This window comes from Dipodomys spectabilis, unplaced genomic scaffold, assembly GCF_019054845.1.
Source record: "Dipodomys spectabilis isolate Male_0828 unplaced genomic scaffold, ASM1905484v1 ptg000002l, whole genome shotgun sequence".
In the NCBI taxonomy this organism is placed as follows: domain Eukaryota; kingdom Metazoa; phylum Chordata; class Mammalia; order Rodentia; family Heteromyidae; genus Dipodomys; species Dipodomys spectabilis.
In genome coordinates, this window is record NW_024870679.1 from 53,729,815 (window position 1) to 53,873,993 (window position 144,179).

At 39.7% G+C, this 144,179-nt stretch overlaps 3 protein-coding genes and 1 pseudogene across 6 annotated transcripts in view; 2 read left to right on the plus strand and 2 right to left on the minus strand.

The window, feature by feature from the left end:
- The first annotated feature begins 641 nt into the window (after positions 1–641).
- On the plus strand, positions 642–19,789 carry Slc5a9 (solute carrier family 5 member 9). Of its 2 annotated transcripts, XM_042684838.1 has the most exons (14): positions 643–821; positions 2,464–2,535; positions 4,310–4,414; positions 4,719–4,883; positions 6,133–6,238; positions 7,040–7,120; positions 7,413–7,618; positions 7,750–7,885; positions 8,893–9,000; positions 9,986–10,136; positions 12,066–12,234; positions 13,675–13,890; positions 15,217–15,385; positions 19,249–19,789. In XM_042684838.1, exons 1-14 carry the CDS (start codon positions 660–662, stop codon positions 19,455–19,457), a joined length of 2,055 nt encoding a protein of 684 aa, XP_042540772.1. In that variant the 5' UTR covers positions 643–659; the 3' UTR covers positions 19,458–19,789. The 2 variants fall into 2 exon arrangements, with proteins under 2 accessions (XP_042540781.1, XP_042540772.1); XM_042684847.1 differs by lacking the exon at positions 13,675–13,890 and having other exon boundaries at positions 642–821.
- Positions 19,790–39,336: 19,547 nt separating this feature from the next.
- Spata6 (spermatogenesis associated 6) lies at positions 39,337–107,407 on the minus strand. Of its 3 annotated transcripts, XM_042682513.1 has the most exons (13): positions 107,179–107,407; positions 88,617–88,754; positions 86,887–86,935; positions 68,585–68,626; positions 67,407–67,531; positions 60,057–60,137; positions 54,727–55,020; positions 54,011–54,098; positions 52,769–52,809; positions 51,144–51,328; positions 48,417–48,513; positions 44,654–44,745; positions 39,337–42,699 (listed from the first exon to the last, which is right to left on the minus strand). In XM_042682513.1, exons 1-13 carry the CDS (start codon positions 107,227–107,229, stop codon positions 42,519–42,521), a joined length of 1,464 nt encoding a protein of 487 aa, XP_042538447.1. In that variant the 5' UTR covers positions 107,230–107,407; the 3' UTR covers positions 39,337–42,518. The 3 variants fall into 3 exon arrangements, with proteins under 3 accessions (XP_042538447.1, XP_042538455.1, XP_042538464.1); XM_042682521.1 differs by lacking the exon at positions 54,727–55,020; XM_042682530.1 differs by lacking the exons at positions 86,887–86,935; positions 107,179–107,407 and having other exon boundaries at positions 88,617–88,680.
- LOC122108312 lies at positions 95,108–96,105 on the plus strand (annotated as a pseudogene).
- Positions 107,408–142,445: 35,038 nt separating the features above from the next.
- The window catches only part of Agbl4 (AGBL carboxypeptidase 4), a 1,043,215-nt gene continuing 1,041,481 nt past the window's right edge, over positions 142,446–144,179 (minus strand). Inside the window, exon 13 of the mRNA XM_042679054.1 lies at positions 142,446–142,850. Coding sequence (XP_042534988.1) covers positions 142,730–142,850 — 121 coding nt within the window. The 3' untranslated portion in view covers positions 142,446–142,729. The remainder of the gene's footprint in view (positions 142,851–144,179) is intronic.

A 144,179-nucleotide genomic window follows, 5' to 3' on the forward strand; every position in this document is an offset into this window, starting at 1 on the left:
CTAGACTCTGCTAAACCCTGTCTCAGATGGCCCTGCTCTGTTCCTTGGAATCACCTTTGCTCTCTCCAAGGCCTCATTTTCTTCTACTGTATTCATGAAGAAGGAGCATGGGGGTGAGGGGTGGGGCACCCAGGGAGGAGAACCATGACATCTCACTGGGTTAGAAGTAGGACTGTGTGAAGCTGCAGCCACTTTGCAATGGTGTTGGCAAACTCTTTTTTTTTTTCTTCCCTTTGGCCAATCCACTGGGTGAAGGAAAATCATATTGACTAAGAAACTTGGTTTCCAGTCCCAGATCCACCTGTATTTTTCTGGGCCTCAGTTTCCCCTGCACATGGGAGGAAACTGAGCCCCTTAATTCCTAAAGTCCTCCCCACTCTGAGTTGCTAGAATTCTGCTCCTTTCCTCTTCCTGCTCTTCTGAAGATAGGGAAGGTGTGTCTTCATGCATGGAGATAGGTATTTACATGTGTGTGTGCATGCATGTGTATTGCCAGCAGGGAAAGAGAGGGAGTCTTGGGGGATAGGGTACTATTGTTATTTAAGGAAAAAATGGCAGAGATCTTACATGCCAGCTTTCTCAAAGGCTAATGGTGTGTAGGGCTGTTTAATCATTAAAGGAAACCACCTCAAAGTCCAGCCTGCCAAGAACTGACACAGATGAGAAAGGAGATGGCAGCCATGGATCCTGAAGCCCCAGGGAAAGGAGTCAGACCTGGGACAATGCTGCGCTCAGTATCGGGCTCTGATGCGAGTCTACATGCCTACGATATCGTGGTGGTGGTCATCTACTTTGTCTTCGTCATTGTTGTGGGGATTTGGGTAAGTGAGACCTGAGCCTGGGCCTTCTAGGGAGGCAGAAGCCAACTTTTACCTTGAAATAGGACATGGAAGAGGGCAGAAGGAAGCAAATTGCAGAAGCACAGGGAAGAAGGGCAGAATGAGGCCCAGAGATGTTTGCTGGAAACCACACAGTGAGCCTTGACTCCTCACCACCTGTATCTACACCTACCACTTGGGGCCTCGACCATTCCAAACCCCTGAGCCTCACTTTCAAGCCCATATCTCTATCTCAAGATCCTAACTGGGAGGATATCCCATAGTCCTTTTAGTGTCTTGGCCAAGTTGCTATGGCTCACGTGTTCTCGAGGAAGGCCATCAGGCAAGTCCCAGGGGCCCTCTGCTCCTTATTACTCCATGAGCTGTAGTGTTGTCGGCTGGTGACAGACTTTGAGGTCAGGAGCGCCTGAGCCCAGCTCTCCACCCCAGCAGTCAGAACCACATGGGCCTGAGGATGCTGAAGTCTCTTAGTTTTCTCCTGTGGGCAGAGAAAGTAAGGTTGACACTGCAGAAAGTTGTGATCACTCTGGACAGGACATATCAACACTTGGCACGGTGCCTGGCATGCAGGTGATGGGCAATAAACCGCTTCTGCCATCAGTAGACCATCAGCAGAGGCAAGCACTTTCAGGCTGCTGGGAGGCAGCCTGGAGCCCAGCCCTGGCTGATTTCTTCCCGAGTTGTGCCTAGGTCAGGAGCCTGTGGGCTCCCGTTCCCTTCTCTGCAAGGAGAGGTGACATCTCCTGAGCAGACTAGTACTCAGCAGCTTCTGGGAGGCAGCCAACGTGAGGAGCTCCGGGGCAAAAACTTTCTCATCCGTGAAATAATTTGTGCTGTTTGTATGTCCTCCAAGAGGATTGTAGGTGACACAGGGGAGTTCAAGCAAAAGCTCCACACATGCTAGTCACTCCCTAGTGACTAATGACTTTCCTTTCCTCCGCTTCTCCTTCTAGGATCTCTCCTATCCCAGACCTAATCGGAGACCTTTGCCTTCCAGTTATCAGAGTACTGTAACTGCTTCCAATTCATTCTCACTACTCAGCACCAGCCCTCACCCCATGCAGAGAAAGCTCTTGGGTTCCTCACTCTTCTTCATTCCTCTGGGTGGGGCTCAGTCCTGGGCTCTTACTCCCATCCAGCTAAAGGAAGCCTAGAGCTGTGCAGTCAGAACAACCAATGCTTCCATCACAGAAACCTGGCTAGGAGGAGGAGAGGGGCCAGCCCAGGGAGAGCCTGTCATTGTACCCTTAGATTGAGATTCCAAACCAGTTCCTAAGAGCAAACATATAGGGCAGGGGGTGAACTTAAAGGGGACAGTAATTACCATCAGAAACACTTAAATGGCACTTTGCCATTTGTGAAGACTTTTGACATGGTTTATCTCCTTTTATTTTTTTTCATCATCCTTGATCACACCAGCCCTGGGAGATGGGTATCAAGGCTCACAGAGACAAAGTGACTTTCCAAAAGCTCACAACTTAAAAAGGGTGAAGCTGCCAGCCCTGTTCCATGCCAGTCTCCGTCTTCTGAGTCCCCACAGTGTCTGTACCAATAGGCAAGGAATCTCTAGCAAAAGCTAGAGAGAACCACAAGAAGTCCTGACCTCTCACCATTTCCTTTCCAGTCGTCCATCCGTGCAAGCAGAGGGACTGTTGGTGGCTATTTCCTGGCAGGGAGGTCGATGAGCTGGTGGCCAGTGAGTTGACCTTCCTTTCCTCTTCTGGGGTGGGGACTCTCAGATCCCGCTCCCTAACCACCCCTCTTCTTATTCTCTCTTGCCTTGGCTAAGGACATCTCCCATTGGGGCTCCCAATGCTGGACTCCTCTCCAGCCGCAGTCACCCAGGAACCCCAGTGTCCTTGCTCACACTCAGGCCTCCCCTGGGCACCTCCAAGGTAGTGGTAGGGGGGTCCAATGCCAGGCACTGGACCTGCAGATATGGGTCTGGAATGTCCTTGTTCTAGAGAAGCTCAGAGTAAGCTGGGAGATAGAACAACATTGGCCCAAGTTGAGCTGGGGAACTTGGGAGAGCTTGGAAGAAGCCTCTGAGCTGGATATATACATGCCACACTCACACCCTCACATGCAACCACATTCACACGCAAGCACTCAGATTCTACAACCACACACTCATATGCTCACATGCAGCCCCTCACACTCACATGCTCATGCTCATACAACCACACACTCATACTTGCACAGTCTCACAATTACACACCCACACGGTCACACAGCACACACATTCTCACAAGTCTCTCAAACCTGTGCTCTCTCTCACACATCCATTCACATGTGCAAGTTCGCTCACAATCCAGTCCCACCCAGATCACATTCTCCCACACTCACATGCTCACGTACTCACACTGCAACTACACACTCCTGCTCACACATCATGGCTCTGCTCAGCCAGTGTATCACAATCATGGCTCTGGAAATAAGTCAAGATGAGTAGAGAAGCCCAAGAGGAAGCAGACTCCTCTGTCCAGTTCAAGAGAATGCCCACGAGTCAGGCTGACGGCCCATTCCACTCAGAGAGGACAGAACTCTGGGTCCCATGGAAGGTTTGAGGAAACTACAGGCTGGTAAGCAGGAAGAGGGTTCAGAAGAAAGGGGCCTAGGTAAACGCCCCCAAACCCAGTACAGACACCTGTGGAGAAGCATGGATGCATTGCCTACCTTTAGGTAGGCCAGGCTGTGAGCTGGGCCACATACATCAAAAACGTGGGCCAATCTAAGGCCACACTCAGAAGCAGCACTGGTGCAGGAAGCTCAGTGGAGCAGTGCTGGGGTTGTGTGTCTAGGTGTCATCCAGTCCCGGGACTGTGCCCTGAAGGGAGTATATGTTTGGGAAACAGGTCAGAGGAAGCCACTCCTGCTCAAGAGAGACCAGAGGGGTCCTTCTCCCAGGATTTTCCTCTGACTTTGTTCATGGTACCTAGCTGAGACCCAGAAGTCCTGGGAAGAGTTGGGAACAAGAAGCCATGGGCTGGTGGGTGGGGTGGGCATGTCTCACTGCCCCAAGGGGAAGCGAGCCTCAAGCTCTCAGCTTTGGTGAGTGCTTCTTCCAGCTCTGCCTGAGGGTGTGGGAGTGAAGGAGGGAGTGAGGGCATGTAGGTGCGTGTATATGTTCCAGGTGGTGTGCGTGCATGAGTGTGCGTGGGTGTGAGTGCATATATGAACAGGTGCATGTAAGTACTTGCATGCATGTGGCTATGAATGCATGTGTAATGGGGCCAGGGGTCCCTAAGGTTGCCATTAGGATCTGCACAAGGACTGGTGTAATTTGGGAAGATTACCACCCCTTCCTCAGATTCGGATGGATATTAAGTATATCTAGCATATGGAAAGTCTCATACAATGCCCAATAAATGTCAGTCCCCTGCTTCCTCCTCACTGCTTGTGGTCCTGATTTCCAGATTGATTCACATTAACTCTGGCCCCTGACCTATGACCCCCACTGTGCCTTGCAGATTGGAGCATCTCTGATGTCCAGTAATGTGGGCAGCGGCTTGTTCATCGGTCTGGCGGGGACAGGGGCTGCCGGAGGCCTGGCTGTAGGAGGCTTCGAGTGGAATGTAAGAAAACAGACCTAGCTGCCCCTGGATAAGAAGGACCTGAACCCAGCCCCTTCCCTGGCCTCAGTGTTGAGAGAAACTTTAGCAGTTCTTGGGAGGCTGGCTGCATGGTGAATAGAGAACCTATTTAAGAAATGAGGAAAACAAGGCCTAGAGGAGCCAGACTCACCTGAAGTCAGCGAGTAGGCCAGGGATCAGGTTCCAGGTTCTCTACCTCGCTGCTCAGGGCTATTCCACAGTAAGAGGTTACTCCTCCATTGCCATCTACAACAATCTGGATGCCTTCTTCTCCCTGCTCTTCCAGGCATCCTGTCTGCTCTTGGCCCTAGGCTGGATCTTTGTTCCAGTGTACATCGCAGCTGGCGTGGTCACAATGCCGCAGTACCTAAAGAAGCGATTTGGAGGCCAGAGGATACAGGTGTACATGTCTGTCCTGTCTCTCATCCTCTACATCTTCACCAAGATATCGGTAAGTACCACACTCCAAGGTGGCTAGCATATCAAAGGCTTAATACTGAGAGGAAGCTGACAATCACAGATTGGATAGAAGAAAGTGGGAAAGAAGCAAGGAAGGAAGGAAGGAAGGAAGGAAGGAAGGAGGGAGGGAGGGAAGGAGGGAGGGAAGGAAGAAGGAAGGAAGGAAGGAAGGAAGGAAGGAAGAGGAGAAGGAAGGAAGGAGAGAAGGAAGGAAGGCAGGGAAGGGAAGAAGAAAGGAAGGAAGGGAAGAAGGAAGGAAGGAAGAGAAGAAGGAAGGAAGGAAGGAGGGAGGGAGGGAGGGAGGGAGGGAGGGAAGGAAAGAAGAAAGGAAAGAAGGAAGGAAGGAAGGAAGAGGAGAAGGAAGGAAGGAGGGAGGGAAGGAAGGAAGGAAGGAAGGAAGGAAGGAAGGAAGGAAGGAAGGAAGGAAGGAAGGAAAGAAGGAAGGAAGAGGAGAAGGAAGGAAGGAGAGAAGGAAGGAAGGAAGGAAGGAAGGGAAGAAGGAAGGAAGGAAGGGAAGAAAGAAGGAAGGGAAGAAGGAAGGAAGGAAGGAAGGAAGGAAGGAAGAAGAAAGATGAATGGAGGGAGAGAAATAAAAGAAGGATAGAAGAAAGGAGGCCCAGATCTACCTGCTTTCAATGCATGCAATGGGGAAGTCAAAAATTAGTGCTAGGCATTTAAGTGAACAACGTCCCTCTGTTCTAAGTACTCTTGGTCCCGAGTTTCTTCATTCCCTTATATTTTTATTGATTCTTTTTCAGCAGCTGTTCCTTAATTGTTTAGAATGGTAGTGTTACTGCTAATGTGATTTCAGATTGGGGAAGGGCTTCACTCTGAAGCCCTCTAAGTCCTCTGCCATACTGGGTCAGCTGTGGGCTCAGGGAGTGGCTGGCTGAGCCTGTGTGTGACAGGAAACGACTTGCTGAGTTCCTACTCTGAACTCCCAACTTTCTGCTTCTCCACCCTAGCGTTACCTTCACCTCCTCAGTCTTCAACTTTATTTCTCATCATGCCTTCGTGGACAGCCTATGGGGACTGGTTTTCTTAGCTTCAGAATATTCTTTAAATATGCATTAAAGTATTAGTGGCCCTTTAGCACTCCTCAGTAGGGTACTTCAGGCTCCTAGTCTTTGTGTGATGAAGGCTGAGGGCACCTGGTTTGTCAAGCAGGTAAGTGAGGCACCTACAGCAGCCATGCTGAGGACCTGGGGTGGCCTGGATGTATGGGTCCTGGCTCTTTGCAGACTGACATCTTCTCTGGAGCCCTCTTCATCCAAATGGCCTTGGGATGGAACCTCTATCTCTCCACAGTCATCCTGCTGCTAGTGACAGCCGTCTATACCATCACAGGTAAGGCAGACAGAAGATTGCTTTGGGATGGAGAGTCAGAGAGAAACAGAAAGAGAACTACTGACTGGAATAGACATTGAGGGAAAGACTGAGGGACAGAAGCAGAAAAAGGGACATAGAGACACAGATCCTGAGAAAGAAGGAGGGACTGAAAGAGAGAGGTGCAAAAATAGAAAAACACAAAGGAGCAAATCAAAAGACACAGTGGGAGAGAAGAGGAGGTTGGAACGGAGAAATGGGGGAACAGAGGCAGGCATAGGCAAGGATAGAGAGATGCTAGGAGGTGTGACCAAAGACCAGCCACACCAGGGAGAATGGCAGGGGAGAGGTCAGGGAACTGTTCTTAGGATTAGAACGACCATGCACCACACTGGCCAATACTCAAAGGAGCTCACACAAAGCTGAGAACCTGGGAAAATAGCCCAGGACAGACTTGCTTACGGCTATGTTGGATTTGAAAGATGGGAGTGATTAGCTAGGTCTGGGAAGGGAACCGAAGAGAACATTCCTGGTGGAGCTCACAGCACAGAGTAGACTCGAGCTATCACTAGCAACAAGCTTTGACACCATGGCTCTGGGGCAGAAGCTCTAGGAACAGAACACTACATCTGAACAAACCAGATGGTGTCAGCATCTACTTGCCCAGAGTGAGCTAGAGTATGATAAGGCCAGTGACACAGACCACTACTAAGAGGGCTCGGTGTCTTCTCTGATCTCCCCAGAATGGCCAAATACAAGGCAGGCTGCTAGAAAGGACCCCTCATTGATGCTGACCGGTGTGTCTTCTCCTTGAGTCTTCAGGAGGCCTCACGGCAGTGATCTACACAGACACTCTGCAGACAGTGATCATGGTGGGTGGAGCCCTGGTCCTCATGTTTCTGGGTAAGAAAGAGATCTAAGTTTATCTCAGCCTCACCCCTAAATTACTCTCTGATCTGTCTTCACCACCTTCATGGCATGCCTGGAACTTTCTAGAGCACAGAGCCATGTCCCTTCTCTGGCCAGGATTCCAAGAAGTAGAGATTTCTCTACTCCTAACCCTGGGTCTTAAGCTTAAGCTCCCTCGCCCTTCCTCATACCTGGTCTTCACGTCAGTTCCCCACAGAGCCCTCATGGGACTTGGGGCAGGTAACACAAGCTCAGGGGGTTTTCTCTCACTGTGTCTTTCCCACAGGCTTTCAGGAAGTGGGCTGGTACCATGGCTTACAGCAGCAATACAACCAGGCCATCCCTAATGCCACAGTCCCCAACACCACGTGTCACCTCCCCAGGCCTGATGCCTTCCACATGCTCCGAGACCCTGTGAATGGGGATATTCCTTGGCCTGGTCTCATTTTTGGCTTGACAGTGCTGGCCACTTGGTGTTGGTGTACAGACCAGGTAATGCTCCTAGGTAGGCTTGTCCCGGCACACCAGAAAGTGGAGTGGTTGTCTGGATACGCCGAAATCTGGACTTAATTTATCGTGATCCTATCTCAACTGAGCAGCCACCTCCACCACTACCATTTCAGGTCATTGTGCAGAGGTCTCTCTCTGCCAAGAATCTGTCGCATGCAAAGGGAGGCTCAGTGCTGGGGGGCTACCTGAAGATCCTCCCCATGTTCTTCATAGTCATGCCTGGCATGATCAGCAGGGCCTTGTACCCAGGTAAAGTATGGTCTTACTCTTTGGGTACAGGGATGCAGGCCTTGTGAAGGGTTTCCAGAGAAGGTGTTTAGGAGGCAAGATGATCAGAACAGGGGCCAGCAAGCCTTTACCTTAAGATCACATAAGAACAGCTGGACATGTCTGTGGAGATGGAAGGATTGCAGTTCCAGGTCAGACCAGACAAAATGATGATGAAAGATCTCAAAATACTATCTGATCTGGTGTTGTTATCCAAGTTACTTGGTAGGTGAAAATAGGGAGGAGTGTAGTTTGAGGTCATCCCAGGCAAAAAGATATTAAGACCCTCTCCCAGAAAACAATCTAGATATGATGGGCCATGTCTATAATCCCAGCTACTCAGGAAGTCTAGATCAGCCCAGGAAAATAGTCCCAAGGCCTACCTGAAAAATTAAAGCATAAAGAAAAGCTCAAGGTATGGCTCAAGTGGTAGAGTGCTTGCCTGCCAACCATAAGGCCCTGAGTGCAAAACCCCAGTTCTATAGGAAGGAAGGAAGGAAGGAAGGAAGGAAGGAAGGAAGGAAGGAAGGAAGGAAGGAAGGAAGGAAGGAAGGAAGGAAGGAAGGAAAAAGAAGGGAGGGAGGGAGGGGAAGAAGGGAAGGGAGGGAGGGAGGAAGAAAGGAAGTTATATAAATAAGACATTGCTGGCCAAACATTTAAAAACTATTGAAGTAGAAAACAAGTTGTATTTGAATACCCTTTTGAAATTCCTTTATCACTTCTTTATATGGAAAAAAATTAAGACTTTTTTACCTTGTCTGAGGATATTTATCTTTACCAAGATCCAAGTCCTAAAACCCCAGAGAATCCATCAAGCTTTGCAGTGTGGTACATGAGCAAGAAATTTGCAAGAGCTCTCGCCCCTTGACCTTCTAAACTGTGTCAAGACTCTCCAGGGAACACTTTCCTAAGTGTCAGAAAGCAAATGTCAGCCTAGTCTTAGCAGGCACGGGATCATGCAGCTCCAACTGCCTTCCCTTTTCTTGTAGATGAAGTGGGCTGTGTGGACCCTGATGTCTGCCAAACAGTCTGTGGGACCCGAGTGGGATGTTCCAACATTGCTTACCCCAAGCTGGTCATGGCTCTCATGCCTGTGGGTGAGTTCCACCTTTCACTTCACCTGCCTGCCTCCTCTCATCCCTGACCCAAGAGGGACTGCAATACAAAGAGATGGGAAGGGGGAAGAGAAAGACAACTTCTGTATCCCCCCCCCACACAGAGTCACGCTCCCACAAGCATCTGTATGTCCTGTGTTGGTGATGCAGGGATAAGAGGCAGGTTCCTCATCCCAGGTTTATGCAGCCTTTTAGATTCACGTAGAGAACAGCAGAAAGTCACCCGTGTAGCAACCTGATGGGGACTAAGTGAGCTCCAAGTAGGCACAGTCTGAGGATTGTCAGGAAGAGAAGAAGTGGAGTTGAGTCCCAAGGAACATCTTGGGCAGAGCAAAGGGTCATGAAAAGCACTTTTGCAGAGAGATGTTGTGTGTGCAAATCCTCAGGGAAAGGATACCACACGGTGTGAGCTGAGAGAAGCCAAGGGCATGCTCAGCAGCAAAGTGGAACATCTCCATGCTGGAAAACAAGCAATGGAGAGCAGTGGGCATGTTCAAACCAGAGCATTGGTGATTGGCTTTGCACTTTGGAAGAACACGGAGGTTAGTGAGGGAAAGCCTTGGGGTGAGGGCAAGGAGATACAATGGTAAATGGCATTAGTGACGTGACCAAGCCTGTAGCTTTAGAATTGGAAAGAAGGCATTTAAAGCTATTTGTGAGATTGCACTGGAAGGAGCTGATGACTGAACGCATTTGAGGGATCAGAAAGATCACCTAGGTGCACACACTATGTGGAGTAGGTGAGGAAACTTGAGGCTCAGGGAGTATAGAGGAGTTACTTAAGTCCACAAGGTAAGGTAGCTTTCTGAGTTTTCAGCTTCCTCACCTGGACTGAACCTGGAATTTCCCCAATGCCTTCTTCATTCTATCCTCATCCCAAACTTCTGGCTCTGTATGCTGCTTCTGTGGTTTCTATGGTCCGAGAAGGACCCTAACTGCTGTTCACTCAGGCCTTGTGTCTCCCTAGGTCTACGGGGCCTGATGATCGCCGTGATCATGGCGGCTCTCATGAGCTCCCTCACCTCCATCTTCAACAGCAGCAGCACCCTGTTTGCCATCGACATTTGGCATCGCTTCCGCAAGACAGCGACAGAGCAGGAGCTGATGGTGGTGGGCAGGTGTGTTGGCCATCCTTCCATCCTCCAGAGTGAACCTTCCCTGTAGGGCCCTTACCTCTGTCTTGGGTTCCCACAAGGCAGCCAGGTGTGGGCTCCAGCTTGGCAGTCAGAGCATCAGGTCATGCTACAAGTGACTTTCTTTATGACCCACACCTCCAGACCACTTCCTCTCAGAATGGATGAATAGGGGAATGACACAGTATGAGGTAAAAATGTGTAGAAGAATGTCAGCTTATAGCTTATTACAATGGACTTTTGGATCAGCTGGGGAATTTTACTTATCTAGTCCACCCATGTGCCACACCCTTGTGGTGGGAACACAGGATGGGTCATGTGCCCTTTGCCCAGGATTTTGCCAGCACCTGAGAGAAAGGTGAAAACATGATGGTGATCTGTTGTTTTTTTTTTAAAATAAGTTTTTTTATTGTGAAAATACTATACAGAGGGGTTACAGTTACATGAGCAAGGTAATGAGTACATTTTTTTTATCCAGCATTGTTGCCTCCTCCTTTGTTTTTCCCCATATGATCCTGTCCCCCAACTCCTCAACTATACCCCCTAACCCCACCTAAATTGTAAAGTTTGTTTTTCACCATAGCATCTTGTACATCTCATTGTTGCAATGGGTCCACTTGTGTCCCTATTTAAACATTTTGTTTTTTCCCTTCCCCTCCCCAAATTATACCAATATCAAATACAGTGAAAACAGGGATTATACCATGGGGGAGGGACATACAAAGCAACAAAAAAAATCACATGGTGCCTTATAAATACATTAGAAACAATAGCAGGGGATCTGTTTTAAAGAAAGCCTTCTCCCAGTGATGCAGAGCCTTGAACACAAAGAAGTAGAATTTGAACGTTATCTTATGCTTTTAAAAGCACAATGTGATAGATACCTTTTCTTATTCTCCATAGGCCAGGGTTTTTAGATTATATAGGATTTAAGGGTTAAGGGGTCCTTTCTGAAATCTCTACTTCATAATTTAAGCCCACCCCTTACTTTAGTCTCTTGCCTGAAGGCCATATTCTCCCTCTTTGATGGAATGGTATCTCATTTATCGCCCTGATGTGTACTCAGTGTTCCTTCCACCTGAGTGCCTTCTGCATTCATGAAGTTCTGTAGCCTGTGCTCTGGCAGAGGAAGGGCTCATCACTGGATATGAGTAGAACAAGAAGGGGGAGATTAGGGAGATGACTGTCACTTAGGTAAGCCTGAGAGAAGGAAAATGGGAGGGGAAAAAATAGAGAGGAGAGGACAAGAACTTCCAAAAGAAGGACCCCTTATTTCTGCACACGGTCTGCTTGACGGTGATGCCAATTATTTAAATCAATTGGTGGGATTGTGGCGTCCTCTGCTGGATAGCTGTGTTATAGCACCCAGCACATCCAAGACAAGTTTTTCGTGAACTTGTTCATTCTGCACATTTATAAAATCATACGTCAAGAGTGTCTTGCAGACTTAGTTTTGAGTGAGGACTAGTTGAAGGGGACTCCGGAGAAGAGGTGGAGACACTGCTTAAACTCAGTGCCAATGTAAGGCTAGAACCATTCCCTAGAAAGGAGTTGTCTTGAGCAGGGCTGGGAGGCAGAAGTGGAAAGAGATCCTAGACAGTGTCCAGAGATCACTCAATGGCTGGCTGGTGAATGGATGGAAGGTACTGGTTATCCCTTGAAGAATAGTTAGGAAGCACAACCTTGCAGTCATCCATTACATAAACATAAGCATTTAAAAATTTTAATTCTGGAATTCTGATTTCTAGGGTCTTTTAGCAGCCTGAAATTTCTACCTCTTAGTGTCTGAGATTTCTAATCCAGTGGCTATGCAACCCTCTTTTCTTCCTTCCTGGTTTTTCTGCATGACCTTCATTCTACCCTGCACCAAACCTAGCACATTGAGCCTTACAGTGCTTCGCGCTGTCCCCATAGGGTGTTTATCGTGGTCCTGGTTGTCATCAGCATCCTCTGGATCCCCATCATCCAGAGCTCCAACAGTGGGCAGCTCTTCGACTACATCCAGGCTGTCACCAGCTACCTGGCCCCTCCCATCACCGCCCTCTTCCTGCTGGCCATCTTCTGCAAGAGGGTCACAGAGCCTGTGAGTGCCTGGTTCTCCTCCTCTCTCCCTGTACAGCAGGGGCACTGGAGTCGATGATCTTAGGTCATCTGGTTTGAGAGACCTTGGGCAAGCCTAGAGCTTCCCTAAGCTTCCAGTCTGTAACTACTGTCATCTGATCTAAATTCATCCTTTTCTTAACCAACGTTTATCAATCCCTTTATGGCAACTGTGGGGATATGGTGGCTAAGAAGGTTCATGCAGGTCATCATCAATGAGCAAGCAGAGAGGAGAGATGATTAAATAAGCCATCATCTGTTGGGAGAGTACAGAGCACATAGCTTTGGGAATCCAGGAAGGAGAGTAGGGAAGACTTCCTGGAGGAAATGACATCTGGTCTGAGATTTGAAGGATTAATGGGAAGGAGAAAGTGTGCTGGACAGAAGGAATGGTGTGTGGAAATTCTGGACACTTTGAGGATCTCTAGGCTCTGTCCCACCTCTAACATTATATTGTTCTGTATAAGCAAAGTCATACCATGGCAATGGGGGTGATGATGTGCAAACTTACAAGGTTTAATGTAACTGCATTAAAACCTAGCAGAAATCTTGGAGAGAGCCAGAGATATCAGAACTGGAACCAGGGTTACTTCCCAGAGTAGGAAGAAGAGCCAGGCCTAAATCAGCTGGATGAACTTTAAGGGGTATTGTAGACATGCTTTCACACACACAATGTGACAGCTCAAGGTCATCCCAAAGGACATCATGGTGGTGTGGTTCCTTTGAGGTACCACCCAAGAGAGGTGTCTACTGTTTGCAGAGGTCTGATCTTGCTGATAATTACGACACATGACAGGACCCAGATGAATTCTGAATGTTACTACTTATTTTAGAGTTTTGAAGCCAGGCTCAATATCTCACTTTTAAAATATAATTATATGATCCATTTATGCCAGGAATAGGTAAAGGTTAGGAATAAATGGAACTATAACAAATGGAAGATCTCATTTCTTCTTTTCTTTCTTTTCTTTTCTTTTTTAGAAGAGAAAGCCTATATTCTGATTTCTGACCTACTATAGAAAGCTGGAAAGAGGATCCTAGCATGTCTTGCTTATTTCAAAAGTGTATCTCTTTTATCTAGATGTTAAATACCTACTGCTTGTATTTATCCATTTCCCATTTCATTGCATGTAAAAAAAAAACCACTCCAACCTAGCCAGATTGAAGCATTGGGTAGTCACTCAATATAGAGCCAGAATTTCAATCCTAGTGAAGTTCTGAAACCCACACCCTTTCAGTGCACAACTCTATCTGTCTTTTAAGTCAGACACAGACTATATTAATGAGGAGCACCCAAAGAGAGACTTGCTGAACAGTGTCATAAGCCAGTGGGAGGGAAATTTAGGGACAGAGCGTCCTTTAGCTTCCTAGGATTTTCCCATCTTGAGTATCACTCCTGCTTCTGTCTACCCTCTCTCTATAGGGAGCTTTCTGGGGCCTCATGTTTGGTCTGGCAGCTGGAGTTCTGCGCATGATCCTGGAGTTCTCATACCCGGCGCCAGCCTGTGGGGAGGTAGACAAGAGGCCAGCCATTCTGAAGGACTTTCACTACCTGTACTTCGCCCTCTTCCTCTGTGGGCTCACTGCCATTGTCATTGTCACCATCAGCCTCTTTACAACACCCATCCCTGAAGAAAAGGCAAGTGGTGTGCTCATGCCTGGAATCCACCTCTGGGTCTTACCTTGCTGGGCTATCCTTTCTGCTGACTGGCCTTGGGAGGGGAAGCTAATTGGGCTTTCCCAGGTGAAAGGAACTCTTTCAAGGGTGAGGCAGTATAGTTCCTGTCTAGCATGTGTCAGATTCTGAGTTCAAACACCAATACCACTAAAAGAAAGAAAGAAAAAAGGAACTCACTCAAAAATTACTCAGCGAGTTCCTATTGCATGTCTGTGCTGGGGTTACAGAAGATGAATGGTTCATGCTAGTAACTGTCCACCACAAAGACATGTGTCGATACACACTTATTATACGAAGAGGAAATGCAGAGGACCAGGTCCAAGGGGGGAGGGACCAGGCACAGCAGGGTGGGCAGTTTCTATGTGGGACCCAAATGTAGATGCACCAAAAAGATCATTCTGAGTTGGACCTTGGAAGAGTAGGGACATTTTTAAAATGATAAATGAGAAAAGAAAGAGAGAATTTACTACATGAAGATCAAATACACCTCATGCTTATTGAATTCCAACTCCTTGAACACTGACTTACAGATGCATGTGCATTTTTCTCTTTTTCTGCCTCTCTCTCCCTACTCCACCCCACCCCTGTCCACTAACTCTCTCACCAGCAAGCACCTCCAGCCCTGGGAAGGCCACCACCACCACCAAGGGAGAAACCAGAGCCTTCTTCCTCTCCCACACCTGGCTCCTTCAGTCACTCATCAGCATCCATAAGGATTCTTTCCTGGACTGAGGATGTAGCTCAGTGGTTGAGCACTTGCCTAATATGCATGACACCTTGAATCTGTATCTATTCGCTAAGAAAAAGAAAAAAAAGACATCCTTTCTACCCATTAGCTCAAGCACTAAGTATTTCTTGCTTCACTTTTCCAACAGCCTCCAGACTAGACCTGTTTAATCTACCCTGAGAAGTCTGGAAAAATTCACTTCAGTCTGTAGTGATTCTCCATGGCCTATAAGAAGCTTTGTTTTTGTTGTTGTTTTCATATTAGTTCCCCTGCCTAAACTTCAAAGGCTTTCATGAGGAGGCAGCTATATCTCTATCCAACCTCATTCTGTGAATTCCTAAGTCTCTATTCCAGCATCCAGCACAGATCTGGTGGAGATAGGTGCTCAGGAAAAGTTCATATTAGAAGAAAATGGCAGACAGATAAGTACATGATCTGATGCCTGACTCCCAAGCCCCAGTTGCTGCAGCTCTGATGGCCTCCTGTAAATGAGCCTCTATTTCTATGTCCAAACATTCTCCAGAGACACTGACACCAGCCAGCATTTCTTCTCCCTCCAGCTTGCTCGCCTGACCTGGTGGACACGGAAATACCCCACATCTGAGCTGGAGAAAGAGGACTGTGTGAGCAAGGAGAACACCCCAGAGTTGGCAGAAAGACCATCTAGGGTGAGCTCTGAAGCAGGAGGAGAGGAAAAGAGCTCTAGTCAGGACCAAGAGCAGCATGGAGGTAAGCTGAGAACATGCCTGAGAGAAGGGTTCACAGAGGAGCAATGAGGACAGACCCAGTGTAGGCCTCCCAAGGTTTCATGTTGGGGTAATGTTGGATAGAGGTGTCTCCAGAAACCCAACGAAAGCCACCCTCCCTCCACTTCTACATGACCGTTGAGTTGTTTGATAAGACAGATGAGTAAAGCAGATGAGAACCAAAGTACTGCCTTCAGAAGTGGTAAAGTGTAAGCTGGGTACTGGCACTCATGCCCGTAATCCTAACTATACTGGGGGCTGAGATCCAAGGCTTGTAGTTCAAAGCTAGCCTGGATGGAAAAGTCTGTGAGACTCTTATCTCCAATTAGCCAGCCAAAACCCGGAAATGGAGGTATGGCTCAAATAGTAGAGTAACAGACTTAAGCCAATAAGAGTGCAAGACCCTGAGTTCAAGCCTTATTATATAGGTGCACATGTGGTGTGCTGCATGCACATGCATGCATGCACGCACACAAATACATGCACACATGTAACTAATAAAGCATAAGTAGGAAGTACACTTCCTCACACTGAGCCTAGCATTAGACAGAGTGCATTAGACAGAATTCTAATCAGACCATCAGACCCCACCAACAGCACCACCTCTAAACGACAATGGGGCTGAGCCCAACAAGAACTCTTTGCCTCTTCCCCTTCTCAAACCTATCCATGGGAAAAATTTCGTCACTTGGCTGGATTGAATGAACCTATCGCAGAAAAATCAAAGAGCATCACATTTACTGAGTTCCCACCACATGGAAACATCAGAAATAGCAAAGAAACATAGGCCCTGAGTCCCCACTGCCACTTCATTTATTCTAAGAGGCTTAACAAATCTAACTACAGTCACACAGAAGCATGATTGTCCCTCATGTTTCCACACACTGCTCTAAAGCAATGACAGTTCCTCTGCGGGTGTCCTTGAGCTGCTGATGGTCATGTTCAGTGTGCATCTTGGAGGCTCTTAAATGTGTTAGCATAGAACATAAACTAAACTTTAGGACCTAATGGGGCCCCTGTATACATAATGAAGCCATAATTTCCTGTCATGAGATTAAACACCAACATGCAGATATTCAAATGACAAAGTGACATTATGAGATTTCTCAATTGTTTCTTTCTCCAGGGGGGCAGGGAGAAATAAGTCTAAATGGTGGTATCCATTTGCAACTTGAAAACCCAAGTCAATTTCTCTTGTCCTTCTGAATTGGAAAAGTCAATGAAATTCAAGTCTTGAGTTTGTTTCCTGTCTCAGAGACGATTTGTGTACCTGGATAGTTGTACCCAGTGCTTGGCATCAAGGTTGGCAAAGCTCTATTAGGCCTCAAAAATAAAAGTTCTCTACCAGCCCTGGGATGACCAGCTTTCTATAACTTCACTGAATTAAGAACATAGACAAGGAAGTGGCAGTGGCTTGGTGGCTCAAGTGGTAGAGCACTCACCTTGAGCTGAAGAGCTGAGGGACAGTTCCCAGACCCAGAGTTCAAGCCCCATGACCAACACACAAAAAAGAACATAGACAAGAGAATCTTAGCATTGTTTGCAGGATTTTCTACCGCTCAGTTCAGCCTTGCTGGATCCTATGTTGTTCTTGAGGCCTGAGCAGGCTACCACACTTCTAGACAGCCACTAGCCTGTGAATGACATTATAACCTCCAGAATTTCATCAAGGTGTGAGGCTCAGAACTTCAGTAAGGCCTATGGATAAGAAGCTGTCTACACTTCCATGGTCTCACACATGTGGCCTCACTCCAGAAAGCACTGTACCAAAGACCAAAGTCCCCTCCCCGGCTCTTATCAGTTGTTCAAGCTTATTTGGCAACCTATTCAAGTTGTATGGCTCTTGCAGCAGATGCTGGCATCTCAAAATTACTTCTTCCGCTTAAAATGCAGCGATCGGGTCCAGGTCTCTAATGCTGATGGCCTGGAAAGACCAGCCTGGGATCATAAGCTCTGTGTAGGTGAGACAGTCAGCAAGGCAGGGAGGATAAAGGAAAGAAGGAAGCTGGAAAGTGTCTCCCAGAGAGAAACAGGAGGAAAGAGGGACTGCCATGGCTACACTCCAGAACTGGACAGACTTATGCAGTGACACAAACAAACCTACTTCCTGCTGGTCTTCATGCCCAGGGTAGAGCCGCCCTGGGAGCAGCAGAAAGGAAACTGCTGCTTATAGATGGCTGCTCACCAAAGAGGTAAAGAGGGCATCTGATTAAACAAGCTGTCAGATGACAGATATCCCCGCCCATCCCAATCACTTCCAAGAAGGATAGAGATGCCAGCTCTTCTGCAAAGGCTCCTTCCTGCTGAAAGAAACATCAGGAACAGGGAAGAAGTAGCCCCCTTAAAGGGGGGGCAGGCAGGTGTAGGTCACACAGTAGAAATTTGAATGTTTAAAGTTTTTTAAAGTTAAAATAGAGTAAACCTGAGAGAAGTACATACATTCCAGATCTAATGTTTAGACGATAATGAGTTACTGCATTCCACTTCATAACTACTTAGGCGATGTGGGCTCTGCAGGTATGTGACTTTAAGCAGGCCTCTCCCTTTTTTTCCTCCTTCCTTCCTTCCTTCCTTCCTATTCTTTTTGTGCCAGGTTTAGCACTTGAACTCAGGAGCTTCACCTTCACTTGGCTTTTTCCTTCAAGGCTAGAGTGCTACCACATGAGTCAAGCCTCTACTTCTGGCTTTTTGGTGGTCAATTGTACCTAAGAGTCTCATAGACATTTCTGCCAGGGCTAGCTTTGAATCATGATCCTCAAATCTTGGCCTACTCAGTAGCTAGGATTACAAGTATGAACCACCAGTGCCCAGCTGGTTCCTCCTTTTTCTGAGCCATTTTTTGTCCTCCAGAATGGGGGAGCCAAGTCACATGGGCACTAAAACTCTTGGACTCTCTGATGCTCTGGTACGCTAAACTCACCAGGTACCATGTCCCCAAGGCACCATGTTCCCAAGCCATTTGATAACAAAGCACTCTGTCCCAGGGATGTCCTTCCAGTCTCCAGGAATGGCTTTTTAAAAAATATTAATTTTGGGGGGTTGGGAAGGTGGCTCAGTGGTAGAGCGCTTGCCTTGCATGGCTGAGGCCCTGGGTTTGATTCCTCAGCACCACATAAGCAAAAAGGAAAAAGCCGGAAGTGGCGCTGTGGCTCAAGTGGTAGAGTGCTAGCCTTGAGCTGAAGAGCTGAGGGACAGTGCCCAGGCCCAGAGTTCAGACCCCACAACCGGACCCAAAAAAAAAAGGAATAAAAAAATATTAATTTTATACTTACTGTGCTATCTGCTAACTTTAAACACTGCAAACAGTTACTTCCTATATTACTACTTGAAACTTTGCTTTTGAGAATTGTGCTCCTTTCACCCTCAGATCAGACCCTCTGCCCACTCTGAGGAGCCTTGTTTGCATACGACCTCACACTCATCTGAAGCTCTAGCTGGCCCCAGGGCCCAGTTCCTGGCCTCCAGCACAGGACCCTGCCCCATAGCAGGGGCGATCATCTAGTCAAATGCTTCCCCCTTCCCAAGGGAGAGAAAGATCCCTCTGTGTGTCCTCATTCTTGACTTGTGCTCTGAATTGAGATAATGGTCATGTCTTCCACCTTCACACACCGTCTGCCTGAAGCAAGAAGCTTCTGCCATGTTGTTAGTTTGGATTCTATGGCCACCCTCAGAATGCAGCCTGAAGTCCTCTGCTGCGCACCTAGCCTGTGGTCCTGCACAAAGCGCCCCCCCTCCATCTTTATGTGTACTTCACCCCTTTCATCATCTTCCCCGTCTCACTCCTTTTCCATTCTTATCTTTCTCCCCAACTCACCCTCCCCTTCCCCTTCTGCCTTTGTCCCCCAGCCCCATGCAGGTCCTGGGGAAGGCATCTCTGGGGCTGGCTCTGTGGGCTCTCTGGAACCCCACCACAGACCCAGAGCTCAGCAGAAAAGGAGGAACTAGAGAAGAAGCTGACCAGCATTGAGGAGGAGCCGCTCTGGAGAAGTGTCTGCAACATCAATGCCATCCTCTTGCTGGCGGTCGACATCTTTCTTTGGGGTTATTTTGCTTAACTTCATAGACCTGGCCTCAGCTCAGGCTGATTACACAACCCAAACCCTACCAACTACCAAGACAGGCTCTCCTCCTTACCTTGCTATCTAACCTGGAAACTACCGAGGTCAAAAATGTCAGATCCCCTGAGGAGCATCTAACTCAGCATGCCTAACACGTGGAGAAATGGAGGTCCAGAGAGGGCACTAAGTTTGCCTCGCACCACACAACATCATTCACATTGGGTTTTTCAACATTCTTACCTCTGAAACATTATTTCCACAGTCTTGGTGAGTCTGCTCAAGAATCTACTCTGTATGTGTGTCTTCAGATTAAAATAAAAAACAAGTAATAAGATTTTGTGAAACTCCAAGTGTATCTTTGCTCTCCTATTTCCCTTGTCCTCTTTTCCCTTCTCATTCTCCTGTCTCTCTCTGTATGCATATCAACTCCAGAAATCTATTGTCAATGAGGGCCTATAAGTTTCATTGGCAACTCATTGTATCCAAGGTGTGAGTGATGGAATTTGTGATGGCAGGTAGTGTTTGGAGCAGGGAGCATTTGGACCAGGGATTCTCCTGGGCACTAATTAAATTCCACTTCTTCCTATTCTCCAACCCAACATGCACAACATTTGCATGGCCTCAACCTTAGATTCCAGTTGGAGAGAAAATACTTGTTGAAAGCAAGAGGAACCAAGATACTCTTCTATGCTTGTGGAAGGCCCTTCAAGGGAGGCACTGGTAGCCTAGGAGCCACTTCACGAAGGCTTTTGCCCCTGTCTTTGCTGCCACAAATCCATGTGCACCCAAATATACTTTAATGGCTTAAGTGGCTGACTCCATGAAGCAAAGATGCCCTAAACTGGGTCAAGGTCTCACACTATACTGTAATATCATCTCCCTCCTGCATGGTGTACTCCAAGGAGGCACAGCTACCAACAACCATGACCAAAGTGACTTCGTACCCAGTATGTACTGCTGAATTAATAAATTCTCCCAAGCCCTGTGGACTTCGCACGGACTCTTCCAAAGGGATTTGAATCAATAGAGAAATATCTGGAGTGAGCCCAATGATAAAGACCCAGGTAAGGATGGTTTTCCCCCTCTCCTTCCCAAATGCATGCATAGGCTTCTCCTGCTCTTCTCTGATCCTTGTTAATCCTAGCCTTTGATCATCTTTGCTAACTACTTGCTCATCGTGACGTCAGGCAGAATATATTCTATTCCTCTGAGGCACAGACACAGCTCTGTCTCTGAATACTGCCTGTTGTTGTTGCTACCTCCAAATTTTGGGTTCCATTGACCTTTAGGTCTCACCTCAGTTGTCTACTTGTCCAGATCTCAGCTTCTCTCCCCCCACCCCCCACCAGCCCGCCCACTTTCCCCCAACCAAACTATGTGTACAGCCATTTGTCGGCCACAGACTGTAATGAAGGGTTGAAAACACAGAAGCATGAGCTAAGACTGAATATAGTCATTCTACTTCTAAGTAGTCCTCAGTAGCCTGCTATAAGGATTCTTTACGGTTTTTCCTCTTTCTCCAGCTTGGTGGGTGCTTTCACCCTCCTGCAGCACTGTAGATTTTCTCTGCCTCCTTATTTCTCTACTTCTGGACCTTGTACTTAGGTGCCCTTCATTTCATGTGGCATCTCTGCTGGGTCTCCACACCTACCTCATCGGACCCAAAGCTTCATGAGCATGCTGCTGAATAGAGTAGGAGGGCAGGAAGGACAGCCATCTCCTTCTTTATTCTTTTTGCCTGGAGCATTCCTAGTAATCCTCACATTTCAGCTCTTTTGTCTCAAGAGAGACTGTAGTATCCCAGGCATGCAGCTCAGAGTAGATGAGTTTCCAACACCCAACATACCGTCTCATGTTCCCCTGACTACCTTCTAAGCTGCTGTCAGAGTAGGGTTTTGTATAATTATTTCATTGATATTAATCTCATCTCCTAAATTGTGAGCTCCCCACAGAAGTTACCTGATCCATGGTGGGTGCTAAAATAATATATGCTATATTATTAATAAGTAATGAGATGAGAGAATGGGAGGGAGGGGAGGAGGAATGGAGAGAAAAACAGCCAAAACACAAAGGTGGAAAATCCTGACATACTAGGAACAAAATGAGTTGGCTATGTCTGAAGAACGCACTTGGACAAAGCCATCACCAGTCTTTATGGTCTCTTTGTGCCAGTGAGCAAAGGTATCCTTCTTCATGGCAGATATACTTCTTTGCTACAGGGTTATAGGTGTCAGCTGGAGATCAGGCTCATTTCTCTCTCCTCTCCTCCCGCTCCTCCCCCTCTCTCTCTCACACACACACACACACACACCTCTCATGGGTCTCTAGTCAGGTATGTCAATGCTTAGTCCTACACACTGGTGGCCCAGTGATTAAGAAGTAAGCAGGCATTGGCTCAGGGACCAGGTTCTTAGCTGACTTTGGGTCTTTAACATCATTTACCAGATAATTTCATCAGCCCCTCAACTCATCCTTCTGCTTTCTGTCTCTCCTTTTCTAATTGCTTGCTATAGAAAAGTGATCTTCCTAAACATAATATAAATCTTATGTATTGTCCAATTAAGATTCTCTATAGATGAAGTTTTCTATCAGGGCATAAGGACTTCCAAGAACTGCTACAATAACTCCAAGGATTTGAGTCCTCTTGTTCACTCCAGACAGAGTGTCCATGCCACCCAGTGGTTAAGGAGGAGTCTGGAAGACTGGCCTTCTGGAACGAAGTCTCAGCTCTGCCGTTTGCTAACCTCATGAAATTGGGGGACGTTGCTCTGAGGCTCTGCCCTAGTTTTCTCATCTACAAAATGGAGATGATAATTATAGCTATTTCTTAGGGTTGTGGTAAAGATTAGATGAGTTAATGCAAATAAAGAGCATTTTAAAAGGTGCCTGGCATGAAACTGAAGCACTTACTTCACATTAGTGATTATTCCTGCCATTAGGAGCAGGTGAGAGAAGACACAGGGAGGCATGACACTACAGAGTAATTCCATTTTGGAGCTAATATAACTTGCTGTCAGAGCAGAGAGCGGTAGCAGTTAATGCTACTGGGGGGAATTAGGAAAGGGAATTTCTGGATCTGGACTTTGGAGGATGGGAGTTTTCTCAAAGAAGTCGAAGAAGGTTTTAGAACAGCATGTGATAAAATGTTAAGGAATAAAAGTCGGTAACAGTTTTCCCATAACATAGGAATGTTGCCTAATTTGTAAACATCAACCCTATGTCTTTAATTTCCCCTTATAAGTCCTGTTTTGTTTTAGTCTCTTCTCTCTGAAGACAGAGCTGTGAGATTGATGAGGGATGGGAAAGCATGAGCATTTGGCCACACCATCAGTGCCTTTTATTGTATCCACTAGGCACACATAGTCCTATTTGCCTTGATTTCCTCTTGAAATCCTTTGCAACACTATTGAAGGTTTTGCTGAGTGATGCTCAACTTCTAGAATAAAACAGGCTGTTAAGGGCTCACACAACCAGGCACAGTTCTGAACCAGTGGTGAATGAGGTTGGTAGAGAAGCCTGGCTGGTTCCTTGTCCTCAAATGGTATAACTCAGAGGCTTGTTTTCAACCATCTTGCAGAGTGTTTGCTCATAGCTTTGTTTTACAGTAGTGGACCATAAGAACAGGGTTTTGGATATCATTTGGAAGGAGATATAAGGACAGTGCTCAACTAATGTCTAAGGAAGGAGTAAAATTTAATTTTCCCTATATATTCACCTGTAGTTCTTGCCACCAAAGTAAATAATAATGGTCAGGATCAGCATTGATTTTGGAGTTATGAAGAACTGCTGCAGTCCTGAATTCTGCTGGCTAATGAGAGATGGGACTTTGAAGAGTTTTCTAACCAGGCTGGCTCCATCTTCCAGGTCTCAGCTTTTAGAGTCTCTACAATCACAGGCATGTGCAATTCTGCCCAGCTCTAAGCTTAATTTTGATGCTACTTGCATTGTGACGCTTCATTCTTTCATCTTCAGTGACAGGGTGGGTATAAAGTTTTGACCCTTCTCAGCATAGCATCATATGCTTCTGGTTGGATTCCTCAGTGATTTGAAGGTAGCAAGAGGGAAGGTGGGTTGGTGGCAGTTGACATGTAGCAGAAATGAGTCAGGTGTCAGCTGGAGTGGCAACAGCATCAACAGAAAAACATTGAAAAGTTGTTTTTCAGAGAATTGAAATGGATTTGCCATGAGCAATAAAAACATTAAACAGCAGCCTTGGCTTGTGAAAGGACGGTGTTTAAAAACAAATAGTGCTCTTAAAAATACCACAGAGGAATGTTTTTTAAAGTGATTTGCAATTGAGCTTGGGCCACAAAAGCACTCAGTTTAACACAAGAGACCTACAGCTATGTCCCTGGGTGTGAGAGTTCCATCAGTCAGGAGCAGGCAGAAAGTGCTGGAAGCCTAGTCAAAAGCAAGTGTCGGCTTTCCATTAACCTCAGAGGAGTGTCACTGTACATTTCTGGCTGTAAGATGACTGTAATTTCTTCCTTTCTTCAGGGTGAAAAGTTGAGAACTTTAAAGGTTATATATAAATATAAATCCTAGAGACTTAAATTGAGGTAGTTACAGTTGGCTTTCATATTTCAAAATCAAATCTCAGCTTTAGCCCAGATTCACAAAGTAGAAATGTCAGACTTTTATTGTGGTCTTATATTAAATCTGCAACTTTCACTTACAGAGAGAAAGAAAAAAAATTCCACTTTTATATCTCACCTCCTGAATAGAATATAAAATCTTTGGTCCATCTCTCAGTCTGGTTTGTATGTAAATTTTACAGTTACAGATGTTCAGAATGGGAGAAGCCCCAGAAGTGGTTAGTGTAGCCCTTGTTTTCTTCCAGCCCTGGTCAGAACTTGTCTGAATGGACGCTCCTAGAGGGCAGGTTCTAGCCCCACCTCTGCTACTTACCTCCTGGAATGGGGATCTGATGAGATAGAGCATCTATCACTGGTCCAATTAGAAAGTTCTTCCTTTTTTCAGCTAAACTAGACATCCTTGCAAATTCCAACCACATACAAACCGAACAATATGAAAAGACTACAAGTGAATTATTTGCTTCAAAATGACATCCTCAGTATTTATGACTTCTTCCTAAAGGAATATACTTCATGAAACTGGACACTTGTTCTAGACTAATAACATTTACAATTTTTAAAACTTACATTTTGGGCTGGGAAGGTGGCTCAGTGGTAGAGTGCTTGCCTTGCACGCATGAGGCCCTGGGTTTGATTCCTCAGCACCACATAAGCAGAAAAAGCCAGAAGTGGCACTGTGGCTCAAGTGGTAGAGCACTAGCCTTGAGCTGGAGAGCTGAGGGACAGCGCCCAGGCCCAGAGTTCAGGCCCACGGCTGACAAAAAACAAAACAAAACAAAACAAAAAAACACAACCAAAAAAACTTGCATTTTGCTTAAAAGAGTACATCAGCCATCTTGTTTAGTTATCATCTTTATTCAGGGATGTGGAGTCATTTACAAATGAAGAAACAAACTTAGAGTAGTAAAGGACTGTGTCCAATCCTGTCACTTAATGACCAGATGGATCCTTGAACTCAGACTTCTGATGTCACATTTGATACTGTCACCACTGACCTATTTGCTTACTCAGCATTCCCTGTGGATATTTTTTTCTAGGTTTATAGAATGAAGACCATCCCCACTTTCACCCCTCTCCCCCCAAAAAGAAACACTCCTAATGAAACAAAACCAAGCCAAAACATTTCAGCCAAATAAAAAACAGTTACTACAAAGCACTGCAATAAGGACTTGAAAGGAAAAAGAAAGAGCAAATACCTGGGAGAATTGGGGAAGGCTACATAGGAGAATTCTAAATTCTACTTTGCAAGTAGAGATGTTTGCAAAGATCATATTCTATACAAAAAAGAGTTATAAACTAAGACAAGTGCAGGAGACAATATCTCATGGGAGTCAGAACGAAGTGGCTGATGTAGTTGAAGCATAGCCAATTAGGTGTTTGAAAGAGGTGAGCCTCGAGAAGAGGAAGCAGCAGTACTAAGGACCCTGAAAGCCACAATAAACTGGGCAGCATCATGTAGTATGAAGAGTGTAGAAGGAAGATAAGGCAACATGTAAGTACCAACAGCATCTGATTTGTTTTATTAATGTCATTCTTTTTTTTTTGTTGTTGGTCATGGGGCTTGAACTCTGGGCCCGGGTGCTGTCCCTCAGCTCTTCAGTTCAAGGAAAGGTTTTAATGTCATTCTCAACATCATTTGTGTAGAATAAATGATAGAATTAGAGGTTGCAAAGGGATGTAAATATATGAGGGATGTTGCAAAGGTGAGAAAAATACACAGGAAAGTACTATTCAGCCACGGAAGGGAATGAAATAGTCAAATATAATTCATAAATTAGACACCAGAGGACAAATATCGAATGTATATACTGATAGGAGGTACCTAGAATTGATACATTCAGAAAGAAAGTGAATTCTGACAGGAAGTATAAGTTTCCAGGGAGTAAGGAGAGTGGAAAGAGGGAGATACTGAGTGGGTAGAACCTGTAGTAAGGATTATGAGTGGGTTTGGGTATAAAGCATAATTGTGGGTAGACCTGCAGCCAGGAGTAAAAATAGATGCAGTGATTTTTATCATAAGTTTTCCCACACCGTTAACAAAAGAATACATTAATTTGGTTTTTAAAAATTAGTGCAATTATTATGTGAGGACTCATTAATATATAACCTTCTGGTTTAAGGTCCCCATTAAAAATAAAATTAATAAAATGGGACATTAAAAGCATATCACAATTATAAAAGGATAACTTCCTTTGAACAAGAGCCTGAATTAGGACGTTAGGAAAGGAAGGGAGAGAACTAAATTTAAAAGGCCTGTATGAAATAACATCTGTAGATTAGTGAGTCCACTGAGGGATCAAGAACAGTCCCCAAGCTCCAGACCTTGGAGAGTAGACACTTTAATGCATTACAATGCAGAAAAAGAGGTAGTCTTAAGGAAAAAAAAGAAAATGCTGAGTTCTGATTTGAGAACATTGGTTTGGAGATACCTTTGGAATATCCTGGCTGTTGCTGCCACAGAGCTATTTGTGTCTGTGCATTTTTAGTATTAAACTATGGTGTTGTGTTGCAAGTGGTTGAGGTTGCATTGCTCAGTGCTGTGGGTAATTTGGGAAATAGATACATGAAGGTTTATTTTATGGGGGTGGGGGCAGGGAAGTGGGAGAGGAAGAGTATGAAATTTCTATCTAGTCATGTTTCTGAGAATGGGTTTGGATCACATTATTATAACCACATTTGGTGGTGTGACACAGAGGCGTTAAACAGAAAATGATGTGGCACCAGGTTTTTCTGGAAGTGATGTGGTACCTGTAGCTGCTGGCAGAATCCTGTGGGGAGGTGGCCTTTGCCTGTCAGTTTCAACAGGGATGGCCTTGGCTTCACAGCCATTGCACTAGAGAGACCACAGTTAGGAAGGTGTTCAAAAACCCAATGACTAGCCTGACACTGGTGGTTCATGCCTGTATCCTGCTACTCAGGAGGCTAAGCTCTGAAGATCGTAGTTCAAAGCCAGCCCAGGTAGGAAAGTCCATGAGACTTTCATATCTTATTAAGCGCGCGCACACACACACACACACACACACACACACACAGAGGAAGTGGAGCTCTGGCTCAAGTGGTAGAGCACTAGCCTTGAGCACAAAAGCCCTGAATTCAAGCCCCAGAACCAGCTTTAAAAAAATCTAATGTCTGAAAGCCACCGACCATTTCAATCTCTCATGAGACAACTAATGGGCGTATTTGTAATAGAGCTCCTGGAGATTCCCAAGTCACTATGAGGCCTGCATCGCAACTGCTTCCTCAGCTCTACCCTTCCTCCTTTACTCCCATCCCACTGGGTGGATCCAAAGTAGCCTCTGATCAGCACCCTGCACTCCAGACACCAGTCTTCATCTGTAATGGGATTGAAATAGTGAACCAAGCTTCTTCAAATTTGCCTGCTTGTAATACTTGCTATAATCCCAAACTATTCTGACTAGATCTTTAAAGACAGACTAAACCACAAACTTCTCCATTTTTTCCACATATACTGGGGAGTAGCTAATGGCTATTTTTGGTTTTACAAGATAGAGTGGAAACAGACTTCAATTAATCCAGTTGGACAAGTAACAAAAAGACATTCATGTGTTCAGCAAATAACTCCATCCAACCTGCCCCAAAGACTCCCATAGCAGAAGCCATTAAGCCTTATGTGTTTTATTTTCTCTTTCCTGCAACCCTGAAGTGTTTGCTGACATTTGAAGTCTGGTAATAATCATTGTCCCTTAGCCATGTTTCTGAATCTTCAGCCAAATTCATGGCTGTCCCATTTTCTGGGTCAGATGTTCTAATCAACTAACCCTTTCTAAATTGCCTTGCTCCTGGATATAAAAAGGGAAGAAAAAAACAAATCTCTTCAAGCTTCAGGGTCACAAAACTGTTGGAAAATATTCCTGGTGGAAGATCTGGATGGTTACAGAAGAGAGTATTTTAGAAAGAAAAAAATATGTATTTGTGGCTTTTATGCAATAGTCTGAATCAAACGGACCAAGATTTGGGAAAATTGTTCATTCCAAATGCACTGAGACTCATTCTTTTGTTTTTGTCTTTGTAGGCATCCTACACAAAATTTGGTGGTCAGTAATTAAGCAAAGGATAGCTTTCCTTCTACTTAATCTCAGAAACACACATTGCTTCACAAAGATAGAGATGCATTTTATAAGATGGAATTTCAAGTGAATAATTGTTTATAGTTATGTATGATTGACAGTGGCTAATGTTCATTGAGCACCTACTATATCCCAGCCACTGCTCAAAACATTTCTATGTGTAAATAGATTTTAATCTCCCTAGTTGGTCTGAGGCTCAGCCTGAGTCATTCTTACTATTGCAGTACAGCCTGACAGCCCTGCGGTCATGTGTTATTTTCCTTTTCAGGTAAGATAAAGGAGGCACGATTCACAGTTGTTGTATAATGCTGACAAGACTCAAATCAGACTGACTTGACAAAGTCCAGGGTTTTTCTTACATGACACTGTTCCTTCTAATCTGCCATCAGATATAAGAATTAATTGAAGCTGGTTAGTTAATATCAACTTGGTAACCTGGCCCAAAGATTGCATTACAATATTACAATAAGTGTGAAGAGGAATTGCCAACCAGAGGGGGAAAATGAAATTGCAAAGGAGAGTCACATGATGAAAGGCCCTGGGTTCAATTTCCTAGCTCTGTGAAATTAAAAAAAACTATAAAACAAAAAAAACTATAAATTAAAAAACCACAAAATAAAATAGGCATATTAGCATGCAGGAGTCATTCTTAAGAGATGAGGCCTTCATTTGTACTGACTGATACAGTAACTGTTTATAATGTCAAGCCAAAGCCACCAACATACACCTGTATCAAAACATCACATTATAGTCCCTATGTATATACAATTTTCATTTTTCAATTATATTTCAAAGCAGCTGAACAATAACATATATTCAGTATGTTTAGGAGAGTAGGAAATATGTGCTAAGCAGGAGATATTCCAGTTAAATACAGCAACAAATGAATTCAGATATTCAGAATTCATCCATTTAGTTCACCTAGAGTAGGTTTTACTGTTATAGGATTTTATAATGTAGAGAAAGCAGCCTATTTCTACCAACAATTTTCTTTCTACTCTATTACACATTATTGCTCAACACCATTACTTTATAAAGTAGCCTGTCTTTCTTGGAAAAAATTATATTAAGTGAAGTAAGCCAGGCCCAAAGAAACATAGGTCCCATGGTTTCCCTTATTTGCAATAATGAGTATATGTCTGGGAAAAGCAGAAAAGGTCAAAAGCTATGTACATATGACAAGATAAGATGATGTTAAGCAAAATGAACCCCAAGTGGTTTTTTCTTTCTTGCTATTGTTCCTAACGTATTTACAATGTACCATGTGATGTGTTCTGTTTCTTTGTATGTTCCTCCACCGTGATATAACCTCTATTTTCACTGTATTTGATGTCGGTGCCCTGCATCTTGTATATACACTTCTCTAGCTTGGGGAGGAGAAGGGAAAAAACAAAATGCTTAAATAAGGATACAGATTGACCCATTGTCACAATGAGATGTACAAGACACTATGTTGAAAAATGAACTTTACAATTTAGGCGGGGAGAGGGAGAGGGGAAAGGGAGGGAGAGTAGTTGTGGAGATGGGAGGGAAGGGAGGGTAGGGGAAAAACAAAGGAGGAGGTAACAATGCTTGATAGGAAATGTACTCATTATCTTAACTCATATAACTGTAACCCCTCTAACGTGAGAAATAATGCAACTTTTCTCAAAACCACTTTCATGGGGTAGACAGTCCTGTAAAAAGCTTTTCAGAAGACAATGGGTTGTTGAAAATTAAGAGATGACTTGATTTTTGTGTTTCTTTCTCCCACTCACAGTCTTTTCACTTGGCTTAATAGTAAAGAATTACAATTTCTATAATGTGTATTGTTGCCAAGTATCAACAATAACATCTCAATCATAATTACATCTAGCAAGTATCACTGGACACATTTTTCTTCATACTTTGCAAAGATTAAGAATTTAAGACATGGTGATGTCCTTTATAATCATGTATAACCTAGCCAGCCAGAGTGCTAGCTAATGTATCCAGTTTGCAATTCTACCTTCTGACAAGTTTTATGAAAGAGAAGGGAATAAAACAAACTTGCATTGCATATGAGATGCTACTCCCTAAATGCCAGAAAAGGAAGCAAAATGAACAGCAGGGACATATGGCAGGAAGCTGACAGCAGAAAGAAACTTACTCTGCACGAACAACAAGGAACATCTTGAAACGCTCAAGACATATGTGTTTGAGGAAAAAGACTGGAGTGTTTCATAATAAAATCAGGACAAAGTGAACTGTGAGTGCTGAATAAAGTTTTAATTAAAAATGGGTTTTTAGTGTTCAATGTGAATATACAATATGTTTCACAGATGGAATTTATATTTAAGCTTTATCCAAACCAAAAAAAGAAAGCGAGGCAAAAAAAAATAAAAAAACTTCTCAAAATGGCAATGAAGCTAAAAATGTATGGCAACAAATGTATGGTACAAACAAACAAGGAAGAATCATCCTTCCATCCACCATGTTCTTTGTGTCACTGTATGAGCAGATAGTGTGATCTACCTTTGGTGCAAACACACTACTCCCTCTTTAAACATGCACACATACCATGAGGAAGTAATCTGAATGGCTAATTATCTTATGGTATATTGATGAGAGATTAAATATTAGCTACTCAGTAAGAAACATCTGCATATATTATTTTAGCAAATGAAAATATGTAGAAATGAATATGGACATCAAACTAGGGAGGCAAAACATACTAAAAAACAAACTTTGCAAGAATGTCTAGTATACTGCAGTAAAATATACAAAATTATTATCCAGTAATATTTCAGCCTTTTTACTCTCACAGAACCCTTGTCTGAGTCTATCAATTTTTTAAATAAAATCATCAAATAATGTCCTTTGAAAGTTCAATTAAGGTTGAAATATGTACCTGGAAAAGCTGGTACAAAATAATGGTACTAAGTTTATAAAAAATACATATTGATTTTTGATGTCTAAGAGATGGTAGCCCTTGTCTGTGTAGTTCTTTCTTAGTTCAAGGCAAGATGAAATTGTCTCTAAAGTTACTTGCTATATGCAAGCAGTGAATAACTTTTCTTCAATAAAAATCACAGGCATCGAGCAGATGACGACGTGATAGTAATGCTTTTTGTGAACACAGGCCAGTGGCTATATTTTCCCATTTTTCTCCTTTAAAAAAAAACCCACACCATATAAACCAAACATAAAAAGCTATCTGAAGTCCTTTCCAATGCATTTAAACAGCATGGGTTTAAGCTAGAACAACTCTGGCAATGAGTTCAGTGTTTAAAAGTGTCTTGCTGCCAGAAAATAGTTTTATATTACCAAATATTTATGTTTTAGTGTTCAGCTGAGGTTTGAGTTTTCCTGTGAGTTCTCAAAGATGGATTAAAAGTCAATTCAGAAGCAGCATTTCTTGCAAGGTTTACTAAAGGTTCCATTTCATGTAGAAGTCATGTTTATTTGTTGTCAAAACCCTTTAATGTGTTCTCCTACATGAAAGTGAAGCCCCAGGCAAGAGATCAACTTGCTTTCCCAAGTGCATTTCATTGACCTTTGTTTGCATGCCATGCCACACTGTTCAATTATTCCATAAAAGTATTTTTCTCATTATCTACCTGTTCCAATCCACTCCATCCTTCAGGCTGTACATGGTCCCTATACTCTGTTCCTTTTCAGCTAAATGACTGTAGTTTTCCCACTCTTTGAGCTCACGCTACTCATTGAATCCTCAGCAAACTCCTTTGTGATCTCTTACTGTAGTTTGTGCAAGTGGTCATACCATCTGCTAAACTAGACATGAACAAATCCTATAAGAACATTTAAGAGGTTGATGTTTTGTATGAAGCTTACAGTATTCAATGCACAGATTCTCAGCAAATTCAGTGTGTTTTCAATAAACACACAAAGATGAAAAGTGGCTGGAAAAACAGACTACAGAATTCTTGCCATTACCCTTAATACAACCTTTGGCATATCAGGTACATCTGATTAATGACACTGAGAATGTGACATTAAAAAAAGGACCTTGATAGCATTTCACACACATTTCAACCTCATTTGGAATCCAGTTTCACCATATGCCTTTATAGTGCTGCTACATTTCTTTTGTTTCCCAGAATGTATTTGTACACATCTGATGCCTTACCTCTCCTCTTCTGATAAAACCATCCCTTAAGATGAAGGGCTGGTATTTTCTGGGATACATTTCTTCACTCATTAAAGAAGTTGTAGCTTTGGGCTGGGAAAGTGGCTCAGTGGTAGAGTGCTTGCCTTGCATACATGAGGCCCTGGGTTTGATTCCCCAGCACCACATAAGCAGAAAAAGCTGGAAGTGATGCTGTGGCTCAAGTGGTAGAGCTCTAGTCTTGTAGGAAACGTAAAATATTATATTTCCCCTACTTATTTCACAATGCAATGAAATATGTAAAACTGCCTGAAAACTGTTGACTATATAAACTCCATGCAATTATATAGAAGTTGAACACAAGTAGCCTCTCTAAGGCTTGAAATTCTTGTTAGATAAAAATTCACTGAAGTCAAATAAAATGTTCCATTTCTTCCATGCCCCCAACATCCACACTTGAAAATACTTCCAAACTCTCTTCTTTCCTTTGGCAAAAAAAAAAAAAATTCCCTGTGAGTTTCCAATGGAACTGAACTGATTTTGACTGCTTTTGTTAAAGATTATCAACAATAAAAAACCTCTCCAGAAAGACTTGGAAAAAAATTATATTAAGTGAAGTAAGCTAAGCCCAAAGAAACATAGGTCCCATGGTTTCCCTTATTTGCAATATCTAGTATATGTATGAGTCAAGCAGAAAAGGTCAGATAAGGTGATGTTAGGAAAATGAACCCTAAGATATGTATTCAAATGTTTTTTTTTCTTTCATGCATTTGTTTCTAACGCATTTATAAGATTATTTCTTTGTTGCTTTGTATGTCCCTGCCCCACAGTATAACCCCTGCTTTCACTGTATTTGATGTCGGTATAATTTGTGGATGGGAAGGGGAAAAACAAGTCGTTTAAATAAGGAAACAGGTGGACCCGTTGCAACAATGAGAAGTACAAGTTGTCATGTCGAAACAAACTTTACAACTTTGGTGGGGGGGAGGAGGATTGGGTGGGTGGGGGGTGGGAGGAGACTGGGAAGGGATGGGAAGGGGAAACAAAGGAGGAGGCTACAATGCTTGATAAGAAATGTACTCATTATCTTGCCCATGTAATTGTAACCCCTCTGTACAGTATTTTCACAATAAAAATAAATAAAAATTAAAAAAAACCTCTCCAGATTATTCCACATCTATGCCAAGTCACGTTCTCTATGTATCACAGTTTTAGGAATGTGCCTCATGTGATTCAATGCAGGCCATAAAGAAGAGCGCAAGAGCAAGATGAAGACTGTCCATTAGGGAAATGCTCATGTCGAGTAGAGTGGTAGGTTCCTCTTTAAGGTAACTTCCAATTTAACAGAAGAATGTATTAAAATAGAAAGAAGAAAGCTATAGTCAACCATTACTTCAAAACACTATTTTAGATGAGCTTAATAGCTATGTAAGAGCAACAAGGACCCCCCTTCTCAGAGCTCTTTCCATGTGCTTAGCATTAAAAAAGAACAATTAGCCATCACTCATGAATCTTCAGAATAACCTCATGGTATTGATAATATATTCATTTTACAGATAAGCAAATTGAGATTCAAAGAATTATCGAGTCTAAGGTCACATAACCAAGTGGTTCCATAAGGATTTGAATATAACAGTATGATTCCACAAGCTATGTGTATTACCAATAGGCTGCTTCTCTGGGCAGTGTATAGCTCAAATATAATGCTTATAGGTATGCAAACACACACTCAGACACACCACTTAACTAAAACTTCCTCTGAGTTGTGGAAACATTCATCTAGAGATGATCTTGGATCACTTCAGCTTAACCAGGGTAATTAAGTCTAACTTCTTTCTCCAACACTTTCCAAATGAGGGATATCATTAATTTTATAAAATGTAATTGTGCTAAACAAAAGACAAAATGAACTTCTTAGAGTTCAAACTGGTCTTAACAGAACATACCTTCAAATTTAGTTTAGCTTCAATTGTAAAAATCTACATAGAACCAATCTTTCTACTAAAATACAGTATATACAAGGTACACAAAATTAACAGAATGCTTATCAACAGAAATAATGGTGAGGCAGCTGTTAATGTCTGTGTAAATTTGGGCATACAACAGTGAAAATTATTAATGGGAAAATAAGAACTTAATTTTTTAATGCATCTACTTTTTCTCAGGTACAATACCAATCACTTTGCATCTTTTACCACAAATACTCTTTTTTTTTTTTGGTGGGACGTGGGGCCTGAACTCTGGGCCTGGGCGCTGTCCCTCAGCTCTTCAGCTCAAGGCTAGCACTCTACCACTTGAGAGTCAGCTCCAATTCTGGCTTTTCCTGCTTATGTGATGCTGAGGAACTGAACCTAGGGCCTCATGCATGCAAGGCAAGCACTCTACCACTGAGCCACCTTCCCAGCCCCACCACAAATACTCTTTACAGCAACCATCCTAGGCAGATATTATTCCATTTTATAGATAATGGAATGGAGTTTCAAGATCTCCAGGTATCATCATAGTACAGATTCAAGCCCCACTACATACTGCTCCTAACATTGTATTATACAATCTACATAAATTAACAAGTAAATTTAAATGATCATACCAAAAAACCTGAAAAATTTTGGCTCACCTCTTAAATATTTTTCTACATTTATTTACATAGCTCATCATATCCATCTTCTCAAACTAAGCTCTTTCAAAGTATTAGCTCTACTGAAGAAATCCTCAACCTCTCTAGCTATAAAATAAATGCAAATCAAAACAACATTGAGATTCCACCTTACCCAGAAGGGAACACTACTGCATTGTTGGTGGGAGTGTAAACTTGTTCAGCCACTTTGGAAAGCAGTATGGAAGTTCCTCAAAAGACTCCACATAGAGCTCCCTTATGACCCAGCAATCCCACTTTTGGGCATTCACCCAAATGATCACAAACAAGACCACGTTAAAGCTACCAGCACAATGATGTTTATTACAGCATTATTTACCATAGCTAAGATATGGAACCAACCCAGACAACTCTCAGTAATGAATGGGTCAAGAAAATGTGATATATTCTTTCTGCCTCTATCAGAAAGAATGACAGCCTCATTTGTTAGGAAATGAGAAGATTTGGAAAAAAATTGTATTAAGTGAAATAAGCCAGGCCCAAAGAAACATAGGTCCCATGGTTTCCCTTATTTGCAATAATGAGTTTATGTCTGGGACAAGCAGAAAAGGCCAAAAGCTATGTACATATGACCAGATAAGATGATGTTAAGTGAAATGAACCCCAAGATAGGGACACAAGTGGTTTTTTTCTTTCTTGTTATTGTTTCTAATGTATTTATAATGTACCATGTGATTTTTTTTTTGTTTCTTTGCTCCTCCCCCCACAATATAACCTGTTTTCACTGTATTTGATGTCGGTGCCCTGCATCTTGTATATACACTTCTCTAATTTGGGGAGGGGAAAGGAAAAAACAAATGCTTAAATAGGGACACAGGTTGACCCATTGTAACAGTGAGATGCACAATGCTGAAAAACAAACTTTACAATTGGGCGGAGGTGGGGGGATGTGGCTGTGGAGGTGGGAGGGAAGGGATGGAAGGGGAAAACCAAAGGAGAAGGTAACAGTGCTTGATAGGAAATATACTCATTACCTTGCTCATGTAACTGTAACCCCTCTGTACAGTATTTTTTACAATAAAAAAGTATAAAAATAACTTGGAATTTTAATCATAACTAACCTCTATTGAGAATCAAACCTTATACTAGGGGTTGCATGTATATTGACTCATTACTTACAACCCTGTGAAAATACCTTCTACTTTCCAGGTCAGAAGACATGTTCATGAAGGCTAACACACACAGAAGTGATGAATTTAGACCAGGAAATGCAGGATCTATTCAAAGCTAGAAGCAACAGTATCACTATAAGGCCAGATGGAACACTTTTTAGACTACAGTTTCCATATCCCAAATCATCTATGAAGGCAGGTTTTAAGTGTAATTGTGCCTAATATATGTTAGAGACCATCCACATATATTTTTCATTTTATCTTAAAACTTTTCTATGAGGGGAAATGATATATATGAAAGTTATCTACAAATACAGCAAAAGTCACTTGTTTTTTTGAAAACAACTTTACTGAGATATAATTGAAATATATAATTGCATATATTTGACTCACAATTTGATGTTCTTTTATATAGGCACACACTGTATAAAATGATCCTGTCAATCAAGCTAACAATTGTCAATTGGAGTTAACATTTGGGTGTGTTGAGAAGATTTAAGATTTACCGTCTCAGCAAATATAAAGTACAATATAGTTCATTAATGATCAATATTTGATTTCTAGGTATTTTTCATTACATAGGTAAAAGGGCACTATTTGACCTATCTGAGCTCATTTCCTTCTCCCTCTATTCCCTGGCAACCACCACCCTACTCTCTTCTGTGAATCTGACCACTATGGATTCTCATGTGAGATCATAAAGCATTTTTCTAAGTCTTGCTGTTTTTAACATAATGTCCTCCAGCTCCATCGATGTGATCACAAGTGTGATCACAAATACTGAGTAGTATTTTATTGTACAGATATACCACATTTCCCTTATCCCAGGAGTCAGTTTTATCTTTAGTACTGTGAATATTGCTACAATGAACCCAGGAGTGTAGGTATCTTTTTGTGATCCTGATTTCATCCCAAGGTAGGAGCATGAGAACAGATGGTAATCCTATTTTTTTTTTTAGAAATTTTCAAACTGATTTATTTCCCTTATCCTGGCAGTCAGTTTACCTTTAGTACTGTGAATTTTGCTACAATGAACCCAGGAGTGCAGGTATCTTTTTTTTTTTGGTAGTTCATGGGGCTTGAACTCTGGGCCTGGGCGCTTGTCCCTCAGCTCTTCAGCTCAAGGCTAGCACTCTACCACTTGAGCCACAGCGCCACTTCCAGCTTTTTCTGCTATATGTAGTGCTGAGGAATTGAACCCAGGGCCTCATGCATGCGAGGCACCACTGAGCCACCTTCCCAGCCCCTGCAGGTATCTTTTTGCAATCCTAATTTCAAATTCCTTGGATATATATCCCAAGGTAAGAGCACGAGAACACGTAATTCTATTTTTAATTTTTTTTTAGAAACTTTCAAACTGATTTCCCTAATGGCTATAGTATATAAAGGCTACTTTTTCTCATGCTGTTTCCTCAGGGGTTTTGGTGGTTGTTGTTATTCTAGTACTGGGCATTGTTCCTGAGTGTTCCAATTAGAAATAAGTGTCTCACAAACTCTCCTGCAATGGGCTGGCTTTGAACCCTGATCCTGAGATCTCAGGCTCCTGAATAACTAACTAGGATTGAGCCATCAGTGCCTGGTTCATTATTTTTGATAATAGCCATGCTAAAATGTGTGAAGTGATATTTTTAGTTTGCATTAAAAATGCAAAAGATGTTGAGCATCTTTTCATATCCTTATTGGCTACTTGATTTCTTTTGAGGAGTGTCTATTCCATGTTCTTTGCCAGAGTTCCTTTTATATTGAGGGTACTAACCATTATGGAAATACTTGGCAAATATTTTCTTCTCAATATAATTCCTAGTGGAGGAAGTGGGCCTCTTGCCTTGTTTTACATCTTAGAGGAAATGTTTTCCATATTTTCCCATTGATGATGCAATAGTTTGTGTCTTGTTTCCCCACAAAATCTGTATACATATAGTTCAAGGATTCTCAGATCTATTGAAAAGAGGTGGGCCTAACAGATTTGGTGTCCTTTTAGGGGTGTGCCTTTGAATTGCATTGTTTTTACTTACCATACTCATGAGCTAAACAGCTTTTTTCCACTGTGTTCTCCACCACAAAAATAAAAAATAAAAACGAGCCAATCAATCATGCTTGTAGTCTGAATATTTTGAGAGAGTAATGTAAGCAGTCAGCACAGATGTTAGCTGTGAGGCGTTCATGCTTGGCCTTCGCTGTGTTGAATAGATTCTGTATATACTTTATACTTTTTATCATGAAAGGTTAATATTGACAAATGAGTTTTTTACATCTATTGAGATCCTATGGTTTTGTATTTCGTTTTGTATTTCATCCTTTAACTATGGTATCACATTGATTTTTGTATATTAAACTATCACAGACTGAATCCCAGGGATAGATATTACTTGGCTATGGTGTATAATCCTTTAAAATGCTGTTGAAGTCACTCGATAACATATTGTCCCAAGAATTTCTGTATTTTTTCCTCATTACAAATTTGAATAAAATTTTCATGTACTCTTTGAATGTGGAACCAGGATGATGCTAGTTTTATAAAATGATTTTGAGAGTGTCTTCCTTTTCTAAGTTTGAGAAGAGTTGGTATTATTTATTCTTTGGCTATTTGGTATCATTTACCCATGAAGCCATCAGACCACAACTTTATTTCCTTGTGTACGGATCCAGTTCTGATTCAGTGACTATATATTTGTGCATGGTGTGCATAGCCATGAGAGTTGGTCACAGGCATCCATGTAGAGACTAAACTGAAAACCAGTATCAGGGTGTTCATAATGGAACTAGAAGGAAGCAGGAAACCTAGACGGGGGTCCATGAAGGTGTTAATACAGTTCCATGGGGAGTCATAACAGCCAGGGTGGTGACTTTGAGGGCTCTGTTCAACTAAATGGATAAACAGAAAGTGGTACGGTTGTACAACAGATTATTATTAAAAAGTAATAAAGTACTGAACCATAGAAGATGGAAAACATTATGCTAAATAAAATAGGTCACATAGTGAATAATTTCAATTATCTGGAATTCCAGAATAGGCAGAGACTAAGTTGATAAGTGCTTTCCAGAAACACTCATTTATTTGTGGGATCCATGATTTGTTTTGGTGTGATGGATATACTAAAAGAATTAACTCTATACTTTTAAGGGGTCTCAATAATGAGATATAATGAGAACTATTTGTTCCTGATTTTTTTCATCGAGTTTAATGTTTGAAGTCAGATTAAGGACTTCCTGATCATCTACTCTAATCAACTATTATAAAAATACTGGAATGTAAAAAAAAAGATCATTTATATGTGAGAAAACCAAGTTCCAAGAAAAATCAATGATAAGGTTATGTAAACAGACACAAATAAGACTTTCAGTATAACGGCATATATTTATTGCTTTGTTGAATTTAACAGTATTTTGCCTAAATTTTATGATTTTAGAAAAGAAAATACATGAAAAGCCTAACCAATTTTCATATTTAGTCCAATACTATTACCAGATTGATAGGGAATGCAGCATAAGGATAAGGAGATAAACATCTTTTCCCTTCTGTTTCCATCTTAAAATTTTTACTTTTTTCAAGACAATACAAGCATAACTACTCACAGCAATGGCAAAACCTGCCCTTCCCCTGTGGAATGAAAAATAATCAGACATTTATCCAAGATGCTACATATGTCTGTGAATTTTTGCCCTTCTGCACGGAGATGCTAACGGATCTTCAGGATATACGTTCCTCAAGTTTTGAGTGCTACCTTTTGCGCTCTTGCCATAACTCATGGAGACATAGGAGCAATGGAGAATTTCTGTGGTAGGACATATTATTTGTTCTTTGCACCTAACAGCAAATTCTAAATGCAAAAAACTTTTTAACCACAGCAAAACATACTGATGTCCCTTAATGTGTCTACTCAATGTTGACCTTCAGAAGCTTACGGTACAAAACATTATCACATACCTACACCAGAGGTTAACTCAGTACTCATGGGGTATTGCTTTTATCAGTCAGTGTTTTTGGGGGGAACTAGAGCACCAGGAGTGGAGGCTACAATTACAAATACTGTTACATGGTCAATGTAGGTTAGAAAATTCTGGGTTATTGCAATAAATATTTAAGATTAGTGCCAGACTACTAAATAGCAAATGTTTATACCATGATTTATGTTTCCCTTTTTCTTCATTGTTGTTTAGGTGGGGCTAGGGTCTACACCTTGGGGTCTTAATGCTTGCCAGGTAGATGCTCTTAATGCTGAGCCATACATGCAGCCCTGGTTTTTTTTTTTTTTTTGCCTATTTTTGGGATGACATTTTTGCTTCTTGCAAAGGTTTATGGTTAGGCTTCCTAGCTTTCTTTCAGAAGGGATGTTTCTTGACCTTTTGGCCTGGGCTGGCCTGGCAGAAATCTCAAGACTCCAAGTAGCTACTAAGTGAATCACCAGTCACTACAGTACTGTGATTTCCTACAGCTTCTTGCATAAGCTAGTCCGATGACTATGGGGACCCTATGTCCTAATTTGCTGGACAATGCTAGCTTATAAGCATTGCTCCAACATTAATAGTATCTCTCCTTTCCTGACTTATATGATCAATAAAAAATAATTACATCTAGTTGAGCACCAGTGGGCTCATGCTTATAATCCTAGCCACTAAAGGAGGCTGAGATCCAGAACTCAGTTTTAAGTCAGTCTGGTAGAAAAGTCCGAGACTCCATCTACAAAGTAACCAGTAAAAAATACGGCTGGAGGCATGGCTTAAGTGGTAGATCAACAGCTGAATGGCAAGCTAACTGAACATAAGGCCCTGAATTCAAACTCTGGTATCATCAAATAAAAGTGACATTTATATTCCTACAACAATCTTATATCACTGTGGTTCTGGTTCATAGAACTCAATTCGTTTTACTTCATTTTCTTCATTTGATATCTGGGAAAAGTAAAGACCATGAAGTTCAAGAGACTAACCATGAATTTCAAGAGACTAAATTAAAATAAAAGTAAAGCCTAGGACTCCTAGAGCTCCTATCTCTGATATCCTTTTTTGATCTAACAAATATATATGTATATATTTTCTTCTCAATTTTTTTCTCAACATAAAAGCCAACTAGTGCCACATTCCAATTTCATTGCAATAAAGTGTAAGTAATGCTCTTTTGTTTTTTGAAATCATAACTGTGGAATAATGGAGTCAATGAGAAAACATTTTAAAGTCAACTCTAAGCTTGAGATCCCCTTTTCATAAATTCATTAGAGTTTCTGATACTTTCCGTGTGTCTCTTGCTTAAAAGGTGTTTGTTGGGGTCAAGGATGAGTACCTAATTTTTTAACCAGCCAAAAGATTTTTGAGTGCCTCTTAAAAAGCACCTTGCTATGTTATTTTATTCTTAGTGGTTCCAAAGGTCCTCTTTAAAAAATGTTGTTTGGTTTTGATTATTATTCTTTAGGGGTTAGTATTGGTATTTGAACTTGGGTCAAGGTACTTTCAGGCTAGGTATAGTCCACTTGAGATAAATTTCCAGTAGTTTTTGCTTTTTGTGTGTGTGTGTGTGTGTGTGTGTGTGTGTGCGTGCGTGCGTGCGTGCGTGCGTGCGTGTGTGTGTGTGTGTGTGTGTGTGTTTGGTAGGTAAGTCTTGGACTACATTTTCCCTGGCTGGCCTCAAACTGTGCTTCTTCCACCTCTACCTCCTGAACAGGTAGAATTATCATGCTCTACTTTGTTTTGAGACTGTCTTTCATTAGCTTTACCTGGGTGACCTCAAACAATGATCCTACAGGTAAGCACCAGCAAATCCTTCCAAGTGTCCTTTAAAGTGAGAGTGCTATTGGCTTGGGGCATAACTATGAAAATGCCAATGAAGGAAAATTTCAATAAAATTCTTCATTCTTTTTGAGTTTCTGCTCACTTACTAGCAAGGATTAGTTTCCAATTTTGTTTGCATGAAAATCTATGAAGAAGAATTATTTATTCATATTTTGGATAATATATGGCTATTAGCAGTCCTTCCAGAGAAGGAGTGAGCGATTAGATGAACTTGAAAAAGAAAGCTATTTTTATGGGCTAACAATATAAAAATTGCTTTTCTGAGAAAGAAAAGTGAATAGTATTAAACAGGGTTTCAACTTGTGAGATTCATTTCTGTAGAGTGTGTCCTTTTGCATATTATCTAGAAGGTGAGTTCATATTAATTCTTTCCCATACAAGATAATCAGCCCAGCAGATGAAAGGAAAATTACAAGGTGATAAAGGTATAACATTTTTGGAGAGGATTTGTCTCTTATCAGTAGCTGGTGGTGTCAGATGCAGGCTGTGAAGAATCCTTGCCAAAGACTGCAAGCTGAGATGTGCTGCCGAGGTATGACATCTAGACACAGCACAATCTTCTGTCATAACAAGGCTTGCCTAAGCTAATTTACCACCGGAAGTATGTACTTGATTCAAGTCTAACTACTCAGTGAACCACCTGTTTTTAAAGAAAGGAGTACAGATTTTGATCACATGAAACTTTTCATTAAGAGGCTAACATGGACACTCATACAGTTTATGGTGGGCGGTCTCAGAAGCTTTCTTGTGTATGAGAAACGGAGCTACAGGCCTTTTTGTATAAGTTCCTGTACATCTTGTCCATGCTGTTCTCAAACATGGGTCGGTGGGATTTTCCCTTGTAAGAAGCTGCCCTGTTGGACCAGTACTCGCTGTCATCTAAATGGAGATTGCCACGTGGCCGCTGAAACGAGCTATGGAAAAGGGCAAGAAAGGATTAGAACACTTCTTTTACAAAGGAAGAGGGATTATTATTTAGCAGCATATGGTGGGATGGAAACTAAATGGTCTTTCAATATGACTGTCTACCAGTAAAATTTTTGTGCTATGGAGCTGTTAGACTAAGGGATGGAAGCAGCAGGTTGCCATAGACTCCCATTGTTCTAGCCCAATGCTTCTCAATTTGTTATAGGTCTTTTGTCAAAACCCACATTTCTAATGGGGCACTAATGGCTCACACCTGTAATCTTAGCTACTCAGGAGACTGAGATTTGAGGATCAAATTTCAAAGCCAGCCCAGGCAAGAAGTCCATGAGACTTTCCAATTAACCACCAAAATCTCCAATTAAGTACCCCCAAAAAGGCAGAAGTGGGGCTGTGGCTCAAGTGGTAGAATGCTAGCCTTGATCAAAATAGCTCAGGACAGACAAACCTACAATTCTGAAATTGATAATAATGTCCAGTTTTGCTATTTCTTTAGGGAGATGGGATTTTCTGGGCTCCCATGTCAGTGGGAGTCTGATTCCCGCTTGGACTTCCACTGATGGGAACCTCAAGGCTCTCAAAGGGGTAATTTCTTTGTGTTCTCTCAGCTTTGAAAAAACATGAAAGTGACATCTTTGCCTGTATATCATAGGAATCAAGGATAAAACTAAAATAATGTACTGATTTTAGCAGCTTTTGCAGCTAATGTATTAAAAAGAACTTTTAGAAAGAGGTTTTCTGAAGGACTGACAAACCATCCTATTCATCCAAGTATGCACACAAGAGAAATAGCAAGGGTTATAATTACTAAAAAGTGCAAACAGAACTTTTCTGGTACTCTGCTTTACTCTCTTATTACAGAGACCTAAGGGATCCAAAGGCTCAGTCATTAACATTGCTTGGTGAACTGGAAAAACAATGTTGTGGTTTATAGCAAACTTTAACTCAAGAGCAGTGCTTTTCAAAATGTGGTCCTCATACTACCTGTATTATAATCATCCATGGCATTTCTTCAATGAAGACTTTTAGCTCTCAGAATACATGGGGACAGGAGTAGAATGCAGAATGTAACCGAGGTAATGAGGTAGCCAAAAATTTGAAAATCAGAGCCTTTCCAGTATAAACCCTATTTCTACTCCTCCCTTCTCAGTCAGAATTAACTATATAGGTTAAATACTTAAAAGCAGGATGATGAATAGAGCTTTAAGAAAGAACAATAAAAATTAAAAACAATCTCCTGTAAGATGTGTGCTTTCTGAACTTTCCTCTTCCTCTTTGGATTTTCTCCTTCAAATACATCTGCAATGCATACAACTTTGGTTTTTGTTTGTTTATCTGTTGTTTGCAGTGATTGGAACCATCCCAGGGCTTCACACATGCTAAGCAAGTGCTCTACCAACTGAGCAGGTAGAACAACTTTTTGAAAAGGACATCACACTCACATTTATGCTCTTGGGCATGTAGTAAAGGAAGATGCCCCTACATAATCATAGATGAGACTCATTTCCAAGTACCCAGTAAGAAACTGGAACTGGAGGTGTGAGTCAAGAGGCAGAGTGCCAGTGCCCAGTGCTAGTGTTGAAATGTTGGGAGAATATAATCCATTCTTTGTTCCATTATTTGGAATTCTCGTATCTGTTCCTCAGGAATCTCAGGAAGGTAATAATAATCAGTGGTATAGCAGCAAGGATTCAGGGAAGCTTTGACTCATGATTTGCTGTTTTAAGTCTGAACTTTAGGGCTATTGACAGTTTTCAAAATGGAATTTACTAATATAATCATGCAAAAATATTACACTAACATTCCTGAATTACATATTGACAAGTAATACATATTGACAAACTTGTCAGTAAAAACGTCTCACAAATTCAGAAGAAAAAGCAGCTAGTGATTTTTGTGTCAGTGGTGGGGAAGGTCATTACACACAGTTACTCAAACACATACCTATACTCAGGGTCACTGTCGTAGGCAGAGTCTCTGTATAAAAGACCTCTTTTTAGCTCCAGTTCTTCATCTTTCTCTGGGTCTCGCTCATCCTGAAAAATTTAAAAGACATAGACCATTCATTTTCTCATTGCTTTTGACATGATGCTTCTGCTTCTTTGGGAAATATTCTTCATTTTAGGAAATTGTGTTAAATACTTAGGAAATTTCTTAGGAAGTAAAAAGATTGAGAATTATCCCTTTGAATAAAACTATAATTTCATTATATACACTTCTTCATCAACACATGAATAAAAATCATACCATGTCAAAATGTGTTAAATTATGTGGATTACAAAGGCAATAACTTAGGTTTGTTCATCACAAGGTAACATGTAATAATAAGGCAAGTCAGTTGACATGAAGACACACTGCATTCCTTCCTTGGTGGGCAACATGTTTTAACTTCTACTAGACGTATACAAGGTTGTAAGAAACAGGATTCCTGTTAGTAAAAGCATCAGAAGTCTGCTCAGACAATATTAGTGGTGTTGACATTCCTAAGAGGAGATAACCTCAAGAGGAGAGCTAATGGTCTACAGCTGGGTTTTTCCTTGTGGATGCTGAGAGCACAGAACAAATGTCAAGAATACCAGTGCTTTGTTCAACCACAGGTCCAAAGCAGCAAGGTTCTGGCAGTCTCATGATACTAGGCAGAAAAATTAAAGATCTAAGAGGTCAGACTCCAGTGGTACATGATGGGGGTGAGAGTGGGAGAGGCAAGGGAGGAGGTGTGGAGGTGGGGAGGAAAGCGATGGTAGGGGAAATATAAAGGAGGATGTAACAATGCTCGAGAGGAAATGGACTCATTATCTTCTCATGCAACTGTAACCCCTCTGTACAGTACAGTACAATATCTTTACAGTAGACTATATATATCTTAAAATTAAAAAACTAAGAGTCACATAGAATGTCTGCAACTGCAGAGAGGCAACAATGGCTAAGTTGAAAGCCTCTAAGACAGGAGAATGCTTTATGTATTCTTGCCTGAGATGGTAAGTAATGTATACCATGTCAGCAAGGACCTGGAATCACAGTAAAACTAGGTTAAACACATGATGAGCTAAAACGAAAACTCAATAGTGTTCTGAAGGTTTCACTTTGGAATACATATTTAAATATGGGATATGGAGAGCGCTCCTGTGCAGACAAACTTCTTTTTACCATCTTTTCTAGATGAGATACATTAACATGGGTAACTAACATTATGTTAGTTCACAATTTTATTTTCTACTCTTTCCAATAATTTACTTTTCAGAACATGTTGTATTAGTCTACATTTCTTCTAATCTCTTATCTGTGACAAATTCCTCAGTCCTCGTTACTTATAATCTTGAGAACTTTTTAATTTAATATTTTTTATTAATGTATCTTAATTGTATAAAGGGATTTCACTGCATATAATCTACTTTGATCAAATCCACTCTTTGATCAAATCCATTCCCTCTGCCCAGCATGTGGCCTTCCTTTTTAGTTGGTCTCACTCTATTTTCATACACACATACAAAGTACTTTGATTACAGCCACCCATCTCCTCTCCATTTTTAAATGGTTAAATTTTAGAGCTTCCTATACATTCTGGATATTAATCCTTTCCCTGCTGAATTTCTGGCAAATATTTTCAATCATTTTATAGATTACATTTTACTTTTTTTATTGTGAAAATACAGATGGGCTATAAGTATATGGGTACATTTCTTATCAAGCATTGTTGCCTCCTCCTTTGTTTCTCCTCCCTATCTTGATGAAATATCATTTGATGTGCAAATGTTTCTTTGGAGTACTTTGAGGTTACTTATGAATTTTGGGATTTTATTTATGTAAAGATGACAGATTTTATGGAGATTTCTTTGAATCTGTAGATTATTTTTAGGTATAAATAGTTTCAAAATATTAATTCTGTGACTTGACAAGACTTAACAGCTTTCAATACTCTTTCCTTTTCCTTTATACCTAATCTTTTAACATGCCTTTCAAGTTTAACATGCCTTTCAAGTTATTTTCTGGTCTTGCCTTTTTGGAATCCTAAATGACCTTCTATATCTAAATGACCATCTCTTTCCCAAGATTTAGGAAGTTTTCTGCTGTTACTTGAACATATTTTCTATGCTTTTGGTTTATAATCTCTCTCCATCTTCTACACCCATGATTTGTATGTTTTGTCTTTTAATAATGGCTCAGAGATTTTGCATGTTCAGATTATCTCTATTTTCATCTAAATGTCCTAATACATCCTGTCTTAAACTTAATAATCTGTTTTAAATTTGATACAATCCACTGGAGAGACTTTCAGCCATATAAATATAATATATATAATATATAATAATATTATAAACACACACAGGTGGTACTAAAGATTTGAAGTCAGGGCCTTGCACTTGCTATGTTAAGACTGAGCGTGTCACACCTCCAGCCTTGTTTTTCTCAGTTCAAGGAATGGCCTGTACAATGATCTGTCACTTTGGGGTGGGGGAGGGGACTAGGATCACAGGTTTATGCTACTTTGTGACCTTCTCATATAGTTTAAGATGTGACAGGTGTGTGCTTCTCTGCTCAGCTATGGATTGAGATCAATTTTTCTGTTCAGGCCAACTTTGAACCAAGTTTCTCTTTTTCTCAGCTCAGTTTTTTCATCTGTTTTTGAACTTTTCATTTCCAGAACTTCATTTGTTTACAGAATTTCTATATTTTCATTTTATACAGTATCTTAATTTCATTTAGCTCTTTCCATTCTTGTAGAGTTAATTCAGATACCTATTTTTATTAATCATCTTTATATAATTTTTTTACTTTAAGATTTCATCTATTTCACTATCATTAGTGTTTTGCATTTCTTGAGTTTGGGGAGAATAATGTTGCTTTGATTTTTCAGCTTTTTTGTGTTTCTGCATTGTACAACAGAGACCAAGTTCTTGGAAATTTTAATCGGTCTTTCAGTTAAAACATTCTCAGTGTTCTAGTAGTATAGTGTTATAGCAGGGGTTGGAGGTACTGGACTAAGGGGTCACTCATGTTTAGGACACTTTGGCTTGAATTCCAGCAGTAATGAGAATGAGGAAAATTACCTGGAGTTTCGTACAGCTGGAGGAGGCTACAGAGTGCTTAGACCCTGCCTAGCACTTCATGTCTCCATGGGGTTAGGAAGCTATGGAGATCATATAATTCAGGGTCTGAAGTCAGGTATTTCAGATTAACCTGAAGCCAACATGTGTAGCCAGAATGCAGGATCTAGAGGCTGAATTATGCCAGCCACCTGTTCAGCACTGTTTCTCCTGCAACCCTCAGACATTTAGCTTCACTATTCATCATGGAGGGCAGACCTCTGACCACTGCACTCATGCTCCTCAACACTTGAAGCTCTCTGCAGGTTTCTTGTCAGACTTTCTCCCTCTCCATAAACTCCAACTCAGAGACTATAACAGGATGATCCAAGACTTTCTGAGCCATAACTGACTATTCCTTGTTTTCAAGCCCCAAGAGTAAGGCCTTTATACAAGAAAAAGGAAAGAATCTTTCTTGACCAAAGACAGCCTTCCACACCAGCCCAATCACTAGCTCACTTTCACTAGGTATAAGGATTTTGAGAATTGTAGTCTTATCCTAAAATTAGAATTCTCAGTCTGTCACCAGGGATCTCTGGCTTATGATTTGATCTTTAGGTTTCTCAGGTAATTTTGTTATCCTAATTATAGAAAGCTTTCAAAAGAAAAGTTTAGAAACTAACATATAAATGCCTTTGATGAGCTTGATGTGATTTCAAGACATCTTTTACCCGGTCGTGGATCTCATCACAGTTTGGTGAACACCAATCAGAATGGAATCTGTAGGCATTAAAAACAAGAAATTTATATTAGAGGGAAACATATTATTCCCAAATTTCAGAGACAAGATGTGATTTTTTTTCTTACTCTTGTGTGATTTAATGATTAGTTCTTTATAATAAATTTAAAGATAGAAGCATTCATTTTAGAATAGTCTCCTGCACATGTGAAAGGAAGTTCAACTGCATCTATGCAAATACAATGGGAGACTGTTGTTTATAATCTATGTAAACAAATCTTGGAAATGTGTGGGGGGCAGCGGGAGATTGGGTGGGAGGGTGGGAGGAGGATGGGAAGGGATGGGAAGGGGAAACAAAGGAGGCTACAATGCTTGATGAGAAATGTACTCATTATCTTGCCCATGTAATTGTAACTCCTCTGTACAGTATTTTCACAATAAAAAAAATTAAAATTAAAAAAAAACAAAAAAAAACAAATCTTGGAAATAAGAGATCTACCTATGCAGCTCCAAGTGGAACTCTTCAATATTATTATAGAATCCACTAGTCTGTGCTGTGGTATAAGGAATGTTTATCACTCATTAAATTGATTTATAAAGGTAAAAACTAAGCATGATGCAAAAAGTATATGAGCTAATTAGGTGTGCCAATGTTTCTTAAGAGTTGTGAAGTCTAATATATTTCAATTCATAAAATATTAATATTTATTCTTCAAAGAAATAGAATTCTGAAACAAAACTAAATACAAAACTGTATTTTTAAAAGGCTCAAGAAAGCACCTTTACTACAATATTCAATTGCTTATGTCTATTGATAAATGTTTCTTAAAATTTTGTTTATTAATAGACATGATTAAGGAGTTATCATTTTAGACATGATTAAGGAGTTATCATTTTACTACAATATTAGTTTACTTAACTAAAAGAGTTTATCTGCATAAATATTCATTGAAATTAAGTAAATTACTTCTAATTTAGATAAACTCTTATGGTTATGTTGGCCATATTGCTTCTAGGCAAAACTACAATTTTGTCTGGTATATAAAATATATATTTGTGTCAGTTTAAATTGTTTATTGATTCCAGAGGTTATATATAAACACCCTGCAAATATACTACTAATTACCTTGGAAAAAAAATTAGAGAATGTCTTGTATTTAAAGATGAGGTACTAAGGATTGAAAAACAAAATGTTTGTTGTATTTAAGTAATGTATTAAAGATATATTTTATAATACACCAAATCTAGATCATTTTATGAAGATGCACAGATGTTTTACTGTAGTGAAAATAAAAAAATGTTTGTGTGTGCCTGAGAATATATCAATAGAATTTTAGATGATATATTTAAATGAGTTCCAAACTACATTGCCATTATATTTTTATTTTAGAAACAACTACGTTGTTTTTCTGTTTATCATTAAAAGCACCCATTTTATTCTAGTAAAAAAAAGTGTGCATAAAAATATGGTATAAATGTGAGTTATCCCCAGCATTGAAATATAAAGAGAATGACTGATTTTAGCTAGATCATAACTTCAACAAAGATTTCTCAAACTGAAAAAGGCAGGAGCCAAACATGGAATGAAATTGTGAACATGTAGCGAGACTAAAATTGAGGATAAAGAATAAAATTGAGGCTACCACTGTAGTATTGTGATGGTTTTATAATTGGAAAGGACCTGATCAACAAAACCATTCCCTGATTCAAAATCAGGGAATACCAGACTTCAGCAAGAAAGCTCTCATTTTTTTTTTTTTATGGCAGTGGGGAGAGGGGTGAGAAAACAGGGGAAAGGGGAGTTGTGGGAGGAAAGGGAAAAGGTACCAATCCTGGGACTCGAACACAGGGCCTAGGAACTGTCCCTCAAGACCAGCACTTACCACTTGAACCATAGCTCCACTTCCACAGTTTTTGGTAGTTTTAGTAGAGATAATAGTCTCACAAATTTTCCTATCTGGACTGGCTTCAAACTTGGATCCTCAGATCTCAGCCTTCTGAGTAATTAGGATTACGTGCATGAGCTACCAGCACTCAGTTTCTTTTGAACTTTGGATGGCTAATATGTCTCATATATGTTGAAGGTAAATAGATGAAATCATCTGTTTGTAAAAGGGTGCCTTCAATATAGCAGCCAAACATACTCTTGTTCAAGTTACCAGTTTTGAGCTGTACTTTTCATATATTCATTATTAATTATGTCCAATGACCCTAATATACTATAGGATTTAATGGCTAACTCTAGATTTTGTATACCATGCAAATATGCTAAATTTTCAGCTTGTAAAAAGTGGGGAAAAAATGAAAATGTCAGTTCTTCAATTCCTATGTACAATTTAAAATAACCTTTTCTATGTTACTGTGATGAGGCAAGGAATTTCCTATTTTGCTTTTGAAAAACTTGTATGAAGAGAGATTATTTCATTTATATCCAAATTTTCCAAGTGTCTGGCTTGGGTTGACAAAACACCAGAAAACTGGAAGTAGCTCAAGTGGCAGAGTGTTCACCTTGAGTTAAAGAGCTCAGGGACAGTGCCTATGCCCAGAGTTCAAGCCCCAGATCCACCAAAAAAAAAAAAAATAGAAAAAGAAATAACTGTTGAACAGGCAGATGTTTTCTGTTTCTATTAGACTATTCAAAGGATTAGTGTCAAAACAGACTACCCATTACCTGTCCCTGAGAGAAGCTCGATTTAACATGGGGCTTGGGCAATGCTTTGGCACTGATGAGGGCGCTGAGTGGACTAGTAAGGTCCTCGTTGAATGCTGGGGCTTCATACATGGCCTGGAGCCCAAATAGTCTTCACACCTTTCTAAAGAGTCATCGAAGTCTCTTCCATGGGGTGTCCTGATAACCTGTTTAAAAATATGTATATATGTTTCCATATCTAGATCTATTTACATAGATGTGTATCTACATATCTCTATGGACACACAGTATCTATGTATGCAAAAGGTTTTTGAATAAGAATTGGGTTGGCATAAAGGTGGGTATATATAAAAAAAGAACACATATTAATAAAGTAAATGATAGCCTACTTAAGCTTCATTTCATTTGTTCTGGGAATGGACAAATACAGAAAGATAGAAGAATTACTTTCTCCCCTTGTAGTCTTTATATTCTAGTAAAATGTATACTCAGGCAAGGAGAGACAGGCTTAAAGCATATACCTATCAAGATGGTCAAGCACAATGAAAGTACTGCTTTGCCAGCTATTCATTTGATGGTGGACTAATCAAGAATAAGTAAGGGTATCAAAGAAGTTATCGACAAACCAATAAGCACTCCAGTCAAAAAATTGACAAATGACCTGGAGATGCTTCTGAAAAGAAGTACAAATGGACAATAAATACATGGGAAAATGTTCATTATCTTTAGCTACTAAGGAAATGCAAAGTAAAATATATTGAGTTTTTTCCTCACCGTCAAGACTCTCAATAGAAGATGTGGAAGTAAAGGAATCCTTACACACTGTTGTTGGGACTGTAAAGCCACCGTGGAAAACAGTATGGGGTTCTTCTAAACACTAAAAATACAGCTACCCTACAATCCAGCTATATCCTTTCTGGAGATAAGTTTGAAGATACTGAGAGTTATAACATATATATTCTACATAACCTTTATTGCAGCACCTTCCACAAAACAGCAAGCTATGAAATCAGCTTTGGCATACATCAATATATGAATGCACACAGAAAATGTAGTGTATGTATAATACATGTATGGATGTATTAAAACATACACTATGTAACATTGAATCAGGAAAATTATCTGAGCTTTTCAAGTTTTTAATCAGAAATCCTCAGTTAGTGTGGTATTTCTATCATTGCTTATAAAGAAGAGAGCATACCTCAGACAAAGTCTGGGCAAATACCAATATCTAGGTAGGATTTAGTAGCATTGTTATATCTTTTTCAAAGCTAGCACCTATTGAAATATGACACTGCTCTTTAATTTATAATACTGAGATAAAAAGTAAATAAAAAACAAAACAATACTGTGCGTTAAAATTAACCTCTCTTCTTTCTCTTATACGAACACAAACACTGAATAATTAATCCAAATGAATAATCAAATCCACAAAAGACTTGTTCGAAGACATTTTGTTAAAGGATTGACTATTTTGATCCACTTGACATAACAGCCAAAATAATGACATTCCATGATGTGACAATTATTTTTGTATTTTTTACTAAATAAATATGATAATCCTCGTGTAGTTGTATATGAGAAATCTATTTATGCTATTGTCTAAAATCCAGGACAATTATGCTTCTGTCATTCATTTGACAAACCTTATAATCCTTGGCACGACAACAGCCAACATGGGAATGGTCTGAAAAAGAAATAAAATATAAATATAACATATTTGTTTTTACCTTTGATGTTAGTATCACTGGTGAAATTGTTATTCCTGGCTTATAGAGAGCTGCCTTCTAGCTAATTCCTCATGTATCATGGAGAGATAGCAACACACATACAAGAAAACATAGTGGGAAGGTGGGAGAAAGCGGCAGGAAGAGAGGGTGAAGGAAGGGAGAAAGGGAGTGTGGGGGAGGGAGGAATAGAGAATAGTTCTCTAGTCTTTTCTTACAAGGGCATTTAAGCCCACCACAGTGCATATAAATCTAATCACTAAAGGTTTCAACATATATTTATATGATACAATTCAGTCTATAGTAATGTAATGTCTTTCAAGTGTGAAAAGCATATAAGAATTATTTGTACTATTACTACTTATGTTAAAAGCTAAAGATAAAAATACATTCATAGAGGTTAAACCCTTGCAACATGTCTTTTTTTGAAATATAAGCATATTATAATTATATGGAAAGTTTATGTTTACTGATTATGTGCAAAGGTATTTTATATGGTAATATTTCCATTATTCATTAATTAATAAACTAATTATCACAGTAGTCAAAATGGCTTTTTCAAGGATGCCAAGTTTATAAATAAGTGGTAAAGACAGGATTCAAGTATATGTCTAAATATATGTCCCAAACCCTAACCCAAAGCTCTTCTCACTAGTGTTTCCCTAATGCGGTAAACTGAGAAAGATGTTCCTTAGGCAAGTTTAGAAGATGTCTAGAAACAAAATCAAGTTTTTTGAATAGAAGGTAATACAGTCTTCATTATGTTAAAATTTACTATGAGTATGGTTTGTAGCAGGAATCTTTTTTCTTAGCTGGTCCTGGGGCTTGAACTCAGGGCCTGGATTCTGCCCCCGAGATTCCTTTGCTGAAGCCTAACACCCTTATCACTTCAGCTGCAGTGCACTTCCAGCTTTTTCTTAGAAATAAGATTCTCACGGGCTGGCTTTGGACCACGATCCTCAGATGTTAGCCTCCTGAAAAGCTAGGGGGAATTAAGAAAGCAACTATGTGGATATCCTAAATAAGCTGTAAAAAGCTACACTTCACACCATGTTGTTAATAATGCAGCAAAGATTCTGTTTTCATTTGATCAGTGCCATGTTGAGGCCCTGGCTACAGTTGAGACAAATAAAATAATGAAGATAACTTCTACTAGTTTACCATTGTGCATTCTGGCCCATCCATCTCTTTCACAGTCTCTGCCAGAAGATCCAAACACAGCATCAGCCCTGGGACTTGGAGGATCAACCTAAGGGAAGCAGAATTTTGGAAGCAAAAAGAGTTTAACTGTTCGCAGTCTCAATATCATAGTTCCAGGAAAACTACTAAGGTATATATACTAGTTACTAAACAAAGTAAATCAAAACCACAATTAGATACCATTCTATATCCACTGAATGAAACAGGACTGGTTTAGAGCTCAGAATTAGAACACTTGCCCAGAATGAACGATACCTTGGGTTCAACTCTACTGCCACCAGGAAAAAAAAAAACATTCTTTTTAAATTTTAAATTTTAAAAACTCCCTAAAGAGTTGGAATGGTGTGGGACTCCCTTTTCATCAAGAAAACTTGGCTGTTTATAAAATCCTACTTTGACATTTTAATATTAATGTCCATTAAAACCTAGATCAACTTTTAGAATTTTGTTTTATGTCCATTGTATAAGAAAGGAAATGGGTTCTTAAGAGGATTCATAATGGAGCTTGATCTCTTCCATAGTTTTTAAACTTTCAAGTTAATTTTCTATTTTAGATTGCTGGTTAACAATTCAAGAAAGAAAACTATATAAACTAAAAGTTGAAAGTCACTTTGGAAAAAATTTAATGGCAGAAAAGACAATCCATTTGAAATGGAAATGTTTAAGTGAGCACCTACATGTCTAATCACAAATGGAGGCTTATCTGTTTCTTTTTTGAATTCATATGGTCCCAGATTTAAATGGGCCAGGCGCCGCCTGGTGTCTTCAGATAGCTCACACATGCGTCTTTTTGTGTAGGGAGATGGAGAGTGAGATTTTGAAGAAATTGTAGGCTGTTCGTAGCTTTTTGCATTTATGCAATACTTATTTCTATCAGGTGACTTGGATTTTTTCTTTTGTGATCTTGATGTTCTGCTTTGCAGTCTGCCATGTGATTTTTCAACTGGAGTTGAATGGTAAACAAATTTATCCTAAACATAAAAAATAAAAATTAACTTAGGTAGAAAGCATTTTCAAGGCATCCTACAGGTAGAGAAAAATACAAAGCTATCAAAAGCCAACTATGCCAGTCCCTCCTGTCTGCTGATTCTTGGGGGAGGTCAAATTTATGTGCTCCTAGACAACTCCTTGTATAGTAAGTGGTAGTGAATACAGTTTATAGTAGCAAACTTCCTTCTTAAGTATTAAAGGGCTTAATAAAAATAGAAGTCCAATAAACTTAATTATATGGAAAAATTAATGTAAACTTTGGTGATACACATTTTAATTAAATTAATTACATAGTAAGTTATATGAGTAGAATTATAAGGTTCTCTACATGCTATAAATTTTCAACTAAATGACAGACAACCATTTTATATCTGAACCCATGAACCCACAGGGTTTTTGGGTGTTTTTTTTTTTTTTTTTTTGCCAGTTCTGGGGCTTGAACTCAGGGACTGGGCGTGTCCCTGAGTCCCTTTGTGATGAAGGCGAGGGCTCCACCTCTTGAGCCACAGCATCACTTCCAGCTTTTGTTGAGTAGTTTATTGGAGATAAGAGACTCGGACTTTTCTGTCCCTGCTGGCTTTGAACCATGATCCTCAGATCTCAGCCTCCTGAGTTACTAGGATTACAGGTGTGAGCCATCAGTGCCTGGCTTGAACCAATGTTTTTATTTATTTTTTTTATTTAACTTTATTGTTAAGAGGGGTTACAGTTACATAATACATAAGGCAGTGAGTACATTTCTTGTCCAACATTGTTAGCCCCCTCCCTCATTTCTCTCCCACTTTTCCTCCCCCCCAAAACCCCCCACAAGTTGTACAGTTCATGAAGATGAATAAAAGTCATGTCTCTCAGGGCTGGGAAGTTGGCTTGGTGGTAGAGTGCTTGCCTTGCATGCATGAGGCCCTGGCTTCGATTCCTCAGCACCACATAAGCAGACAAAAAAATCAGGAAGTGGTGCTATGGCTCAAGTGGTATAGCGCTAGCCTCGAGCTGAAGAGCTGAGGGACAGCACCCAGGCCCAGAATCCAGGCCCCACAACCGACATGTCTCTCAAGGCTTTTCTGCCCCTGGCTGGCTTGGAACTGTGATCCTCAGATTTCAGCCTCCTGAGTAGCTAGGATTACAGGCATGAGCTACTGATACCCAGCTTGGACCCATATTTTTATAAAAAACAAAAATGGGTAAAAATCATGTTATAAACTTTAACAACTATCTGGTTACCAGTCTAAAGTTTTTAAGATGAAAAAACAAATTTGAGCTGAGTGTGATGGGGTACATGCCTGTAGTCCCACCCAGTTGGGAGCCTAAGGTTGAAGAGTAGCCTGAACAAGTTAGTATCTTATCTTAGGCAAAATGAGAAGGAAAATCAATTTAAGAGCTCTAATTTTTGTGTTAATAGTTCCCCCCTCCAAATATACTCTTTCCTATAAATGCCTTACGAGTTGGATTATATGTAAATAATTTAAGATTTCTTCATGTATTGGAATTATAAGAAGCTTTTCAATTAGGAATTGAGAATGTCGTTCAAAAACTTTAAATGTCTAACTTTTAATCCTTTTAAAAATTATCAATCCTACTTCCTTTGCTAGATTCACAATTCACCCCCCTCTTCTTAAAAAAAAAAAAAATCGAAACAAAAACCAAACATGAATTGAAGGGAGAAGATTCAACATACAGGAATGAAGGCAGGTCTAGTGGCTCCCTGCAGCCCCGGTGGGAACCAAACTGTTTCATCCATCTTTCTTTCTTTCTTCTGCCATCTTTGATGTGATCCTTCCTGGGCCTTGTCCGAATGTCCAATAGCCTCAGGACCTACGGACCTTCCTCTATAGCTTCACCCACCTCTGTGACATCACTTGGGGGTGTCACAGAAGGCAGTGACTCACAGAAGGAGGAAATTCTAGCACTAGGAAGGATTTTTGAGGCTGCCAAAATACTCAAGCAATGAATCTTTCCAAGACCCTTAGCTGGAATTCTTGATTTCTACTGTATTTTAGAATTCATCACTATCAGACCCATAGTCTCCTTCACTGGGAGGAAAATCTCTTCCTCATCAAAACTTTGAATCCTTTGCCTACTTTTATTTTCATGGAATTTATTACTTTTGCTACCACCTCAGTCCGTATGTTTCTTTCCCCTCGTTCTTCATAGGCTTTTAGTGTCCAGGCCGAAATAATCATTTCAACAATGTTTAAAGTTCCTTCTTACACACCTATCTCTGACTAAACCGTAAGCAACCAATTCTATCTTCTTTATTAAGGGTTTTTACTGTTCTATACTACTACAGGAAGTTATAAACCGTATTATCTGCTACAAATGGCAAGCTAATGAAACATAAAATAGCGGCCTTTACACTGGTCACAAAATGACTTCCTCTAGCCACATCTAGGACAATTTCTCTTAGGAAGCCCCAGATGAAATAAAGATCATCAGAAACCATAGGTCTTGTTCTAATGAAAATGTCTGCCAAATGCCAGGCATGAAGTCACCCTAAAGCACTCAGCTTTAACCCTCAATCCAGACCAAAAAACCATCCCCAGTAGATCCAGTGTTACTGTCTTAAGCCACTAAATTAGTGAGGATTATAACAAACTAAAGTCAAGAGTGAGCAGATTAATACACTTATTAAGATGGCATCAATCTTTTAATATTTAATAATTTCACTTTTCAGCAGGTAACTAAATAAGAAAAACTACTTTCCCCCCAAATTATGCTCGTCAGTCCATTAAATGGGTCATGAAACATTCTGAAACTAAAGTACAAGAGAATAAGGATTTTATAATTTTATGAAATATACTTTACTCCTCTAAATCAAAAGCTTCATTCTTTGAAAATGCTGCTTTATATCTATGAAATTTTAATTGTGACTAATATAAACTTGAAAAAATGGGTTTTCATATTCTTAATGAAATAAATGACTATTAACATTCAGAATTTTATTGTAAAAGTGAAATACTCTGTTGTTTCTACTAGGCAGTATTTTTTTAGCATATATTATATTTGTTTGTTTATATTTTTTGATGCTGGGCTTGGATTCAGGGACTGGGCACTGTCCCTGAACTTTTGTGCTTAAGTCTAGCACGCTACCAGTTGAGACAGATCCACTTCTGGCTTTTTTGGTAGTTAATTGGAGTTAAGAGTCTCATGGACTTTCTGCCTGGTCTGGCTGTGAACCATAATCCTCGCAGCTAGTATTACAGGCATATGTGACCAGCACCCACCTACTCTTACCTTTTATTTTAATTGTTATATTTTATATCTCCAAGTATTATGATTTTTTAAATAGCCTTAGTTTTAAAAATAGGCTCAAAATTTTAAGCTGTAAATCAATGAATTCTGTGTTATACATGGGTACATCACATATATTCTCTAATTTTCACAACTTATAAGTTTCAGGTCTCTCTGTTTTTAATACGTATTTTCTACATTTTTTTCTTTTGTTTTGTGGTGTGTTGGTTATTGAACCCCAAGCCTCATGCAGGCTAGACAAATGCTCTACCACTAAGCTGCATCTCCAGCTATAAAGCATATTTTCTTAAGTACTGTTTGATAGCAAAACTGTTCCCTCACATCCATATTCAGTAAGGATCAAATGACACATAGGGAAACTTCTAGTCAGAAAGAAAACAATAGTCTGGCTAAAAGTTTCATTGGAGGGCTGGGAAGGTAGCTCAGTGGTAAAACGCATGCCTTGCATGCATGAGGCCCTGGGCTCGATTCCTCAGCACCACATAAGCAGAAAAAGCTGGAAGTGGCGCTGTGGCTCAAGTGGTAGAGCGCTAGCCTTGAGCTCAAGAGCTGAGGGACGATGCGGAGGCCCAGAGTTCAGGTCCCGTGACTGACAAAAAAAATTTTTTTTTCAGTGGAAACTGTTTTATTAAATGACGATAGCTCTGTACAATAACTTACAAATAATGAAGAAAAGTCAGAATCTAAGCCCAAGTTGTGTTTTTAAAGAGGGAGAGGGTAACAAGTTCAACAAGAAATGTACTCACTACCTTACTGTAACCTCTCTGTACATCACTTTGACAACAAAATTAAAATTTTTTTAAAAAGCAAGTTGTAAATGGTTTCTGGATTTGGGAAGCATCTTGTCAGATTCTTACAGCTATTTTTAAAAGATAAATAATTAGACTCTGGATTTGAAACACTAGGTATCTTTCTAAACAAAATGAGAATGTTCCTTCAGTAATTCTATAATGACATTTTACCTTTCTTAAGTTTGTCTCAATAACATCCTCAGTAAAATTACTTGAAAAACTAATAACATAGTAAGTTAAGTTATTGCTTACAGGATGGGTATGGGCTGTATAGATCACTGGCTCTTCATCACAGACAGGTCATTGTTACCTGGTCTTGATGTACCTGCTTGTAAATGATGCCAGGCCATTATTAAATTACCTATAGATAAGGTAATGTGTCTATCACAAGACCACCTTGGAAATTAGCAAGAAATTAGAAAAGAACAGTAGATCCAGATAGCTTATTAAAGGTAATTTTCAGAAACACAGAAGGTATTTAGGCTGAATGTCCAAACTTCCTTTGATTGTATAGGACCAATATGGTGACCAAACTAAGCAACAGTCTCTTAAGAAATCATATATACACAAGAAAACATTTATAACTAGCCTCTCAGACTGGGAACTTGTGTCACAGCTGCTAAAAGGCATCCTTTGAAACTTTCTGTGGTAACCTGTAACTTCCATAAGATGTACAGAAGCCTTAAATCATTTTCAATGAAACTACTTGATCACATCTTTCTGGAAGCCTGGTTCCTTTGTATAAAAAAGTAAATTCATATAAACAAACATGACAAAAAAAAACATCATGGCATCCTCTATCATTTCATTCTCACATTTATTCAGTGTAACCAAACGTAAATATTTTGGTTAGTGGTTTTACCTGAAGACTGAACAAAAAAGTAAAAAGAACTGCAGCCAGCACAAAGGAATAAAGCCTGCCAAACAGCCACAGATATGAACAAGTAAAATTATTAAATATTTTAAATCATTTTAACCTGAGTGCGGCACTTCCTTGAACTTATCAGACATTCAGTGATAACTGAAGTTGTAGAAAATTCCAGCTTTGGAGCAATTCCCTGGAATTTAAAAAGAAGATAGGATTAGACATTTCAATTTTAAAAGAGACAATTACTGCCTAAAGTAATCATCTCTTAGCTTGAACTTTTTATTAGAGATAAAGTCAAAATAGTAAAGCTAAATCTTAGCAGGAAACAGTTTCATTGTTGATGATTACATTCAAACAAACTGAAGACTGTTAATCTACAGTACAATCCTCAATGAATTTCAACTTTTTTAACTGTTAGAACTATTTAACTATTTGACCAAAAAGTGTGTGTGTATGTATGTGTGTGTGTGTGTGTGTGTGTGTGAGAGAGAGAGAGAGAGAGAGAGAGAGAGAGAGAGAGGGTGGGTTGTGGCTCAAGTGGTAACTCCTGCCTATTAAGTACAATTTCCTGAGTTTAAAACTTATTTTTTTCAAAAGAAAGGAATATGTTAATTAGCTTCATAAAGTCATTTCACTAGATAGATGATAGATACATACATACATAGACACATTGACCATATTGCATTACTATAAACATGAAATATGTATAGTCTCACAAACATAACTCCTCATGCCTCCTGTGTATGCAGTTTTTTAAATAGTATACCCTGTAGTATAATTCACATTTTCACATTCAAATCTATTAATGCCAACCAATACTCCCTGCCCATAGCTTCTGTTCTACCACAGCAGAAGTCAGACATGTCCAACAACCCAATCCTACAAATCTAGCCTGTGAGTAAGTTTAATGTTTAAGATGTTTTATCCATTATAGGATTTGCATAAGGGCTGAAATATTGTTTTCTACAAACATATGTTTTAATATTTACTATGCCTGATTGTTAGACATCTATTACTACTCCATATCTAGCAGTTTAAAATATCAGTTAAAAGAATGGGCATGGTGGTTTATGCTTGTAATTCCAGCTTCTTGGAAGGTGGAGGCAGAAAGACTGTCTATCAAAGCTAACTCAGGTGAAAAAGAGAAAGATCATATATCAGAAAAGAAGCCAGGTCTAGTGGTTCATGTTTGTAATTTCAGCTACACGGGAGATACAGGGAGGAAGACTGCTGTCAGAGGCTGCCTGTGGACAAAAAGTACAATACCCTGTCTGAAAAATAACTGAAGTCTAAAGGCTAAGATGTGGCTCAAATGGGAAAGTGCTTGCTTACTAAGTGTAAAGCTCTGAGTTCAAAATCCCAGTACAAGGAAATAAAGAAAAAAAATAAAACACTAGCAAACATTTATTATCCCAGAGAGTTTCTATGGTCCAGCAATCTAGCAGAGGTTGAGCTATGGATTTCTAGCTTAGAATTTTTCACAAGATTTAGTCGAGGCATAATTTGGTCAACTGAAGGCGTGACTGGGGCTTGACATCCTCCTTCTCAAGAAGGTTCATCCCCACTGCAGCTGGCCGGAGACCTCAAGTCCCTTCTTACTTTTTCCAAAAAGACTTACCTACTCATCATAAATGCCTCTCCATAGGACTTTCGGGTGTCTTCATGACATGGTGACAAGTTCCCCAATGTGAGCCTCAAGGCAAAACATGAAAGAAGCTACAGCGATAAAGTCTCAGGAGTCCTGCACTGTTAAATCGGTGACATTCTGTCCTGTGGCAGGTAAGCACAGATCACACTCCAGGACACTGGAGCTGGGCTGCCTTTCTAAAGGAGCATTTCCAAAGTATTCGTGTATAAGGTTAAAGTTTAAAGTCTGCCCTCTGGCAACAAATTACTCAAATTCCTCTTCCATGCAAAACATACTTGCCCTCAACCATCAAATAAAAGGAATTGTGAAGAAAGAAAGAAAAAAAATATTGGCAGATTGAATTCCACAATGTCTACATGTAAACCAAATCGTAGCATAGATAGGCTTCCCTCACTCATCCAACAAAAGGAATTGTGAAGAAAGAAAGAAAGAAAACATTGGCAGATTGAATTCTACAATGTTTACATGTAAACCAAATCCTAACATAGATAGGCTTTTGGAGTATGTGGGCCAGTACAGCTTCTATTTATATCAAAAAAAAGTTACCTTTGCGGCAAGCAAAGAACAATCACAACAGGCATTCCTGTTTACCAGGGAGGAATGGAAATAATCAGGAATCACTTGGTCTATAAAAATTCTGAAATCCAGAGAAATGTTGGACATTCCTTAACTAGAGCTTGGTCTTATTATTCTCAGAACTATCCATGGTTTTTGGCTTGATGGTGTGGAGTCTTCTTCCATCCTCTAATCATAATTCTTTTGAATTGTGATTATAGATCAACAGGAGCTGTCCAGAGTTCTGAGCTTGGTTCCTGTCAATAGAATATCGGGATTCAAAGGTCTTTTTATTTTGTGATGCCTCTCTTCATTTCAGAAAAAACTATCTCTAAAAGATTTTTGGAGGCATGATGAGCTTTGTTGGGGTTCCCTCCATTAAAGCAAAGCCACAATCTAATCTATACTGGGGCCCACCTTTCTCGGTAGGATTCTTCTGAGAGTCCTGAGAGATAATGCCCAGTAGCAAACCCACATTTTCCAAGCAATATGAAGTTTTAATGAAGAATTTTACAGTTGCAGCTTCAGCTTCATCAGACCAAAGTTTTCTGCAAGTGGACTAGAATGTGATTTTCTCAGCAGTTATTTCTTAATTTCAGCAATGTCTGCCAGCAAGAAAAACTAGGAATCGTGTGAAATACTAAGATCCTTTACCTCTTTCTGTTCTATAAGCAGCCCAAGGTTACAGACAACTTCTTTAGCACTGTTTGAAAGCCTCTATTTACTGCTTCCACATTCTTGCAGGTGACTGTGATGTTATACCTGCTGCCATTACACAGCAAAGATTCCCTTTCTGGCTAGCTTCCAATAACCTCCACCTCACTTTTCCACAAATGGATATCTGACAGCTTCTTCAAGGATTTTCAAGGTTTAACAAACATCCTAACAAAGTCCTTCCAGCTTCTGCCCTCTCCAGAGAGTTCTTCAGTGTCCTCACACAGAAAGCTGGTTTCTGCTGAAAAAAGGGATGTAAGAGACACTAAGAAAGGGAGGTGCCAATATTTTCAACAACCTGGTTTCAAAAGTCCACTACTATTGATCTATTGTTACATTTATCTGCCATGACTAACAGGAATGAAACTAGTTTTGTTCTTGGAAGAGATAGATATCAAAGAATTTCTGGACATGTAGGCATATGTCTTTTAATGATGGAAACAAAGGATATGTCTCAAGAAATGAGCCATTATGTGATTCCATTATAGTGTAAATGTGTGTGTGTGTGTGTGTGTGTGTGTGTGTGTGTGTGTATTTACAAACCTGGACCGTATGGCCTATTTACACTTATATATGGCCTCGCCACCAGTGTGTATGCAGTCCATCACTGACCAAAATGCCATGATTAAGTACATAGCTGCATTGAATATGATTTCTATCAAACTATGGTATCATCTTAACCTTCCCCATACATTGCTGTCACATATAAGTACTCAATATGCTAGCATTATTTTTACTAACCTTTCAGAAACTAGTTACATCTCCAAAGAAATACAACTAATAGGACAATATGCATACACGTGTCAATTTTTGTTTTAATTAATTACTTCACACAGTTGTGGGAGATGGCAAATCTGAAATTCATAAGGGAAGGATAGAAAGGCAGAAACTGTGAAAAAGTTGATAGCAATATTGAGTGTGAAATGTGTAGGGCAGGTTGGCAAATCAGAAACAGGATTTCTGTTATCGTCCTGGATTATAATCCCTCCTTATTCACAGAAGCATTGTTTCTGCTCTTCAGGTCATCTGATAAGAAGTCCATTCACATTGTCACAAATAATGCTGTATTTAAAGCCAATTGATTATAAATCTTAATCAAATCTACCAAAGAGCTTTATAGTAACATTTAGATTAGTATTTAGTCAAACGATTGTGCCCATGTTCTAGCCAAATTGATACATAAATGAATTATCACCTTAAATGTCAGTTCCTCTATGAATTCTACAGTAAGATGCATATCATTCATTCAGTTTAACTAGGAGGTATTTATTAAATACTGCTCCTTGCTAAGTATTATGCTAAGGATTAAGATCTAAAAGTGAGAAGGCAACAAATTCTGCTTTTATGGACTTTTCAGTGTAGGGAGAGCTATCATTATTATTCCCACCATCCCATCACCACTACCACCATGACATCCACAGGTTTATGATCTTCTTTATGTGTCAGGTACTGCTATAACTACATACAAGGTAACATTAATTACCCAAGAATCCTGTGATAATCAACAGTTACCATGCCTTGCCCAACATTACTCAGTAAATTCATGATAGTGCCAGGAATTGATCCCTGATATACTCTGAACCCCTGACACAGAGGTGAGCTCAGTACAGCCTAGGACTCACAGCTGATAACTCAGAATCACAAAAATTCTGCATTTTTGTCTGCTGGACCACAGACTATTTACTAGAATATTTCTCACTTACATGTAAATGTAAGTATTGATATGGCTGAATTTAATCTGCCATTTTTCTATTCAGTTTACAAATGTTCCACATCTTTATTATTCTTTGATTCTTTCTAGGGGTACATGTGTATATGCATAGCTAAGAAGTGATCTAATGGACTGGTAAGAGTTGCACATATTCTGTGTGTGGGATAGGGATTACATTCAAAGCTACAGTCAGTTTCCCTGGGATTTCATTTATTTGCTGGGATCTGACTGTCTCCCCTGAGCATGGAGTTTCCTGAGCAGCCAGGAAGGGGTGGAGAGCTTATCTAAATCCTTACTGCATCCTGCCTCCAGGATCTCCCATCAACTTCCTGGCAGGTGTGCTGTTCACCCCAATTAGTACTGAAAGTGACCTAGCAAAGCTGTGGGGTTTCTTCATCTGCTTCCAGCTGAATATGCCAGGTTTACTTGCCATACAATATACCCCATTGCCTAAAATTGAGAGTCTAACCCCTCTGGAAGTAAAGCTGCTGGGTTTGTGCCCAGCCACAGGCAGATGAAGCTATACTCGTCATTGAGCAAATAGGGTACAGGTTGCTTGCCTGAGCAAGCACCTCAGGCAAGAAAGCCACAAATTCCTGCCAAGTTTACCTTGCACTTTAGCAATTTTTCAAGCATGAAAACTCCATTTGTCTTGTCCTACTTGATGGTCAATATTTAGTGCCCTTAAATTGTTTTTAACAATTTTATCCAGTTGTATACTTGTTGAATGTGCAGGAAATCTTCATAGTACCATTATTACAAGTCAAAATTTTTTTATATAAGTTTGGCCTTAATAATCCAATATCTTCCAAATATATACAAAAGTCCATGCTTGAGTTTACATTGCATCTCAGTATAATATAACATTTTAAGTGATCATACATTTAAAATTTGATTCATTTTTCATTCTGGGTTACCATATGGACCTCGAAATAATCTTTGAAGAAATTTATAGTACCAAAGCTGGCTAATGTATACCAAAAATATTCCAAAGGAGAAAACATTTCAGAGAATTACTAATTAGTCAACATTTTTATGCTTTTGATGAGGTGAAGTTGCTATTTCTTTGAGCAGAGACTATCATAAATCTAGACCTATAGGTGAAATTCTTTCATCTACTACATTGGTTCCTGCTCCTTATTCACATTATTCTAAGATTTATATAGTTAGTTTAAAAAACTGTTTGTCCAAATAAGTTCAAGCTAGTCAACATTTACTTTTCCTTCTCTGAAATAGCATGGGCTTCTCTCAGCTTTCCTCAGTGAAGATGAGTTTCAGGGATGATGAGTTTTGTTAAAAAAATGGGCACACAGAAGTTGAAAGAAGAGGTAGGAAAAGATAGGAGAATGAACTGTCCCTTAACACAGCTCTTAATTTAGGTATATGAAAGTGTGTGTGTGTGTGTGTGTGTGTGTGTGTGTGTGTGTGTGTGTGTGTGTGTGTGTGTGTGTGTGTGTGTGTGTGTGTGTGTTATATGTTGGGTTTGGGGTTTTTTTTGACAGTACAGGGTACTTACCTAAGAGCCTCTCACTTGCTAGTCAGGCACTCTATCACTTGAGCAACACTTCCAGTCTTGTGTGTAACTGGTTATATTTCAAGGTAGGTCTCACTTTATGCCCAACTTTATGCCCAAGCAGGCCTGGGCTAAGATTCTACTATATGTGCTTCCCAGTATGGCTGGGGATGACAGGTAAGGGTACCCAGCCATTGTGCTTCCCCTGTTCCTAGGATAACAAACCCATGCTGCTGTGCCCGGCCTTTGAGTAAGATGGAGTCTCATGTATTTTTATGACTAGGCTGGCCTTGAACCTCAGCTTTCCCAATCTCCACCTCCCAAGTGGCTTGAGCCACTGTACCTTGCTATATATGTCTGTTCTATAAATATTTTCCAATTTATATCCTATTTTGTATTAACTGGCACTCCAAACATTTTCATGTTTCATTATTATTAACAATACTATCAGACGTGCACCAATGACTCACTCCTGTAATCTTCAGGAGGCTTGGATTACAGTTTGAAGCCAATCTAGGCAGGAAAGTCCATGAGATTCTCACCTCCAATTAACTATCAAAAATCTAGAAGTAGAGCTGTGGTCCAAAGGGTAGACTGATAGCCTTGAGCAAAAAAAAAAAACCCTCAGAAATAGCACCCAGGTCCTAGGTTCAAGCCTAGCACAAAGCAAAAAGCAAAGCAACAACAAAAAGACAATACTATTTTTAAAAACAAAAACTTCTAGTATACCAAAGAGAATATCTAGACCATCTGCTATAAAACTGTTAACAAAAAATCTGAATTTTGATTGTTATAATTTACATAGCATACCAATATAACAAAATTTCCTTTATTTTATACTTCTAATATCAAGTTTATTTAATTTTGTTGATCAATCTTAGGGATATAAAATAAAATCTGATGATTGCAAATGTTTGGTGGTCAATTCTTATATACATAGAGAAAAGAAAGAGAAGTAGTTGGGATAGAGATGGAGAGGAGAAAAGAGACAACAAGTATGAGACAATGCAACTATGAAAATGGAATAAGTATTGGAGTGTAGTAGAGTGCAAACGTGTGTGATGTAAAAATGAAATCCCACCTCATTGTATAACTGATATTAACCAAGAGAAAAGACCAAAGTCAATGTAATACTTGTTAGTTTTGGACACAATCCATGAAAATTGTTAAGTATTTTTCATTACATTTCATTACATTTAAGTTTTAAACCAAGTTAAACTTGTACTGAGTTTGTCAAACTGATGATGTTGAAGGCTATATCTGGTTGGTATGACAGTGACTCTGTACCTAATGCTGAATGAAGACAGTTAATACTTACTCTTAGGCCAGAAATCCTCCTCATGGTCACCTGGCGATTTGAATCATGGTGTCCAGATATTTGGTTTGGACCCGGGAACATAAAATCTCGCGTATTTTCATCATAGGTAGACAGTGTTTCACCCACTATAAGAAAGATATCCTATGATTCAAATTATAACAAAATGTTCTATTTAGAAACAAAATCACCAAGTATAATGTATATATATTGCCTGATGCCTTATTTGAAAACCTGCTTCAGGAGCATGTTTATCTTCTATGAAAGGAAAATTAAAATATGTATATATTTAATATGATAACACATTTTCATTTTCACATGTATGCTACATATTAGTCACTCTACCGGTCCCCTACATTTAGAGAATGAGGCTACTCATGGAAACTTAGTAAATACTATGAGTTCCAAGGGAAAAAGTAACTTTTTAAAAAATAAAGACATTTTTGTAAAGATATAAATATTTGCATATTTAAATTCCCATCTAATTCCCATCATTATGCTTTTTCTATCTCTCATTTTTCCTCTGTCACTATAAAATAAATGTAAAATCATGTGTTAAAAATAGAGATATTTTCAAATAAAAAAGAGATATTTTCTAATATATGTGGCTAACTGAATTATAAAGACATATAATATTCACATGGTCCAGTTGTTAGCATTTAGTAAATTATAAGTTTCCAACTGTCACATAAAATAAGGATTTGATTAGGGCAAATTTTTTTCTATAATCACAAAAATGAGTGGAAATAAAACCACCCACTATATTTTAATGACCTAACTCCCTCCTACTGAAATCTGAGGTGTTTACCACATAAGTAAGAAGTTCTGTTGTCCTCCACTCCCACTCCACTCAAAAATAGTCATTACCTGCTTTATCAATAAAAATATATCGTTTAAGAAAAATTTCAAAAACTGAAAACCATTTTATGGCTGTCACAAATATCTGAAAATGGTAACAGGTTATTTTCCACTTTCAACTACTACTATTAGTTCAATGTGTTCAAGAAAGATATGTTCAAATGTCATTTATGTCAATCATTTAGTATATATTATTTTGGTCTACTGCCATTTGATTGATGATGAAGAACATTTTTCTAATTCATGCTTAAAAATGGTCTAAACTTGCTCCCTCTTAAAGTGATATCCCAGGTCTGTTACTTTATCAATATGTAATACAGTACCTGGTGGAACTAGCTGTATCAACTCAAATACTGCTGTGTCATCTGAAAAGTAAAAGAAAAATTAATGACAAATAACAATGTTACTTTAAAAGTCCAATCACTGTGTATTATCTATGTGCATGGCTGTACCTTAGTAATTACATATTTCTATAAATATATATTATGCCTATTTCCTAATCAAAGTGGTAAGTACTGCTGGGTATAATACAAATGTTTTATAAAACATAATATATCATACATTACTAACACATATATTATGTATAATATATTAATATATCATGTCATCATATATTATGTTATTAATATGTCACATTATTAGTAATACATTTTAATTTATATTTTATAATATATAAATATTTTAAAATAACAATTTGAAATATTTTGTAATAAAGGTATAAAAATAAAAATAAATTATGCCCTCTCTATTTTCTAAAACCCATGTAAAAACTGAGGTTTTCTGGCCTTGGGAAGATAAGGAAGGGGAATCTGGATATAAATGTCAATAGACTGATGAACTGGCTAGGTTATAGTTTTGGTTCACTGATAATAAATCCTAAGAATAAAGGGTAAAATAAAACAATAGATAACCATTTGTAAATTAAGCCCCAAATTTAGATATCTCAAATTCTGTTTGAATTTAGGTAATTCAAAATTCCCAATGTCCCCTAGCAACCTGCTAAAACAATGACAAACCCATCTGAAGGAAAACATGACTTCACACATACGACTTCGATCTACTCTGAATTTGTCTTTCAATCAAAACCAACTGAGTATACAGGGAAATTGATAATTAGGAATAAAAAGGCCTGAAAAATAACAAGAAATAGAAGCAGCAACAGAAGAAAATTTTAATATTAAAATCTGATTAAGGACCTTACAGGAAAGGAAAATGACCATCTATTTAGTAAACATAAATTCCTAAACTAAATACTTTCTTTTTTTTTAGTCCGGTCGTGAGGCCTGAACTCTGGGTCTGGGCACTGTCCCTCAGCTCTTCAGCTCAAGGCTAGTGCTCTACCACTTGAGCCACAGCGCCACTTCCGGCTTTTTTCTTTTTGCTTATGTGGTGCTGAGGAGTCGAACTCAGGGCCTCATGCATGCAAGGCAAGCACTCTACCACTGAGCCACCTTCCCAGCCCATAAACTAAATATTTTCAAATCACATCCATCAATATAGAAATACTACTTAATATTTAAAAAAAAACCAAGTTGCATGCTGGGTACAAGTGTCTCCTGCCTTTAATCCTAGTATTCAGGAGACTGAGATAGACATGAAGATCGTGGTTCAAAGCCTGGGAAGGAAAGTCCATGAAACTCCCATCTTCAATTAACTGCCAAAAGGCTGGAAGCAGAGCTGTGGCTCAAGTGGTAGAACACTAGCCTTAACAAGTAGAAAAGGTCAAAAGCTATGTACATATGACCAGATAAGATGATGTTAAGTGAAATGAACCCCAAGATAGGGACACAAATGGTTTTGTCTTTCTTGCTATTGTTTTTAATGTATTAATAATGTACTATGTGATTTTTTTTTTTGTTTCTTTGTTATGTTCCTGCCCCACAGTATAACCCCTGTTTCCACTGTATTTGATTCCGGTGCCCTGCATCTTGTATATACATTTTTCTATATTGAGGAGGGGAAGGGAAAAAAACAAAATGCTTAAATGGGATAAAGGTGGACCCATTGTAACAATGAGATGTACAAGTAGCTGGGGAGGTGGGGACAGAAGGGATGGTAGGGAAAAAACAAAGGAGGAGGCAACAATACTTGATAGGAAATGTACTCATTACCTTACTCATGTAACTGTAACCCCTCTGTACGGTATTTTCACAATAAAAACTTATTTAAAAAAAAGAAAATACCTGAGCTTCCATTAAATCAAATTAAGTATAAGCAGCTAAGACAGCTCAGTTGTATGACTGAAGAAATTAAGTGAATTAAACATAATCTTAGGATAAGCTCAATGTCTTAAGTTTTCCATACATATTACATTGTATTTTCCTGGTGCTTATTTTGCAACCTTGGTTAGTGGAAAACCATGACTAAAAGGAGAAAGTGTTTTTTTAAAGGATATGCATTACTTACTACCGTTTAACTGTATCATCTGCAGTTGAGATTGAGCTTCTATGAGCTTCACACAAATCCTCAAAACATTCCTAGCCTTTACTTTACAGATAAGAAACGTAGTCTAAAGGGTAATGTTACCCAAAAATGATAACTTGGTGAGATGAGGTATAACTGCGTCCAAATCCTAAGCTATTTTCACTAACAACTCTACTGGAACTGGAAAGCAGTGATTTATAAAATAAAGGGAAGATGTGGAAGCTTCCCTTTAAGATAGTGGTAGGGGCAGTGATGAAAACAGTATTTCTGTAATAGGAACATCGAACATCTGGCATGCTATAAACAAGTAGCAATAAGGGACACTAAAGAATCTGTGGTTCATCATGGCATGGTTCTGAGGTGCACAAAGAGCACAAGTAGGCAGAATATGGACACTCTACCCTCTAAGACACAGAAGTAAGGTAAAGATGGACAACTACTTGGTGACTTTTAAAATAAAGTGAAGTAATGCTCACCACTAAGCCTTCAGTGAATCAGTGAGGCAAAGTGTCCCTTCATTTCAGGAATGCAGTAGTTTAATTTAAACAAGGGGACATCTGCTATAAAAAAATGAATGATGTGTTCAGAATACCAATTTTAGAAATTAGACAAAGTGCTAAAAGATATAAAAAGGCCAAAAAAGCAATTGTGATGACACCAATTTCCAGGTCACAAGAGTCTGGCAGTAACTAAAAATCAGCTAGTAAAAAGCAAGGAAACAAGTTGTAGTTCTGACTGAGGAATAGGCATTTACTAAAAATCTCTATATGTGCCGGGCGCCGGTGGCTCATGCCTGTAATCTTAGCTACTCAGGAGGTTGAGATCTGAAGATCACAGTTCAAAGCCAGCCCAGGCAGGAAAGTCCATGAGACTCTTATCTCCAATAAACCACTTAGAAAAACAGAAGTGGCACAGTAGTTCAAGAGGTAGAGCGCTAGCCTTGAGCTGAAGAGCTGAGGGACAGCATTCAGGCCCAGTGTTCAAGCCCCATAACCGAAAAAAAAATAAAGTCTCTTATATGTCAGCTCTCATGTAATATCTGATGTACAGTAAAAATAAGATTTGCAAAGAAAGTCACAAGTGTCAGAACCAACACAGAGAATGCGCCTTTTTTAAACAACCATATCAGTTTTTCTTTTTCTTTTTTTGTCAGTTGTGGTGCTTGAACTCTGGGCCTGGGTGCTGTCCCTAAGCTCTTCAGCTCAAGGCTAGCATTGTACCACTTGGGCCACTGTGCCACTTCCGGTTTTCCGGTGGTTTATTGGAGATAGGTATCTCACTGACTTTCCTGTTTGGGATGGCTTTGAACCATGATCCTGAGATCTCAGACTCCTGAGTAGCTAGCCACTGGCACCCAGCCCTATTTCAGTTTTATATGTGACTCCTAACCTCCATGATCAGGAAATAAACCATTAAATTTCAAGAATCAGAAGTGTTACAAGCTAATCTTATGATCAAAATGAAAAGAAAAATTTCAACATATCTAAATCACATGAAAAATATGTAACGTTCAAAATAAAGGTTCAGTAAAATGACTGGATAGGAAATCAGTACTTTTGGTCATGGTCCCATACATCAATCACAAAAATGAAAAGAGAAAACAAATCATGTGAGGATCTTATTCCCCACATCAACAAGAAACATAGTAGTTAGAAATAAACATAGTTTAAATAGTATGAAAAATATAAACACACACCCCCCAGAATTTTATGAGATTGAAAGAATGTAAGTTCAAATAAATCAATATAGATTACATGTCTGAATAGGAAGAATAAAGGAAAAATGGCAATTATCCTCCTTAAATATAATCAAAATTTCATCTCAAAGATACATCCTTGGTCTTGAAAAACAATTCAAAGCTTACACATAAAAAGAAACATACACATAAAAAATTCAAGTTTACACATAAAAAGAAACATGGCTCATGTCTGTAACCCTAGCTAGTATGGGGGCAGTGATCAAGAAGATAGCGGTTTAAGGGAAAACTGGGCAAAAATTAGTGAAACCTCATCCTAAAAAACAAGCTACTTGTTGTAGTTCTTATTTGTAATGCTAGGTAGGAAACATAGGTAGGAAGAATGAGTTCTGGGGCAGGCCTTGGACAAAAAGTACAAAACCCTTCTCTAAAGAAAAAGAGAGCTGAAAACCTGACTCAAGTGGTAGAGTTTCTGCCTATAAGGTCCTGTGTACTGAAAAAAAAGTAATGTGACTGATAAGAACTGCCCAATAAGAGAAAATTAGAATAATTAAGCCGGGCGCTGGTGGCTCACGCCTGTAATCCTAGCTACTCTCAGGAGGCTGAGATCTGAGGATCACGGTTCAAAGCCAGCCCAGGCAAGAGAGACCGTGAGACTCTTATCTCCAATAAACCACCAGAAAACCGGAAGTGGCGCTGTGGCTCAAGTGGTAGAGTGCTCGCCTTGAGCTGAAGAGCTGAGGGACAGCGCCCAGGCCCAGAGTTCAAGCCCCACGACCGACAAAAAAAAAAAAAGAAAAGAAAATTAGAATAATTAAACAGACATAATGGTGGAGGAAGGGGAACAAAGGTACAGAGAAAGGATCAGGGCAGAAGAATAATAGAGAAAACATTTATGTTTCTATATTGACAATTACACATTCTAATGAGAAATCTAAGCAAATCTGGAGAAACCTTTTAATTACTTGTACAGAGAGAATGAAGAATTATGGAATTAAGATCCAGGAAAAAACTAGGGATAGTTGAGGCAGATGCTGGAGTTCATGTTCCTTAAGAACATCTACTAATTCCAGAAAAAGCATCTGAAAGACTCAAAAATCTTACCCAATGTACAATGTCTCACAGACCTAGAAGCAAACTGTAGATGTGGGGTCTACTACAATGGAGAGGCCTGCATATAGCATCCTCATTGTGAACCGAGTCTGTCTAAAGGTATGAACCGAACAATAAAAAACTGAGTTTCAAGTCAACTCAGGTCTAACATTTGGACACAATGGAAGCTGTTGCACTGCTGGAAGCTAAAAAAGGGAAATAAAATGGCAAGCATAGAGCCTATCTGGAAAAAAACAAGCTGTTATGCGTCCAATTACAGTCATCCTTCAGAATCCCCGGAGGCCTGGTTCCATAAATCCCTATGATATCATATCCACGCTCAAGTTCCTTATGTAAAATTGCAGTTTTTGCAGATATCCCATACACATCCACATATAAACTTCCATCTCTAGAGTACTCTCAATACCAATACAAGGTAAATACCAAGTAAATAGTTGTTCTTTAGGGAATAACAGCATGAAAAAGAATCTATGCCTGTTTCAAATATAAGTAATTAATTCTAAAATGCAATTTTGATCTGAAGTTGGTTGAAACTGTGGATCTGGAACTTCTGATATAACTTCCATCCAATATATAATGTTCATCTTTTCCATCCAACACATAATCCTCAGGTATAACTATCTTCATAGTTATACAGAGTTATTTAGGGGAAACTGCAGAACAGCATCAACTGAAACTAAGTACTGTATTCACCTACCCTTTGATCCAGGAATTCTCCTAAGAGTATGTGAGGGGAACAGGGAACATAAGTCTATCAATAGACATTGGTAAGACTATTCACTGTAGTTTTAGTCATTAACAATACAAAAAAATCATCAATAGGAAGATGACTGCATTGTTGTTTGTCCATACAATAAAAGAGCAATAAAAAGAATGGACTCCTGAGAAACAGCAGCATGGACAAGTCACAGACACAGATTTCAATTTTCAAAAGGAAGGCATATGAGTGAAAAGAAATCTCTACCAGCACCAGTGACTCACTCTTAGCTAATCAGGGAGCTGAGATACAAAGATTGTGGTTGGAAGACAACTTGCAAAAAAGACTATAAGACTTTTACCTTCAATTAGCCACCAAAAACTGGAAGTGGAGTTGTGGCTCAAGTGGTAGAAAAATAGTTTTGAGGGGAAAAAAAAGCTAAGGACAATGTCCAGGCCCTAGTTCAAGGTCAGATGTGAGGCATGGCTCAGTGGTATAGCACTTGCCTAGTAAATGTGAGGCCCTGAGTTTTCAAACCCCAGCGTTATAAGAAGAAAGAAAATGGGCATAAGACTGTCAACTAAAGAGAAAAAAAAGTCTAGAAAGCATGTTCAACATATAAAGAGGTATATTATCTCATTTGTCTTTAAGAAAATGTCAGATAAAACAACTATTTACCCATTATAATGACTAAAATTTTAAATTCTGGCTGTGCCAGGTGTAGGTTATGGAAAACAGAACTTCCATATAATAAAAATACATATTCTTGGGGTAATGTTGGAAAACATCCTGACATTATCTACTCATGTTATTTCTATTAAGATACAGAATCCTACAAGCTCATCTTAAATGTGCCAAATATAATTCAGAATAGCAAAAGGTCGAAATCTCCTAAAACACCATTGACCTGCCGAAAATAATAGAATAACTAAATTTAAATAATCTCCAAAATGCAATACCACAAAGCAAAAACATGAAAAAATTACAATTCCAACATGAATTAATTTCTCAAAAAGCTGAGCAAACAATCAGAAAAAAAGAATGCACACATAGCCAGGTGCTAGTGGCTCATGCCTGTAATCCTAGCTACTCAGGAGGCTGAGATCTGAGGATCTCGGTTCAAAGCCAGCCTGGGCAAGAAAGTCTGCAGGACTCTTATCTCCAATAAACCACCAGAAAATCGGAAGTGATATTGTGACTCAAATGGTAGAGCACTCTCCTTGAGCTGAAGAGTGAGAGACAGTGCCCAAGCCCAGAGTTCAAGCCGCATGACTGACCAAAAAAAAAAAAGAATGCACACAGATGATTCCATTTATTTAGTATTCAAAAAGAGGCAAAGTAAACTACAAAACTAATTGTTTGGGTAAAAGCTATTTTGCAAAGCAGGGAGGAAGTAGATTGCAAGATAGACTAAGGGAGGCTTTGTGGATATAGCAGTGTTCTGTTTCTTGACATAGAGTGTAGTTATGCAGATCACCCAGTGACAGCTCATGGAGCTAAATATAGACTCAAGATTTGAGCAGGGCTCTAAATGTAAGCAGTATATATTTCTTTTCTTCTTTTTTTTTGGGGGGGGGGGGGTCCGGTCGTGGGGCCTGAACTCTGGGCCTGGGCGCTGTCCCTCAGCTCTTCAGCTCAAGGCTAGAGCTCTACCACTTGAGCCACAGCACCACTTTTGGCTTTTTTCTTTTTGCTTATGTGGTGCTGAGGAATCGAACCCAGGGCCTCAGGCATGCAAGGCAAGCGCTCTACCACTGAGCCACCTTCCCAGCCCCGTAAGCAGTATATTTCTAAATGTAAGACCAAAAAGTACAAAATCTTAGAAGAAAACATAGGACAAAAGTTTGATATGACTTTGAATTTAACAATGGTTTCTTGGATAAGATATCAGAGGTAGAGGTAACAAAGGAATATCTAGAAAAATTGGACTGCATAAAGCTTAAAAAATTACACCAAAAGGTATTACCAACAGAGTAAAAAGTACACAAAGGATAAAGTGAAGTATTTGCAAAACATGTATCTGAAGAGACTAATATTCAGAATGTATAGAAAACTAACATAAGAAAAAACAAAGAGCCCAATTTTAAAATGGACTTGATAGACATTTCTGAAAAGAAGACACTCAAATCTCTGATAAACACATAAAAAATATTCTCATCATGAACCAGGATATGAAAAAGACACTTGTCCACCCATGTTCCTTGCCACTCAATTCACAGTGCCAAGATATGGATACAGCCCAGATGCACCACAATAATTGAATGGATAGAGAAAAATATACTATCTATATACAATGAAAATTTACATAGCCATTAGAAAGGGTAAAATAATGTCATTCACAGGGAAATGGATGAATCAAATCATGTCAGGTAAGTTAAGCCAAGATCAAAGAGACAAATGGCACATGTTCTCCCCAATATGTGGAAGTTAGATATAAAACACAATGGGATTATTCAGAATTCTAGATATCACATACAGTATGAACAAAAGAGGACAGTCTTAAGAGAAAATCATCAAGTTGTAATACCCAAACACCTCTTCATATGTATATAAAACAATGTATATATAAAATTGAACTCCAAGGATAAGGAAACAAAGGATCTTTTCTTAATTTCTCTTTTCATTTTCTGATGAATCTGTATTCTTTACCCAATGCACAGTGTGTATGTGTGCATATCTGGGGAAGATGGGGGAAGGGTACAGAAACTGTGGAAAACAGTTGAAAAACCGCAGCAGCAGAGCCCACTGACTACACTGGACATTGAGAAGGACCATATAGCAAGAGGGTCGAGATGGGAGGGAGGGAATGGAAGAGAATGGGGGAACAGGAAGGAAATGTACTAATTACTTGACATACATAAAGGTAACCCTCCTGTATATCACCTCTAAAACAACAATAAAGTAGTAAAAAAGAAAAAAAAACATTCTCAACTGCATTAAGGATTAGGGGAAATGAATGAAGATTCAAACAAAAATAAGATACCCCCTCATATCCATTAGGATATTTACTAATGAAATTTTAAAAACAAAAACAGCAAAGGCTGGTGACCAGATAGTCACGTGTGCAGTTGACTGTAATGTAAAATGGCAAGCTGCAATGGAAAACAGTATGGCAATTCCTAAGAAAAAGGGGAAAAAAAATTTGTGATAGTACTAGGATTTGAACTAAGGATGCCTCAGGACCATGATCCTCCTATCTGCTTCCTATATAGCTGAAACTAGAGAAATGTATTACAACATAGCCTTGAAAAATGAAAAACAGAATTTCTATATGATCTGGCAATACCGCTTCTGGGAACATACATAAAGGAGCCAAAAGGAGGCACTCAGATGTTTGCACACCATATTCACAGCAACTTATCTGTAATAGGTAAAAGGTAGAAGCAACCTTATTAACTCTGACAAATAGATGGGCAAAAACTGCTATAAATACACTAAGGAATATAATTCATTCTTTAAAAAGAAGAAAAGTCTGACATATGTTACAAATGAATCTTCAGAATGTCCTTCACATTCTGGTCTGTAAAATAAACCAGTCAAAAAAGGTCAAATACCATATGATTCTACCAATATGAGACACGATGTCAGAATCATAGAGATAGAAAGCAGAATTGTGGTTGCCAGGGATATAAGGAAGGGAGAAATAAGGTTATTATTTAAGGGGTGTAGAGTTACAGTTCTACCAGATGAAAAGTTATAAAGTTATAAAGTTATGGTGTCAATTGTTGCACAGTATTATAAATGTATTAAATACCACTGCAGTGTATACTTAAAATGATTTAAGATGGCAAATGTTATGCTACCTATATTTTACCACAATAAAAAAAATGTCAGAGAGAAAGCCTTCAATTATTAAGGGAAAAGCTTTATTGAGAACAAGTGCTGCTGGAAACTGAAGATTAATTTGATACAAATTTCATCTTACTGGATTGTACAATGCAATTAATCTCATCTTAACAAAGCTTCCCTTTATAACTAGAGACAATTATCTTCCTTCCTATGTAAAAACTCTCACATGGATAATTTTTAGTGTAAATTACAAACTAGAAACAGACTACAACACTCCAGAAATACTAGTATACAGCATACCAAATCAAAAACCTTCAGGAAATATCTCAAAAGAAAGGGCCAGAATGTTGGGTATTTTTTGGTGGTGGTGATGGTGGTGGTGGTAGTGGTTATGGGGCTTGAACTCTGGGCCTGAGCACTTTCCCTGAACTCTTTTTGTTCAAGGCTAGTGCTCTACCACTTTAAGTCACAGCTCTACTTCTGGCTTTTTTGGTGGTTAACTGGACAAACTAATAGGCTTTCCAAATCAGCCTGGCTTCAAGGCATGATCCTCAGATTTCAGTCTTCTGAGTAGCTAGGATTACAAATGTGAGCCACCAGTGCCCAGGCTCAAACTATTGCTAACCCTTTGTACCAGCAGGAAAAATTGCTATAATAATTTCCTCTAAATGTCTATTTACATGCTTATAAAATAACTTGGTGTGGGGCTGGGAAGGTGGCTCAGTGGTAGAGTGCTTGCCTTGCATGCATGAGGCCCTGGGTTCGATTCTTCAGCACCACATAAGCAGAAAAAGCCAGAAGTGGTGCTGTGTCTCAAGAAGAGCTAAGGGGTAGTGCCCAGACCCAGAGTTCAGGCCCCACGACTGGCAACAAAAAGCAAAAACAAAAACAAAAAACTTGATGTATAAAATACTATAGCAATGTAGGAGAACTTACTAAAATTTAAAATGCATATGTCTTTGGTAATGTTAAAGAATATATTCAAAGTACAAAGTATTATGTAAAAATTTCTAGTTATTTGAAGGAATGTATGAGGTATTTCTGGTTGAACAATATATATTTTCAATTTTTTTAAGTTCACTAACATAATTAAAAATAAATTGCTTGTATCATAAATTTTAAAAAATAACTTGGTTAGAATGTATTTGTAGATTTAAAATATGAATCCTGAATCCTGTAAGTTCTTGTGAAGATTGAGTCAGAGATACTCACATTCATTGACTTTGAAGGACTTATTCTCACCTTCAAATCCACACCTAAAAGTACTTTAAATATCCCAAACACCAGGTAAGCATTAATTCATAAAAACTAAAAATCAGTGGCTCTAATGAAACTGCCACTTTTCCCTATAGGCAAGGAGCCTATTGGGCCACCTACTAATCTACTGCTACATAAATGATTGTGTCTCCTCTTTATCTAAATGTTAAAGGAATGAGTTCAGAACAGCTATCTATTTTAAAGTCTCAAACACAAAGTATGTTCCTAATCAAAGGCTTATAACACTACAAACAGGTTCCTCTCAACAGGATAGCTCCAAGAGTCATGAAAATAGTAATGAAAGGCAGTTATATGATACATTTATATTTTATTTAACTCTTTAGATATCAAAGGCCTAGTATGTGCCAAGTGCAGTTACATGCTCTAGAGATACAGCTGTGAACAAAATAGGAAAAGTATTTTTAACAGGACAAAATAAAAAATAAATAACACCATGAGGGATAAAAAGAAAATCAGGAACACCCTTCACCTCTTTCTGCCCTGCATATTATCCTTTTTATATCTTTTAGAACAATTAGCAACTTGTTAGCTTAAACTTCTAAAGACATAAAGGGAAAAGACACATAGTTCTGGAGGTTCTACTCAAGATGGCAGCCACAGCTCTTTGGGCCTCTTGTGAAGACAGCACGTATGGCATAAGCATGTAGCATGTAACAGTGGTGATCTCATGAGCCAGAAAGTGGATGAGAAGTCCCACAATCCCTTTCAAGGCCACACAGCCTAGTGACCTAAGGATTGAAAAGTTCCACCACCTCCTAATAGTGTCACAATGGGGACCAAACCCCCAGCACGTGACATTCAACAGGCAAACTATAGCAATAACTTTTAGCTATCATTATATATAATATATATATATATATATATTATATATATGATATGAGACACTAAAGTAAGGAGACACTGAAGTACTGGCAAATAGAGAAGCTAGTTTACACATTACATGTGTTAGTAAGAAATGGCCTTTCTGAATATGATGATAAATTTGTGCAGTGACTAGAAATAGTGGAAAATCCAAGACACATGTTTGTCTAGATGAACAGCTTTTCTAGGAGTAAACTTGTGGTAGTTTGTGTAATATGTGTATATGTGTATGTATGTACATGTGGAAAAAATCTGTAAATGTTCAATAAGAAAAGCTGAAGAGAAAAAGATTATGAATAGGCTAATAGAAAAGTTTATGAAGTAGAAAACTTTTATTGCCTTCCTTGTCCAAAAATGGTGCTCAAGGTATAGTCTACGCATGTCTAATTTTATCCTGATAAATTAAGTATTAAAACATCTTTTCAAGAGAATGCCTTCTATATAAATTGCCCTAATATAGCTTTAAATATAATTGACAATATATTTCATACATATTAACATGTATTTCCCTGAAGCTCCTAAGCGAACTACCTGCAAGCAAATCCTTCCCCCTGCAATATTTATTCTGAGCCTTCTAGTGGCCAAGGCTATATTTAAAGGCCAAATGAAGTTTTACAGAATAATCAAGATTAAATTCAATAATGACTTAGGGATACAAATTGCTACCCAGAATGTAATGTGATACAAAACTTGACGTATATAAAAGGAGAAGGAAAAGAATAATCATTGTTATAAGTGTAGATAACCATTTCCTAGTGATTGATAAAATAAACCTCACTCAAAAATAAAGTCAGACTACAAAAGACTTGAATATTATCAGCTTCCCTGATATAAATATACATATAGATGCCATATAATAATATTTTAATTAACAACAAACTGGTTATATTAGATTATAATTAAGATGAAAGATTCCAATCCACTAGTGTGTGTGTGTGTGTGTGTGTGTGTGTGTGTGTGTGTGTGTGTGTGTGTGTGTGTCCATCCCAGTCTTTGGGTACAGTCCCTGAGCTGCTTTTGCTCAAGACTAGAGCTCTACCACTTAAACCACACCCCTACTTTTGGGTTTTTTTGAGAACTTTATTGGAGATGAGTCTCAAGAGTTTCTGGCCTGAGCTGGCTTTGAACTGCACTCCTCAGATCTCAGCCTCCTGAGTAGCTAGGGTTATAGGCATGAGCCTACAGTGCTTGGCGCAATCCCCTACTATTTTTACTGTGAGTTTTCTATGTTAAGGTACTTAACATTGTGTCACAGTTGCCTACAGTATTCAGAGCAATAATGTGTAGCCTGGAAGGCTATAAGACTAGGCTATTTTATAGCCTAGGTGTATGGTAGGCTATACCATACAGGGTTGTGTAAGACTAGGCTATTTTATAGCCTAGGTGTATGGTAGGCTATACCATACAGGGTTGTGTAAGCATGCTTTAATGATGTTCATATAATGTGAAAACATTTATCTTGTGTTCTTCAGGATGTATCCCTGTCATTAAGAGATAAATGACTATAAACTGACAAGAAATAACTCACTAATGTTACAAAAGCACATTTTGTGTAATATATTTTTAGACAATTTGCAAACACAGACTTTAATGTAGAATATAAATAATTATCAATACATCTAAAAGAACTGAAATTCTATAAATTATGTTCTGATGTCACAACAGTATTGAAACAGAATTGGCATTAGAAAGAAATCTAGGAAGCCCCCAAATGTGTGGAAATAAAATACATATTTTGTAATCCAAAGGTCAAAGAAATAACATTAAAAAAAGAAAAAAATGCCATCTTGAAATTAATGACAACAAACCAGGTGCCTGTGACTCAAGTCTGTAATCCTTACTGCTCAGGAGGCTGAGATGTGAAAAAGTGAAAGGCTGAGGTTCTAGTCCAGCACAGGCAGAAACTACCCAGCAAAAAAAAAAAATAAAAGCTGAGCTGAATGTGTGGCTTAAGTGATAGAAAGCTATCGAGTGAGCAAAGCTAACCCTGAGTTCAAACTCTGATACTGACAAACAAGGAAGACAGGCAGGCAGACAGGTGGGAGGGAGGGAGGAAGAGAGGGAAGGAGAAAGGGAAGGAAGAAGGAAGGAAGGAAAGAAGGAAGGAAATAGAAGGACACAGGAAGAAAGAAAGGAAAAAAGGAGAAAGAAAAAAGAAATTAATGGAAACAAGACTCAATATTTATGAAATACAGCATAATCAGTGAAAAGAGACACAGCTTTAAAAATTCATTTTTAAACGGAATCACTAACTACAATCACTCATCTAGGCTTCTGTGTCAAGATGCTAGAAAAGACTAAATTATATGTCAAGTAAGTAGAAGGAAGAATAAAGTTCAAATTAAACATCAGTGAAATACAAATAAAATAATAACAGAAAAATCAAAACAAAAACTTGGTTCTTAAAAATTATTAACAAATTTGATAAAACTTTAGACTAAACCATTCACAAGAAAACTACAAATTACCAAAATCTGGAAAGAAAGAACATCATTACTAACCCTGACAAAATTAAAAGAAACATAAGATGAAATGAACAACTTCAAGTAAACTTCTTAGAGGAATTGAACAAATTCATATATAAATATAAATATCTAAGCTAACTTCAGAAGAGGAAGACATAAAAAAATTAGATAGTAATTTAAAATCTTCTCACTGAGAAAAGCCCAGGCCCAGATCACTTCACAAGGGAATTCTAGTATATGTTTAAAAGTAATATAAATTCTATACAATTTCTTCTTAGAGGCCAATAATGCCTACATAACAAAACAATAAAATCAAATTACAAAACTATAGACCATAAAATCATTAGCAAAATTTATCAAACAATCCAGGAAAATATAAGAAGAATTATATAGCATTACCCAGGAGTTAAATATTAATATTGGAATATATATCAGTATGCTAAGCCATATTAGTAAAATAAAGGAGTATATGATCATTTTGATAAACCAAAATCTGGCAGAAAATATTTATAAAACATATTCTTCATATAGGACTTAGATGAAAAAGAAAAACCTTTAAAACCTATTATGAACACAAATAACCCAATTCAAGAATGTGCAAAAGATGTAAATAAACATTTACAAGATCAGATATATGAATGACTTAGCAAGCACTATGTTAAAAAGAGAATGACATTATCAAGTTCTGGGACTGATGGGGAAAAGCACTGTTGGTTTGAATGTAAAATGTTATTAATAACTTTAAAAACATTTTGGCAGCTTCTTAAAATTTTAAATATATATTCAGCATACAATCTAGCACACACATCCACACATTTATATCAACATTGTTTATAAAAACCAAATAATCCAAACAGCCACTGAATAGTCAATGAAAGAAAAATGTTCCACAAAATAGTTCTATTTGGTGATTAACAAAAGAATGAATTGTTCACATATGGAATAATATGAAAGATCCTCAGATACATTACTTTAGATGATAGAAGTCAGAGAGAAAATACTGTATATAATATGCAGCCTTTATATGAATTTTCTAGGAAATACAAGTCTATAGAAATATACAAAAACCAGTGGAGATAAGGACTAACTGCAGATAGGTATAAAGGGAATTTTTGGGATAACAGAAATATTGTGACCTGGATAGTTATAATGGCTCAATACTGGGTATGTTTTCTAAAAGTCATTTAACTATAGTTACAATGGGTAAATGTTATGATATGTAGATCATACCTTACTAAAGCTATGAAATAAAGTAAGGGCCAAAGGGAGTGACATACTTATGCTGCCTTTTCTATAGGTAACAGATTTCAGGAGAACCAAAATACAGATAATAAAATTTTCCTTTATAAAATTCCAGCTACTAAATTTTAAAATGACAATATTATAAAAACAATAATTTTGTGATGGCCCTAATGAAAAGATGGCTCTCAGGGGTTGCTAAAGCTATTAGGAAAAAGGTTTATTGGAAATTTATAATGCAGGAACTAGGCTTATGCCTGAAACTAAATCATCAATCTTAGCAATGCTAAAGATAGGCACACATTTTATACCACTTGACATGACACATTATGCACAGGGCACCAACTGTCAAGGATGATTTACAAACAACAAAATAAAATAATCTTGAACCTAAGCAAACTTAAAAGCCTAATTAGTATCTTTAATTAGCATCTGGTGCCCCATGCCTGTAATTCTAGCTACTCAGGAGGCTGAGATCTGAGGACAGCATCTTGGGCAGGAAAGTCTAGGAGACTCTTATCTTCAATTAACCAGCAAAAAGCTAGAAGTAGAGTTGTGGCGCAAGTATAGAGTGCTATCCTGAGCAAAGTATAATTGAATTTGTGAAGAGTGTAAATAGTATAATTCTTTTTTTTTTTTTTTTCTTGTTGGTCGTTGGGCTGGAACTCTGTGCCTGAGCACTGTCCCTCAGCTCTTCAGCTCAAGGCAAGCGTTCTACCACTTGAACTACAGCCCTACTTCTGGTTTTTCTGGTGGTTTATTGGAGATAAGAGTTTCACGGAGTTTCCTGCCTGGGCTGGCTTTGAACTGCGATCCTCAGATCTCAGCCTCCTGAGTAGCTAGGATTATAGGCGTGAGCCACCAGCGCCTGGCTCAAATAGTATAATTTTTTAGAAAGACTAAGTCAAAACCCAACAAAATAAGTACCAAGAAATAGGTACTTGCAAGGAGTTGGTGTGGGGTATGGAGAGAAGGGTGGAAAAATGAATGGAAGAAGGGAGTAGAATGCAGGCAACAATGTCTTATATATACTACAGAATAGAGAAAAACAAGGAAAGGGTAGTGAAGATGTTGAAGGGTTGGCACAGATCAAGATATACTGTATACACAAACTGCTTTGTTAAATGACAAAAGAAATTCAATAGATAATCTCAAAATTAAGAAAAGTGAGGGAAGGGGTATGTGAGAATGTTGAGGGTGATACTGATCAAGAGGCATTGTGTTCATGGACTGTTCAATGCCAACTGTTTTGTAAAACTATTTAAATAAAAAATATTCAAAAAAAGAGCGTAGGGACAGCACTTAAGCTTTTAGTTCAAAGCACAAGGACTGGCACCAAAAAAATAAAAGTCAAACAAAAAAGTAGGAGACATTATTACAGAAAGGCAACTAAAGAGATAAATAGTCATACATAATACTTGTTTCAAATCTTGCCTGGGTTGTGATTTTAAGAAACTAGGCATTTGGGGAACAACTGAGGTAATCTGAATAATGACTTTGATTATATTAAGGAATTTTTAATTTTGTGATACTAAAGTGATTGCTTAATATTTTATGAAGCCTTTACTTGTTAAAGGTATTTGCAATAGAATGACAAAGTTTGCTTTAAAATAACCCAATAACTTTTTCAAAATAGGGTCTCATTATGTAGCATAGGCTATCCTTGGCTTCATGATCTGCCTGACTCAGCCTTCCTTCTGTGCGGGGATTTTAGGTGTCTACCCCCACACCTAACTTTCCAGAACCTGTTTTATGTGAGCCAGGGTGAACATGATATGAGACTACCACTCTACTTTTAGTGCTCTTTTAGTATTAGAAAAGGTTACTAGACAAAGATGGAAAGATAGGGGAAGTGAAGTAAATGAAGAGAGACCTCCAAATTCATGACAAAGATTTGAAATAAAAACTGATGTGAAAATCATGAGTAACCACATATCGTGTGTAATATATGAAGTCAAGTCTTTGTAGAGTGTCATATAAAGACAGAACAGAAATGAATGAAAAACGCCAGAGAGAGTAAAACGATAGAGTATCAATCATTTAAAGATATGGCAGAGAAAGTAGACTATCACTTGTTTCATAGAGACCCAAGAGAAAAACTGAACCAAATGAAGAAACAAACACTAACCACTAAGCATTCTGCTTGTAATTCTAAAATTTCAAATTAAATAGGAAACAACACATTTTGTTTCTTTTTGCAGAAGAATTTCAAAAGAAAATAAATTACTGTCTTTTTCTCTGAGATACCTGGTTTCTCACATAATGAACAACATACTCAGAGCATATTAAAATTCATATATTCCTTAACATCTGCGCATGGTAACCTACCTAGTGTGCTACCATGAAAGTGCTTTATCAGGTGCCAGAACAGCTTTAACTAATTAGATGTGGCATTTGCCTCAAAATATTCTCTGGAGACATCCCTAACCTGAAAGCCCATGGGCCTGTTTCCTCCCTACATGATTCGATTCTAGTACAGCACCTGGTTCCATGCTTCCACTTTGCTAGAGTTTCGACAGAGCAGGAAGGAGAGTACACTTCACCACTGCTGTTACAAGTAGTTGTATCATTTGTATCTGATTCCTAGTACTTTGAAGACATTACTGTTATCCAAAGCCTTGAAAATTTATCTCTCTAAAGTAATTTATAAATAATGAAAGTAATACAAAAATGAAAAAAACATAGGTACTGTAAATTAGTATTACTTTGATCTTCTATTATTCACCTACTTGACTTAAAGACCTAGTTTTATTTTCAAGGCAAAGTCCTGTCTACCATGAATTTTTATCCTTAGAACATTTCTACAGTATATTTCCTAATAAAATTTGAAATAAGTCTTATTTTCCTAGACCAAAACAGAAAGGTAAATACTTTTCAGTAATTTTTTTAAAAAATTCTTTCCAGGTATATTCTGAAATTCAAGAAGTATAAAAAAATTTAGCTCAAGAGTTCTGAAGTTCTAGTATATCCTTTTGAACTTTTATTCAACCAAGTATTAAATAATGTAGAGTTGATAAATTCTAAGATCTTTTAAAATAAAGAATTAAAAAGTTAAAAACTTACACTCAAGCTGTGCAACCACATCTCCAGGGTCTACTGCTTCAGGAAACACCTGATGTGGGAGCAGAAGGAAGGCGTATAAGTGAAGAAGGAAGGAAAGGAAGATGTAATGACTTTTCTTCTGAAATCTCACATTCTCCAAATATCGTTCCTTTCCCAGACAAACTTACGGTGTTAGCAAGAACAGTCCATTCCTCTCTGCATGCCATGATGCCATGATTACTATTTTTTAAATTTTATTGTAAAGATGATATAAATCAGGTAATGAGCATATTTGTTTTTGAACAGTGCAACCCTCTCCCTCATTCTCTCCCAGTTTTTCCCCATCTCAACTTCCCTCTCCCCCAAGTTGTATAGTTCATTTCCAACATAGTGTCTAGTGAGTATCACTGCTGAATTGGTTCACTCTTTGTCCCACTGTTTCTGTGCTTCCTCTTTTCTTCCCCAAATCAGATAAACTTACATATAAGACAAAGGATACAGAAATAAAAAAGTGACAAATGAAAATAAACAAAAGAAAAAGAACTTCAAATAGTACAATAAAAAAACCCTCTTGTTTCCATTTCTTGGAGTTTATTTCAATAAGCATCTTTTTATATGATCATAGGCTCACAGTTGAGCCTTTGTGATCCTCTCCTAAGAATATCCTCCTTTGTTCTCACTGTATGAGTGCTTCCTCAAAGAAACAACAACCCAATTAATAAGTGTGCTAAAGACTTAAAGAGAGACTTCTCAGAAGACAACATAAGAATAGTCAATAGACACATAGATATTCTACATCTCTAGCCATAAAAAAATGCAAATTGAAACAACATTGAGATTTTACCTCCCCTGGTTAGAATGGCCATTATCAAGAAAACTAACAATAACAGATGCTGGTGGGGATGTGGCCAAAAGGGAATGCTACTATAAATTTTATAGCTGGTTCTGCCTCCTCTCCAACCCCGTCTGTTAGAACTCTTTTCTTTATTAGCTACCATGATCATATTGGCCTTCTTGGTGTTCTCTTAAGTCAGCAAGATTATTCCTAACAAATATAAAGGCTTTTATATTTGCTATCCCTCTACCTTCAATGCCTTCCTCTTAGACTCTTCACATAATTGATAGCCTCACTCAGGCTCTGTTTAAGTGTTACTGTTTTCTCTGACCATTCTTCAAAATCTCTCTAACCTCCTTGATCTCCTTTAATTCTCTTTATGCACCTATCAAGCTCTAAATGGAGAACATTTTTCCTTGTTTAGCATAGGTCTTCAGCTGTAAATAGTGCTCTGTCCTATGGCATAGAGAAGGTACTGTGTAATTATGAGTAGGAAATAGGTAGGAACAATTTGGGTAGAAAACAAAGGAAAAAGTATGACAGAAACAAGAACTACAAGGTAGTCATAAACAAGATGTGGCATACTCTTACTTCTTAATGTCTTCTTTTCTTGTGTGAAAATTGTAATTCAGAATTCAAGGTAAATTGCTTTACATAAAGCCCACTAAGACAATGATGGAAACAAGCTTATTTACCAAGAAAAAGGCAACTGATTCAATGCATAATATAATGCATATTTATTCTGAAACTTCTCTATTTACAATTTTGGATTAATCCAAAGCATGGAGTCAGCAAATTTCTAATAATTTGTTTACATAAAAATTTGTCCAGTGATAAGTTTGGCTTTTACTAAAAAACTGGAGTCACTTGGCTTTTGTGTTTGTTTGCTAATACTTGGTCCAATATTTGAACTTACCTTTTCAAACACCATTCTGGCATTGAAGACCAGTGGAAAAGTGGCTGGGACACATTGTGTCTTTTTATACTGGCCAAACACACAGATGCTAAGGTAGATGTCCTCCTTGTCTTTCAGCACCACTCCTGGACAAGTTACCTGAAATAAATCAAGTGGATATTACTGCTTTATAAAATTTCTGTGAACTGTCCTACCAAAATAACTCGTCAAATATTACATAAGAAGAGAGGTCTGGCACTCAAATGGAAATACAAAGAGCGAGAGAAAGAGAGAATTCTACTGTTCATAGAATTTACTTTAAATGCCTTGATAATTTCCATTCCTTTGAGAAAGCTACACTTTTCCGTTGGGTTATTTGTTCCACATTTGAAACACTATGTACTTGTTCTTGAGACAGACATTAATCATTTTAAGCAGTCAGTCTTAGGCTCCAATTTTGCTGAATTGCTGATATAAAGTTATTCAGCATCATTTAATCACAAAGGATTAACACTCAGCAGAAATACAACATCATATTAGAGAACAAAAAATTGCAGATGAAAAGGACAAATCTGATCTTCATCACCCTAAATAGAAATTCATAGGTAATATATTCAAACGCAACATGACAAAAATTCTAACCTGGTGAATTGAAAGTGTTTTGCTTAATATAGTACTTTTATATATTAAATAGTACTTAACTGCCTTATTATGATTTGACAGAAAGCATAGGCAGAAAACCTGCACTTTCTACGTAATCCATAGCCCTTTCTTCAATCCCTGCCATATTCTACTGTCAATGGTCAATACCCTAATGGGATATTAAATGGTCCCCAAAATTTGAGTCCAACATAGTAATATTAAAATATGTCTTGGAACGGGAAACACTGTTCAAAAAGAAATGTACTCACTACCTGACTTCTGTAACTGTAACCCATTTGTACATTACCTTTACACTAATAATAAAAATAAATAAAATATATCTCATTCCCTAACAACATATTGAAGTATATATAGAAGCTGGGCATAATGAAAAGTGCCTATAATTCCAGCACTCAGAAGGCTGAAGCAGGAAGATTAAAAAGCCCAACACCAGCTTGAACTACACATCAAGTTTGAGGCTACTCAGGTCAATATTTTACAACTCTCTCAAGGTGAGATTATTATCCAGATTCATTTCAATGAAATAAATATATCTCACTTTCTGCTTGATTATAAAGTCCCTGAAAAAAGAAATTCTATTTTCTTTATCATTTATATCCAAAGATACGGGTTTTCATGATTAAGAAGGGTAGAGATTGTCTAGTACATCTCCAGATATTTTATAGAGAGAAACAATAAATACTCCCAAGGAAGTTTAGGTGATCTACTAACTTAAGATCACAAAGTGAATGAGCCATAATATTAAGGAAGATATCTGAAGTGCTTAGAGCATTGCCTGACTTATCAATAGTACTCAATACCATTATTGCTAGAATAAATTATCTGCCATCTTATCTGACTATTGCATTCAATAAGTGACTAAGACTTTCTGCCCCTTGTACATAGCAGTTAAGATATTGTTGATTATTTACATTTTACCATATTTTCTACCTTTCCCCCATTATGTTCACAACTGATCACAAACATCGAGGTTCTCAGCAAATCCTAGTGCATCAGGTCCAGTTCTTACTACATACCATTAAGAACAAAACTATCAGAGTCCCCCTAAATCTACCATTCCACAGAGTAGCTGCTATCCACTGAGACCAACAGCTATGGTTAGTCCAAATTCAGGTGGGCTACAAATGTAAAATACATACTGAGTTTTGAAGACTTGGTATAAAATGCAGGTAAAATATCTCAAAAAATTTGTATTAATTATTTATTGAATTACAATATTTTTAATATATTGATTTCAGTAAAAGGTATCATTTAAAATTAATTTCTTCTACTTCTTTTAACTTTTTATGTAAGCCTAGAAAATTTCAAATTGTATCTTTGGTTCAAATTTGAGACTCTGAGCATACATCTATTGGACAAAGCTAATCTATTTGTGATCACTGAGGACTGGGTCCTTTTCCAATCTCTAACACAGGCTAGAAACAAGATGTTTTTCTCATCTACACTGGTAAAAATTCTTCCATTATTAAAAAAAAAAAACCTCAGCAGCTTTACAGTTACAGAAAGCAAAAAAAGAGAATTTAAAATCGGAGAGGAAAAGTAGAAAATAATAAGCAAGGTGGTTAACTGAAGTCCTATTCTCGGTAATTTAAAAGGCTATAAACATGTTCAGAGTTGTTCTTACAGCCAGAAATGAGCTAGAAAGCTGTGTGCTCCCACTGTTAGCTGATATTAAAGCTCTGGGTAAGTTGGAAGTAGAGACTTAGTTTGGCAACTGCCTACAGGGGCACAAAAAGCATGCCCCCAAATGTACACAGAGATCTTTAGCAAAAGCTAAAGTTCAGGGCATTTATTTTATTTTATGTATCTATTTGTGCCAATCCTGGGGTCTGAACTTAGGGTCTGGGGCCTGCCTCTGAGCTTTTATGCTCAAAGCTAGTGCTCTACCACTTGAGCCACAGCTACACTTCTGGGTGTTCGGTGGTTACTTGCAGATTTTCCTGCCTGGTTTGGCTTCAAACCACAATCCTCAAATCTCAACCTCTAGAGTGGGTAGGATTAGGGCACGAGGCACTGGCATTCAACTTGGGTTGTGTCGTTTAAGGAAATGTTAAGCCCAACTGAAAGAAAGTCATGATTAGTGCAGACAATCTTGCCACAATCCCTTTTTTTGGTTACATAATCAGGCTGTTTGGTTGACTTTCTGAACAGCCAGAAGATATTATCTGTGTTGCAACAGTGTCAATAAAGGCTTCTCTAAACTATTTTTCCTTGCCTACTTCTGACTGTCATGGATAGTGAGGAGGCTGAGCTGGTAATATCAACAACAGAAAGAGAAAAACCTGTAGCTTGCACATGTGAGGGTGTTGGCAAGGCAGCTGCCTCCCTCCCTACAAAACAGGAAGTGACAAGCAGCTCTCACAACAGTGGAGACTGTCATGAGGAGTGAAGGCCAATAAGCCACAGTCAAGAATCCATGGCAAATTTCCCCTTAACTCAGGAACAAGACAAGGATGCCCACTCTCTCCACTTCTCTTCAATCTAGTATTAGAATGCCTAGCTACAGCAATAAGACAAGATGCAGACATAAAGGGGATCCAAATAGGGAAAGAAGAAATAAAACTCTCCATCTTTGCAGATGACATGATCTTGTATTTAAAGAATCCCATAGACTCCATTCCCAAATTACTCAAGCTGATTCAAAACTTTGGCAAAGTAGCAGGTTATAAAATTAACCCCCAAAAATCAATGGCTTTTCTGTATACCAACAATGAGAAAAGTGTGGCTGAAATTAGGAAAGCAACTCCATTTGTAATAGCCCCACAAAAAATAAAATACCTAGGAATTAACTTAACTAAAGAAGTGAAGGACCTCTATGATGAAAACTTTAAAATCTTGAAAAAGGAAATCAACACAGAACTTAAAAAATGGCAAAACCTCCCATGCTCCTGGATTGGAAAGATTAACATTGTGAAAATGGCAATACTTCCCAAGGCTATCTACAAATTCAATGCAATACCTATCCAAATTCCAACCTCATTCTTCAAGGAAATAGAAGAGGCAATCCAAAAATTCATATGGAACAAGAAAAGACCCCGAATAGCAAAAACGCTCCTCAACGGAAAGAACACTGCTGGAGGAATATCAATACCAAATTTCAAACTCTACTATAAAGCCATAGTAATCAAAACAGCTTGGTATTGGCATAAGAACAGACCTCAGGACCAATGGAATAGAATTGAAAACCCAGAAATGAACCTACAGACCTATAGCCATCTAATCTTCGATAAGGGAGCTAAAACAATAGAATGGAAGACAGACAGCCTCTTCAGTAAATGGTGCTGGCAAAACTGGTTAACTACATGTAGAAAACTAAAGCTAGATCCTTATATATCACCCTGCACCAGAATCAACTCCAAATGGATCAAAGACCTTGAACTCAAAGCAGACACTCTGAAAACATTACAGGATGGAATAGGAGAAACCCTGGGTCTCCTTGGCTCAGGCCGAAATTTTCTGAATAGAGACCCGGAAACACAACAAATCAAAGAAAGGCTGGACAAATGGGATTGTATAAGGTTGCAGAGCTTCTGCAGGGCAAATGACATAGCTAGCAAGATCAATAGAAAGCCCACGGACTGGGAGAAGATCTTTACTAGCCATACAACAGACAAGGGTCTCATATCTAAAATATACTTGGAACTCAAAAAATTAAACCACCCAACAACAAATCCTCAAAGAAACAACTGCCCAATAAGTAAGTGGGCGAAAGACTTAAAGAGAAGCTTCTCTGAAGAAGAAAGAAGGATGGCCAATAGACACATGAAGAAATGTTCAACATCCCTAGCCATAAAAGAAATGCAAATCAAAACAACATTGAGATATCACCTCACTCCAGTTAGAACAGCAAAAATCAAGAACTCTAACAACAACAGATGCTGGAGGGGATGTGGACAGAAAGGAACCTTACTTCATTGTTGGTGGGAATGTAAACTTGTTCAACCACTTTGGAAAGCAGTATGGAGGTTCCTCAAAAGACTCCACATAGAGCTCCCCAATGACCCAGCAATCCCACTTTTGGGCATTTACCCAAATGATCACAAACAAGGCCACACTAAAGCTACCAGCACAACTATGTTTATTGCAGCATTATTTACCATAGCTAAGACATGGAACCAACCCAGATGCCCCTCAGTAGATGAATGGATCAAGAAGATGTGGTATATATACACAATGGAATTCTATGCCTCCATCAGAAAGAATGACATTTCCCCATTTGTTAGGAAATGGAAAGGCTTGGAAAAAATTATATTAAGTGAAGTAAGCCAGGCCCAAAGAAACATAGGTCCCATGGTTTCCCTTATTTGCAATATCTAGTATAGGTATGAGTCAAGCGGAAAAAGTCAGATAATGTGATGTTAGGAAAACGAAACCTCAAATATGTATTTTAATGTTTTTGTTTCTTTCATGCATGTGTTTCTAACGCATTTATAAGATTATTTCTTTGTTGCTTTGTATGTCCCTCCCCCACAGTGTAACCCCCACTTTCACTATATTTGATGTCAGTATAACATGTGGAGGAGATGGGGACAAACAAGTCATTTAAGGATTCAGGTGGACCTGTTGCAACAATGAGAAGTACAAAATGTCATGTCAAAACCAGCTTTACAATGTCGGTGGGGGGGGGGGAGGGGGGGGTATGATTGGGTGGGAGGGAGGGGGGAGGCTGGGAAGGGAGGTGAAGGGTAAACAAAGGAGGAGGCTGCAATGCTTGGTAAGAAATGTATGCATTATCCTGCCCATGTAATTGTAACCCCTCTGTACAGTATGTTCTCAAATAAAATAAAATAAAATTAAAAAAAAAAAAAAAAAAAAAAAGAATCCATGGCAAGCCAGGAGCTGGTGGCTCACACCTGTAATTCTAGCTACTCAGGAGGTTGAGACATGAGGATCCTGGTTCAAAGCCAGCCCGGGCAAGAAAGCCCATGAGACTCTTATCTCCAACAAGCCACTGAAAACCAGAAGTGACACTGTGCCTCAAGTGATAGAGCACTGGCCTTGAGCTGAAGAGCGCAGAGACAGAGCCCAGGCCCAGAGTTCAAGCCCCACCACCGACAAAAAAAAAAAAAAAATCCATGGCAGCAGAGATGGCAGCAAAAGAAGCTAAAGTAAAACTAGTATCAGCTGATCAGGGTGAGCCATGCAAGACACTTTCTACTGTAAGACCTTGCCAGAGACATGAAAGAGCTGACACACTTCCTGCTTCAGGACCTGAGCCTGAGGCACAAGAGAGCTGTCAATTTCAGATGCCACAACTGGGGAGGCCCAAGAACTGTGACGCTGAGGAGCACTGCACAGTCGGCGCCACTGCCTCTTGTCATCCACTGCCACTGCTTACCAAAAAACACCCCACCAAGTGCCCTGAATCACCAGCAAAGCTTTTCCTTGCTTACCCACAATTTCTATCAGGGCACAGCAGGCCTCCAGCCAACTGGTTTGTGACAAATATGACTTGAAGACAAGAAAGTTAACTGAGCAAAGACTGGTAGCCAGACATGGCGAAGAATATATTTGTACAACTAGTTCAAAAGTGACTAAACAGAAAAGAAATACCGCTACCAATAACAGACAATGATACACCTGGGATATGGGGATGTCTAATTTTCAGAGTTCTTTACTATATTATTTTAAATGCCAAGTTTCCAACCGAAAGATACAAGAAGAAATAAGAAGCATGGCAGTGCACAGAAATCCAGAAGTTGAGTTTAATGATAAAGACTTAAAATCTATTATAACTATGTATAAATGAATAAAGGAACTCTTGCCAAAGACGTAAAGAACCTTTCTCTTCGTGGATGCGACTAAGGAAGCATCGCTCAAGGGTCTCTTCCCACCCCTTTTTTGCAGTCATGTCTCCTAAGGAGCCTGAACAGCTGTGGAAGCTCTTCATCAGAGGGCCAATGAGAGTCTAAGGAGCCATTTTGAGCAATAGAGAATCCTCTCGAACTGTGTGGTAATGAGAGATCCCAACACCAAGTGCTCCAGGGGCTTTGGGTTTGTAACTTACGCCACTGTGGAGGAAGTAGATGCAACTATGAATGCAAGACCACACAAAGTGGATGGAAGAGTCGTGGAACCAAAAAGAGCTGTCTCAAGAGAAGATTCTCAGAGACCAGGTGCCCACTTAACTGTGAAGAAGATTTTTGTTGGTGGCATTAAAGAAGGCAAGGGGAACACCACTTACGGGATTACTTTAAACATGACTCTGTGGACAAGATTGTCATTCAGAAATACCATACTGTGAGTGGCCACAACTATGAAGTAAGGAAAGCCCTATCAAAGCAAGAGATGACTAGTGCTTCTTCTAGCCAAAGAGGTCTAAGTGGTTCTGGAAACTTTGGTGGCAGTCGTGGAGGTGATTTTGATGGCAATGACAATTTTGGTCGTGGAGGAAACTTAAGTGGTCAAGGTGGCTTTGGTGGCAGCTGTGGTGGTGGAGGATATGGCAGTAGTGGGGATAGCTACAATGGATTTTGTAATGACGGTAGCAATTTTGGAGGTGGTAGAAGCTACAACGATTTTGGCAACGACAACAGTTTTCAAATTTTGGACCCATGAAGGGAGGAAACTGGGGGCAGAAGCTCTCACCGCTATGGTGGTAGAGGCCAATACTTTGCCAAACCCCAGGTGGCTATGGCAGTCCCAGCAGCACCAGTAACTATGGCAGTGGAAGGAGGTTTTAATTACTGCCAGGAAACAAAGCTTAGCAGGAGAGGAGATCCAGAGAAGTGACAGGGAAGCTACAGGTTACAACAGATTTGTGAACTCAGCCACGCACAGTGGTTGCAGGGCCTAGCTGCTACAAAGAAAGCATGTTTTAGACAATACTCATGTGTATGGGCAAAAAGAACTCAAGGACTGTATTTGTGACTAATTGTGTAACAGGTTATTTTAGTTTCTGTTCTGTGGAAAGTGTAAAGCATTCCAACAAAAGGGTTTTAATGTAGATTTTTTTCTTTTTTTTTTTGCACCCATGCTGTTGATTGCTAAACATAATAGTCTGATCATGACCCTGAATAAATGTGTCTTAAAAAAAAGACCTAAAGAAAATTAATTCATCATTGTCTTGTCAAGGAGATAACATCAATGAAGTATATAAATCATACTTCAAGAAAAGAACAAAACAAATTCTAGAGTTGAATTCTAGAGCCCAGTGCCAAACTAAAATTAAAAATTCACTAGAAACACTCAAGAACAGATATGCTCTGTCAAAGAATTACCCATTCTGAGGGGCAGGGAAGGAATGAAACCAAAATGAAGATGTACAAGACATCAAGTAGAGAAAAGTAAATATAATGGTAATCCCATATTTAGAGAAGAAATAGCCCAGAAAGAATTTTAGAAAATAATGGGGGAGTTTGATTGGGATACATTGCACACATGTGTAGAAATGTCACAATAAAACCCCTTTGGTAAAACTAATGTATGGTAATAAATAGTGCTCATTATTATTATTATTAATATTAATGTTAATAGATGAGTTGTATGAGGTGGCTCACACCTGCAATCTCAATTTTATGGATGGCTATAGATGAAAGTATCATAGACTCAGGCCAGCCCCAGACACAAACATGGGAATCTACCTAAAAAATAACAGGATGAAAGGGGGTGGGAATAGTTTTAAAACTGTTTTAAAAAGAAGTAATATCTATTAAAAACAAAAGAAATAAGTCCATTTGAGACATATAAGATTTAAAAACTCCTAATTATGCTCAATATAAACATCCAATAATACAAAATATAAAACTATAAAAAAGTCTTGATATTCATCAACTAGAAGGAATCCTTAATAAGAATAATCACAAAACCAGAAGCAGAAGCAAAGATTTTGTGTGTTACCAAACATAAGTTGGTATTAATCAAACATTTTTATAAATTAAGATGCAAACTGCAAATCAGCTACTTTTTTTTTTTTTTTTTGGGTCCGGTCGTGGGGCCTGAACTCTGGGCCTGGGCGCTGTCCCTCAGCTCTTCAGCTTAAGGCTAGCACTCTACCACTTGAGCCACAGCGCCACTTCCGGCTTTTTTCTTATGTGGTGCTGAGGAATCGAACCCAGAGCCTTGAGCATGCAAGGCAAGTGCTCTACCACTGAGCCACCTTCCCAGCCCAGCAAATCAGCTACTTTTTTAAAAAAGCAAAAAAAAATAGAAAAAGAAATAAGAAGTAGAACAATATAAACTAGGTAACACCAAAGAAGAAATGGAAGAAGAAATGCAAAATGACAGAGGTAAATCTCCTTGTGGTTATGTATTATAGCTAAATTGATTAGACCATCTAATCAAAGGTAGAGATAGTAAGAATGGACTAAAAGCTACTATCCAAGTTGGGTGCAAGTGGCTCATGCCTGTAATGCTAGCTACTTAGGATGCTGAGATCTGAGAACTGTGGTTCAAAGCCAGTCAAGACAGGAAAGTCAGTGAGACTCATCTCCAATTAAGCCCCAAAAAGCCAGAAGTGAAGCTGTGGCCCATGTGGTAAAGTGCTAGCCTAGAACAAAATTCAAGCTAAGGTGCAGCTTCTAGGCCCTAAGTTCAAGTCCTTGAACCCACAGAAAACAACAAAACAGAACATGGTACAGCTTCTTATTGCTTACATTGAACATAGGAACATAACTGGATTAGATGATGTCAGGTGCCAAAAGCACCCAAAGGCAATAAACTGTACTGAGAAACTGTACTGATGAACATCTTGCTCAATAAGAGCCCACAGCCAAAACTTGGATTTAATTAAGAAGGGGCTGGGAAGGTGGCTCAGTGGTAGAGTGCTTGCCTTGCATGCATGAAGGCCCTGGGTTCAATTCCTCAGCACTACATAAGCAGAAAAAGCCAAAACTGACACTGTGGCTCAAGTGGTAGAACTCTAACCTTGAGCTGAAGAGATGAGGGACAGCATCCAGGCCCAGAGTTCAGGCCCCATGACAGACCAAAACAAAAGGAAGGGAAACAGGCTCAAAAATGAACATGGTTCCAATAATGGGACAGATTTAGTTCATAACATAAAAAAAACTAAAGGAAGCAAACTGAAATCATAGGCAACAAAAACAAGAAGCTCAACATCAGAATAACCTAGGAATAAAGTGATGACCGGTTCTTTTCAGAGAAATGTGGACACACCATCCAGAATCTACTGAAATATCTATTCTGTAACCATAATTTATACATATCATGTGACATCTTCATTCCAACTCTTAATTTTCCTTTTGTCTGAAGACACCAAAGACTACTGTGAGAGTTAGAAAATAATTCTTTTTGTCTGCTACCAGCACTGAATCATATACTGCCTCTACTGATTTTGGAATCTCAACTTCTCCAAACTTCATTTCTATTTCCTTTTATTCTTTATCTGTATAAAGGAAAGAGAAGGTAGACACAAAAGGTCATACTTACTGATTTTCACTCACAGAGATGCTTTCTAGCAACAAGGATCAAGCAATAGGTAAACACTAAATAAAGTAGGGTTTTTTCTTATGGCACACTGAGCAATGATTTAAAGGAAATTAAAAGGCCTTAGACCCTACCTTGGATTCAAGATCCCAGTGAACTTCCCTTGCTTCTGACCCTTGTAGGCAGGAAGATGTTTTCTGCAAATTTTCCTTATTTGCTCAAATCCACCAAAGAAGAAAATTACCTTTAGTCCATTCTCTTTCTTCCCAAATTGTAAATTCACATCACAGGAAGAAAGACTTGAGTTCTGTCAACACCTAGACAGACTTTGTCATATACTATCCTCTATTCTAGTCCCAAAGAGAATCATTTGCAAAATGATCTCTTTTTCCAAGCCATTGTATGTTCTCTAATTCCACACAGTTTCCTCCAAAATCATCATCTGCGGCTCTAATGGGTAACTACACTCTGTCATTTTCCCAATTTGTAAATTAATATATTTGCATGCCTTTAAAAAACAAACAAAAAATATTTTCAACAATATGCTGTCGGCAAGAGACACTCTTTAGATTCCAAGACACAAATCAGTTGACAGTAAAAAAACAAAAATGGGAAAATGTATAGTATGTAAGCTATAAACCAAACAGAGCTCAGGTGACTATATTAATATCAAAACAGGTATCAAAACAAAGATTACTAATGACAAAGAAAAGCTATAATTATGTAACAATTAGAAACATATGTAAAACAGCAATTAAAAACATGTATAAACAGAGTCTAAAATACATAAAGAAAAAACAGACAAGAATATTTCCAGAAAATGGTCAACAAGTACATGGAAACATTTTCAACATCATTTGTTAGGAATACTTGTATTAAAACCACAAATGAAATACTTCTTTCCATTCATTAGGATGATTAATCAAAAAGGTGAGCATAAATAAGAAGCTGGAACTCTCTTACTTTACTGACAGAAATATAAAATGATACAACCACATAGAAAAAGCTTAACAATTCCTCCAAAAATGTTATAAAATCCAACAATGTATATGTCTATGCTCTAGATTATTAAAAGCATATATCACTGAGTGCTAGTGACTCATTCCTATACTTCTAGCTACTTGGGAGGCTGAGATCTGAAGATTACTCAGAGCTAGGAGCTCTGAGTTCAAGCCTCATAACAAAAATCAAAACAAAAAACAAAAGCACATTTCTTCACAAAAATGTATACACAGATATAGAAGTATTATTTATAATATCCAAAAGGTGGATAAAACCAAATATTCATCAACTAGTGAATGAATAAAAATTCCCCTAAAAAATGAGTAAAGCACTGATAACATGCCACAACATGAATAATAAAACCTTACACCCACTGTGCTAAGAGAAGTGAGAAATTATTCCATTTGTAGAAATATACAGAAGAGTCAAAACTCCTAAGATATAATTATGACATTATGTAATAGGCAGGAAGAATGTGACAAAGACCTGAGGAAAGTCAGAACCAGAAAACTACAAAAGGTATCTATTCTGGCCCAAGCCATAAACAAATGGGACAATTACCCATTCCCTGAGAGTGAAGAATAAGGGGGAGAAGGGCAAGTCCCACTTCAGCTAATCAGAACTTTCCAGAAGTTAAGAGTATGTGTGCAAGAACCTCCCACCGAAAAATAACCTTTGCTTCATTATCACAATAGGATGTACGTCATTGGATAGGGATTTAAGATGTTCATGAAATAGGTAATGTAGGAGGAAATGAGCTTTTGTACATATCTGGCCCTCACCCCACTTCTATATGGGACCACCAGACAGGCGGATATGAAGGGTTATAAACCTAGACCATCCAACCCCAGGGCTACTCTGGTTTGGGAGGTAGCCTGCTGCTGTTTTCTTCTTAGTTACAACCTAGACTTACTCTCCCTATGGAGTAGTCTATTGTACTTTTTCTCTGCAGTAAACTTTGCCTGCTTTTGCTTCAGAATTAGTCTGTGTGTGATTTCTATCTTACATGAGATGACCCATTGGGCTATTATCTTATTGATCCCTAGGAGCTTGAAGGAGGAGGGCTAAGTAATGACTGTCAATGGGTATAGGTTTTCTTCACAAGGTGATGAAAATGTTGAAGAATTAGATAAGCTATTGTACCACAACTTTGAGATTACTAAATTTACACTTTACTAAATTTACCACTTTAAAGTGGTAGATTTTATACCATGTGAATTCCATCTCAATGTAAAAAGTAGATGAAAGATAAAATGATTTAAAGTATACACTGTACAATCATTAATCATAGGAAAGCTGGAGTGACTATCTTAATTTGATCTAATGTATATTTCAGAAAAAAATTACCAAGGATGGAGTGCCACATTTCTAATTGATTAAAAATTATTGATAAGATGTAACAAAATTAAATGCATTCACATCTAATTATACAGTGTCAAAAAATGAAGCAAAAACTATATAATTGAATTTAAATACTCTCTCAGTAATTGATAAAACAAGCAATCAAATAATCGTGAAAGACATAGATGATGTAAACAACACTTAGTAATTTGACCTAATTGACATTTATAATACAGCAACAGAGTATACTTATTTTCCCCCCAAGGCATATAAAAATGCACTTTACCTATAATCACAACTGAAAAAATAAGCCAATGTACTAACTAAAAGAAAGAGAAAATAATTTATAATGATATATATATATATATATATATATATATATATATATACACACACACATACATGTAACTTCTGGAGTAGGACTAATCAGAGATGTATTTGTACCTAGGCACAGCATCAATGTGCTTTCAAAATCTCAGAATGTCAAATGTGGGATGAAGGTGTCACATATTAGCAACTCAAACAACACAAGCAGTGGCACTAGTACCATGATTTTCAAGAAAAAAAAAGAAACTTTTAAGAGAGTTCTAAGTAAAACAAAGTATATTTTTCCTTAAATTTAATGGTAATTCCTAAAATATTCACTGTCTTAAAAAGTCTTTCAAAAACAAAATACTTATCAGTTATTATTCTCTAATAAACATGTTTTTACCTATATACATAGCCCCCATCTGTAGTTTTACTTTCTGTGGTTTCTATTATCCATTGTTAACTATGTTCAAAAATATTAAATGGAAAAATTTCATAAATAAACAACTCAAACTTTGTATTACATGCCCTTCTAAGCAACATAATGAAATATCACCATGTTTCCCATCCATTGCATGATGTGACTGACCCCTGTGTCTAGAGTATCTATGCTGTATGCACTACCCACACATTAATCACTTAGCAGACTTCTTGGTTATCAGATTAGCTGTCAAGGCATAATGGTACTTGTTTCAAGAAATTATTTTTTAAATTAATTTTTACTCCAAAGTTCAAAAGTACTGATGTTAGCAAGAAAAATACACAGAGAAGCCATAAACATGCTTCCTTTAAATGAAAGTGTTAAAGTTCTTGAGTTAATAAGGAAAGGAAAAAAATAAAGTATGATCAGGTTGCTAAGCTCTCTGGTAAGAATGAACTTTCTACCTGTGAAATTGTGAAGGAAAAGAAATCTGTATTAATGTTGTACTCATGCTCCAGACTACAAAAGTTCTAGCTACAGTACATGACAAATGTTTAGTTAATATGAAAAAATTATTAATTTATATAGCATGTGTCATCATCTTCAGTTTAAGGCATCCACTAGGGGGCAGGGTGGGTGTCTTAGAAGATTTACTCCACTGATAAGGACGAGGCTACTATATTCAATGAGAAATCAAGTACATTACTGAACATTACCAATTGGACCCCCGAAACACCATGAGAAACAAAGGTCACCCAAAGAATTTCCACAGTGTTCCCTACAGCACAGTGTCCAGGCTTAACAGTAACTGAAACATAGTAAAATTAACAAGTGGAAATAACTGGTATTTAAAAGTCCATAAAGAGGGAAACAAATTTAAATCACTATAATAAAAACAGCATAGAACAATTTAAGAAATGAATTACAATTTCCAAGAATCAAAACTGACAGGATACATACTACATGATACCATTTGTGTAACATTTCTTAAGTGAACACACTGGCATACACAACACACACACACACACACACACACACACACACACACACACACACACATTGTACAAAACCTGAATGAAGAAAGGCATTACAATTTTAGGATACTGGTTATATAAACTCAAGGGAGTAAAAGAGGAAGGAAAATGGGGCAGAAAAAGGTACAAAGAAGACATTTACATGTGCAATATTATATTTTTAAAATGCAAGTCTGAAGTACTTTATAATCAAGTTTTTAAAGTATAGACTTCAGGGAAATTTACAAAGACCATAACATATAAGGATCTTGTAGATAAATAAGTGTTCAGATGAGTAGTGACTGAAAGAATATTCCAATGCTATAATTATTTGAATTATGTTAGGTAAAGGGAATATAGAGAAGAAACACTGGGAATTCTACATTAACCTAACACTGGCAGTATTATAGTATGGAAAATTGGGCAGTTGCATTGCCTAGGCATTTGGCTTAACTCTAGTTTCTTGTATTAGTAGTGATCTTTGTGCAATATGGTAATATCATCATGTTATGAAGGTGAAAACATAGCAAGCATGAAAGCTTTGGGCATACCATACATTTGGTATTGGCCAACAGTCATAGTATATGAAAGAAAACATACTGCTGGGAGGAAATTATTTTCCCTAGTAGTCTTGTGAAAATTGAAATAATAATAAAAAGGTCAAAAACAAAGCAGTCAACATGCCTTCTATAAAAGATACGTATTAAACATTACATGTGTAAGTATTGAGAACTATAATCCTGTAGATGCTCTTTAAAAGCAAGTTATTAGGCATATCATATCATTCCAGAAAAAGTACAATTTCCTTACGAATATATATATACTTTTGTAGATTTTAGAAAGACAGAGATAGAATGAGTAAACAAACATGTAAATAAACTACTCCATAGTTTAAAGAAACAAACGACTGATATATATATATATATATATATATATATATATATATATGGATACGGATACTGAGCTTAGCTATCTGTTCTTCTTGGTGGATGAAGGTGAAGTCTTACTCCTAGGTGACGGGGGTGATGGGGGTGCCTAAATTCCTAGAGGCAAGGGCAGGGACTTGGACAATATGTTACTGGACCTGCCCGTTCTGTGCCATAAACTGGAGACTCTCAAGCTCCCTGTGACTCTGCCCCCCAGTGACCATAACCTTGTGTAGGCCTCAACCAACTCAGCCACCATTGCACACCATGCCTCATGTCTCCTGACTCTCCTCAGGTCACCAAGGCATCCCTCTTTGGCTCTCCATTGGAGTTGATCTGGTTTGTTGGTATTGTTTTTCTGCTTTGTCTTTGCTTTACTACTCTTATGGCTCAGTTTTCTTACAGTGTTAGTGTATTCAAGGCTGCAAGTTTTCTGGGGCCATGTGTCTGCCTGCAGTCACTGCCTTTCTAATAAAGACTCCCAATTTGACTTCTTAAAATGTGGCTTCTTTGTACCTCGAAATTGAAATCCCGTATAACAGAATCTCAAAAACAAGATGAGCCAACAAAAGTATATTATATCCCTCCAATATACTAGAATGGTACTTCCTTTTACATGGGATTTGTGAGGGAACACAAGGGAAATTTGTAGAGTGGAAACATTCTAAGTCTTGACTTTGGTAATGGTGACATGAACATATGAATTTTTCAAAATTCATAAGAAGGGAAAAAAGGAACGATATTGAAATGAAAAAAGTTGGTGTCTATTAAAATGGACTAAAAAGAGCTAACAATTTCAGTATGGAAACCTTGATTGGATCTTGATTTGATGAATTATAAAAATCATTTACATGACAACTTGAAAAATCCAAGTATGGACTTTATAATAAGAAATTATCACTAATAGCCAGGAGTGATAGTGAGTTCCTAAAATCCCAGCTACTTGAAAATCAGGGGCATCCCAATGAGGAATTCCAGGTCACAAAGTCAAAGACAAAGTCCTAAGACACTAACTAAAAACAAACCACAAACAAAAGAGCTAGGTATGGGGGTGTGGTTTAAGCATCAGGGTTGCCTAAAATGCCTGAGGGCCTATGTTCAATATCTAGCACAAAAAGGAAGGAAGAAGGAAAGTATATTTTTATGTTATCTTATGCACAATAATATCCTTAACATTAATGATGTCTTGAAAAAAGCTGAACCCTGTGATGTTAACAATTTACTTTCAATTTTTCATCAAAAATATTTATTTGTACATAAACACTCATATAGATAAATATAAATATCTGTACATATTCATGTATATATGAATATGTGTGTAAAGATAAACCAACTTCATGTATGTACATCATATGAGTTATTCACAAAATTATTCTCCCAACTACATGCATGTCTGAAAATGTTGATTTATTTTTTTAATTTGAAAAGTCAAGGAGAAAAGATGCTAATTTCCAATGACAATATCTCCAGGACGTATTAAATGAAGAGAAGAAAGCCAAGTGCACAATGGTTTGTATATATGTGAAGTTGAAAGACAATTTTAAAAATGTGCATATCTATCTATCTGTCTGTCTATCTATGCACAGATAGAAAGACAGATAAATAGATATCTCCCTGGCCATAAATCTCCCCTATTCAATCAGAGTCAAATTAATCAGGCTTCTTTAACTTGTAAGACTAGTAATGATCTTTTGTTCCTCCTATCAGAGCCATTAAGAAAGCCTTTGACAGAAAACTTAGCATCTTTACAGATTTGCTCCAAAACACTTATGCAACCCTTGACAAATAGTCATGGCACAGCTCTACTTTGTCACTTGTAGAAGGGATGAAACGTGGTGACTTCTAAGATTTTTCAGAACACTAAAACTCTGCAACTCAAGTGTTTATTAAAGAAAAAAAGAAAAGGAATATTTCCTTCTGCATAGTTTTCTTTAACTCTGATGAATAACAAAGCTCCAGTATGCAATTATTCACTTTCGGTGTGCAACATATCGAAATAAAATGCGTGTCTCTGGCTCCTTAGGCGACAATCAATTATAGCAGAGTACTTCCTTTTAGCAAGTTACAGTTCTGGCCAGGGAAGGGGAGTGGTGCTCAGCAGAATAAGCCAAGCCCCATTGGCTAACAGGGGAGGAAGAAGCAGCCAATAACAGTCTAGGAAAGCTGATCTGGGGAAGTGTTTCACAAGTCCTGGGAGGAGAGGTTTAGGAAGTTGTGTGTATTCTTTTAACAGACTAATCCTACTTTACAAAACGTTATCAAAGCCAGCTTGTGATACAAACACTTCAAGCCAAGACTACAGTGTCTCGGATTAAAATCGCTGCAGGATTGCCCAGAAACCAAGAGTTCCTAGAAACTATTCACCCTTTGTCCCATACTCTGCTCCCCCCAAGGTTCTGCTCCTTAAAGCCTTAAACCAGTTTTGTGATCTCCAAGGTGGTTTGCTTAGCTAGTAAGGAATACCACCCAGGAAGAGAGGGATGATGCAAACCAGGGTTAAGTGGACACAAAAGCCTGGCCTGCATGGCAGCAGGAAGGAAATGCTGAGGGCTCCTGGGGGAGGTCCAGGACTGACCAGTGAGGATGGGCCTGTAAGCATCCTCTGGGAGATCCACAAGGGGGCTGGGGAGAGAGGACTTCCAGAGGGGGATTTGGGAGAGGGGATTTCCTCCATTGTGGAACTTTCGTCCAAAGAGGAAAATAAAGAGGGGAAGGAGTTCAATACTCCTTGGAAGTGCTTTGATTATCCAGGATGATGGAGTTCTCACAGCAATGCAGAGCCTCAGCTGGATTTCCACCAAGAGGCTGGGAAAGGATTCTCTTAAACCAGTCTGGAGAGAATGGATGGCATTACAAGTTTGGAGAGTGAGAAGATTTCCTCTAAAAGCTGAGGGGAATTTCTGTGCACTGATTGGAAGAATGTGGAGGAATCCCAATCCCCCTCTTAAAGTCAGAGGGGTGGGGGATGGGGGGGCACGGGGTGGGGGGGGAGGGGTACTGAAATGGTTTCTAAGGAACGCGGTTTCTCCTGGAAGAGGATTGCAAAGTACTGCTGGGGTGATGCCACATTTCAGTTGTTGTGGGTGGGGACTGTATGCTAAGGAAAAAGGGACTCCGTCCCTCCCTGGAGGCTGGGAGGCTCGGTCCCAACCGGCTAGCACTTTGTGACTTGGACGGAATGCCACCAGGCCCCACACCCGGGCCAGGGGAGCCCGAAAATCACAGCGGAGGAGTTTAAAGAGAACCCCGCCGCCCCCCACCCTCCGGAAGGGCAGCTCTGGAGCGATCAGTGAAAAGCAACCACACTGGAGGCTGGGGGGAGGCCGGGGCCCGGCGCGGAGGGGTGCGCGACTTGGAGGGGAGCAGGCCCCGACGTGACGGGCGCCATGGCTCCTCGGAAGTCACTGGTTCCGACGGTGACGGACACCTGCGGGTGAGGGACCCCGAGTTTTCAGGTACCCCCTGGAGAAGAGGCGGTCCCAGAGGGAAGCTGTTCCGGGGCGGGAGGCCCGACCAGTACTCACAGAGCGGATCTCCAGCGCCAGGGCGCATTGCAACGCCTTCACCTTCGGCATCTGCGCGGGGTAAGGTGGCGGGGAGGGACCCCGGCCACGGGCCCGAGTGAGGCGGGGAGACTCGGGGAGGGGCGGGGATGGGGAAGACACAAGGTGGCGGCGCCGGTGGCAGCTGTGGCCCCCAGGCCGGGGCCCGCGGTCCAGCCTGGGTCCCGCCCGAGTAGCAGCTGAGCGCGGGGCCCGGACTCGTTGTCATAGCAGCCATGAGGGGAGGGGCCGGAAGCACGCGAGGGCGAGAGGCCGGGCGGGGCTCGGCGGAAGCTGGGCGGGGCTTGGGGCCAGAGGGGGCGTGGTTCCACCGTGGCGGGATGGGGGCGGGGCGGTTCTTCTGTGACATCAAACTAAGCCTCGAAGGCCTGTGGAAGAGAGAATAGCTTGGACGGCCTGGGAATCAGGACGCGGGTCTGAGGAACAAAGCCGCTCTGAGTTCCAAAGCGGTGACGGTGGTCGAGTCACTACGACCTCAGTTTCCCCAACTGTAAAACAATTACTATTATTTCCTGTGACTCCTCCTCTTTGAATTTCACAGTGCACTTTACAGAACTCTCACGAAGACACTGAGGATTAGAGATTTGTCCATGACAGAGGCAGAACGGGACTCAGCCCAGAGTCTCTGAAAACCAGTTGTTGCTTTCTGAGAAGGGGACCTTGAACCCTCCCCACGAGCCTCTTTCTAGTCTCCTACTCAGGGGTTCTTAGTGTTTCTTTTCCCTTCGAAATGGCCTGTCTCATTTGTGTGTATGAATCTCAATGCAGATTGCTTACACTGAACTCTAAATGAGTGGCCTGGCTGCAGAGATGGTGAAAATCATTTTATTATGAAACATGCTACGCATACTGAAGTGTATGAAACATGCCCATCTTTAGTAATGATATGAACAAGAAGAACATATAGAATAATAACCTGGGCAATTAACACCTTGTTAAGAAACAGAACAATATCAACACCTTAAAAATGCCCTAACCATTGTCTTCTCTTTCTTGCTCTATAAGTAATCACCACCAGAAATCCCCCACCCCTCCTTTTTTTACAAGATTTCCTTTGCTTTCATGTACAAATTTCCAAAGCGGTGCAATGCTATGTAAGTGGAATTAATACTGTATTTTTCCATTGACTGGCTTCTCTCAACATAATATGGATTCATCAAATGTTGATGCAGTGTAGTTCAAGTGTGTTCTATTTTCTAACGCTATTGTAAAAAAAAAAAAAGACGTGCTGACTTATTTAACCTTTCTACTCTTGATATTCATCTGTATTGTTTCCACTTTTAGGTCTTCTCAACAAATAGTTATAAACATTCTAGGACATATCTGCCTTTTAGTTGCACATGTGCTAGAGGAGGAAAGGACTGACCCAGAGTCAGGTTTTTTTGTAAGACTTTAACAGGCAATGTTTACCATACCATTTTCCAGAGTTGTACAGATTTATGTGACTGTTCACTTTTCTTCATCCTTTCTAACATTGACATTACTTGGACTTTTTATTTTTATATGTTTGTCATTTGCTATGTCTAGTCTAGATTTCTAATTGTGTTTTTTTTATTTTACATCTCTGATTATGATTGCTTGGTTTCATTCACCTATTTTTTGCAATGAATTGCAAAGCATAACGATTTTTCTATTGTATTCTATTGCATTCTCTCATCTCAGATAATAGTTCTTTGCCTGTTCTGCAGGTTGCAAACATTTTTTCTTTTTACACTTGATCTTTTACATTTTTCATAGTGAGTCTTGGGAGATACATTGTTAATTCATATAATATGAGTATTTCAAGCTTTATATCAAGGAGCTGTCCAGTCTATATTCCTACCACCCATGTTTGAGGGTTTCTCTATGACCCCCCCCCAGTTCCCTCAATATTAGCAATATTAAACTTTCCCCCAACATGCAAAATATTATCTATCGATTTTCTCAGATTATTGACGATTCTGAGCACATATTTATTATGTTTATCATTTCTACTATATTATAAATTGTCAGCTCATGTATTTGACCATCTTTCTACTTTCCAGTTTGAGAAATTCTAGATTTGAAGAAAAGGTGACACGTTAGAAAACAATCATTAAGAAGTCTCCTCTCCACTGGAGCGTGGGTTGAAAGACTTAATCATCTTTTATTTATGGGGGAACATTGAACATTTTAATTCTTTCCACAGATGAGGGGGAAAATGGAGATAATTTGGTCTACATCTTTTCTCGATTGTAAACTCATACTGTGGAGTAACCACTTCTTAATTTTCTTTAGACTGAACACAGAGTTTAGCATGTAAATGATGCTCAGTTGAGTGGACATTGCCCTTCCCAGGGTACTCTGTACCTAGGCCTTCCTCTGGCAAAAATGTTCAATGGAGAAAGTCCAGCCTTTGAAATCTGACCCATCTGAGTCCAGTGCTATCTTCACCATTGTCCTGAAGCACATTGCTTTAATTCTTCAGACCTTACTTTCCCTGTATCTATGTGGTCCACTTCACATGTTTTCAGGGAGGAAAAAACAAAGTTCTAAGCCCATGTATAACAAGCTCCATGGTAACAGGATCATGTTCTTTTCATTTATATTCTCAGATAAACACTGCCCACGTTGGAAGTCTTTTGAAATCCCATCTGAATTGGATGGCTTGGATCCCAACTATTCTTCAGACTTTTTGAGTTGTTCTAAAACAATATATTATGGACAAAAACATGCACAGTTCAGCCTGAGTCCTGGTTACATAACATACTTATTTTATGTTGTGGCTGGTTTCAAAGTCCTTCTTCTATAAGCTTAAAAATTTCACCTCATAGAAAAATTCAACTACCATTTTCTAAGCCGCAGGCACAGAATTTGCCTGGCTAGCAGCATGGTGAATGGTACCACTATAGTTAATGATATCAACAAAGATTTAGTGCAAGTAGTAGGTAAGACAAAAATAGCACTGACTGCTCAGTAATCCCCTCCTTTTATCCTGTATGAAATTTTATAGGAAGTAAGTCAAATGAAAAATGTAATCTCTTAATCTTTCCAAGAAATCCTATCAAGTATTGATGAATACTTTGAGGGAATAAATTAGAGCATTTTTTTTCTTTTATACAGTTTACTTTGTATTTGTAAAATACGAATGGTAACTCAGACTGACTGGCCCAATGATCAGACAGAAGATTTTATCTTTAAAAAAACCCAATATTGATGTTCAGCTATGTTCAGTCTCCATAAAGAAATTGATTCCCAACAGTCAGTAAGCAGTAAGACTATTAATAACAAGATTGTAATATCCATAGCAACTATTTAGTGATATTATATATCAGATACTGTACAAGACACTTGCTGAACATAATTGTATATTATGCACTGTTCTACAAGGTAAGTATTTCTATCCTCACTAGCAAGGAAACAAGTTTGGAGTAAACTGAGGCCATAGATAGTATGTGACAAAGCAGGAATTTAAAATTAAAACTATCCTTCTTCAAAGAAAGCACTGTTTTGCTCTAAAATAATAACTAATGTGTTATGTATTAGCTTAGTGTTGTCAATGACATAACATCAATTAGTTGAGGATAAAATTTCAACAAATTATGATGACAGTAGTAATTATATTATAATAGAATAGAATATATAATAAAATGTTATGTCATCTTGCATTTGAATAAAAGTCTGTGCTTCTGAAGGCTTATTCCTGTCATTCAAGTTGATGATTCCATGTATTTTGAAGTTGAATATTTCTAAACCTCTGAATACTAGACTTATCACTAACAATAATATGGAAGGTTTAAGAGAAAATAAAAACTATTTAACATTTCTGCCATAATTTGGAATTAAAGATAAACAGAAATCACTTGATAGATTTACCTTCTGCAGAATTCACCCTATAAGAATTATATAAAACAATGTGAATCTTACCCCTTGGGAAAAATGTGTTTTGGCTTAAAATGTATTACACAAGTATATGTCATAACACACACCCAGAAATGGCCATTGCAATTCTACAATTGTAGAATTGTGTACATTGTGCAATTATGTTGTTTAAAATGTAGTAAAACATTAGTTATCTTCCTAAGTAAGACATGCTCACTCAGCCACTGGGCACCAGTGGCTCACGCCTATAATCCTAGCTACTGAGGAGGCTGAGATCTGAAGATCACAGTTCAAAGCCAGCCCAGGCAGGATAGTCTGTGAGACTCTTATCTCCAATTAACCACCAGAAAATGGAAGTGGTGCTATGGCTTAAGTGGTAGAGCACTTGCATTGAGCTGAAAAGCTGAGGGACAGTGCCCAGGCCGAGTTTAAGCCTCACAGCAGACCAAAAAAAAAAAAAAGATTGTCATTCCTCTGACTGAATTTTAGAAAGTGATAAGGCTAGCTGGGTTCCGGTGGCTCACATCTGTAATCCTTGCTACTCAGGAGGCTGATCATGGTTCAAAGCCAGCCTGGACAAGAAAGTCCATGAGACTTTTATCCCCAATAAATCACTAGAAAACCGGAAATGGTGCTATGGATCAAGCGGTAGAGTGCTCGCCTTGAGCTGAAGGGTGTAGGGACAGTGCCCAAGCCCAGAGTTCAAGCCCCACGACCTACAAAAAAGAAAGAAAGAAAGTAACAAGCCAATGAAGAACCACTTCCAACTTCTCATATGCCAGTCTTAGGGAAAACGGACATATAAGAGGCCAGATTGCTTTTTGGAAAATAAAGGATGAGAGTAGAATACACTATGAGATTCTGAACACTAGATAAAAACTGCCTGCAGGGGGCTGGGAATGTGGCATAGGTGGCTTAGATATGCATGCCTAACATGCATAAAGCCCTGAGTTCCATTCCTCAGGACCACATAAACAGAAAAAGCCGGAAGTGGTGCTGTGGCTCAAGTGGTAGAGTGCTAGCCTTGAGCAAAAGAAGCTCAGAGACAGTGCCCAGCCCCTGAGTTGAGGGCCAAGGACTGGAGGGGGGAAAAAATGGCAGGAATTGGGCATTATTTCCATCCTGGTGTAGGGCCTCCTGAGATTCAACCTTACTTTCTCCATTACAGGAAAGGTAAGAATTCAGGGAACTGCACAGAAGTTCCCAAAGGGCTATTAACATTTCTTTGACTCTAACACTCATCTATACTGGGGCAACATTTCTAGATGAGAAAGGGTATGCATCTTGTTTTGGATCTAGGTAATTATTGGGAAGAAGAGGGTTCTGATGTAGGTACCATTGTTTTGTTTTGTTTTTAACCTACAGAGTTTACAGTATCTGGGACACTGAATATTTGTGGTAAACAGAATAATGATCTCCTAAGCATCCTAATCCCTGAAAGCAATCAATATTAACTTCTATGCATTCTTTAAGGAGTTTAGGATATAGACATACACAGAGTTACAACCACATGATGGTATCAGAAGACAGCCATCTACAAAGGGTAAGGCCTCAGGAAATAGCAAACTTCTAGTCTCCAGGCCTTTGAGGAAACAAATTTCTGTTGTCTAAGCCACCTAGTCTTTTGCACATTGGTATAGCAGTCCTAGCAACCTAGTACAAATATTTAAGTAAGAATAAGCCAGGCAAGAAAGAAAAAACCACTTGTGTCCCTATCTTGGGGTTAATTTTGCTTAACATTATCGTATCTGATCATATGCACATAGCTTTTGACCTTTTCTGCTTATCCCAGACATATATTAGTTATTGCAAATAAGGGAAATCATAGGACCTCTGTTTCTTTGGACTTGGCCTACTTCATTTAAGATAATTTTTTCCAAGTCTTTCCATTTCCAAACAAATTGGGCGATGTCATTCTTTCTAATGGAGGCATAGAATTCCACTTTGCGTATCTATATCTAGATATTGATATATCTCTATATCTAGATATAGCTATAGATATACACATTTTCTTGATCCATCATCTTGTATATACACTTTTCTAATTTGGGGAGGGGAAGGGAAAAAACAAAATGCTTAAATAGGGATACAGATTGACCCATTGTAACAATGAGATATACAAGACACTATGTTGAAAAACAAACTTTGCAATTTAGGTGGGGGGAGGGGGAAGTCTACTTGTGGAGGTGAGAGGGAAGGGATGGTGGGAGAAAAACAAAGGAGGAGGTAACAATGCTTGATAGGAAATGTACTCATTACCTTGCTCGTGTAACTGTAACCTCTCTGAACAGTATTTTTACAATAAAAAACATAAAAGTGAAAAAAAAGAATAAGCCAGGCATCAGGGACTCATGTCTGTTACCCTTGCTATTCAAGAGGCTGAGATCTGAGAATTGAGGTTCCAAGCCAGCCCAGGCAGGAAAGTCTGTGAGACTCTTATCTCCAATTAACTACTCAAACAAACAACAACAACAACAACACACACACACACACACACACACAAAAACACCTGGAAGTGGTGTTGAGGCTCTAGTGGTAGAGTCTCTAGCCTCTAGCAAAAAAGCTCAGGGACAGCATCCAGGCCTTGAGACCAGTCCCAGGACTGGTGCGCGCACACACACACACACACACACACACACACACACACACACACACACACACATACACACACACACACACACATACACACAATAATAATAATAGCAATATTTTTTTTTTTTAAAAAAACAAGTTTATCTCAAATCCACTGCACATTTTTAGCCTGAACTATTAGGCTATACTTCTTTTGTTTCCAAGGAGATTTTAAAAAGTCATAATAGCATTATGCATAAAAAGATCAAATACTCAAATGAATTGCTTTTAGTTGAGGATAGAAAATTCAATTCGCATTGGCTTAAAAAAAAAAGATTCAGTTTCCTCATGGAAACAAGCCTGAAAGTGTCAGGAGGCCAATGCTGTAGAAGCTCCTCTGGTTTGAAAGTTCAAGCCCTTTCCATCTTTCCATTTACAGTCTTTGCTGTTATATTGAGGCTCATTTTTTAGAACTTGTCTGTTTTCAGCTTTTGGTGTGAGGTTTGCTGGTGATTAGGCTTAGACCAATTGCATTCAGACTGTTTGTCCACACTCATACCAGGTTAAAAAAAAAAAAAAAAGGTAGTCTCACGACCAGAAAGACAAATCTGCTATTTTTTTTTTTTTTTTGTCAGTCATGGGGCTTGAACTCTGAGCCTGGGCAGTGTCCCTCAGCTCTTTAGCTCAAGGCAAGCACTCTACCACTTGAGCTACAGTGCTACCTCTGGTTTTCTAGTGGTTTATTGGAGATACGAATCTCACGGTCTTTCCTGCCAGGGCTGGCTTTGAACTGCGATCCTCAGATCTCAGCCTCCTGAGTAGCTAGGATTACAGGCGTGAGCCACTGGCACCCGGCCTGCTACTTTTTAAATAAAAGAAATTATATATAATATATATATGTATGTATGTATTTCCAGAAACCTCCCAGCAGTTCTCCATTTGCTAGTTTATACAGCTTCCTTCAGGTATAGAGAAATGAAGTGAAACGGAAGTGAAATGGAAAGAGGACTCATGGCTGGCTTAAACCAATGACTCTTGAAACTGATGATAATTACCCAGGAAGTAATTAAAGTTTTAATGACTAGGAAGTTTAAAAAAATGTACATGTTGGGTCTGGGAAGTTGGCTCAGTGGTAGAGCGCTTGCCTTGCGTGCCTGAGGCCCTGGGTTCAATTCCTCAGCACCACATAAGCAAAAAGAAAAAAGCTGGAAGTGATGCTGTGGCTCAAGTGGTAGAGCGCTAGTCTTGAGCTGAAGAGCTGAGGGACAGTGCCCAGGCCCAGAGTTCAGGCCCCACAACCGGACCATCCCCCCCCCCCCGCCCCGCCCCCAAAAATGTAGATGTCTAGGTTTCACATCAAAAAGTTTCAATTGGGCTGGGAAGGTAGCTCAGTGGTAGAGTGCTTGCCTTGCATGCATGAGGCCCTGGGTTCGAATCCTCAGCACCACATAAGCAAAAAAGAAAAAAGCCAGAAGTGGCGCTGTGGCTCAAGTGGTAGAGCGCTAGCCTTGCACTGAAGAGCTGAGGGACAGCGCCCAGATCCAGAGTTCAGGCCCCACGACTGGACCTTTAAAAAAAAAAGGTTTCAATCTTAGGTATATATTTTTGCTTTTGAGAACTCTTCAGTTGATTTCACTGTGTAACCAGGTTGAAAATCACTGGCCTAGGCCAGGTTTTTGCCACCTTGAACATGATTAGGACTCAAATACTCAAGTAGCAAGCAAGACAGAAAAAGCAAGTCCAAGGATTAAGATTCTGTGGTAGACACTGCTAGAAATGACTTGCTCATAAAGCAGTGACCATCTATGTGATTTGAGTAAAAGATTAATCTCTCTCTGTCTGTCTCTCTCTCTCCCCACACATCTTCCTCTCCTTTCTGTTCCCACAATTCCATTTTCCTCCCTTTGTCTTATCTTCCCTCTGTCTCTAACACATATTCATAATAAGGATAAGAACATTATAAGCAGGAATACAAGAGACATTCTCTATAAAACTAAACCAGATTACCACTTAGTCTTTAGCTGAATGCTTTCAGCGACAGAAAGTTGAGTGCTTCCTACAAGAGTCGACAGTGCAGGCTTTGCTGTGCATAGGGCACCTACCTACCCACAGCAGCCAATGGATAAAGCTTGGGTGCCATTGTGTCAGCACGTTTTGTAATTCACATAAGAATGTTATATAGGCTATTGGGATCCTGGCATTATGTGGTCCCCTTTCCAACTGTTCTAAGGCTTCTAGGTGTTAAAAGTTCTCTTCTACAATGAGACCAAACTTTCCTTGGCACTGGTTCTGTTCAGTGGTTCACTTGCTGTTTTGGAGCTGCTCGAACCCAAAGGTTCCTTTCTCTCTAGTCCCTCATGACACCTCTTTTTCCTCCAGGTTTCAGAGCCCTGGTTCCTTCAGGCACAGATTCCCGAGGGTTAGATCTCACCACTATTCTTTATTGGATATGACATTGGGTGGTCAATAATCCTCTTTGAATAAAGCAACATAGCTCAGACATCAAAATGGGGAGATCCTGCCCAGAGATAGGGCAGTATTAAATCCCTTTAAAATGTAGTGGGGAGAGGGGAGTCTCTGCTCACAAAAATCGCTTTGCTACATTGCCATGTATTGGCAGAAATAGGCACAAAAGAAACAGCAGAGATCAGTATCATAGTAGACAACTGAGGAAAGTTACAGAAATGAGGTGATGGCCAGCAGTGCCCCATGCTATTGTGAATTTTGTAAGATCAAATACTAAAAGTGTCTAATAGATTTGGAAATTGGTCACTGGTGACCTTCAGCAGATGAATTTTCAGTTAATGGATGAATATGAATGAATACCAAACAAGGCAGTAAAGACAACAAATGGCAGCAAAAGCAAGCAAGTAAATGGCTATTATAAAAATCTGACTCAGAAGGTGTTGGTCTAGGAGTGTGTGTGTGTGTGTGTGTGTGTGTGTGTGTGTAGCAGGTAAGATGATCAGATTGAGCAAAAACAATCAGTAAAGAATCAGAGAAGGGCTGCAACCAGGAGTCAGGAAGATTACTATTGGAAAGATGATTACTGAATCTATATTCTGAAGAACCCAGGAGAGTCTAGGGTCAAGGGCAAAGGTGGAGGGATTGCTCTTGAACTGACAGACTAACACATTTTCCTTAGAGCCTGAGGGAAGAAAGAGCAATAAATAACTAGAAAAGGAGGAGATACCTTTGAAATGAAGACATGGAAAAGTTTGAGGAAATTTTCTTTTATACAATGAAGTAATTTCAGTGCTAATATATCTTGCCTTCTGCCTCTCTTTTCCCTTTATCAAATGTTTATTGAATCCATGCCAGCAGGCATGGTGGAAATAGAAAATATTAAAATAATGCTTTTGTCCTTGAAAAGCCACTAGTGTGGTAGAGATGACCTAGATCCTGGCCTTGTTTCTTCTCTCTATCCCACCCACAGGGCTTAGACCAGCAGGACACAGGAGGCAGGGTAGGAGACAGGTAGCTCCCTTCTTGCTGCCCCTGAAATCCTACCTCTCTGCTATGTTTCTATGTGTTCTCCATTTCATTTTGCTGAAGATGTACAATGAATGTAGCTCCCTTGGAAAGATAAGGGAAAAGAAAAAGGAGTCAGGGCTAGGCCTAGGAAGAAATAATTATTTTGAAGCAGATGGACTAATTCTTCTTTTGGAAAGAACTATGGCTGCTTGGGTAAAAGAACTTTTATGATACCTCTGAGGATATGGGGGCGGGAGGAGGGAACACACCACAGAACAAAATGAGGCAATGAGGCTAGCCTGGTGCAACAAATGTGCAATGAAGTGGAATGCATGGGCAAGTTTGAGTGTGGGGAAGAAGGGATTCTGGGATGTCTCCAGTGTGGGATGGGAGCGCCTGGGAGTGTGCAGGCTACACTGAGATCCCCCTGCCCTTCCCTGAAAAATGTATCTTAATAGAAACAACAGTTGAGCTGAAGATAGGACGTGAAACAAAGGCCTAATGCTTTCTGAGGGTACTGTGTAATTGTTGGTTTATGCATCAGGCTGGCTTGGTGTCTTGTTACAATGGCGAAGCCAGGGTTCAGGTCTTGATTCTTCTTTTCCCAGTAGTTATCATTGTCTCTTAGAAGTTCCAGGTTTTGTGGAGTCTTTGCTTATTAATTTGGATAGCCTCCTTCAAAATTAAAATGTATGCAAAACTAGCTAAGGGAAAATTAAATGCAAAAGTAATATGTATTCAAAATGAGAAATAAGTTATAGGCTAAAACTTAAAATCTCAAAACCTGGAACAATGATGATTGTTTTAACTATCTGATATACAGCTATAATGTTTCAGATAGTTCTTGCTGTTTTTTTTTTATTATCTCTTCATGTCACAATTTTTTTTTTGTGAGTCATAGAGCTTAAACTCAGGGCTTGGGTGCTGTCCCTGAGCTTTTTGCTTAAGGCTAGTGTTCAACCACTTTGACATAATGCTACTCCCAGTTTTCTGGTAGTTAATTGGAGATAAGAGTTTCATGGACTTTTCTAGCCTGGCTTCAAACCCCAGTCCTCAGATCTCAGCCTCTTGAATAGTTAGGGTTACAAGCATGAGCCACCAGCATCTCAGTTGTGACAATAATTTTTATAAGAGCTTTTCCTCCTCCTTTTTTTTCTTTCTTTCTCCTGTTCTTCTTCCTTCACCTTCTCCTCCTCCATCTTATTTTTCTACACTAGGTTGTTTTTGTTTTCTTGTTTTGAGGCAGAGCTCACTATGTAGTTCAGGCTGGCATCATACCAGCGATCCTTCTGCCTGAACTTCATGAGTTCTGAATTATAGGTGTGCACCACCATGCCGGACTCTCTTTTTCTTTTGGAAGAACAGAAGTATGATTCAGTCTTTCTTCTAGCATGATGATCAAGATGAATTTGTATTCTATGATTCAGAAAAGTTTATTTTATAGCTTGGCAACTTTTTATTAACCATACCGTAGACTGTTGTTTTACAAACCTGTGTCCAGTTTCACTTATTACGTATTATAAGACCTCAAGGCATTACACACTTTTGTATGTGGTAGGTGTGTAAATTGTCTCAGCTGACAGCACTCCTCTGCTGGTCTGTCATCAGATGGCTTTACTGTAGAGGTTCCACACCCCTGGGTAACAATGTTGAGCAAATTAGTACCGTACATTTAGCTCTATTGGTGTAAGCCATTCCTACACTAAGATGACTAGCAATGCCTCTTCCCTATAAGATATTCACCTGCTGACATGTTTTTGCCAGCTACAAAAGAAGGTATTGGAATGCAATCTTTCTAAGATCCTTTGTTTTCCACTCTTCCCCTCTCCCCCTTTAGTTTATCTTCCCATATGGTGGTGATGAAGTAACCACAAGCCTTCTGGAATCTTGCTGATGCAGGGAAGTTGATGTTTGGGGTTAGTGCATCACACTTCTTGTCTTCATGGTAGAGGCAAGGAAGTCCCATCTCCCAGGTGATGTGTTTGCCTAGATTCCTAGAGGCAGGGGTGGGGACTTGGACAATAGACCTGCCAGTCTTGGGTCATGAACTCTCAAGCTCCCTGTGACCCAGTCCCCTGACCTGACCCTATTGAAGCCCAGACCAGCTCCTGCACTGGTATGCCATGCTGTGGGTCTCCTGATGGCTTGTGTCCCGTCTCCTGGCTCTCCTCTGGTCACCATGGTGTCCCACTTCAGCTGTCCACTGGAGCTGATCTGGCCCGTTGCTATTGGTTTTTGGATCTTTCTTTCCTCTCCTGCTCTCATGACTCAGTTTTCTGACAGTGTTAAGTATATTCACAGGGCTGCCGGTCTTTGTGACAAGAGTCTGCCTGCTGTTGCTGGTCTTCTAATAAAGACCCCCGATTCGACCTCTCAAAATGTGGCTTGTCTGTTTTCTCACCATATAACATCAACACCCCACGTGACCTCAGGCAGGGAATTTGCTCTGCTTACCACTGAGGCTGTGGACCCCTGGATAAGCTTCTCAGGGGTCCTACCAACTCTTCGCCCCTTGCTGTTCTAGACTCACAAAGGGCTATATGTTCTCATAGCTATGGTGGGAAGGCTGCCATTCACCAGGCTCCCTGTGTGCCTCTTTGATTTGCAACATTGAAAGGGCATGAAGAGAAGCATTCAAAGGCAAGCTTTCAAACCCGAAGTTACCCTCGTGTGAGAGTCCCCACTGCTACAACCTCGTTGGTAGTCACTGCTGAGCACAGCTTGGGGCATGGCACCATTTGCCCTATAAAATGTTTGATACTTTGCCAATAAACTGTAAAGAGGAACAGAAAGCCCCTGTCTACTCTGCAGTCAGAGGGCAGCTTTGGAATGTGCTCACCGAGGCAAAATGTGACCCTTGCTCTGTCAGATGGTAGTGTGCCAGCTCGGCTGATGAGGGAGAGTACAGTGTTCAGAACTACAGGCACCCCTCAAGCTCCCACTCTACAAAGTGGGGGCTAGATAGCCTGACCCCAGATCCCTCCTTTGCCTACCAGTTTTGGCGAGCAAGCTTACGTATCCTTGGGACCCACTTACGCCCTCTACCTCCTTTCTTCTGGTGTTGTCTGTCAATGGTACTATTTCCATAGCTAATGAATAGTGACCCGTACATCCTGATGCTCACTCTTTGCAGCTGTCTCTTGTACTTTTGTTTTTTGTTCCACTCAGAACAAAGATCCACAAAAGAAGACTGTCTTCAGCCAGTGAATCCATCTCCCTCAGTCAGACTTCATGGGATCTGCCATCTCTAGAAAAGAGCTACTTAAAAAAGAATGCCTGGCTGGGTACCGGTGGCTCATGCCTGTAATCCTAGCTACTCAGGAGGCTGAGATCTGAGGATCACAGTTCAAAGCCAGCCTGTGCAGGAAAGTCCACGAGACATTTATCTCCAATAAACCACCAGAAAACCAGAAGTGGCGCTGTGGCTCAAGTGATAGAGCACTTGCCTTGAGCTGAAAAGCTGATGGATAGTCAGTGTCCAGGCCCAGAGTTCAAGCCCCATGACCAAAAAAAAAAAAAAAAAAAGAAAGAAAGAAAAAGAACAGAAAGAAAGAAAAAAAGAATGCTTGATTTTCATATCCATTCTTTGCCAAGTGTGGAACATATCCTCTTGGGGACAAGTTGGAAGATGAATGATTGGTACCATCCAGTATCAAGCGCAGTTGCCCCCTGTCAGTGTTCAAACCTACACAGATATGTAGACAAAGGGTCATGGGCCTCATCTGTTAGGATGAATTCCTTCAAACCCGCAGATTCTGCTTGAGGGCATTTGCCTGCAGGTTGAAGTGACATTAATCTGGGGCTCAGCCATCAGGTCCTAGAATCCTCATCCTTGTGGTTCCCCAGAAAGACTGCAGGTGCTTATACCAAAAACTATAACTAGAGGCTTTACTCTATAGTTCTTGTCTTGGTTTAGGATCCTCAGATGCTTCTGACAGTTATTTGAAGGTAAGAAAATTACTGAGATGGAGATGATCCCGGGGAACCACTAGTCAGAGAAGGAAGGAGACAGCCAGGAACATGTTATGAAGCAACTTCTCTAATGGACAGCTGGAGCTGAGAAACTGAGAACCAATGGAATACAGTGGTTATCCTGCCCTAGGGGGAGTTTGGGGCCCAGGGAGGGGGGTGATCTGGAGTCTTTATTCACCCAGTCCCATCAGCCATTGGTTAAGTGTTCTTTCTGGCATTCCATGTTGGCAGAGTGGGCCCCAGAAGGCCAAAAAAGCCCAGAATTACTGAAGCTAACTGTTGGAAGTCCCATTGGTGGGCACAGATGTCATGAGTGTCATGTGATTAAGGGGTAGGACACCACCACAGAATGCTACAGCTCCCAGGGTGGATAAGCAGGACCTTCTCAGGAACCATAAAGAAGGCCAGAAGGAGAAAATGTTTGTGTGGTCTTTTGCATGTCATCCATCCAGAGAGGAACAGCTGAGAATTCTGAGAATAGAAAACAGGACCTCCACCTCACCCCAGTTAGAATGGCTATAATCAAGAACTCTAATAACAACAGATGCTGGAGAGAATGTGGACAGAAGGGAACCCTACTACATTGTTGGTGGGCGTATAAATTTGTTCAACCACTTTGGAAAGCAGTATGGAGGTTCCTCAAAAGACTCCACATAGAGCTCCCCTATGACCCAGCAATCCCACTTTTGGGCATTTACCCAAATGATCACAAACAAGGCCACACTAAAGCTACCAGCACAACTATGTTTATTGCAGCCTTATTTACCATAGCTGAGATATGGAACCAACCCAGATGCCCCTCAGTAGATGAATGGATTAAGAAAATGTGGTATATATACACAATGGAATTCTATGCCTCCATCAGAAAGAATGACATTGCCCCATTTGTTAGGAAATGGAAAGACTTAGAAAAAAATTATATCAAGTGAAGTAAGCCAGGCCCAAAGAAACATAGGTCCCATGGTCTCCCTTATTTGCAATAACTAGTATATGTCTGAGTCAAGCAGAAAAGGTCAGATAAGTTGATGTTAGGGAAATGAACCCTAAGATATGTATTCAAATGTTTTTTTTCTTTCATGCTATTGTTTCTAACATATTTATAAGATGATTTCTTTGTTGCTTTGTATGTCCCTCCCCCACGGTATAACTCCTGCTTTCACTGTATTTGATGTCGGTATAATTTGTGGAGGGGAAGGGGAAAAACAAGTCGTTTAACTAGGGATACAGGTGGACCCACTGCAACAATGAGATATACAAGTCGTTATGTCAAAAACGAACTTTACAACTTAGATGGGGGGGAGGAGGATTGGGTAGAGGGGCAGGGGGCGGATGGGAAGGGATGGGAAGGGGAAACAAAGGAGGAGGCTACAATGCTTGATAAGAAATGTACTCATGGGGGGAGGCTGGGAAGGGATGTGAAGGGTAAACAAAGGAGGAGGCTGCAATGCTTGATAAGAAATGTACTCATTATCTTGCCCATGTAATTGTAACCCCTCTGTACAGTATGCTCACAAAAAATAAAAATTAAAATTAAAAAAAAAAACAAAAAAAAGAAAAAGAAAAAAGAAAGAAATGTTCTCATTATCTTACCCATGTAATTGTAACCCCTCTGTACAGTATTTTCAGAATAAAAAATAAAATAAAAGAAAAAGAAAACAGGACCAATCCTCCATTCCTATGCAATGCTGGGCACTGACATGAGTAAGGCAGGAAAATGGAGTTTAGGGTTAAAGTTTAGAACCCAAGGCTACAAGGAAAAGACCATAAGTGTAAATCTATACTCTTTAGGAGCATGATTCTGCATAAGGCTGATTTCACCTGTCAGAAATGTGTTGGTCATTTGGAAATGGTGGCCACAAGAACTAAGTAAAGCAAAAAAGAACTAAGTAATATTCCTGGCACTTAGTGGGCAAGATTAGTAAATGCCAGGTTGTCCTGCACAGTGAAAACTATCCAGCATCCCCAAGTCTCAAGTCTTAGCCCTTTTGTTCCTCCTCCTCCTTCTCCTCTTCCTCCTCCTCCTCTTCCTCTTCTTCCTCCTCCTCCTCCTTTTTACCTTTTTTTTGTGTCAGTTCTGGACTTGAACTCAGGGCCTGAGCTCTGTCCCTGAGCTCTTTTGCTCAAGGCTAGCACTCTACCTACTTGAGCCACAGCTCCAAGTATGGCTTACTTTGTGGTGTAATGGAGACAAGAGTATCATGGACTTTCCTTCCCCAGGCTAGCTTCAAACCCTGATCCTCATATCTCAGCCTCTTGAGTAGCTAGGATTATTGGAGTGAGCCACCAGCACTGGATTCTTATCCTGAAATGCTTGCTGTATATCTGAATTGTCTTTTTTTAAAACATGGTTTTAACAGATATAAAAACGTTCAAGTTTGCAGATTCCTTTTAAATCAAAAGGCGTCTATATTTTGTTTTGTTCAGAATTCTAGCGAAAGTTGTACAAGAGTTTAGAAAAGCATATCACAGAAAGTGGTAGTATTTAAATCACCAATCCAGCAGCCCATTAGCATTTGTAGTTCTCACATTCAGAAAATTATAGAGAGGCTGAGAAGGTGGCTCAGTGGTAGAGCGCTTGCCTTGCATGCATGAGGCCCTGGGTTTGATTCCTCAGCACCACATAAACAGAAAGAAAAAAGCCGGAAGTGGCGCTGTGGCTCAAGTGATAGAGCACTAGCCATGAGCTGAAGAGCTGAGGGACAGCGCCCAGGCCCAGAGTTCAGGCCCCAAGACTGGAACCTCCTCCCTCCCCCCCAAAAAAAGAAAATTATAGAAAGCAAGAAGAGCATGTATTACTTCGTTAATTTTTTTATTTTAATTTTTGAGACAGGGTCTCACAAGATTGTCATCTGGCCTTTTGGAATCCTGGACTCAGGTGGTCTTGTGTACCATCAGCCAGGCTTCACTGAGTCTTTCAGCAATCTTTTTTTTTGTTTGTCCTTCATATATTACAGTTACATATATATACGCATATATATTACATATATGCGTGTGTGAGTATACAGGCAAGTTACATATTCTGTAAACTTCAAATAGAAAAAGAAGCACTAAAACTATTTCTTATACAAAAGGGATCTGTTAGGGGTGAGATCAGAAAAATACCAGGAAGAACAAGAGTAGAAGTTCTAGACTCCCCCTGCTGGTGAGGAGTGGCTCCTGCCCCTGACAGCTTCCCGAACTACTGGGAACTGACTGAGGTTCCCATTAAAATACTAGTGGTGGTGGAAGTGGTGGTTGTTTTAATATTAAAAGGCTATCAGTAAATCTAATAATTCCCAGGTTTTCCTGGCTAAGGTGTCAATGGATCTAAAAACCTTAGCCCGAGGGAAAGAGCTGGAAAAGTAAAAAGGAGCCTTGGAAATGTGATTTAGAAATGAATACAGGTGGAAGGCGGGACTGTATCCTCTCAAGCTGTCTCTGAAGGGCTTACATCGGAGTGGAAGGGAGCGAGAAGAAAGTTAGGACTAGTGAGAGAGCATGTACTTGAATACTTCCACAAAAGTATGCAAAAAAGGGCCCCATTTTCTAGTCAAATAATACAGTGCCCCCTTGCTTCACCATCTGTGAGCCATTTTCTCAAGTCCACAATCTATTTCCGGAGTCCTCCCTCCAATTCCTCCGACTGGCTGAGAATCAGATCCCAAACCTCTGGGTGCATTTGGAGCCTTTTCACTCCAAAGGAGAAGCAGCTGAGCCCACAGGGTTCCACTCCTGCTGTTGCGTGTAGCTGCCACGCGGTGGCACTGTTGAGGATCGAACAAGGGTGAATCCAAGATGCTGCAGTGGAGTTGCCCTGTAAGAGTTGTCTAGGTTCTTTGAGGAAAGATGACCTTAGCTTAAATTTAGAGACCGGTCCCTTTGTCTCTAACGTTTTTAGTTCGGAGTTCTTTCTCTTTGGCACATTTTCCAAGAACGTAGCCTTCTGGAAGACACAGAGCTCCCTTTCAGTGCCATTGCCAGATAACCCTGTGTATGTGTGACGCCACACTGCCTGATCCCTGACCCTTTCCCTTCCCTACTGTTCATCCAGGTGCATGGCAGCTTTTCCCTTGAAATTCTCCAGAGCCTCATTCTCCTCTTTACCCAGACTATTTCCCCCTTCTTCTGCAATGTCCTGCTTATTCTTACCCCTGCCCATTTTGAGACATAGTTTCCTGTTTCTTTGAACTTGTCTCACAGATATCTGTAATTGTCTCTAGAAGATGGACAGATTTTCTTAGTATTAGGAGAAGTTTTAAACACTCAGCACTGCACAATGGCTCCCTCAAGAGGCAGTAAGCTCCTCATTTCTAAAAATTAACCGTATACACGTATATACTGAGTACCCCTCACACCACCTTCACCCCCAAACAGGCTTGTAGACAAGCAGTCTTGCACTGTTACCAGGACATGGCTCAAAGGACAAGTCTTGCCTGTATTAATAGCCAAGTCTCCGAGTCCCCCAAATGTGCCTACTATTACAGTTCCCCCCTTTTGTTGAAACTAATGAGTCACGATTGGAGTAATGTTTTTCTGTGACTCCAAAACCATTTTGTTTAATGAGGTACTAAGTCTTTATAATTAGGCCCAGAAGGAAATGAGGACATGGCCCTTAAGAGCAATAATTATTTCAGTTATTTATGGTAATAAAAAATTGAAAACAGGAATTCTTCCTCAGAATGTGACTATTTATTCTTTTACATATTGCCTAACAGGCAATTACCCTATTAAGGCAGCATTTTTGTTGCTAAAGACATTAATTGAAATGTAAATTAAATGTAAATCAGCTAATTAAATTGATATGTAATGAACTTGTCAGGCGGGCCTCTCTGATCAGATGCATTTCCCTAATAAACAAGCCTTGCATTCGGCCCAACACACAACTGGGATGAAGAGTTCCTGAGCTGATCCCCACCAGACATCCCCATGAAGAACGAGGGAGGATTTTTCCTTCCCAGAACTTCAGGAGGAAAAGGACACATTTCAGTCTGGTTTTAGAAGCATGTTTTCTGTGGACCACCTCTCCAGGTCTCTATTTCCTGCATTTCAGATGCCATTTTTCAGATACAAATGCTAAAAAAATTCAACTGAAACTGGGTTATGTAAATGAAACTTTGAGTGGTAGGATATGTCCGGGAAGGACACCTTCAGAGAACAGCTCCATTTTTCCTTGATTCTCTCAGCTGTGTGTGTGTTCCTCTCTAGGTTATCTTCATCTGTAAATTGATGTCCTTTGTGTGTGTCAGTACTAGGGCTTGAATGAAGGGCTTTGCCCTCTCAATTGGCTCTTTTTTTTTTTTCCTCAAGGTTGACACTCTACCACTTGAGCCATGCCTCCAGTTCTGGGTTTTTGCTGGTTAATTGGAGTAAAGAGTCTGGAAGATATGTCTGCCTGTATTTTTGTTGCTCAAACACATAAAGAAATGGAGGATTTCCAGCCTCCGTGGACCATCCCTCCCTACCATCTCTCACCTCCAAGCTCCTTTCATCCGCATGTCTCCTTTCATTCAAGGTAACTACTGTCTAAATTACGTGTGTGTGTGTGTGTGTGTGTGTGTGTGTGTGTGTGTGTGTGTAAAAACCACAACTAAATTAGTTTGGTTTTCCAAGTTTTGTAATTTTATGTAAATTTAGCCACATATGTTTTGTGCCTTGCTGTTTTCAATCAGCAATATTTTAAGATTTACCCATAGTGTTGTTGGGGGGGCCCAACATTATCAATGCTATCTAGCACTTGATCCTGTGAAGATGTTACATTTTATTTGGGGTCCTCAGCTCTTGCATTCCTGCTAGAGATTTCAAGCAAGATGGGAAATGTTATGAAGTATAAAATTTTATGAAGAACAGCAACTTTATGAAGAGAAAGAAAAATATACCCCGTAGAGGAGTTGTCTCAGAGATAAGATTAGCCCTTTTAGGAACTTCATATAAATGGTATCACATATTATTTGTTTCCTTGCACGATGACATCCGTCTGTAATCCTAGCACTTGAGAGGTGCAAGCAGGAAGATTTCCAGTTGAAGCTTGCATGGTGAGAACCTGTCTCGAAAAAACAAAAGTAAGTAAATAAATACATGCATAAATACATCAAGTCTAGAACAACACCTGTCCAGGTGCAGAGCATGGTAGGGCGGCGTGTAGCAATCTTGCTGTAGGTAGCTGCCATGGGGGCATGGACCTGATTAACTAGTTCACATTTGCACCCCAGTGGCTTGATAAACTTTAACATGTCTTCCACAGGAGAGAACACAGAGGTGGTCTCAGAGTCTATGCATGGATTCCACAGGCAGGTTTTGGATCTCTATCTACCTGGCTTTCTCTCCACCTTTAGGTAAGAGCTGAAGTTGGATGGGGGAAGCTGCCATGCCGACAACTTCCAACCAAAACCTTACCAGCAGGAGCAGTCCATGTGGACTTTTTCAGGATCTGCATACTTAACAAATATGTCAATTAGTATCTCTGTCATTTTTGCATTAATGTAGTTTGTCATGAGTTTAGCATGAGGATTCCTCGGATTTGAAGCTTATGAAGCAATTGAGCCCCTTCTTTGGGGAATCCAGATGTGAGACTTCCCTGGCCTAGAAATGAGCAATTGTTGTGTTCAGTTCCCTCCTGCCAGAAAGGAAAAGAAAAGCTCCAAAGTTCATCAAGGACTTAGACTGCATTTCAATGAGCCATGTATATATTGCATATTAGGTAATTAATCTAGGAAACTCTCATCTCATAAACTCAGGGAACCGGCCTATTGTCTATTAATTACTTTTAATTAGCTATTTTTGGGAAATCACTGCATATCTGATGTGATTCCTACTCACTTGATGGGAATGGTCAGTAACGCTGAACAGATGATGGCCACAGATGATCCGAGTGCTGACATACTCAGTCTGTCATCTCCTGAGCAGGTTTGGAGTCAGGCATGGCAGGCTGAATTCCCTCCATCAGATCATGGAACGTCTAAAAGATGAGGTGACTCACCCCAAGGCACTGGAAGGCTCCATTTCTCTGCAAAGCCACATCACTACAGGCTCTTGGGTTAGGTGCACCTTGTCTTTAAATCTCAGCTCTGATGGTGATTGGCAATGTAACCATAGCCACCCCTCCCAGGGCTCACCTTGCCCTTACCCCTCCAGGGGAAACGAGCACAAAAGCCAGTTATTGTATGTGTTCACTCATTTGTGGAATTGAGACTGATAATGATGAGAATATAATAAGGGGTGCACCTGTACAAAATATACTGTACATACCTATGGAATTATCACAAAGAATTCCCCAGTTTTCACAATAAAACCCTCCATGCTATTATTGTAGGTTACTTAAAAAAAGTAAAATATAATTGTAAAAAATAGAAGAATGGCTAAATAAATTGGGTTTTCCTCCATACAGAAGGATATTTCATAATCAACAAAAACTAAGGTGATTGAGGAATATTTAGTAGCCTAGGAAACATACATGAAAATTATGTAGCATACAATCCAGCTCTGGAGCCAGTAAAGAAAAATGTCTAAAAGCATACATACTAGATAGTAATGTCATTTTGTTTAAAAATATCAAATACAAAGCAGAGCTGCTCGGCCATAGTGAGTTATTTATGTTTTTCCCCACTTTTTTGCATTTCAAAGTTTTCCTAAAATGAGAATCATATTATACTCAGAAAACAAGCTGCTACTGACAGAAATCAGTTCTACTTTAAAATTCCAATGACAATAAAAAAATAAATAAAGATGTCCAAACACAAAAGACAGAGAAAATCTCAAAGACGTTGTTTTAGTTTTCCTTTTTCTTGGTCAAAGGGACTGCTAGAACCAAAGTGAGCTTTCATGCAGACTTGCAGTTGATGAAAAGTAGGGCAAAACTTTGCAAAAGCCTAGCATGTGTGGAAATCTGAAGTCCTTTGGGTCCCAGCTTCTTGTGCCTGGTTTTCTTGGGCCTTCCCCCTTCTGATCCCACACTGAGAGCATTTTTTTAATAGTGTCACTTCAGCTGCTCTTCTGGGTGCCATTTGTGGTGTTAAGTTGGAGCCTGGAGTACCAACTCAGGCACCTCCATCAGCAGGCTCAGCATTGATGGCCCCTTTGACCCAGCTCGCTTGACACAGCTCTGGATTTGTTCCTCATAAGGACATCTTGTTTTATCTCCACTCACCTCAAGTTGACTACTGGATGAAACTCCTTATGCATCTAACCTCCCCTGATCCTTATACAACACTTTGAACATTTATAAAAAATTTTCTTACAAATGAGAAAGTCTATATATCCATCCATCCACCCACCCACCCACCCACCCACCCATCCATCCATCCATCCATCCATACATACATACATGCATGCATCTTTTCACTCAGCAGATGATGCAAGGTACTTAACTGTGCAGGCACCATGGTCAATCCTTAGGATGCAGCATTGATTCAGACTCCTTCCTTGCTGAACTTGCCAGCCACGGGGTAACAAAGATAAGCCATTCATGCTCATTCCACTGGGGTGCTCAAACAGACCATTAGTGCTACCTCCCTACAACTCTTCAGCCCACCTGATTTCAATGAGCATTTTCATGCATCTAGCCAGCATCCCTCAGAGATAAACCTTGTGGTAAAGCAACAGGGAAATGTAAGAAAAATTTACATGGCAGAGGGCAATCCTTAATTCCAAGGTGTGCTTTTTTTTACACAGTTGTTAAGAAAGTTCCAAGAGGGATGGAGGGCCCTTTTTCTTGAGTGGTAATTAGCTCATTAACATACACTGTACTGGCTTTCTCCCTGTTGTCACTTCTGCCTCTCCCTTACTTTGCTTCCTGGTATCACCTATAAATAAACAAGTTTCCCTCATTTCCTTGTTTCAGTCTCTGCTTCTGGAAGGACCAAGTTTAGGGCCATGAAAGGCCTCATTAATGAAAGCATCAATATAACTGATGATATGGGAAGGGAGAGGTCAGTAAGGTAGAAAAATGCCCACGTACTGTTGATAGAGACCCCCTTACTTCATTATCCATTTATAATGAGGGGCCAGAACAGAACATCCACATCTGTGCCAAGGTGTTTTTTCTTTTGTTTTTGTTTTGTTTTATTTTTTGATTGACTACCATAGAAATTCTAAGCAACAGAGCAGAGGGGAATATAACGAGGAGTAACAACTACTCTCATTGGCTAGGGACTTAATTCGTGTCATCTCATTTACTTTTTACTCCCCTCCTATGAGCTAAGTAAGAATGAATCCCATTTTCTAAGTGAGGACCTGTGGTCCGTAGATGGCTCAAGGACACATAGTGGTGGAGCAGGACTCTCAGCCAGATTCATCAGACACCAGTCTCCATCCTGGGGCCACATTTCTCTGCGAGTCCATTCAGCTTGACAAGAGTTTCTAATACACACCACTGAAGTCTGAGTATGCCTCCCCAGGGTGTTTTGGAGAGCCTATGCAGTAAAGTTAATGTAAATATGTACGAGTCTTTTACTCACTATTAACCAACACTTAAGATATAATATTGCTTTATTTATTCTGTCTGGCAGGTCAAGCGTGCTCCATGGTACCTATTGCACAGTGATGTTAATGAGGTCCGCAGTGTTGCACCTCTTGTAGGCCAAGTTCACCACATCACTTGCTGGTCTCATCTCTCCAGAGGTCTTTGGTTCAGCTTCATGTCTGGGGACAGAGAGAATCTTTGGGAGACAGAAATCACCACCAGTGTTGCTGAGCTGAAGACAAATTCTAGAAAATTTGAGACTCAGAGAAGGACAGAGACATTCCTAAAGTGATACAAATGCTAGGGAGAGATTGATACTGGATTCTAGGTATTTTTTCTTCTAATTCAGGCCTTTATTTTCTTTACAGTACTGGGGATCAAGCCCACAGGACACAAGGCACATCTAGGCATGTGACCTAACACTGAGCTATAGATCACATCCTGTTCCCAGTTCAAGCCTTGTATAATAAATGATTTCTAGACAGTTGATGTCCTTGCTTGCCCTGTCTCATCCTCTCCTGTATAAACTGTTGTATGGAAGCATGAAATGCCTGCCTCTACTCAGAAGTCAGAGAACACTAGTTTTTCCACCCTCCCTACTACATTCTTTCCCCCTGGAAGTTGCTTAAAGTTATCTTGTGACTTAGAAGGAAAATCTCCATGTTCTACAGCAGAGGAAACTGAGATTCAAAGAGAGGAAATGGTAGCTGAACCAGGCTAAAACCATCCCTTCTGAGTTTGAATTCTTTTAAACAAACCCCTACAGGGCCACCTTATTCAATGAATAAATGAATGAATGATTATAAATAGGGACAAATAAATATTAGACTTACTAAAGAATGAATTCAGGCATAGATGATGAACAGGCTTAACATCTGAAAGTACCCACTCCATGTATTTGCTTTTTAATAAAGTAAAAATCTCAAAGCTCCCCAGAGCTGCTCTGTAAGCCAGAACAGTGAATGTTGATTTCACAACTGTGCATGCTCCATTTTTACCCACCAGCTAACTCAGCCTACTTCAGAGCAAGCACTCAGTGAGTGCTTCTAGAATTGAGCAGAAGTGAATAGTCTGGAACCACTGAATTTCAGCTCTCAGAGAGAGAAGTTTGGGAAAGTATTGAGAGTGTTAAGATTTGTATTTGGGCTTTTCTGTTTTGTTTTTAATGTACTGTGTGAAGTTATTTCTTTTTTCTTTTCTTTTTCTGTTGGTTTATCCCCTGTTGTCACTGTTTTTGGTTTTTGGTACCCGGTGTCTTTATATACATTTATCCGATTTGGGGAAGGGAATGGGAACAACAAAATGGTGAAACAAAGGACAAAGGTAACCCAATACAACAGTAATAGTGACACTCACAAGATACTATGCTGGAAATGAGCTTTACAACTTGTAGGGGAGAAGAAGAGTCAGGGGGCAGGGAAAGTGGGAGAAAAGGAGGAAGCGGGATATTACTGTTTGACAACAAATGTACTCATTACCTGGCTTATATAATTGTAACCCCTCTGTACATCACCTTTACAGTAAAATAAAATTTAGAAAGACAGATCAGGGCTGGGAAGGTGGCTCAGTGGTAGAGTGCTTGCCTTGCATGCATGAGGCCCTGGGTTCGATTCCTCAGCACCACATAAGCAGAAAAAAGCCAGAAGTGGCGCTGTGGCTCAAGTGGTAGAGCGCTAGCCTTGAGCTGAGGAGCTGAGGGACAGCGCCCAGGCCCAGAGTTCAGGCCCCACGACAGGACCCCCCCCCAAAAAAATTTTAAAAATAAAATAAATAAATAAAAAGACAGATCATTATCTCCCTTCTTTAAACATAACACCATCTCCCTTCTTTATAACTCTGCCCCAACAGATATTTTCCAACCTTTAGTTAAAAATGGCCTGAAAAGAGAGAAACAAATAACAAGAAAAGAAGTAAATAAAGAGAAAAAAAGACACTTCCCCAAAGCAGACAAAAACATAAGGCTGCAATATAGAAAAAAAGATCTAAATTTTTGAGGTCACATTGGGATAGAATCAGGAAAAGAGGTTCTTCACAACCCCCCACCCCCCACCCCCCCACACCCACACCCTCCACAGACCAGGCCCAGCCAGGATCAGCCTCCTCTGCCATTAGGAAGTAGGAAGGATGGTCCTGACATCCTGCTGGGCACAGTCCCAAGGAAGCCAGGGCAGAGAGGGTGATCCATTAATATGGATGATATGTCAAGAAAGTAGACAGAATTTCAAACAGGAACTTAACCCAGGACCTCTGACTATGAGTGGATGTAAAAATGTGCTGAGAATCAATAATCATCTGTCACCTAATACTCAGTAATGCACATCCACAAACATCAAAATTGCATAAACCCATGCATTTTCACACACAAACCTAGACAAGTTACTTATAAAAAGATGCACATACAATGCAAATGTAGCAGTGCATACACACACATACACACTCACGCTCAAATCCATCAGTCAGTTGATCTCTTTCACTTATGGATGCTCTTAACATTAAAATTTGACAATTTCTAATATGGGTCTATAAGCTAAGCTGGCTCCACCTTTCCCAAGCGTGAGAGCTTGCCTCATTTGTAAATTTCTGGCGGGGGTGGGGTGGGGGTGGGGGTTGGGGGGGGGAGGCTTTAGGGGTTCCTGTGTCAGAGGAATGCCTTGCTCTGAGCAGGCATCCTCAGGTCCTTTCTTGCCATCAGGGACAGCAGAAATAGCTGCAAACTCTCAGAGCCTGTGCCAGACCGTGGGTGTCAGAAATGAATAAGATTGTATGTTTTGTTTATTTTATTTATTTGTATTTTTTTGTTGGTGGTGGGGCTTGAACTCTGGGCCTGGGCCCTGTCCCTGTACTCTTCAGCTCAAGGCAAGCACTCTACCACTTGAGCCACAGCGCCACTTCTGGTTTTCTGGTGGTTTATTGGAGATAAGAGTCTCCCAGACTCTTATCCATGACTCTGAATCATGATCCTCAGATTTCAGCCTCCTGAGTAGCTAGGATTATAGGCATGAGCCACCAGTGCCCAACTTATTTTTTAAACCACCGCTCTCTACTCATTTCAACTAAAGAGCAATGCAAGGTGGGGTTAGAAGACAAAGCTGATGCACAAGGAAAGGGAAATAACAGTCATTGTAAAGTGTCAAATTAAAAGGTTTAGAGAATAGTTGCCTGGGAATGCAGAGGAAGAATTATTTCTAAGGGCCAGGGGAGCCTTCCTGGAGAAGGCCCTTGAAGGATTGGAAGGAATCAGGACGTCAGAGGGGAACAGGAGGTAAACGTTTAAGTCAATTTTGTTGGATTCATTAATGGCAAAGTCTTGGTTGAAAACAAAGCATGGGTGAAGTGGGAATGTTGCTGAGGTCTCAAAGGTAGAGACAATCCCCAATGGTCAATGCTTTCCCATTCATCCTCTCTGTTTGAATCTCACAGCCCTTTTAGAGGGTATGTTAGTTGAGAATAACATTCTAAAATTGGAGAAGGAAATTGAACTCAGTTGAGGCACGAGGGGCACTCCAACTAAGCAAAAGATTTAATTGTGTCATACAGCCAGGCAGCATCAGAGCTGGTTGTAGAACCCATTTTCCTAATGCCTACCTCTTTAGATCTGTTTGGCTACCCAATTTGAATTCTTGAAGTCAGGGGCAAGGAGAAGCTTAGAATAGAGGAAGAGGAAGCCTATTTTTTTTTTTGGCGGGGGTGGGGTGGTGGTGGTGGTGGTGGTGGTGTATTTAGTGGGAAAACTTCCTTGGGTCTCTGCTTTAAAGAATAAGGGGTGACTAGGTGGAGCTGGACTTCTCTCCTGGCATGACAGAGCTTGTTGCTACAGCTCTGAGGGTGACACCAACTCTGCCTATTAAGACAATCTTTTCAGGGCTGCTTTTTCAAAGTAAGAGGCTTGGGCATGGGGGACGTGCAGGGACATCCAACTGCAAAGGAGAACGCCAAAAGCCAGGCTCAGGGGAATAAGGCAAAATGAGGTCGTGTAATAGGAACAAAAATGAACCAGTGAGCTCCCTGAGGGTGAGACTTTTTATAACCAGTATTAAATATTTATTGGACTGTCAGTCTCAGGACTGATGACAGTACACAGAAAGGTGGAGGAAGAAATGGAAAGAACGTGAGCATCAGAGTCTGCTGACATCCAGATGCCTCCATTTGCAGCTGTGTGGCTTTGTACAGATTAGGCAACCTCTCTATGCTTCTGTGTCCTTATCAGGAAAATGAAAAGAGGAGTGTCTGTGTTTCACAGGATTGTAGGGAGGAGTATAGGAGATCAAAGAAGAAAGAAATTAATACAGGACCCGGAGCCCAGCATCATTTAATCAAGGCAGGGCAGCAGCACCAACAGTAGTAGTAGCGTAGTATAGATTCAGATGAGCAGTTGTAGCAATAGGATCAGTAACAGTAATCACAGTGCCCCAAAGCTGAAGTATTTGTGGTAGTATTAGTTATAATGGTAGCAGTAAATTAGCAGTAGTGCCAGAAGCAGCAGTATTGATTTTAGCAGTAGTATGGGGCAACAGCAGTAGCAGCAGTGTTCTTATCAATAGCAGCAGCCTCAGCAGCAGTGGTAATAGCCATGGTTACTGCTAGAGGCACAAAGGATCTAATTGCCTGAGGCTCTGCAAAAGAGTCTGGCCTTGAGGAAAGCACTGGAGGATTCAATAAGTCCATCTCCTTCATCTCACCATGGAGACAGCAGCCTTGAAGGCCATCCAGGACTTCTGATTTCAGGCCCAAAGCCCTCTTAACACACAGGCTGCCTGCACAGCACACTGCAATGCAATTTTGTAGGAAAAGGAGCCATGAAAGGAGCCTGGGCAGTGGTATGTCTCTGAGAAAGTCGATGCTTTGGGAAGAGGAATCTGTAATTTGGATCCAGTCATTCGAGTGAGGTGAAGATAGACTTTCGGATTTGAGATTCATCTAGTCTTCTGTTCTGCTACATTTAATTGGTTACCTTTGCCTTGGCTCTGAAATTGTGGTAGATGCTACAGTCAGTGTGGAGATGAGAATAACTTGGGACACTGGGGCGGGGGTGGAAGGATGTTAGGCCATGTGAGCTAAATATTTCATTTTGGAGACAGGCTCTATAGCCTGGCTGGAGATCCTACTGCCTCTAACTTCAAAGTGGGTGCTGAGGTTACAAGGATGTATCACTATGAGCTAAGACTGTCAGGAGTTAAGTCTTGAAAGACTTTTCTTAGTTTGAGAGGAATAGGGATGGTAGGTGGAGATGAGATTGAGCAGGCTGAAGAAGTGAGGATGTAACCATTGCTTTCAAAGCTGTGCCACGAGGATGGAGTCATGTCACATAGAGTTTCTGGAAGCTTTTGGGGACAGTGGGTTAGCAAGAGATCACCTGGCGATGGAAGGCCAGTTATGGGTCATTCCATCAGTCAGTGGTGATGAGTGGGGAAAGGGGAGAAAGCATTGAAAAGGGAGAGGAAGGGAAGTGATCAACAATCCTGCTAGTGGGTATTATCGTCACATTTTAGAGATGATGAAAATAAACTCCACTTAGAAGGTTTCACGAGTAAACCGAGTGCCTGTGGCTCATGCATGTAATCCTAGCTACTGAGCTCTGAGAATCATCGTTCAAAGCCAGCCTGGGCAGGAAAGTCTATGAGACTCATATCTCTGGTTAGCCAATTGAAAAAAGCTGGAAATGGAGGTATGGCTCAAGTAGTAGAGTGTTACCCTTAAGCCAAAAAGAGCTCAGGGACAGCACTCAGGCCCTGAGTTCAAGCTCCTTAAAGGGCACACAAATAAAAAGATTCACAAGCAGTAGGGCTGGGGGTAAGCCTCAGGTTTGTCTAACTCCGAAATCAATCCATAACACCTCTTGAGGACAGACCTATCACAGAAGCAGAAGCAGTAGGCCTTAGGAACTGGCCAGCTGTGTGGAAAGAGGGACACATGGGAGTTGAGCTGGAAATAGGGTTTGCAGCCTAGACAACAAGGTGGGAAAAAAGGACACTGGCCATGTCAGGTGATGCCAGGGAAAGAAGCAGATTTAGACTGAAGATTGATGCAGGGACAGTTGAAAATAGATCCTCCATCACTGGGGACAAGTCATCATCCCAGGCTGACTTTTTGAATTGGGCAGGGTTGGTTCTGAGGCTTGGGTTTGAACTGAGAGGCAGTGGGGTATGTTAGCATTAAGCCTGAATCCATCCTCTCTGACTGCAAACTATAGGCCAGGAATTACGCTGATCTGGGTTTGTTCATTAGGAGTGGGGTGTCACCCTGACCAGCAGTTTGGTGAGAGCAGGAGTGACTAGCTCTCAGCTGAATTTCAGTTAACTGAGCATTTTGGGATGATCGCTTCATGGAGACCACCTCTGAGATATTGCTTGACTATCAAATATAGCACAAAGCCTGGACCATACCCTGGTAAGATTTTATTCACAGTTATTTTAATAAAACACACAGTACTGTGCTGCAGAACCTACACCCTCTTTTCTTTTCAGTTTCGTCACTTCTGCCTTACTTCGGGTAGGGTGAATACTGCATCTAACACGGTCTTCCCATCTAGTTAGAGCCCCAATTTGCATTGCCTCATGGTTCCCCCTCAAGAGCTTAGAGCCTCTAGTTGACCCTGACCTATCATTTGCTCCTTCCACTCAGTGAGCTTGGACTCTGCTATGGGATCTGTGCTAAGTGCTAAGGCCATAGGATGAAAACAAAACAAAATGAAGCGAAAACATCAAACCCAGGTCCCTATCCTGACACTCATCCTTGAGTGCATCTGTCATTTATCTGGACTCTTTTCTCACTCCTGTCCTGTCTTCAGGAAGTCTTTATACTTCTGACTCTACTTTGACTCCTAGAAAAGGGGATTTCTAACTCCATCAAGGAGGTGACAGATGGGGGTCAGATTCAGATGGTTTGGGTACAAGATCTACTTTTGTGAATATTTCATAGTCACTGTTATTGCAAATCCTCAATAAAACTTAGGGAAATAGGTATTAATCACTCTTACTTTGAGAATCTTGATGCCTAAAGAGGCTAAATTCTCTACCAAAGCCACACAGTTAGAACAGGGATTCATACTTGTATTGGTCTAATTTAAATTTAAGCCATTCCTGTTATGTTGTCTCTTAAGTCCACTCTGACCTGGGAGCCTTATTGGCTCAGCCGAGTCTCCAGAGAAACAACTCCTAATCTTGATCCCCTCCAAGTACTCAGGAAGCAGGGACTCAGGTGGAGAATGCAGAAGAGTTAGGGGACACAGTAGTCTTGGTTCAAATACTCTGGAAAGAGGAAGTGACTAGGAATCTTAGATTTTCTACCCCAGGGGTAGCAGGAGGTCCTATAATAATTACTACCTTGATGAACCTTCAAAGGCTCTGGAAGCATCAAGAAACTTCTGGACAATGCATGATTGAAGGGGCCTCAGAAGGCTGTGGAGAACACAGAAGAACCTTGAACATGTGTGTGGTAATCCAGAGCAGAAGAAAAAAGGACTTTAGCAGCAAGCGCTAAGAAGTTCTGAAGTCCTAAAACATTTCGATGAACCTGGGATTTTTTTTGAGACAAGGTCTTACTATGTAGTCCAGGCTGGCCTCAAACTCCTAATCCTCCAGTCTCAGATTCCTGAGTTCTGAGATTACAGGCATGTGCCATCACACCTGGCTCTGACGCTGGAAATCACGTGTTCTTCTCCCTTCTCCTTACCCCCATCACTTCTAAATGGTGCCTCTGCTTACTTGTTATTCTGCTTTTTCCTGTTAACTCTTTTGATATGATTTTACCCAGAGAAAACTGGGGACGTCCCAGTATGGTGTAGTAGAAAGGAGCTGTGTTTGAATCCAGGTCTTCACTTGCCATGTGAAAGCAAACCAAAGATTTGATCTCTGGGATTCTCAGTGGTCTCAAGTGGGAAATGTAAAAAAATCATACTTAACCTCATGAGACTGCTGAAGGTACCAAATAAGACAAAAGTGCAAAGGGACAATACAGTATATGTACAGTATATGTCAGTCGGTCTTTGCAGGAGTAAGATTCCATGCTTAACGAATATTAACTGCTCACTTCCATAGTTGGTTCTGCTCTTTCTATTTAGAAAAATGAATTGGGATGCTTTAAAGTGGTTATGCCACTGAGTTGCATTGAAAGACTACAAGCTCATCATGTGTCTTTTCTCTGCCCTCATTCCAAAGGCCACAGGAAAACCACCTAGTAAAGGTTCCTCCTGTTGCAGTACAGGGAACAGCCTCATCAAGACAGGTAGCCTCCTTTGGAAAGCAGTATGGAGGTTCCTCAAAAGACTCCACATAGAGCTCCCCTATGACCCAGCAATCCCACTTTGGGGCACTTATCCAAATGATCACAAACAAGGCCACACTAAAGCTACCAGCACAACTATGTTTATTGCAGCATTATTCACCATAGCTAAGATATGGAACCACACAGTAGATGGATGAATGGATCAAGAAAATGTCTCTCTCTCTCTCTCTCTCTCTCTCTCTCTCTCTCACACACACACACACACACACATACATTAATTCTATGCCTCCATCAGAAAGAATGACATTGACCCATTTGTTAGGAAATGGAAAGACCTGGAAAAAAATATAGTAAGTGAATTAAGCCAGGCCCAAAGAAGCATAGGTCCCATGGTTTCCCTTGTCTGCAATAGCTAGTATATGTCTAGGACAAGCAGAAAAGGTCAAAAGCTATGTATATATGACCATATAAGATGATGCTAAGTGAAATGAATCCCAAGATAAGGACACAAGAGGTTTTATCTTTGTTGCTGATGTTTTAAATGTACTTATAATGCACTATGTGATTTTTTTTGTTTCTTATATATGTTCTTCCCCCACGGTATAACCCCTGTTTTCACTGTATTTGATTCTGGTACCCTGCATCTTGTATATATATTTTTCTAATTCAGGGAGGGGTATTTGATTCTGGTACCCTGAATCTTGTACATACATTTTTCTAATTTGGGGAGGGGAAGGGAAATAACAAAAAGCTGAAATAAGGATACAGGTTGACCCATTGTTACAATGAGATGTACAAGACACTATGTTGCAGATGAACTTTACAACTTTGGGGGGGAGGGAGGAATTGGGGGGAGTGAAGAGATGGGAGCGAAAAAACAAAGGTGGGTAACAATGCTTGATAGGAAATGTACTCATTATCTTACCCATGTAACTGTAACCCCTCTGTACAGTATCTTTATAATAAAAATATATATTAAAAAAAAAAGACAGGTGGCCTCTGCTTTATATCCTCTGTGGATTTCATCCTGACTGACACTGGTAGCCTCTAACTGGTTTTCCTTAGCTTTGCAGATAAATAGAACTTTGGTCCTGTCTTAGAGCCTTTGGGCTAATGCTGAGTGAAACCATCACTGGCATCAGTAATGGCTAGTTGGGTGAAGGCCAAATGGAGACCTTGCATATCCCTACCTACCTACCTTCCTTTTTCATATAGTTCTCTCCCTTGCCTTCTCAGAAATCTGCAGAATATTAGTGTGGTGATTGGTTCTACCCACTTGTGACTGAGAAGTGGGTAGACAGGAAGATAAACTAGAACACCCCCTGCTGGGAAAAGTGGGCTTCGACACTCCTGTTAATTCACCTATCAGCATGGTGCTGTTCTTCACCTCAGTGCTGAAAACCCTTCCTTTCCAGTTTGACCATCATAGACATAACCATGACCAAGACAGCTAAGGAAGAATGGCAGGCCAAAGCCACCAGGAAGGCTACATTTGTCATCCCTTTCCTTTCTATTATGCAAAGTAGAGAAGCAGACAGTTTTATTGGAACACTACCCAGCAGTCTATATCATAGTCATGGTATTATTTTTTCTTCTTCTAGGATTGCTAAATGTGAGCAGAACCCATGTACTGTAATTCAGAAACATTTGCTGTGGTTGTCTCTGGTGTTGAATGATGCCCTTTAAACCATATACTCTTGTCTGATATCTAGATATGAAACTTCCTGCCTTGTGTCAGAACCTCCCAACTTTCAATCCAGCATTTTCCTAGAGAAGAAACTCCTTTCATTTCTTTTCTCTATGACAGATGTCCAAACAGAAACTGCTTACATACCTCTGATGATGAGTTCAGTACCTTTCTAGGGAGTTCATCCAGTAGTTAGAAGCTCTATTTACTAGGACATGCCCTTACTAGCATTACTCCTTGGATTTGGTAATTATTTCTGGGCTACACAGAATCAGTTTGCTTCTTTTGTCTCATGATAACCCTTCAACTTTGTAGGAACTGTGGCTTTACTTTCTCATTCTTGTCCTCTCTTATTTTTTTTTACCTCAAGGATAAATAGATCCCATCTCATTCATTTCTGGTGGGGGAATGATTTCTAGCTATCAAACAACTAAAAGTATGTGCTATTGTTATTGTTGATGTTGACGTGTTTCACACCTAAGCTCATTGAAACGTCATAATAATCATATTAAGGCAGATAGTATTGTTACCATCTCACAGGTGAGGAAACAGAGATGCATGAGGTTAAATTACTGGCCTGAAATCACAAAGCATTAAAAGGTAAAAGCAGGGCTTGAATTCAGAATTAGAATTCAGAGTTGTCTGTCTCCAAAGTTTTGTTCTTAAGCCACTAAAATACTTGCTATCTGTGCTTCTTGTGATCTAATCAATGAACAGTTTTAAAAAATACGTCACCATATACAAACATGATGTAGAGGAAACCAAGGACATTAGATGTGGACTATCATTTCTCTTGTTTTGTATAGTCTACCTCTGTCCATGCTAGCTAAAGTGAGTCTATCATTTCCGAAAGCTGCCACACTGTTTGTGTGGTGAATTTCTGAAGTCCGACTCTGAGAGATCTTCCTCATCATGATGACAGAGTGAAGGTCATGATGACAGAGTGGGGATCTTGTCAATTTTAGGCTAGCTGGTGGAGCGACTGGGAGAACAAAAGAGAAAGTTGCTAAGAAAACCCAGAAGAACAGAGCTGCTGCACAAACCACTTTATTTATGTTCCTCTGGACAACAAGAAAGAGGAAAAGCCATGGATACAACAGGATATTCACATCCAACGAACCAATATGCAAAAGAGAACCCGCTTGCTCTTGATTTTTGCAACAAACTTTGAAAATCTCCAACACACATAGAAAGAATGCTTAACCAGAGGTTTGTGCTGGAGGCCCTATCTCCCTGGAGCCTTCTTTCTCTCCCTATCTCCTAATCCTCATTTCCAGGAGGTCATTTTAATTAGCAGGCTGTCATGGTGACTCAGCCTGCTGCATCTATAGACAGGAAGGAAACACATTCTGCTGGACCCATTCATCATACAAAGGCACTTTACTCTTCAGAAGAAAATGCACAATATTTACCTTTTCCTGCCTTGGGAAATGCTAGTATTGTTACTTTATTTTTATCATTCATACCTGTCTCAGGGGTGCATTCTTTGTCTTTTGCATCTCCCTTACCTGGCAATCACCCTTTCCTCCTTGCAGATTATCAGTGCTAACCTCCCTTGATCTCTGTCACCAGGGACTTGGAGACTATAACCACGATAGATCTTTTCAAATGAATAAGCAATTCTTCTCGTCTCTGGAGCTAAAATTTCAATTAAACTACCCAGGAAATGGAGAAACAGCTCTCAGAACAGTTTTGAGCAGTTGCATGCTGGGGGCTGGAGGCATCAGAAAGCATGCAGTTTATAGATACAATAACCATCTAAGACCACTGTGATTTCAAACATTCTGACCCACTGTTCAAAACAGGACATTTGCCTTAGGGTTGCATATGTTTTGGATCAGAAAATATGGACTATGTGTTTAAAAAGCTAAAAAAGAAACAATGATAATTTATTTTCAAAAGGGACTATCTGTAACATCACTGTATACCTTTGCAAAGTAAGAGGTCTTCTAGAGAAACTGACCTAAAACGTGTCAAACCTCTTAAGAAGGACGGGTAGGTTTTCCGTTATCCTGGAAGAATCTCTATGTTGTGGAAAATCGCATCTGTGCTCACCTGGTTCCAGTCTTCTATTTTGTTCAGCCTTGTGTTAAAGGCTCACAATTGATTTTCCATTGGTGAAAAGGAAAATCAATGATTAAATTTCTTTTTCTTTTCTTTTTTTTCCCCTTCTCCCTTCCCTTTCATTAACCATATGCCTTATCCCACAAAGCCTTGTCTTGGAAACCAGAAAAGGATGATTCATTTCATGCCCCAGCAGGAAATGCACGTGCTCCTGTCTCCACAAAACCTCTCCAGATTCCATGTCTTTAAAAAGGGGTTGAAGGGTCTCTGTGGTTCACTGAGTTCTTCTTGTCCCCTTTGCTGTTGGGGTAGCTGCTGATCGGGCCCGGCAGGACTGGGTGCTTGGAGGGAGGGGATTTTTCTTTCCTGCAAAGACGGAGATAATAGAAAGAGAGAAGACAGCACATATCACACTGTAACGAAATGATCTGTGTGCATGTCTATCTCCCCCACTGCACTGTGACCTTCTAGGAGCAGTGGGCTGGTCATCCTCTTCTCATTGTCCCCAGAACCCAGTTTGGGGCCTGGTTCAAAGCAGGCAATGAAGTTCAACGAATGCCTGTTAGATGGGCAGATGGAGACACTGAATCATTCTGATTCTACAGAAGGAAAAAAAAAACTGTTTTACAGCTCCAACGTCCTACCTTTCTACTCTGCTTCTAACGCAAACAATTCCACAATGAGATGGAGATAGACACACAGAAAAGACACAGCTTTGCATTTTGGAAGGAGGCCAATAGAGCTGGTTTGCTTACCTTAAGGTTCCCAACGCTTAAGAGGAAAAACCTTAGGCCCTTATTTAAGAAAAAGTTACAGCTTGGGAGGATCTGGGACCTCATTCTAACTACCAGGGGATTGCAGTTCTTTTATAATTCTTAGTATAGATGAAGGATGGCCTTTTATAATGTCGCTCTCTCCCTGGCAAGCTTGAGAGCTGACGGAGATGACATGATTCTGATTCATTTCTGTGTCCCAGTACCCAGCACCAAATGCAACACTCTTACCATCACTGTCCTGTACTTGATTATGTGTCTGTTGTGGTCACATGTTGGACAGTGAACTGATGATTGTGTTTTATTCCCTTCTATATTTTATTTTATCAGTGCCTTATTTGTCATGTTTTTGACTGATAGGTTGGTATGACATTTATTTAGTCATCAGGCCAAGATTTATTTCTAGTGGGGAAAATGGACTTTGGAGCCCAAAAGAACTGATCTGAGAGGGGTGACTTAGGGCAAAGAATTTAATTTCTCTGAATTTTATTTGTAAAATAAAAATAAAACACTCTAATCTTGCAGTGGTGTTGCAAGGTTAAATAATGGTTAAATAATGGGCTAAATAGTCCCTTCTCGACCGTAATTTGTTATGAACTGTGTTAGGTACTGAAGACTCTGGAGGTGACAGACATGGAGGCAGACATTGATGCTGTCCTCAAGTTACATGCAGTTCAGTAGAGGAGATAGTTTTACAGAGTAACATTACAAAGTTCAAACCTGGGAGGCAGAGACAGAAGTATTTCAAGTTCAAAGCCAGTCGGGGTTACCTAGCCAAGACCATGTCTCAAAAACAAACAACAAACAAACAAAAACACCTAAAACGTACAGCACCATGTGGTAAATTCCATAAACATGGGAATCTCTTGGGCTATATTTGTGTTAAGATTGAAGTGGCCTGAGGCCCAGAATGCTCTGATCT

Coding starts and splice junctions, on each gene's coding strand:
- Slc5a9 (XM_042684838.1), top strand. CDS start 660: ATGAGAAAGGAGATGGCAGCCATGGATCCTGAAGCCCCAGGGAAAGGA. Junction 2,536..4,309: donor GGTCGATGAGCTGGTGGCCA/GTGAGTTGACCT, acceptor TGTGCCTTGCAG/ATTGGAGCATCTCTGATGTC. Junction 4,884..6,132: donor ACATCTTCACCAAGATATCG/GTAAGTACCACA, acceptor GGCTCTTTGCAG/ACTGACATCTTCTCTGGAGC.
- Spata6 (XM_042682513.1), bottom strand. CDS start 107,229: ATGCCGAAGGTGAAGGCGTTGCAATGCGCCCTGGCGCTGGAGATCCGC. Junction 52,810..54,010: donor ATGGGCCAGAATGCACAATG/GTAAACTAGTAG, acceptor TTTCTTTTTCAG/ACCATTCCCATGTTGGCTGT. Junction 48,514..51,143: donor CGAGCTTCTCTCAGGGACAG/GTAATGGGTAGT, acceptor TAATGCCTACAG/ATTCCATTCTGATTGGTGTT.